The 121,896-nt window shown below is 50.2% G+C and overlaps 5 protein-coding genes across 7 annotated transcripts; 3 read left to right on the forward strand and 2 right to left on the reverse strand.

Moving 5' to 3' along the window:
- Positions 1–4,429: 4,429 nt before the first annotated feature.
- OPN1LW (opsin 1, long wave sensitive) lies at positions 4,430–19,210 on the forward strand. Its single transcript, XM_031005901.3, has 6 exons — positions 4,430–4,582; positions 10,837–11,133; positions 13,121–13,289; positions 14,756–14,921; positions 16,462–16,701; positions 18,994–19,210. Exons 1-6 carry the CDS (start codon positions 4,471–4,473, stop codon positions 19,102–19,104), a joined length of 1,095 nt encoding a protein of 364 aa, XP_030861761.2. The 5' UTR covers positions 4,430–4,470; the 3' UTR covers positions 19,105–19,210.
- LOC129523516 (testis-specific protein TEX28) lies at positions 18,059–41,477 on the reverse strand. 2 transcript variants are annotated; one of them, XM_055375895.2, is made up of 4 exons: positions 38,463–38,554; positions 36,412–37,139; positions 20,511–20,646; positions 18,059–19,891 (listed from the first exon to the last, which is right to left on the reverse strand). In XM_055375895.2, the coding sequence occupies exons 1-4, from the start codon at positions 38,481–38,483 to the stop codon at positions 19,535–19,537; spliced, it is 1,242 nt and encodes a 413-aa protein (XP_055231870.1). In that variant the 5' UTR covers positions 38,484–38,554; the 3' UTR covers positions 18,059–19,534. The 2 variants fall into 2 exon arrangements, with proteins under 2 accessions (XP_055231870.1, XP_055231871.1); XM_055375896.1 differs by lacking the exon at positions 38,463–38,554 and adding an exon at positions 41,374–41,477 and having other exon boundaries at positions 19,385–19,891.
- Positions 41,478–43,913: 2,436 nt separating this feature from the next.
- OPN1MW3 (opsin 1, medium wave sensitive 3) lies at positions 43,914–59,449 on the forward strand. The gene is made up of 6 exons (XM_055375898.2): positions 43,914–44,107; positions 50,361–50,657; positions 52,645–52,813; positions 54,280–54,445; positions 55,986–56,225; positions 58,518–59,449. The coding sequence occupies exons 1-6, from the start codon at positions 43,996–43,998 to the stop codon at positions 58,626–58,628; spliced, it is 1,095 nt and encodes a 364-aa protein (XP_055231873.1). The 5' UTR covers positions 43,914–43,995; the 3' UTR covers positions 58,629–59,449.
- TEX28 (testis expressed 28) lies at positions 57,583–83,876 on the reverse strand. Of its 2 annotated transcripts, XM_004065111.5 has the most exons (5): positions 83,801–83,876; positions 80,890–80,989; positions 75,936–76,663; positions 60,035–60,170; positions 58,916–59,415 (listed from the first exon to the last, which is right to left on the reverse strand). In XM_004065111.5, the coding sequence occupies exons 2-5, from the start codon at positions 80,899–80,901 to the stop codon at positions 59,059–59,061; spliced, it is 1,233 nt and encodes a 410-aa protein (XP_004065159.1). In that variant the 5' UTR covers positions 80,902–80,989; positions 83,801–83,876; the 3' UTR covers positions 58,916–59,058. The 2 variants fall into 2 exon arrangements, with proteins under 2 accessions (XP_055231872.1, XP_004065159.1); XM_055375897.2 differs by lacking the exons at positions 80,890–80,989; positions 83,801–83,876 and adding an exon at positions 77,987–78,078 and having other exon boundaries at positions 57,583–59,415.
- Positions 83,765–118,954, forward strand: TKTL1 (transketolase like 1). Its single transcript, XM_004065112.4, has 13 exons — positions 83,765–84,670; positions 94,009–94,126; positions 98,029–98,126; positions 99,523–99,714; positions 99,798–99,925; positions 101,265–101,458; positions 103,856–104,020; positions 109,402–109,558; positions 111,830–111,960; positions 113,961–114,044; positions 116,208–116,304; positions 116,456–116,575; positions 118,107–118,954. The coding sequence occupies exons 1-13, from the start codon at positions 84,537–84,539 to the stop codon at positions 118,277–118,279; spliced, it is 1,791 nt and encodes a 596-aa protein (XP_004065160.1). The 5' UTR covers positions 83,765–84,536; the 3' UTR covers positions 118,280–118,954.
- Positions 118,955–121,896: the final 2,942 nt, after the last annotated feature.

Consider the following 121,896-nt stretch of genomic DNA (forward strand, 5'->3'; position numbering starts at 1 on the left):
GGAAGGTCAGAAGTCAAAAAGGGAACAAATGATGTTTAACCACACAAAAATGAAAATCCAATGGTTGGATATCCATTCCAAATACACAAAGGCAACGGATAAGTGACCCGGGCCAGGCACAGAAGGCCATGCACCCGTAGGATTGCACTCTGAGCTCCCAAATGCATAGGAATAGAAGGGTGGGTGCAAGAGGCTGAGGGGTGGGGAAAGGGCATGGGTGTTTCATAAGGACAGAGCTTCCGTTTCATGCAATGAAAAGAGTTTGGAGACGGATGGTGGTGACTGGACTATACACTTACACACGGTAGCGATGGTACACTTTGTATTATGTATATTTTACCACGATCTTTTTAAAGTGTCAAAGGCAAATGGCCAAATGGTTCCTTGTCCTATAGCTGTAGCAGCCATCGGCTGTTAGTGACAAAGCCCCTGAGTCAAGATGACAGCAGCCCCCATAACTCCTAATCGGCTCTCCCGCGTGGAGTCATTTAGGAGTAGTCGCATTAGAGACAAGTCCAACATCTAATCTTCCACCCTGGCCAGGGCCCCAGCTGGCAGCAAGGGTGGGAGACTCCGGGCAGAGCAGAGGGCGCTGACATTGGGGCCCGGCCTGGCTTGGGTCCCTCTGGCCTTTCCCCAGGGGCCCTCTTTCCTTGGGGCTTTCTTGGGCCCCCGCTGCTCCCACTCCTCTCCTCCATCTCACCCCCTCACCCCCTCATTCTTCATATCCGTCTCCAGTGCTCCCTCCACTTTCATCCACCCTTCTGCAAGAGTGTGGGACCACAAATGAGTTTTCACCTGGCCTGGGGACACACGTGCCCCCACAGGTGCTGAGTGACTTTCTAGGACAGTAATCTGCTTTAGGCTAAAATGGGACTTGATCTTCTGTTAGCCCTAATCATCAATTAGCAGAGCCGGTGAAGGTGCAGAACCTACCGCCTTTCCAGGCCTCCTCCCACCTCTGCCACCTCCACTCTCCTTCCTGGGATGTGGGGGCTGGCACGCGTGTGGCCCAGGGCATTGGTGGGATTGCACTGAGCTGGGTCATTAGCGTAATCCTGGACAAGGGCAGATAGGGCGAGCGGAGGGCCAGCTCCGGGGCTCAGGCAAGGCTGGGGGCTTCCCCCAGACACCCCGCTCCTCCTCTGCTGGACCCCCACTTCATAGGGCACTTCGTGTTCTCAAAGGGCTTCCAAATAGCATGGTGGCCTTGGATGCCCAGGGAAGCCTCAGAGTTGCTTATCTCCCTCTAGACAGAAGGGGAATCTCGGTCAAGAGGGAGAGGTCGCCCTGTTCAAGGCCACCCAGCCAGCTCATGGCGGTAATGGGACAAGGCTGGCCAGCCATCTCACCCTCAGAAGGGACCCGGTGGGGCAGGTGATCTCAGAGGAGGCTCACTTCTGGGTCTCACATTCTTGGATCCTCGGATCCTCTGACTCTGGTGGGGACAGGCAGACCAAGCTCTCTTGGACCCGGGAAGAGGGACCCTTGGAAGTCACTTGGGATTGAGTTCTAGAGTCTTGACACTGTTTCAGCAAGTGGCATTGTGAGATCTATACTTTGAACCCACCTCAGGCATCTCATCCACAGAACAGGGACAGTGACCGTTCCATCTTGCCAAGGAGTGGGGGGCACACACCATGCTGCTGGCAGCCAGGGTGGAAAGTCAAGGGGTCCCAGCTGAAGCACTGCCACAGAGGCAGGATGCAGTCCGAGAGGGGACTTCAGAGCAGGGGCCCAAGGCCAAAGCCATCAGGGAGGTCTTTCTGCAGGAGGGACCTCTTTAGGAGTTAGGCCCTAAAAACAAATAAGAGGAAGAAAGGCACTTGGTGGTTTTTAGCCTATTCACGGTGCTGTGCAGCCATCACCACCATCCAGCTGCAGAACTTGTTCGTCTTCCCAAACTGAAGCTCTGGCCCCGTTCAACCCCAACTCCCCACCCGCCAGCCCCTGGCACCCAACCTTCCACTGTCCGTCTCTATGGATTTGACCACTCTAGGCCTTTCATATAAGTGGAATTTTACAGTATTTGCCCTCCTGTGACTGGCTCATTTCACTGAGCAATGTCTTCAAGGGTCATCCATGATCATATTCCATCGTCTGTATAGACCACAATTTGTGTAGCTAATCATCCGTTGATGTTTGTTGATTTGTTTGTTTGTTTTGAGACAGTCTTGCCATCAGAGCTCACTGCAGGCTCAACCTCCCAGGCTCAAGAAATCCTCCCGCCTCTCTACCTCCCAAGTAGCTGTGACTACAGGCACCTGCGACTGTGCCCTGCTAATTTTTGTATTTTTTGTAGAGACAGGGTCTCACTATGTTGCCCAGGCTAGTCTCAAACTCCTGGGCTCAAGTGATCCTCTCACCTCGGCCTCCCAAAGAACTGGGATTACAGGCATGAGCTACCACGTCCAGCCCAATTGCCCATTGATGGGCACGGGTTGCTTCCATGTTTTAGCTGTTGTGAATCATGCTGCTGTGAACATGCGTGTGCAAACAGCCCTTCCAGACCCTGCCTTCCATTCCTCTGGGCCTATACCCAGCAGTGCGGTTGCTGGGTCCTATGGGAATTCTAGGTTTAACTTTTGGAGGAGCTGCCAAACTGTTTTCCACAGTGGCTGCGCCATCACAATCCAATTTTAGGACATTTTTATCACCCATAAAGCATTCCCTGTACCCATTAAGAAGTCATCCTCCATTTCCCTCCCTCCCCTGTCCTGGCACCCATTCCTCTGCTTTGTGTGTCTCTGGATTGCCCTATCTAAGCATTTCACAGAGATGGAGCCATGCGCTCCGTGGTCTTTTGTGTCTGGCTTCGCTGACTGAGCATGCTGTTCTCCAGGTCCATCCACGTTGTAGCGTAGGTCAGCCCTTCATTCCCTGTTATGGCCAAATGATACTCCATTGTACAGACAGGCCACTTTTTACCCACTCATCTGCTTCTGGACTTTTGGGTTGCTTCCACCATGTGGCCTGTTGGGAACAGTGCTCTGTTTGTATTCATGGCCTGTTGGGAACAGTGCTCTGTTTGTATTCATGTACAGGTTTTTGTGTGGACACACATTTTCAAGTCTCTTGGGTACACAGGTGTAGAAGTGCCAGAGTCGGGGAAAAAGCTCACCGGTGCCGCTGGGCATCAAGCCCACCTTTCTAGGCTGTGAATGGGCCCTGGCAAGTCTGTGGCCAGGACTCGTCTTCTCTTCCACATGGGGCCCCTAGCTTGGCACCTAGCACGTGGCAGGCAGCGACGGATGTTAAAAGCCATTCTTGCTATGGGTAGCCAGGCCCCATGGGGCTCCATGCAGCCCTGGCCTTCAGCTTGGCAGCCAGGGCCCCCTTGTGCCTGCAGCAGAGGCCATGCTGCCAGGAGTGTAAGTGTGAGCCAGGAATGCTGGAGAATCGTGGCTCTGAGAACAGGGACAGGAGGCCACAAGCTCACACCTTGGCTTTCCTGAGCTTAAGGAATAAACCCAAAAGGAGGTACCTGGAAGGAGCTGGATTTGGGGACTGAGGAGCTGGGAGCTGAGGGAAGCCGTGAAAGGGGATGTGCTCCCGGGGAGGCGCTGGGGCGGGTGGGCCGTGGAGGAGACAGGGCCCCTTGGTTGGAAACTGAGGCGAGGCTATGGAGTTGGGCACTAACAGGTCATCCATGCCCCTGCGAAGCGTGGGGACAGAGGGACAGCAGAGATGGCCTGTCTGGACACTCTGTCGATGGGGGGCCTGTGGTTGGTGAAGCCCAAGGCAAGGCTGTGAACTCAGGGCAAGGGAGACGTGAGCAGGCACTGCCGTGGGCTGATGTGGGCACTGCATGTGCACCCTGGCGGCCAAAGGACCTACAGCTCATGGGGGGCAAGGGGGAGGAGGGAAGCCAACAGCAGGATGTGTGCAGTCAGTCTGCCCCCCTACACTGGAGGAGGAGCCCCCCGGCACAAATCTCGCCCGTTTGGGCCCACGGAGATGGCTGGCCTCGCAAGGAGGATCCGGTTCCAGGCCTCGGCCCTAAATAGTCTCCCTGGGCTTTCAAGAGAACCACATGAGAAAGGAGGATTCGGGCTCTGAGCAGCTTCACCACCCACCCCCCAGTCTGCAAATCCTGACCCGTGGGTCCACCTGCCCCAAAGGCGGACGCAGGACAGTAGAAGGGAACAGAGAACACATAAACACAGAGAGGGCCACAGCGGCTCCCACAGTCACCGCCACCTTCCTGGCGGGGATGGGTGGGGCGTCTGAGTTTGGTTCCCAGCAAATCCCTCTGAGCCGCCCTTGCGGGCTCGCCTCAGGAGCAGGGGAGCAAGGGGTGGGAGGAGGAGGTCTAAGTCCCAGGCCCAATTAAGAGATCAGGTAGTGTAGGGTTTGGGAGCTTTTAAGGTGAAGAGGCCCGGGCTGATCCCACTGGCCGGTATAAAGCGCCGTGACCCTCAGGTGATGCGCCAGGGCTGGCTGCCGTCGGGGACAGGGCTTTCCATAGCCATGGCCCAGCAGTGGAGCCTCCAAAGGCTCGCAGGCCGCCATCCGCAGGACAGCTATGAGGACAGCACCCAGTCCAGCATCTTCACCTACACCAACAGCAACTCCACCAGAGGTGAGCCAGCAGGCCCGTGGAGGCTGGGTGGCTGCACTGGGGGCCACCGGCCACCCACCTGCCCCGCCCAAGGGAATCTCTCTTCTGCACGTCCCCACCAGCAGAGAAGGCTTTCTCCCATAGCTTTTCTGATGACATGAATTGGGGGGTCCTCTCCAAATCTAGAAGGACACCATAATATCGGATATGCATTCTCAAGCCACACAGGCTCCCCAGCCCCTTTGAGAATCCGTGGCCGGGGAAGAGTTTATGTGCTCTTTCTTTGTGGCCCGTAGATGAGTGTGTTCACTGCTAGCGAATGACCTCTCATTCCACGGAGTCCCTCAGCTTCCTGGGGAAGAGCTGGGTCTGTCTTTACATTTGAAGCCAAAAGGAGGCAACATACTGACACACCCAAGGGAGGCGGGAGGGTGGGGAAGACAGCAGCAGAGGGCAAGAAACTTCTAGAACTTCAGGGTCGGCAAAGCCTGTAGCAGTCATTTTGTCAAACTCCATGATGGGGCCACATGGCTTTTGGCTGCACACCTCTGGGGGAAGAGGCTGCATTGGCGCCCAGGGCCATCTTTCCATTCGGAGCCGTCCTGGGAGAGAGGGCTCAGGCCCAACAGAAAGCTGAAAGCTCTCATCAGGGCAGCCTGAGTTCTGCCATTGGGAGTTGCCCAATCCAAAAGTTTTGCACGCAGGCCCTCAAAGAAGCTGAGGACACCAGTGACCGCCCCACTCCTGGCCCTCTCCCCAGGTCCCTCCTCCAAACCAAATTCCTTTGGTGCCTTCAAGAACATCGTGCAGGCCGGGCGCAGTGGCTCACGCCTGTAATCCCAGCACTTTGGGAGGCAGAGGCGGGCAGATGACGAGGTCAACAGATAGAGATCATCCTGGCCAACATACTGAAACCTCATCTCTACTAAAAATGCAAAAATTAGCTGGGCTTGGTGGCGCATGCCTGTAGTCCCAGCTACTCAGGAGGCTGAGGCAGGAGAATCGCTTGAACCCGGGAGGTGGAGGTTGCAGTGAGTCGAGATCACGCCACTATGCTCCAGGCTGGCCACAGAGTGAGACTCTGTCTCAAAACAAAACAAAACAAAACAAAAAACAACAACATCGTGCAGGCTGTGGTTTCCAGAAGCCACGCCAGCTCCTTGGTTGCCAATAAACATCCCGCTGTGGGGTGGCCAGGACCGAGTGCCAATTAGTGACAGAGTGCCCAGACCAAACCGGATGAGGATCTTGCAGTTGACCTCAACATGACTGTGCCCAGAATTTCCTTGGTGGCAATGCCAACAGTCTCTTCCTAGATGCCCCCAGACTTCATCAATGCATGATGCTTCAATGCACTCTTTTCAAATGTCGGGGTGGGTTTTTTTTTTTTTTCCACAAAACTTCAAGCATCTACTAAAGTAGAGGGAGGAGTGTAATGAACTCCGGTACCCATCACTCAGCTTCCACGGTTTCATCTCATTTCATCTGTGACCCCTCCACTACCCTTTCTTCCTGATTCTTGGAAGCAAATCCAAGACATCACACCCTTCCCTCTGTAAATCTTTACTATGTTCCTCTAGGAGAAAAGGGCTCTTCTCAATACATAACCACAAGTCATCATCACACCGACAAGTGTAACAATATTTCCTGAATAGCTTCAAATATCCTAGTAGTGTTCAAAAAATGTCATACGTGTTTTCAGTCTGCTTGAATCAGGGCTCAAATGAGGTCCACACATTCAGATTGATTGATATGCCTTTTGACTACCTTTGAATCTAGAGGTTCCCTTTCTATCTCCCTGCAATTTATTTGTGGAAGCAAGCAAGTCGTTCATGACGTAGCCTAACAGGCCCCTCTGACGTTGTTCATTATGATTTTTCTGTAAATTGGTAGTTGATCTGAGGATCTGGCCAGAGGCAGGTTGGATTTGTTGCTGTGTTTTGGCAAGGAGAGTGTCTCTTTTCTGGGGTGTTGGCAGCTACTGAAACTCAATGCCCAGACCAATTAAACCACTGGGGATGGAAAATGACGGCATTCGGACACCTTACCCTGCCTTCACCTATTGGTGACCAAAACCTTAACATCTTCACAGGTCTTCTTACCCTGAGGGTATATGCCACTAGGTTGTGTAGTAAACTGGTGTGTTTCCAGTCCCTTAGAATAGTCCCTCTCTAAGTGATATGCCACTCAGTGGATATGCATTTAGCTTCATTTCCTTTGTTGCTGATTTTCAGAGATTGCTCTGTAAATTTAAACTTTTATTTTACTTTATTTTATTTTTTTGAGACAGTCTTACTCTGTCACCCGGGCTGGAGTGCAGTGGCGCGATCTCAGCTCACTGCAACCTCCGCCTCCTGGGTTCGAGCGATTCTCCCGCCTCAGCCTCCCGAGGAGCTGGGACTACAGGTGCCCGCCACCACGCCCAGCTAATTTTTTTTATTTTTAGTAGAGACAGGGTTTCACCATGTTGGCCAGGCTGGTCTCCAACTGCTGACCTCAAGTCATCCGCCCACCTCGGCTTCCCAAAGTGCTGGGATTACAGGTGTGAGCCACCGCCCCCGGCCACTTAAATTTTGTTTTATAATTATGTAATAAAACAGTTAAAAGTCTCAAATTAAAATCTAGAAAAGAAGGTGTATTTGAAGAAGTCTGGCTTCTCTGCGCCACCACCCACCGCCCCTTCCCTATCTGCCTGTATTTCCTCGAATCACTTTGCCTGGGAGTTGACTTTGATTCTCTTGCTCATTGCTTCATGAAATCAGTGCCAGAACTTTCAGGAGGGAGGGGTAGGCCATGACACCAGCTCTAGTTACACTGGTGGCAGCTCCTGTCCCCTCCCCCACTGCTGCTGGGACCTGTTCTCTCCTTTGCCCCCTTGTCCCTGCACTGCCCAATTTGGACCGCAAGGGTTGCCAGGGAAGGGCACTGGCTGCCTTGTTTTCAGAGGTCGTAGCACCTAGATTGCGCCAGCCCCTTGCACTTGCCTGCAGGCCAGAGTGTCCCAAACCCTCCCAGTCTCAGCTGCTCTTCCCCAGTTCACCCAAGGTACTTCCCAGGGAAGAGCTGCCGACAGTTTGGGGGTTCTCTGTTCTTAGGTCCATCAGCAACCCCATTGCTCCCCTCTGCTTCCTTCTGCACGGAGACTGACGCCATGCAGGTCTTCAATTGTCAATGGTCTGTCCCTGCTGCTCATACTGGGGGTTCCTGGGGAGCCAGTGCCAGGTATCGGGATTGCAGACATTGTCTGTGGGTTTCCGGAAGCTCCTTGTGTTAGGAACAAATGGGGCCCGTGCACAGAGGGCAGCAGAGGCCTTGTGGGATCCAGCTGTGCTAGGGGTGAGATTTATCTGTCTCTCCTGGCCATAGCCAGGAAATCCCCGTTTTTCTTAAGCTAGCTTGAGTTGGGCTTTTCTAACACACAGCTAAAGAATCTCTTGATAAACCTTGGGACTCTCCCTGAGGCCTTATATGGCAGCAGGTCTGTGGCTTGCAATCCCTTCAAGTAATCTGCCAAAAACAATGTTATGACGAAGGTCCTTCCAACACAAAAGGTGTAGAGCCCTAGCAAACTCCTACAGAAGAAAAAGGAGAAATAATTCGTTTGTAGTCCCAGCTACTTGGGAGGCCAAGCTGGGAGGATCACTTGAAGTCAGGAGTTTGAGACCAGCCTAGGCAACATAGCCAGACCCCATCTCTACAGAAATAAAAAAAATTGCCATTGTGGTAATGCACGGCTTGTAGTCCCAGATACTCGAGAGGCTGAGGCAGGAGGATCGCTTGAGCCCAGGAGTTCCACGTTGCAGTGAGCTATGATTGTGCCACTGTACTCCAGCCTGGGTGCCAGAGCCAGACTCAATCTCTATTTTTTGTTGTTGTTGTTGTTGTTGTTGTTGTTTTTGAGACGGAGTCTTGTTCTGTCACCCCGGCTGGAGTGCAGTGGCGTGATCTCAGCTCACTGCAACCTCTGCCTCCTGGGTTCAAGTGATTCTCCCGCCTTAGCCTCCTGAGTAGCTGGGACTCCAGGCGCCCACCACCATACCTAGCTAATTTTTTTTTTTTTTTTTTTTGTATTTTTAGTAGAGACGGGGTTTCACCATGGCCAGGCTGGTTTTGAACTCCTGACCTCAAGTGATCCACCCCCTCGGCCTCCCAAAGTGCTGGGATTACAGGCGTGAGCCACCGCTCCCAGCCGACTGTATCTCTAAATATATAATAATCATAATCATAATCAGGACACCAGTCATATTGGATTAGGGCCCACCCTAATGACCTCATTTAAACTTGGTCATTTCTGTAAAGACCCTATCTCCGAAAACGGTCACATTCTGAGGTATTGGGGTTAGGACTCCAACATATGAATTTGGGTGGGGACACAATTCAACTCATAACACATTCATTGATTAATTTCCTCATTCATTTATGTTCTGAGCATCTATTGTATGCTGGACACTCTGTGAGGATGAATGAGTCACAGTCTCTGGTGAGAAAGACAAGACCTGTACTTGTGTCTCAGTACTGGCTGCTATAAGAAATTACCAGGCTGTGGCCGGGCACGGTGGCTCACGCCTGTAATCCCAGCACTTTGGGAGGCCGAGGCAGGCGGATCACGAGGTCAGGAGATTGAGATCATCCTAGCTAACATGGTGAAGCCCCGTCTCTACTAAAAATAGAAAAAATGAGCCAGGCGTGGTGGCGGGCGCCTGTCGTCCCAGCTACTCAGGAGGCTGAAGCAGGAGAATGGCGTGAACCTGGGAGGCGGAGCTTGCAGTGAGCCGAGATCGTGCCACTGCACTCCAGCCTGGGTGACAGAGCAAGACTCCATCTCAGAAAAAAAAAATAAATAAATAAAAAAAGAAAAAGAAATTACCAGGCTGTGCACGGTGGCTCACGCCTGCAATCCCAGTACTTTGGGAGGACAAGGCAGGAGGATCTCTTGAGGTCAGGAGTTTGAGACCAGCCTGGTCAACATGGTGAAACCCCATGTCTACTAAAAGCACAAAAATTAGCTGGGTGTGGTGGTGGGTGCCTGTAAATCCCAGCTACTACTCGGGAGGCTGAGGCAGGAGAATCGCTTGAACCCAGGAGGCGGAGGTTGCAGTGACCCGAGATCACATCACTGCACTCCAGCCTGGGCGACAGAGCAAGACTTTGTCTCAAAAAAAAAAAAAAAGAAAGAAAGGAAAAGAATAAAAGAGAAATTACCGTAGATTGGGTGGCTTTTAAATGACAAATTTATTTCTCACAGCTCTGGAGGCTGGAAGTCAGGGTGCTAGTGTGGTGGGCTCTGGCGAGGACCCTCTTCCTGACTGCAGATTGCCAACAACTCATTGTATCCTCACATGGAAGAAAGAGAGCTAGAGAGCACTCTAGGGACTCTTTTCTTTTGTTTGTTTTAATTTAAAAAAAATTTTTTTACATGGGCATGCCATGTTGCCCAGGTTGGATTTGAACTCCTGGGCTCAAGCAACCCTCCAGCCTCAGCCTCCCAAAGTGCTGGGATTACAGGCATGAGCCACCATTCCCAGCTAATTTGGGCTGTTCCCAAAGGCTCAAGTGATCCTCCCACGTTGGCCTCCTGAGTAGCTGGGGCTACAGGCGTGAGCCACCATGCCCAGCTTCTAGGACCGCTTTTATAAGGGCACTAATCCCATTCATGAGGGCCCCACTCACTCTGCACACGTGACCTAAATGACCTGCCAAAGGCCCCACCTCCTAATACCATCACCTTGGGGGTTGGGATTTCAACACAGAAATTTATGGGGGACACGTACATTCAGATCATCATGAACAGTAACTCCTATGTGTGACAGAAGGTGACAGAGGTGGGTAGTGGTCTTCCCCTCAAGGGGGTGAGTTGCCACTAGCTGGGGAATCTTCTGGAAGGCAAATGCATATGAGCTGGGCTTTACACGAGGCAAGTGTTTCTCTATGGAAGGGCAGAGGACTGTGGGAGGTAGGAGGTGGGGCTGGGGCAAAGGGAAGAGGGGAGCAGGGAAGTGGGGTGACTGCACACTGGGAGTGGGGAATCAGATGGAGGAGACGATGAGGAGTTCTGTTAAGTTCAAGATGCCAGTGCCAGTGACCAGCGGGCGATGGTCTCTGGCTTGAGGGACAGGATGGAGGGGAGACTGTCTGAGGATGGACAAAGCTGGAGGGAAACAGCCAATTGCAAAGGCAGGAGGGCGGGAGGGGGAGGGGAGAGGTGGGATCAGCACTGGTATAGACAGGCGGTGCTGCAGCCCAGCTCCTCTCTCTCCTCTGCCTCCTGCCCTCAGGCCCCTTCGAAGGACCGAATTACCACATCGCTCCCAGATGGGTGTACCACCTCACCAGTGTCTGGATGATCTTTGTGGTCACTGCATCTGTCTTCACAAATGGGCTTGTGCTGGCGGCCACCATGAAGTTCAAGAAGCTGCGCCACCCGCTGAACTGGATCCTGGTGAACCTGGCGGTTGCTGACCTAGCAGAGACCGTCATCGCCAGCACTATCAGCGTTGTGAACCAGGTCTCTGGCTACTTCGTGCTGGGCCACCCTATGTGTGTCCTGGAGGGCTACACCGTCTCCCTGTGTGGTAAGCCAGTCGGGGCCCAGGCTCAGCGGAAACCACTCATTCACCCTGCAAGCCCCTCCGGCCACCTCATGATGATCTGGGCCCAGCTGCTCCTGTAGGCCTGTCTCCCTCCACATCTGTGCCTCACATCCATATACTGAAGGGTTCTGGAGGCTTCCATCTGAACACTCACATTAAATTCAGCTCCCTTGAGTCAAACATACCCGGAGTTCCTACTCTTGAGTCAGGCTCTGCCCGGGGACAGCCAGTTTGGAGCTGTGGGGCTGGTGTGGGAGGAGACAGATACAGAGCTAGACAACCCCAGAACAGTAGGGGGGCGGGGACTCTGGGCACCCTGGACAGAACTCCCCTGCAATTAGGGATGCCTGCTCTTTCAGCTCACCAGCATCTGCTTTTCCCGGAGGAGACACAATTCCCAGATCCTCTCCCCATCCCCATCACTAATATCTCTGTGGGCCACTATTCTGCTCAGGTCAGGAGACAGTGGCCGAGAGGTACTAGCGTGCCAGGCTCTGTGCTAAGGAGGGGGCCCTATAGCCAGACGGCGACCACACAGTACCATCATCAGTCCTCTCAGACAAGAAGGGGCCTGGGGCAGGTGGTGGAGGAGAGGCTGGGAGCAGTTTGTGGTTCAAGTGGGTAGAGTACCACCAAGCAGCCGTGGCTGCTGGACACGAGGTGGGCAGGCCCAGGTCTCAGAGGCCTCAGACGTCACCCTCAGGAGCTGGGACTTTCTTTCAGGAGGAGGAGACCCCACATCCAGCAGCAGCAGCTCCTGCTCTTGCCTCCCTACCACTCTTAGCAGCCTCCACAACCCCACCCCGTTAACTGCCTCAAATTGTACCCACGATGGCCCAGACCAGAGAGGGTGCTTGTCCAAGTCCCGGCACTACCCCGATAGTCTAGAAGGGGAGCCAAGGGAAGGTCAGGCAGAGAAGGTCCATCCCCAGGTCCGAGTGCTCTCTGCAGCAGCCGTGGCCTCGGTGGTCACACGACCCTTCCCGAGTGCCCCCCTGCATCTCTGCCCACGTCTGTCTCCGTTTCTGCCATGGTCTCCCGCTCACCCTTGCCTCTGCTCATGGTCTGTTCTTGGGTCAGTCAGGTGCCAAGCAGCCAGCACTTCCCCACCACTTTTGGTCCACGGATGCCCTTGGCCATCTGGGAAGCCTGTGGACCCCATCTCAGGAGAATTTTTGCAAACGCATAAAATGAGACCCATAGGATTACAAAGGCAGCAAATTATATTGAAATACAGTTATCAAAGTATTAAACATTCATCAGTAACATAGTCTTTAGTTAAAAGCATTTACTGGCCAGGCTCATGCCTGTAATCCCAGCACTTTGGGAGGCTGAGGTGGGAGGACTGCTTGCCTCCAGGAGTTTGAGACCAGCCTGGGCAACATAGTGAGACCTGTTCTCTACAACAAATAAAAACAGCTGGGCGTGGTGGCACACCAGTAGTCCCAGCTACTCAGGAGGCTCAGGCGGGAGGATCGCTTGAGCTCTGGAGGTCAAGGCTGCAGTGAGCTATGATGGCACCACTGCACTCAGCCTGGGCAACAGAGTGAGATTCTGTCTCAAAAAGCAAATAAAAATAAAAGCATGTGTTAAACGTATTAGTGACACCACTCAGTACTAAGGTATTAAATAACAGGATCCCGCCTGACAACCACTGTTATTTCAAAGTAGTGATGAACATAAGTGGTATTCGAACTCTCTGCCACCTCTATGAATTGACAGGAAAACATCTGTGACCTCTCTTGCTGACCGAGTCACGGGTACTGCTAATACTGCCACGTTCATAATGGAAGGAAGTGCCCAGTGTCTGTTCGAGGTTGGTGGAAAGAAAGATGTCGTTTTTTCCACCTCAGTCCGTGGAGCCCTGAATTCTGTGTGCAGACGTTTGGGGTCTAAGCAGGATAGTGGGAAGCTTTGCTTCCCACCTTTGCTTTGGCTCAAAGCCCTCATCTGTCTGCTCTCCCCATAGGGATCACAGGTCTCTGGTCTCTGGCCATCATTTCCTGGGAGAGGTGGCTGGTGGTGTGCAAGCCCTTTGGCAACGTGAGATTTGATGCCAAGCTGGCCATCATTGGCATTGCCTTCTCCTGGATCTGGTCTGCTGTGTGGACAGCCCCGCCCATCTTTGGTTGGAGCAGGTAAGGGTGCAAGGACGCAAGATGGAGTGGGCAGGGTCAGACTCTGTGACCTTAAGGCAAATCACTTCCTTTCTCTGGGCCCCTCTGAGCGTGCAATGTCTATCAATGTATGAATGTGGCTGCAACATAGGAATGGCTCTGTGGTCCCCGAACCTCTGGAAACATATGTATCCCAAGCACGATCAGGTCACAGGCGCACACGGAGCTCAGGCCATCAGCACAGCTGTCAGTGAACGCATAGCGTGTTTGCATTCCAGGTCTCTTTCTTGCACACGCTGCCGCACCACGCCCCCCACCTTTCAGAGGCTGCTTGGGTCATAGATCCACCTGGGCCTACAGAGCACATGTCCTGGCCAGGCCAAGCAAGTGGCTCAAATGTTTGACTGGGGTGGACTGGATGGGACAGCATTTCACTGTTTTATCGACAAGCTCGTGAATAAGTTCTCGTGGTGTTTGGAGAGGGAATGTTCTTTCCTCGAGAATGTTCCACAATTCTAGGAAACAAACCTTGTGGAAGCCTGTCTCTGTCTCCCGCCCTCCTCATGCCGCCATGCCCCACACAGCTGCCCGTTATCAAACATGTGTGGTGAGCTGACCCTGGTGGAGGCTCTCCCGCGGGTTATCTCATTTAATCCTCCAGGCCACTAAGTGAGCAGGGCCCTTTATTTCAGTCATGGCCTAGCTGACCTCAGATAAAAGACTCAGCTCTTCATGGGTGTTCTCAGAAGGTCAGGGCAAGAAGGAACCTCACAATCCCTTTGTAAAGAAGGGGAGTGATTGGGAAGATGAAAATGTCCTGGAAGCAGATAGTGGAGATGGTTGCACAGCATTGTGAATGTACCAAAGGTCACGATGGTACTTTTTTCTTTTTTTGAGACAGGGTCTCACTCTGTCACTCAGGCTGGCACAGTGCAATGGTGTAATTATGGCTCACTGCAGCCTCCACCTCCTGGGCTCAAGTGATCCTCCTACCTCAGCCTCCTGAGGAGCTGGGCCTACAGGTGCACCACTTCACCCAGCTAATTTTTTTATTTTTTGTAGAGACAAGATCTCACTATGTATTCCAGGCTAGTCTTGAACTCCTGGGCTCAAGCAATCCTCCTACCTCTGCCTCCAAATGTGCTGGGACTATAGGCGTGGGCCATTGTGCCTGGCCTATAATGGTACATTTTATGTTATGTGTATTTTACCACAATTTTAAGAAGAGGAAAGGCGTGACATCTAAAAATGGACAAGGATTAACCAAAATCCTACCCAACGGTTTTGTTTTGGGTTGATGAAAATGTTCTGGAAGCAGAGGTGGTGACTGCCACAGAATTGATCACTTCAAATTGGGTAATCTCATGCAACATGAATTTCACCTCAATTTAAAAAAACAAACCCCACCCGAGTTAGCACCATGCCTGGGCCGGGGGTCCTGGGTCACCCCCCCTGCATCAGGACTGGCTGCCGGCCCTTCTCTCCAGGTACTGGCCCCACGGCCTGAAGACTTCATGCGGCCCAGATGTGTTCAGCGGCAGCTCGTACCCCGGGGTGCAGTCTTACATGATTGTCCTCATGATCACCTGCTGCATCATCCCACTCGCCATCATCGTGCTCTGCTACCTCCAAGTGTGGCTGGCCATCCGAGCAGTAAGCCCCCTGATTCCTCCTGGCCTCACCCGCCTCCTGCCCCTAAGCTGCTCTGCCCTCAAATCAGTCCACTGAGACTCCTAAACTATTTTTCCAAAAATCCTTAGAGAAGAGGATTTTACCCCTATAAGAAAATATTAAGATCCAGCGATGAGAATCAGGTGATTCCTTTGGGACTGTACCAGTGGCTGCAGGTTCAGCCCCAGCCCCGTTGTCCTCAGCTCTGTGAGACGGGAAAGCACTGCCACTCCCTCCCTGGAGGAGTCCACTAAGGGAACAGAGGTGTGCCTTGCCCCGACCCTGGACAGTTCTCCCCGGGGTGGAAAGGCTGCCTTTCCCACAGAGTAGAGTGGAGCAGCCACATCAGCAAATGACACCTGCAAATCAAGGCGTGTTTTTATGAGGCTGCCACCGGAGTACCCTTGTCCCTTTCATAGGCTGTGGGGCCGACCAAGGAGTGGACCCGAGAGTGCCATTTGCCCCCCTGACCCACTCTCCACCCTCCATGTCTGGCCCTCTGCCCTGGGAAGCTGATCCTGTCCACAGCCGTCACCCCCCACCCCTAGACTAGGCTACCACTGGGAGCCCTTCAGGAAGTCAGAGCAAGCGAGGAGAGCCAGGCTGGTTCTTTTCTGTTAGCAGTGGGAGCCCTTTCCTATATGAAGCTGCCTGTGCCCACAATTGGATGGGCATGCCTGCCAAGCTCTCTCTAGAGGAGTCTGTGAGCCTGTGAAAGGCCCCCTCACCCCGTCACCTTGGGGTGAAGGCTCCCACAGGTACCCAACCATGGCTTCGGCTGTATTAGTCTGGGATGGTAGAGCCCCGGCTCCACAATGTGGCCCCAGCCCTGCTGTCTCAGCCATCCCTGCATTCCAGCCCTCACACTCCCTCTCTCATCCCCACTCATCTGCCTGCCGTCAGTCCCTCATCCCTGGCAGGTGGTGGCTGGCCTCTGGCCTCCCCCACAGTGCCTCTGCCTGGAGGCCATTCGTCTCCTTCCTCCCAGCAGGCATGAAGGAGCCACCCCACCGCAGCTGCCCTCAGCTGCCTCACCGTGAGTCCAGGGCAGGATTTAGTCCACAGAGTGGCCAACCTGGCCTAGGAAGCCTGAGGGAAGTGTATGCATTGCTCTGACACTCCCATCGCGCACCCCGCCAGCCACTGCTTTTGCCTCCCCCGCCATCTCCACCTTGTTAACTCCTTCATTCTCCACGCCCAGTCATCAGTCAAATCAGGCCTCCATGCTCAGGCCTGAGCGCAGGACAGGACAGTCTGTTAAGGGATCAGGTGAAGCAAAGGAGCTTGTTAGATCCAGCTCTGGGGTCATCTTAGGCCACGCCTAGCTGCGTGCCACCTCCAATTCTAGAACTCCCCCAGGGCCAGCCTGAGGCAGCCATGTCTGCCTGGGGCCGGCTGTGCTCCACTCAGGGCTGGAAGATGGCTGCTGGGCTCCTCTCCTCCTCCCCACAACTCCCTATGCCTGGGTGACCTGCCTCTTGCTGCCCCCCAACCCCCGACTCACTATCCCTGTCTCCCTTAGGTGGCAAAGCAGCAGAAAGAGTCTGAATCCACCCAGAAGGCAGAGAAGGAAGTGACGCGCATGGTGGTGGTGATGATCTTTGCGTACTGCGTCTGCTGGGGACCCTACACCTTCTTCGCATGCTTTGCTGCTGCCAACCCTGGCTACGCCTTCCACCCTTTGATGGCTGCCCTGCCGGCCTACTTTGCCAAAAGTGCCACTATCTACAACCCCGTTATCTACGTCTTTATGAACCGGCAGGTAAGCAACACCATCAGCAGATCCCACTCAAAATACCGTGTGCCCTAGAAGGGTGCAGTGATAGCCCCACCTGGAATCATGTCTCTGATAAGAAGCCCGCGGAGCATCTGGGGGACCCTCCAGGGAAATGACCGGGAAAGGCTCAGCGTGTGACCCAGCCCCAGCCAGAGCTCCAGCTGGCCCTTAGCAGAAGGCTTAGGTGTGCCCTCTGGAATCCTTTATAGTCTCGGCCTGAGGGTGGCATTTCCCAAAGCGTCTGTGTGCCGTGTGCTCTTCCCTTCCGGTGGCCCTAGAACTATGGCTGCCGAGCTTCAGGGGCTCTCCTGGCGTTCAGACGCTCTAGGAGTTGGTGAGCCCTAGGTACATCCACCCTAGGTGTGCCCCTCTTCTGTTCAGACTTGACCCTTCTCAACCTTCATCTCTCCATTTTCAAACCGTAACCTCTGGAATTTGTCTCCCTATAAGAACAAAAGCCGGCCCTCCTTGGCTACACTGACCAAGAGTTCAAGAGCTTTCACGAGTTCGTGGGTTAGTTCAGGGGGGACGTGCTGTGGTCCTGCCCAGAGGCAGCCTCCTTAGCTGGCATATTGGGCCTCAGCAGCAAGCTGCTCACACACCTAAATCCCCCCACCTCCTGCAGGTTATAGGCTTCATTAAAGCGCAGCTGTGATGTGACTTGATGGTGGCCAGAAAGGTGTGCAGAGGCCTCCCATTTCACCAGGCCCAGTCCATCCCTTCCACTGGGCTCTTCCTTGCTTCTCCATCTTAGAGCCACTCAATGGCTCCAGCCCCTTTGGCTCAGCTTTGACTCACACAAGCCAAGTCTGCAGAGTTCATTAAGGGTTCATTCTCTCCGGTAACTTTTAAACAGTAAGTAGGACCAGGCCTGCAGTGGATTTCCGGGAACTCGCTGTAGCACACTGATGCCCAGAGTGTAGTTCTGTCCCTGACCCCTGTTTCCTGACTTTCATGAGGATCTTTTTTAGGTTTCTGGAATCCTAAACTATCTTGCCAAGTACTGTCTTTACTGGATTATTTCCATTCTCCTTTCCAGAACTCCCCCTGGACAGGGGGAGACAGATGTCTGCACTTCTGGACCTCACCAGGCCTCGAACTTTGCTTTTACCCTTTCCACATCATTATCCTGTCCTGCCACATTCTGGGAGAATTTTCTGGAACGCAGTTCCATGAAGACAGCAAATTTTGCTCAGGACAGAGTCTGGCACACAGTGGGTGCTCAAGCAGCAGCTGCCGAATGGATTCCTCAGCCCTATCTCCCAGCTCTTCAGCCGAGCTGATTCTGCTGTTCGTCCCGTTTCTTATCTTATTAACTTCAACCATTATATTTTTTATTTTTGAGAGTTTTGATGATAGAGGGAGTTAGAGCTAGTCAAGAGTAGGCCTGAAATATTTAGAAAATGCGTTTGGTCTGGGTCCTCAAAGCATTGTGGTTACTTCAGTGATGACACAGGACATGATTTGAGACATTCATATGGCCCAGATCTCTTTGGGGTGAAGCAGCAAAGACAGACCCCTCCTGGTACCGGAAGACGCTTGGCTGGAGAGATGAGGTAGGGGCTAGATTGTCATTACCTAGGCCTCACCTTGCCCCAGATCCATGGACTGGAAAAAACATGACAACCACATGCCTTTTCATTAGCATTCCTCTGAGCCGCTCACCAGACAGTCTGGGGACAGGTCACCACTGCCCCTTAGCTGTCACTGTGGATGAGTGTCATGGGGCTGCCATCACAAACTACCACAAACTACCACAAACTCAGTGGCTTCAAACCACAGAAATGGATTCTCTCAGGGTTCTGGAAATCTTGAGTCTGAAATCAGGGTGTTGGCAAATGGAAAGGTTCCCTATGGAGGCCGAGAGGGAGAAGCAGCTGCAGGGCTGCCGGCAGTCCTTGGCGTTCCTTGACTCCAAGGTGTGTCACCCCAGTCTCTGCCTTCATCTTCACGTGGCCTTCTTCCCTCTGTCTGCGTGTCCGTGTCCAAGCGTTCCTTTTCTTATCAGGACACCAGTCATTCGATTAGGGCCCACCCTGCTCCAGTGTGACCTCATCTTAACCTGAACACATCTTTTGGGGGACACACTTCAACCCAGTGTAGTCACCATCAACTGCTAAGTCAGATGACATCCCCGCGTGTGAGGGAGAAATAATCCAAGCCTTCCTCCATCCCCCATGGGATTCGGAATGGGTGAAGGGAAGGCTCGGGCGCGTACGTTCAGCACAGTGCTCCACCCTTCCCTGCTCTGCTCAATAACACTTTCTGTCCTTCCAGTTTCGAAACTGCATCTTGCAGCTTTTTGGGAAGAAGGTTGACGATGGCTCTGAACTCTCCAGCGCCTCCAAAACGGAGGTCTCATCTGTGTCCTCGGTATCACCGGCATGAGGTCTGCCTCCTACCCATCCCGCCCACCGGGGCTTTGGCCACCTCTCCTTTCCCCCTCCTTCTCCATCCCTGTAAAATAAATGTAATTTATCTTTGCCAAAACCAACAAAGTCACAGAGGCTTTCACTGCAGCGTGGGACCACCTGAGCCTCTGCGTGTGCAGGCACTGGGTCTCGAGAGGGTGCAAGGGGGATAAAGAGGAGAGAGCGCCTCATAGACTTTAAGTTTTCCCGAGCCTCATGTCTACCGATGGCGTGAAAGGATCCTGGCAAAACAGAAGTGTGAGGCAGGTGGGCGTCTATATCCATTTCACCAGGCTGGTGGTTACATAATCGGCAAGCAAGAGCTGTGGAGGGGCTTGCTGGATGCCCTCAGCACCCAGGAGGAGGGAGGGAGCTAGCAAGCTAAGGCAGGTGGCCCTCCTGGCCCCTTAGGGTCCATCTGCTGGAGGCCCAGAGTCCTTGGAGTACAGTCTACACCTGGAGGGGACCCATTCCTGCCAGTCTGTGGCAGGGATGGCGCGCCACCTCTGCCAGGCCAGGACCCCAAGCCCGATCAGCATCAGCATGGTGCAGGTGCACAGGCGTGAGCTGATCAGTGACGAGGGGCAGGCACACAAGGTGGAGACAAAGACCAAGAGGACGGTTGCCAGTGAGAGGCGCGGACTCACGAACTTGAACAACATCTGCGGGATACGGCTTTGGAGGTGCTCCGCTGCCTCCAGTTGGGTGACTTGCTGTAGCATCTCCAGCTTGGATATTCGGCTCTTGAAGGTCTCCATGATCTCCTGCAGGAGACGAAAATGCACGCACCAGAAGTCAGCACAGAGTTGTGGTCGTTTATTGAGTTCTTAGGGGTGAGCAGAAAGCACTGTGGAGTGGGTATTCGAGGAGGGAAGCAGAGAGCCTAGAGCACATTCAGGGCAGAGGGGAGGGCGCAGGCTCTCCAGCAACAGGGAAAGCTTCATCTGACCCGGCTGCACTCCCCCATCCACTGTCTCCCGAAGCTGAGGACCTGGTCAAGACACAGCTACCCAGGGACGGGGGTGGGCGCCATGGGAATGGAAAAGTGAGGAGAGGGAAGCCAGGTCTAAGGAGGGGTTCTGAGAGGGCGCTCCCTACACCTGCAGCCGCAGCAGAAGCAGCTCCACCCCAGATCTCCTGAGTCAGAGGCTCACGGGTGAGCACTGCAGCACCAGAGTGGCAAAAGCAGCTAAGCCAGATGGTGGGAAGCGGAGCGTGAGTGTAAAGATCAGATGCTGCTAGCTCTGAAACAAATGTGTGTGGCCATTGAACCCTCAGGAGGGGGTAGCTCGAGGACCCGTGTCTTGCTTTGGTTTGGGGGTATCAGAATAGATTCGCTCATCCCTCCAGTCTTCTTGCAAGGCTCCCCCAGGAGGTTCTCACCCATATTTCCTTGGCTCTCTCATAGGATAGATAGGCCATTCTCTCTTCGCTGCAGGCCAGATTGTGTTTGAGGTTGTAAATCTCATTCAGCTGTCCCTGCAGGCGACCATTCACCTGTTCTTCCATCAATGCTTGCCTTGGGAGCAAAAGAGAAAGTGAGATTCCTTCAGTACCTCACCCAGAGCTCACGCCAACAGCGAGCAGTCCTGACCTAGACTAGATTCGGGTTCAGCTTCTGCCTTCCTCCCCGCTCCCCAGGCTCTAGGGAAAGCCTGCCTCCCACTCCAGGTCTGCCTGGGAACACCCCAAACACACACCAGCCACACGCACACCAACATTCATATATATTTTATATGTAGTTACTCTTTTGTAACAGCTTTACAAAAATAGCCACAGACTAGAAGTTGTAGAAATGACAGTGTGAACTATCTGTGTGTGCTCTTCAGTTCCGCAAATCCCCCGGGACCAGTGTCGAGCACAAAGTCTAGCCTGCAGTTTAGCCTGCAGTTACTCTATAGAAACATGGTGACTATAAGGATTGAAAAGCCACAAAAGACCACAGATTCCAGTACAATTCCATTAGTTACGAAATGTCCAGAATAGGCAAATCCATAGAGACAGAAAGCAGATTAGTGGGTGCCAGGGGCTGGGGGTGGGGGATGGGCAGTGGCTGCTAATGAGTACAGGGTTGCTTTGGGGCTGGTGAAAATATTGTAGGACCGGGCACGGTGGCTCACGCCTGTAATCCCAGCACTTTGGGAGGCCAAGGCGGGCGGACCATGAGGTCAGGAGATCGAGACCATCCTGGCTGACACGGTGAAACCCCGTCTCTACTAAAAATACAAAAAAAATTAGCCGGGCGTGGTGGCGGACGCCTGCAGTCCCAGCTACTCGGGAGGCTGAGGCAGGAGAATGGCGTGAACCCGGGAGGCGGAGCTTGCAGTGAGCAGAGTTCACACCACTGCACTCCAGCCTGGGCGACAGAGCGAGACTCCGTCTCAAAAAAAAAAAAGAGAATATTGCGGAATTAGATAGTGGTGATGGTTGAACAACTCTGTGAATATACTAAAAACCAGTGAATTGTACACTTTAAATTGGTGAATTTTATGGGATGTGAATTATATCTCAATAGAGCTGTTATTTAAACAAAAAGAGAAAAGTGAAGCATGGCAATAGTTGCGCAACTCAGTAAATTTCCTAAAAACCATTGAAATGTAGTTAAAATGGTGCATTTTATAATATGTAAATTATATCTCAATAGAGCTGTTAAAAAACCGCAAGCAGGCCAGGTGCAGTGGTTCACAGTTGCAATCCCAGCGCTTTGGGAGGCCAAGGCAAGGGGATTGTTTGAGGCCAGGAGGAATTCAAGACCAGCCTGGGCAACACAGTGAGACCCTGTCTCTACAAAAAAAATTTTTAATTATCTGGGTGTGGTGGCATGCGCCTGTAGTCTCAGCTACTCTGGAGGCTGAGGCAGGAGGACCTCTTGAGTCCAGGAGTTCGAGGCTGCAGTGAGCTGCCATCACGCCACTGCACTCCAGCCTGGGCAGCAGAGTGAGACCCTATCTCTAAAAGAAAACAATCACTACCTGTTGTGTATATAATTATATAAGTAGTAAAAGTATAAAACCATGCATGGAAAAGATAAGCACCCAAATGAGAATGGCGAGGCCAGTATAGCAAGGCCAGAATAGCAAGGAAGGGAGATGGTGCTGGAAAGGGGTAATGAGGGCTTCAACAGAATATTTTAAAGTTTTATTTCCTAAAAAAATAAGATTTGAAGTGAATATGGCAAATGTTAAGATTTCAGAAAGCTGGGGCTGTTAATTATGTTATCCTTACATTTTCCCTTTGCTTGAAATACTTCATAATTTAAAAATTTCTATGAAGTTCCTCTTTTGGCACCACAAAGAACGGGCCAGAAGGACAGAGGCCAGGGGGCCAGTGAGGGGGCTCTGGCACCACCGCTTACGTAGAAGAGAGAAGGCACCAGAGCGTGATGGAACCCATAGACTGGCAGGGCTGCCCCAGGAGGCCCAGGAGGGTGGCGGCAGGCCTCAGGTGCAGGAGGTCTAAACGGTGGTGCTGACAGAGACGGGGAAAACAGTGACGACTTCTATTCGGTCCCACTCCAAGGACTTGACCAACACCCACACGGAGAAATCCCCTGGGCACTGAATAAGCTGACAGCTCATTTGTTGAAAGCCAATTTGTCAAAAGCCAGTTCCTCGCAGCATTTCAAGGAATATTCCATTTGTCTCTGCCCCAGGTCCCTGTTAAGAAGAGAGTCAGTGGACAACATGGACTAGGCCACTGCTCACAGAGAGGGGGAGTGGCTCGGCAGGATGGTCACCCCGAAAATAGATTCCTCATTACTGTCTTTCCATTTACATGAATGATCTAGCTGTGAGAAGATTCAAGATTTTAACTGTCCTCAGGAATATGAAGTCAATCTTCATCAATGTATTGGTAAAGATACATGAAGATATTCTTCAATGCATTCTTGAAGAGTCTATTCAGATGTCAGTAAACAATATTTTCATAAGGATATTCTCTCAGTCTCCCCTTCTCTCTGGCCCCCATCTCCTGGCCCTCTGGCAGCCGCGCTCCCTTCTCTTCCTTGGTCAAGGACCCCCCTCTCTCCACCTCCTACAGTCACAGAAGCAAATGGACAACTCTGGAGAATGCTCTTATGAACACAAAACGATGACCAGTCAACCCAGACCCCTCAAGACAGACCGAAGGTGTTAAGACCACCCTCTCCAACACAAAGTGTTCTAAACTTTATTGTTTTTTTTCAAAATAGTGTTGTTGTTTTTTTTTTTTGAGACGGATCTCCTTCTGTTTGCCCAGGCTGGAGTGCAGTGGCACGATCTTGGCTTGCTGCAACCTCCGCCTCCCGGGTTCAAGTGATTTTCCTGCCTCGGCCTCCTGAGTAGCTGGGACTACAGGTATGCGCCATCATGCCCGGCTAATTTTTTGTATTTTTAGTAGAGACAGGGTTTCACCATGTTGGCCAGGCTGGTCTCCAACTCCTGACCTCAGGTGACCCGCCTGCCTCGGCCTCCCAAAGTGCTGGGATTACAGGTGTGAGCCATTGGGCCCAGCCAGAAAGAGTATATTCTTGGTCATTTCTGAGAATTTGCTTTTGGCAAATTGAGCTAGAGCCTAATCATGGCCCACAACTTGGAGGAAAAGTCTGAGACGGAGAAACAGCTGTAGGAGGGGTCAATAGCCCAGGTGCAATCGGTGCATGTGGCCAGGATGGATGAGCTCACTCTGAGCAAATGTGCCAAAACAAGGGGCCCTGGGGAGCTGGGGGAAGAGCCAACAAAACAGAAGCGAAAGCAGGAGGAAAGTCGCCAGGACGGCTCACACAGGAACCCAGAGGATATAGGGATACAGTGGAAAGGTTGAACATACATGTAACTGGGGCCTTAGAAGGGGAGAAATGAGAGACTAGGGCAGAGTCACTATCTGAAAATATACTGGCTGAAAACGTCCAAAACTGACAAAAGACATCAAGCCATAAACCCAAGTAGCAATGCGAAGCCCAAGCAGGATGAATGCAAGGAAAATCACACCAAGGGGAGAGTCAGTGGCACAAAAAAGAAGAGAGAAAGAAAATCACACCAAACATCATCATAGCAAAACCACTAAACAACAAAGAAAAACAAAAGATCTTAAAAGGAGCCTGAGGAAAACAAAACTGTGATCCGAGGAGCAACAAGAAGACTGGCAGCTGCCTTTTCAACAGAAACCGTGGAAGTCAGAAGGGAATGATTTGTTCAAAATGCTTATTATTTCCAAAAATTAAGTGCCAACTTAGAATTCTATGTCCAGCAAAAAATATCCTTCAGGGCCGGGTGTGGTGGCTCACGCCTGTAATCCCAGCACTTTGGGAGGCCGAGGCAGGCGGATCACGAGGTCAGGAGTTCAAGACCGGCCTGGCCAACATGGTGAAACCCCGTCTCTACTAAAAATACAAAAATTAGCCGGGCGTGGTGGCACATGCCTGTAATCCCAGCTACTCAGGAGGCTGAGGCAGGGGAGTCGCTTGAACCTGGGAGGCAGAGGTTGCAGTGAGCCGAGATCTCACCATTGCACTCCAACCTGGGCGACAGGGTGAGGCTCCGTCTCACAAAAAAAAAAAAAAAAAAAAAAATTCCTTCAGAAATAAAAAGGAATGATGGCATGTGTGAGGCAATAAGGTGACAGTGACTGCATATTTAACATTGTGGACTTGTTTTAAAACATTTTTGGTATGGTATTTAGGCTATGTTAACAAAATGATCCATATTTCAGGTTCACACTGAAATATTTACAGATGAACTGATACAATGTCTGTGCTTTGCTTCAACACAATAGGGATGAGAGGAACCAGTTCAGAGAGCAGATCAGACCTTAGGTCAGACCTCCTCAGAGATCCCAAGATGCAGGATGCTCTGACATGGAGGAGAAGTCAGGGAAAAAATGGAAGTTCTTGTGCCTTCAAGTTAACATGACCTGAGCCTGCAACAAAGCCCTAAGCAGATACCTTGAGGAAAGTCAGCCCGAGACTGGATCCCTGGGGCTGAGAGGTCACAGAGCAACACTGAAGCCTCTAGGAACCATAGCCTGTTATCTCCGAGCCTTGTCTGAAAGCGAAACATACCAGAACACTCTTGGGACAGAGGAGCTAGGGTCTGGATGCCCCCAAGGACCTCGTGTCCAGAAGGGAAAGAAAAACATGGAGACCTGGCATATTCACTTCCGGGCGTTTTCAATATGACAGGAGGCTATAAGAAAATTTCACGACTGCCCACTTGTGGATACAGCCAGAAATACAAAGCAAGAGTGAAAGTTTTGCCTACTCGGCACCTGAGCAGCTTCTTTTTTATTCAATTTTTATTGAGGTAAATTTCATGTAACATAAAATGAATTATTTTAAGGTGAACAATTCGGTGGCATTTAGCACATGCGGTGTTGTGCAACCACCATGGCTATTAATAGTTCCAAGACATTGGCCGGCTGCAGTCATGCCTGTAATCCCAGCACTTTGGGAGGCCGAGGCGGGCGGATCACGAGGTCAAGAGATCAAGACCATCCTGGCCAACATGGTGAAACCCCATCTCTACTAAAAATACAAAAATTAGCTGGGCGTGGTGGTGCGCGCCTGTAGTCCCAGCTACTCGGGAGGCTGAGGCAGGAGAATCGCTCGAACCTGGGAGGCGGAGGTTGCAGTGAGCCGAGATCACGCCACTGCACTCCAGCCTGGCGAGAGAGCGAGACTCTGTCTCAAAAAAAAAAAAAAAAATTGTTCCAAAACATTTTCATCACCGCCTCGAAAAAATACTATTTAGCAGTCACTCCCCATTCCCCATCACCCCAGTCCCTGGCAACCACCAATCTGCTTTCTGACTTGAGTAGCTTCTTATCTCTGAACCTCTACCAGCAATTTATGAATGAGAGATGGACAAGACCATCAGGTATGTGGAGACGGTCCTAGAGAAGCTGCTAGAAAATGACAGACAACCAGAGTAAGGGGTAGTGGGGCACTGTAATGCTGTGGAGAGGAGAGGGCAGCAGGAATGACAAACCCAGGAGGCATTGACTCAGGGAAAGAAGAGAAAGGCAGGGTCAGGTCGAGATCTTGGCCAAATCCCTGAGCTCATCAACCTAGGATGCTCCATTGATGAATTTATCAAGAGTCATTGGCCGGGAGCGGTGGCTCACGCCTGTAATCACAGCACTTTGGGAGGCCAAGGCAGGTGGATCATTTGAGATTAGGAGCTGGAGACCAGCCTGGCCAACACGATGAAACCCCGTCTCTATTAAAAAATGCAAAAATTAGCTGGGCGTGGTGGTGCATGCCTGTAATCTCAGCTACTCAGGAGGCTGAGACAGGAGAATCACTTGAATCCGGGACGCAGAGGTTGCAGTGAGCTGAGATCAAGCCACTGCACTCCCTCCAGCCTGGGCAACAGAGCAAGACACCACCTCAAAAAAAAAAAGCCATTAACAACTTTCTTTCTTTCTTTCTTTCTCTCTCTCTCTCTTTCTGTTTTTTTTTTTTTTGTTTTTTTTTTGTTTTTTTTTGAGACAAGGTCTCACTCTGTCCTCTATCACCCAGGCTGGAGCACAGTGGCACAATCATAGTTCACTGCAACATAAAACTCTCGGGCTCAAGCGATCCTCCTGTCTCAGCCTCCCATGTAGCAGGGACTACAGGCATGTGCCACCAAGTCCGGTTAATACTTTTAAATTTTTTTGCAGAGATATGGTCTCACTTTTTTACCCAAGCTGGTCTCAGACTCCTGGGCTCAAGCAATCCTCCTGCCTCGACCTCCCAAAGCACTGGGATTACAGCCATAAGCCACCACATCTGGCCCAGTTTTTCTTTACGATCTTTCAAGGACTTAGTTTGCAGATAGGAAGCAGAAAGGAATTGTAAATTCAGTTCCATCAGCATCTACTTGGGGCTTACACACAAGTATTAATTAATTCTCACAACAGTTCCAACAATAGTGGGATCATTATTACCTCCATGTTACAGATGTGGAAACTGAGGATTGCAAACTTGAAGCACCTCGTCCAAGGTCATTCAGTAAATACCTTGCAGAGAGGAGGCTGGGCCAGGCCTAAATCCAGAATCAGCCCTCCTGACCCTGCCCTGATGTTCCCAAGACACAGCAGATAGAGTTCTGACACACATGGAGGAGGGAGGCAGCCCAGAGGGCGAGCTGGGTCCCTTCAGGAAGGGAGGAAAAGAAGCATCCAGACTGATCCATGAAACAGGTACTCACAGAACAGCCATCACGTGCCAACATGTCTTTGGGCAGTCACTCAGACACAGTGGCCGACCTGAATGTGCTGATATTTTGACGAGAACAATACAACACAAATGAATACCTACACAAGGGAGAGCAGTTTAGGCGGTGAGTGCTGCGAGAAAGGAAAAAGTAGGGGAGTGACAAAGACTGGTCCGGAGTATATAAAGAGCTCTGACAACTCAACAATAAAAAGACAATCCAAGTTGAAAACAAGCCAAAGACTTATTGGCTGATAAGCACATGAAAAGGGGTTCAGCATCATTAATCATCAGAGACAGGGTCACACACCCACTAGTTTCATGGGCTAGGATAGTGGTTCTCAACCAGGGGCAATTTGCCGCCCCCCCCCCAACAAGGGACACTTGGCAATCTCTGGAGAGACATTTCTGGTTGTTACAAATAGGTGGGGCACGGTGGGCTAAAATTGCCCCCCTAGGCTGGGCACGGTGGCTCACATCTGTAACCCCAGCACTTTGTGAGGCTGTGGTGGGCAGATTACCTGAGCTCAGGAGTTCAAGAACACCCTGAGCAACAGGGTGAAACCCCGTCTCTATGAAAAATACAAAAAATTAGCTGGGTGTGGTGGCACGCGCTTGTAGTCCCAGCTACTTGGGAGGCTGAGGCAGGAGAATTGCTTGAACCCAGGAGGCGGAGGTTGCAGTGAGCCAAGATCGTGCCACTGCACTCCAGCCTGGGTGACAGACAGAGCGAGACTCTGTCTAAAAAAGAAAAAAAAAAGCCCCTCCGCAAAAGATATCTGTGTCACAATCCTTGGAAACTGTGAATGTTACCTTCTATGACCAAAAAAGGGGGCTTTCCAGAAGTGGTGAGTTTAAGGGTATTGAGATGCAAAGATTATCCTAGATTATCCTGGTGGCCCTAAATGCAATCACATGTATGAGAGAGAGGCAAAAGGACATTAGACACGCACAGACGAGAATGTCATGTGAAGACAGAACACAGGTTTGAAGATGCTGGCCTTCAGGACTGGAATGATGTGGCCACAAAATTAAGGAATTTGGCAGCCACCAGAAGCTGGAAGAGGCACAGATCAGTTTGTCCCCTGGAGCCTCCAATGAGAGTGTGTCCTCCTCGCCTGATTTCAGCCCAGTGAAACTGATTTCAGCCTTCTAGCCTCCAGGACTGCGAGAGAATAACTTTCTATTATTTTAAGCCGTGAAGTTGGGGGCAATTTGTCACGGCAGCATCAGGAAATTAATTCACGGCACCACTGGCATCAAGTAAGTGGAGACCAGGGATGCTGCTCATCATCCTAGAATGTACAGGACAGCCCCGCACAACAGAGAATCATTTGGTCCAAAATGTCGACAGTGCCAAGGTCGAGAGAACATGGGCTAGGGTGATGAAATTTTGGAGTCTAATTTCACCAAGCTGTGGCTGAACTTAAGAGGCTGACATTTAAAAGACTGATCTTGCCAAACGTTGGCAACTGGAACTCTTATACACTCCTAGCGGGACTGTAAAATGGTATAGCCATGTCGGAAAACAGTTCCTCTTTTTTTTTTTGAGATGGCGTTTCACTCGTTGCCCAGGCTGGAGTGCAATGGCACGATCTCGGCTCACCGCAACCTCCGCCTCCTGAGTTCAAGCGATTCTCCTGCGTCAGCCTCCCGAGTAGCTGGGATTACAGGCATGTGCCACCACGCCGGGCTAATTTTGTATTTTTAGTAGAGACAGGGTTTACTCCATGTTGGTCAGGCTGGTCTCGAACTCCCGACTTCAGGTGATCCACCTGCCTCAGCCTGCCAAAGTGCTGGGATTACAGGGGTGAGCCACCGCGCCGGCCTTCCTCTTTCTTAAAAAGTTAAGCATACTGCTACGGTGTACATGTCCCCCCCAAAACTCATGTTGAAATTTAATGGCCATGTGATGGTGTTAAGGGGTGGGACTGGTAAGAGGCGATTAATATTAATATTGTTATCATGAAAGTTTGGCCCCCGCTCGCTCTCTCACGCCCTCTTGCCCTTCTGCCTTCTGCCATAGGATGATGCAGTACAAAGGTCCTCACCAGCTGCCAGCGCCTTGACGTTGAACTTCCTTTCTTTATAAACTACCCAGCCCGCGGTACTCTGTTACAGCAACAGAAAGTGGGACTAAGACACATAACACTTCCCTGTTATCTAGCAATTCCATATATGAAAGCATATGTTCACAGAAAGACTTGTGCGAGAACGTTCATAGCAGCTTTATTCAGTCGCCCCAACTGGCAGCGGACCAGGGCATAAGCAACCTGCAGCGTCTCCATGCAATGGAAGGCTGCCAAGCAATACGAAGCCATGAGCTACTCACTTCACACAGCTTGGGTGGATCTCAAAACAATTCCACGGAGCGAAAGCCGCCAGACGCAAAGCACTGCGTGCCGTGCGATTCCACTTACATGAAGTTCAAAAGGAGATGAAGCTAGAGCGACAGAAACCGGAACAGTGGCCAATTATGGGAGACGGGCATTCACTGGAAGAGGGTATGAGGGTACTTTCTGGGGTGGTGGCAAAGCTCTTTATTGGGATTTTAGCTGCCCAGGTGTAAACCTTTGTCAAAACTCGTTAAACTGTATGCCTAAACTTAAATGCAATTTCACTGCATAAAATTTACCTCAAAAAGGCCAGGCGCGGTGGCTCACTCCTGTAATCCCAGCACTTTGGGAGGCCGAGGCAGGTGGATCGCCTGAGGACAGGAGTTCGAGACCAGCCTGACCAACATGGAGAAACCCCATCTCTACTAAAAATACAAAATTAGCCAGGCGTGGTGGCGCATGCCTGTAATCCCAGCTACTCGGGAGGCTGACGCAGGAGAATCGCTTGAACTCAGGAGGCGGAGGTTGCAGTGAGCCGAGATTGCGCCATTGCACTCCAGTCTGGGCAACAAGAGCAAAACTCCATCTAAAAAAAAAAAAAAAAACTTTACTTCAAAAAACCCCGCTTCCAAAAGAATAAAAGAAGAGGCCATTTGAACGTGGTAGCCTGGGAAGTCCCTTTGAGGAGAGGACATCAGAGCAGAGCCTAAAGGACAAGCTGAGTGTGGGAGTTTCCTGTGGCTGCCATCACAAAGCGTTACAAACTTTGAGTGGCTTTCCCAGCAGAGACGGCCTCTCTCCTGGCTGGGGGTCCAGCAGTCCGAGAGGAAGGCCCAGGCTGGGCGGGCTCCTGCCGAGGACCGAGAAGGTGCCTCCACTCGGGGCCTCTGTCCCAGTTTCTGCTCTGCTGCCCATCTGCGGGCTTCCCTGGCTTCTGCCACGGCGGGTCGGCCTCAGCCTCTGTCTCCACACGGCGCTCTCCCTCTGGGTGTGTCCGTGTCTCCGTCTCCCCTTTCTGTCAGGACACAGGTCACACTGCATTAGGGCCCACCCCTCTGCAGAATGACCTCATCCAGATCTAACTCATCACGTCCGCAACGACCCTGTTTCCAAATAAGCCGGTTCCTTGTCACCAAGTGGAGCCTTCAATGAGCTGATGCCAAGGCAGGTCTAGGGAACTAGAAATGGGGTAAGAAGCAATGTCCTCCAGCCAGGTGTGGTGGCTCACACCTGTAACTCCAGCACTTTGGGAGGCCGAGGCGGGTGGATCACTTCAGGTCAGGAGTTCGAGACCCCTGGTCAACATGGCGAAACCCCACCTCTACTGAAAAATACAAAAAGTAGCCAGGCATGCTGGCGGGTGCTACTCGGGAGGCTGAGGCAGGAGAATCGCTTGAACCGGGGAGGCGGAGGTTGCAGTGAGCCGAGATCGTGCCACTGCACTCCAGCCTGGGGGACAGAGTGAGACTCCACCTCATAAAAAAGAAAAAAAAAAAAGAAGCAATGTGCTCCTCACAGTCGGGTTTTCTCCCAGGACCATTTTACTCATCCAACAAAGAACAAAGATGTCCCAGCAACCCATCTACCCAAGGCATTGACCACTCGGGCTACAAAGGTGAAGGAGGAGGGTGGGGCTGGGCAGGCTGGGACTGGCTATGGACCCCAGAGAGTAAAGATGGTTTTGCTGGCACCACACCCCCAACTCCAGGACTTGCCCATGCCCTGTCTACAGGGCCAAGCCTGAAACCTGACTGCCTTTCACCATCAAGCAGAAGTCAGCTGCGCATCCTGTAAGAGAGGGGGAAGGACCCCCAAGACCCTCCCAGAGCCCCCTGGCTCATTAGGAGGCTAGAGGGGGCCTCCTGCAACTCTCCATGCAAGGTGCCCAGATGAGACCTGGCCAGTCGAGACTTTTACTTGAAGGCTCCCCATGCCTTCCTTGGGTGCCATCTCTTCTACCAATGAACGTTTTCTGAGTTTCTCAAGCCTTCTTTCCTCCCGACCCACAGAGAAACTGAGGGACCGGGGCCTTCTGGTCCCCCAGGAGACGGGCTTGTGCTGAGGAGGTAGGCCGCTCACTGTGCATCTTCTCGGAGATCTGAAGCTCCTCCTATTTCCACAAGAAAGAAAGGGAAGCTTGGCAAAGACCCTTCCATCCAGAATCATCAAGTTCGCGACGCCCGTGCTTCTCCTCAGCGCACAGAGAGGAGAGTTACCAGGGGCCTCAAGCAACTCCAGCGGAAGCAGTCACAATCCTTCCAGGACCCAGGAACGTCCTCCGCAAGGACCCACAAACCCAGACCTCATGAAGGAGGAGACCCCAGGGCCACTAGCCCAGCCCCAAGCCTCCTGAGTCTAATTGTTGCTGTGATAGAGACCCTGCACTTCGCAGAATCAAAAAGAATATATTGTGGGGTGTTTTTTTTTTACCACAATCAATTAAAAAATGCATTAAAAAGTAAGAACTGTCCAGGCACAGTGGCTCACATCTGTAACCCCAGTACTTGGGGAGGCCGTGGCCAGGTGTTCAAGACCAGCCTGGGCAACATAGCAAGATCCCATCTCTACAAATAATAATAATTAAAAAAAAGTTAGCCAGGCATGGTGGCACATGCTTTGTACTCCCAGCTACTCGGGAGGCTGAGGCAGGAAGATCGCTTGAGCCCAGGAGTTCAAGGCTGTAGTGAACTATGATCGCATGCAGCCTGGGCAACAGAGACCCTGGAGAAAAAGAAAGAAAGAAAGAGAGAGAGAGATAGAGAGAGAGAGAGAGACAGAGAGAAAGGAAGAAAGAGAAAGAGAGAAAGAAAAAGAAAGAGAGAGAGAGAGATGGAAAGAAAGAGAGAAAAAGAAAAAGAAGAAAGAAAGAAAGAAAGAAGGAACTTTTGCCTATCCAAAGACTCAGGAAAAATAAAAAAGAAAGCCAGCCCTCATAATGAGATACCACTTCACAGTTACATCTGTTGGAAAAAAAAAAAAAAAGGATAACAACAAATGTTGGCAAGGATGTGAGGCAACTGGAAGCCTTCTGCATTGCTGGTGGGAAGATGGAGCGGCGCGGCTGCTGTGGGAAGACTCCTCTAAACGTTACACCTGGAGTCACCACAGGGTCCAGCAATTCTACTCCTGATTATAGACCCCAAAGAATTGAAAACTGGTGTTCAAGCAACTGGCATGTATCTGAGTGTTCAGCACAGGGCTTCTCACAATAGCCAAAAGGTGGAAACAACTCAAATCTCCATCCACTGATGGACAGATAAACAAAATGTGGTCTACGCATGCACTGGAATATTAGTCAGCCGTCAAGAGAATGAAGTACTGATACGTGCTACAACATTAGTGAACCTTGAAAACAGTGAAAGAAGCTAGACACAAAAGCCCACATATTGTATGGTCCCATTTATATGAAAAGTCCAGAAGAGGCAAACCCACGGAGACAGAAAGCAGATTAGGGAACGCCTGGAGCCGAGGCTAGGAGTGACCGTGTAGTGAGTCTGGAGGTCTCCTTCTGGGGTGATGAGAATGGTTAGACAACCGGACAGAGGTGATGGTTGAACCACACTGCAGATGTACTTAATGCACTGAATTACATGCTTCCAAATGGTTAATTTCACGTTACGTGAAATTATGTGAATTCTACATCAATTTTTTTAAGTAAGCCCTTGTCATAAATGCGTTTAATACAGTTGCTGCCTCAGCATCCAACTTTAGCAGTTGTACCCTGTCACCTTTGCCCTAGATAACACCCCTCCCTCCCTGTCATGTGATTGTTTGCGATATAGCCCACGTGGTCCTCGCCTCACTGACCCAAAACCCAACACATCCCACGGCTGCTGACCACGATAAGACCTAATGCTCAACACCAGAGTCATGTAAATCAGTTTCCTCCTTGTGCATGTTTTCTTTAAACCAGCCAATCCACAACCCCCGCAGGAAAGCCTGTGGGATCACTTCACACCCTGTGACCTTAATACAGGCACAGCCCCGGAAGCTTCCCCGCCCTTCCGTTCTGGGCTTCGCTGTTGCACAGCTGATGAGCTCAATCAGCTCCCTGCTGCCTCCAGACTTCCCCTCTGCCTCCCATCAGCACACCTAACGTCTCTTCGATCTGAGTCATACATTTCTTTTTTCCGTTTTTTTTTTTTTTGTTTTTTTTGTTTGACACAGGGTCTCGCTCTGTCACCCAGAATGGAGTGCAATGGTGCAATCATGACTCACTGCAGCTTCAACCTCCCGGGCTCAAGGGATCCCCGCTCCCGCTCAGCCTCCTGAGTAGCTGTGACTACAGGCACGCGCCATCACGCCCAGCTAATTTTTTGATTTTTTTGTAGATACCAGGTCTCACTATGTGGCCCAGGCTGGTCTCAAACTCCTGAGCTCAAGCAGTCTGCCCACCTCAACCTCCCAAAGTGCTAGGATTACAGGCGTGAGCCCCCACGCCCAGCCCATTTCTGCTGTTTCATGCATTTTCGTCTGCCTCCTCACTGTGGCTCCCCTGACACACACATCCGAACCGAACTTTCCCACGGGTCAGGGATCTCCTAGAAACTGGGTATCTCGGCTACGGCCACTCTCAGTAGAGACATGCTGACACCAAATTAAAAAGAAACCATAATGATAAAAACCACAACAGCCCTCCTGAAAGCAAACGGATTTAACTGTGATAAACAGCACAGGACTTGCAGTATGGATTCTCAGTTTGTGATGCACCAGAGGGGACGCAACAGTCACAGGGAGCCTGGCTGGTTGAAACACTTCTGTGTCCAGATCATGTAAAAGTTTTGAAGAAGATTTCACGGAAGTATATGTTTTTAAAATGCCATGGACTCCTGTGTCCCCTGCATCTAACTTAGCCACACAGCCAGGGTGTGGTGAAATGCTCTCAGGTCCGCACTTAGCAGCCACGTAGCCTGCTTGTGCCTCTGTGAGACTCTGCTTCCCCAACCATAAAGTAGGCGTCTGAGGGCCAAAGAACAAGGCTGCTTAACCTGGTGCCCCAGCTCAGTTACGAGCCCGTGACAACAGTGAAAAATCATCATCAGCCCTTTCTCCTCCTAGTAAATTTGGGCCCTGTAGACCTGCTTTTCTGCTCACGATGAACATTAGTAAGGGTAGGCTCGCTGCTGCAGCAAACAACCAGAAATCCCATGTCACAGTCCAATGGGGGGTACCGGGTCAGAAGTGCAGGCTTCTAGAATTTGCAGCAAAAGTCTGAGAGGGGGAGAGACAGAGGTATTGCCCTGCTCCCCGGTAGTCACCCCTGTATCAAGAGGGGGTGAAAGACTCGGATTTGAGAGGGGTTAAGAGTTTACCTGAGCACAGCATTCTCATTGGCCCCCGTGGCTTGGAAACATACGGGGAAGTTTGTAAGTGCCACCAAGTTCTGCTGTTGCTTAATAGAAAGCTGACCGGGTAAGTGTGATTTTGACAAAAGGGTCTTTGATGCTCCCAAGATTTTAGATTTGGTTGCCATGTCCTATGAAAATAATCTCCAAGAGACGCCTGTGACTCTGACTAGTCATCTCATTGATAGTGGTTGCCCTGTAATATTCTTTGATTGTCCTTTAACAGATTCTTAGGCCATGTAAACGCTGGCAAGATTTCCCTGGGGAAACTAAAGAGGATGATTCCCACACGCCCCTTCCCCTGCATCAGGCACTAAAAGGACTGCAGAGTTCTTCTTTTCATGCAAATGCTGAGAATCTTGGCTCACCTAAGGGAATCACCGCCTCCCTAGCCAGGACGCTGGAGGGACTGGCGTTAATTAGCCACAGACTGCAGCGAGGGGGACAGAATGTGGCACCCCCTGAGGGCCCATGGAAACCCAGAGAACGGTCCCAATAGGAATGGAGAGAATCCGTTGAGAGATTGGGTTTGCCTTTTTTTTTTTTTTCCTCCAATTGGTAGGCCCTAGCCCTATCTTAGAGGGAAAGAAAATCGAGCTAGGGCAGGGTGAGGTGGCTCACACCAGTAATCCCGGCACTCTGGGAGGCTGAGGCAGGCGGATCACGAGGTCAATAGATTGAGACCATCCTGGTCAACATGGTGAAACCCCGCCTGTACTAAAAATACAAAAAATAGCCGGATGTGCTGGTGCACGCCTGTAGTCCCAGCTACTCGGGAGGCTGAGGCAGGAGAATCGCTTGAACCCGGGAGGTGGAGGTTGCAGTGGGCCGAGATCGTGCCACTGCACTCCAGTCTGGCGACAGAGTGAGACTCCATCTCAGAAGAAAAAAAAGAAAAAGAAAATCGAGCTACTGCACGGTGCAGAGAAAGCATTCACCAGAAGGCAGTCATTTTTGAAATAAGTATCTGAGACCCGGCCTGTGCCCCAGCTCAGCTAGGAGCACATGTGAAGAGACCAGAGCTGGCGAGGCGACTCCGGTCCTGACTCCCACCTTCCCAGCCGACTGGGACCAAAGGACGCCACCTCCCTAACTAGTGCCAGGTGTCTACCGGACTCTTGCCACCCCCATGTTGTCCCCTGCCACCACAGGGTCAGGGCCAGCCGCTGTGCCACTGCAACCACCTGGCAGGGGCTGCCAAGCTGGAGCATTTTCGCCAGCAAGGGTCAAGGCAGGCGTGGGACTGCAGGGAGAGGGCTGGCTCGCCCCACTGCAGGGCCCAGTCGCTAAAAGAAGCATGGACCTGCTCTTCCAACTGGCCCCTCACCCTGGCTCTCCAGGCTCCTGTCCTGGCTCCCTTTCACCCTCCCATAGGTGGCTCCTGGGAGCGGTTCCTCCTCTGCTTCCAGTCCCCAAAGCCAAGGCCTCACCTACACTTCTCCTCCTGAAGGGACTCCAGCAACAGCTGCAGGTCAGTCAGAGACCTCTCCTTTAGGCTGTGATAGGACTCCTGGAGGCTGATGTGGAACCTCTTGGCTTCTTCCAGCTCTGCCTTTACCTTCTGCAACAGCAGGTTTTGTTGCTGGGCCACATCCTCTGTCTCTAAGCACGTCCCCTGCTGTAAGCTCTGGAAGCGACTCTCCAAGATGAAGGGTCTGCTGGCATGAGGCAGGCTGACCGGCCCGTCTTCCCCACCTGGCTCGGGGGGCTCTGAAAGCAGGGCCTTCTCACTGGGTGGCTCGCAGTTGGCTGGGTCGCTTTCTGCCATCAGCAGTAAGCCCTCGGGCCTGCAGCCTTCCTCCAGCTCCTGGAGCTGCTGGTGACACTGGTGGAGCCTGTGCTCGATCTGGGCGATGGTGGCGGAGGCGCGCTGGTTCACCTTCTCAAAGGCCTGCTGGCTGTGCGGCACCTGGTGCCGGTGTGCTTTGGATACCAGCTTGAGGTAGCTCACAGTGTTGCCATCCCGACTGGCCTTCTCCACTCTCAGCTGCTCTGAGAGATAGAGGATGCGGTGCCTGACACTATCCTGTAAGTTGTGGGCTAGGCCCCCATCTGCGAGGCTGGAAGGGCCACTGGGGCCATCTTCGCTGGATGACGGGGACCGGCATGAAGGCACATTGGAGGGGAGGGTTGCGCTGGGGCTCCTGGTGTGTTCCGCCTACATTGGGAAACAAGAAATCACAATACGGTGCTCTGTGAGCCGCAAAGTGTGGGAGAATTGGACACGTTATGACTCCATAAAACACTTCCACATATGCATGGATACTTACACACGCAAGATTTGTGCATTCAAGATGGGCCCGACACAGACTGAGGAGGTGATGCTCATCTTCAGGGCCCCTCTCCCCTCCTTTTCAGCGTCTGACTCCTTGCTCTACATATGTGCCTCACTAAGACCCACAGGTGGCCAGACTCCCTTCTACATCTGCCTGTTTTTGCACTGCACTCCTATTTTCTCTTCCAAAAATTACCAATTGTGGGTCTCATTTATAAAGAACTGTTCTTGTAAAGTATGGAATAAGCTTATTTCCGTTAACTCTTACAGCTTGCTGTTTTGCTACTCCCAGGGAGACAGGAAGGGTTAGGCAGAGAGATTTGCCTCCTAACAGGTTCATTCATTCATCCAATCATTCATTCAACACATACTTTCTCTGAGTGCCTACCACGTGGTACAGAAGCCAGATACATTCCTTGATCTCATACAGCTGACAGTCTACGGCAGAAAATTCTATTGTAACACAAAAGAATGAGTCTCTCACATGGTGAGGGGGTTAACATTGCCTTTGACGAAGAGCCCAGTTCAAATCCTGGCTCTACCACTCTGAGACCTTGAGCAAGTTAATAAACTGCTCTGAGGCTCAGTTTTCTTACCTCTAAAATAAAGATGGCAAGAGCAGCATAGCTGGAACCCAGCCCACCAGAGCAAGGAGCTAGGAGAGGGAGGTGGGGGGCAGCTCAGGTGCAGCCTCTGTTCTGTTCCTACATTTTTGTTTTTTGAGACGGAGTCTCACTCTGTCACCCAGGCTGGAGTGCAGTGGTGCAATCTCGGCTCACTACAACCTTCGCCTCCCGGGTTTAAGCAATTCTCATGCCTCAGCCTCCCGAGTAGCTGGGATTACAGGTGTGCGTCACCACACCCAGCTAATTCGTGTATTATTAGTAGAGACAGGGTTTCACCATGTTGACCAGGCTGGTTTCCAACTCCTGACCTCAAGTGATCCTCCCGCCTCGGCCTCCCAAAGAGTGCTGGGATTACAGGTGTGAGCCACTGCATCTGGCCTATACCTCAATTTTTAAAACGCAAAGTGATACCACTATGTACCCAGTAGATTGGTCAAACTCAGACAGACTAACAACAGTAAGAGTTGGCAAGGATATAGCGCAACAGGAACTCTCAATCATTACTGGCGGGAAGCAAATTTGTACTACAGCCACCTTAGAAAACCACTTGACAGTATCACAAAGTTGAAGATATACCTACCAAATGATCCAGCAACTGCATTCACAGGCGATATTCCCAGGAGGCAAGTACACTGATGTTCTCAATATCCAACAACTAGCAACAAACCACCTGCCCAGAAAGTGTAAGTAAACTGTAATATATGCAACAACATACTACTGTACAGCAATGAGAATGAACTACAGCCTTGAAAAACATGAATGCATTTCACAAGCATAATGTTGAACAAAAGAAACCAGACAGAAAATCCATACTATATATGGTTCCATTTACATAAATTCCAAGAGCAGGCAAAACTAAACAATATTGTGTAGGGATGACTACACAGGCAGGAAAGCTAAAGAGCAGCATGGATGTTGGCAACAGAAACCCCAGGATGGTGGTTCCCACTAGAGCAGGAGAAGGGGATTATGACTGGGGTGACTGTGGAGGCTGGGGTGCCTGGCCTGAGTAGTGGTTAAATGTGTGTTCACCTTATCGTTATTTCTTAAAACATACATCAATGTTTTCTGCACCTTTATATACATATGCCAGATTTCACAGTTTTCAAACTATTTAAATGTTCAATATAGGCCAGGTGTGGTGGCTCATGCCTGTAATCCCAGCACTTTGGGAGGCCAAGGCGGGCGGATCACTTGAGGTCAGGAGGTCAAGACCAGTCTGGCCAACATGGTGAAACCCCGTCTATACAAAATACAAAAAAAAAAAAAAAAATGCCTGGCACAGTGGCTCACACCTGTAATTCCAGCACTTTGGGAGGCCAAGGCGGGCGGATCACCTGAGGTCGGGAGTTCAAGACCAGCCTGATCAACACGGAGAAACCCCATCTCTACTAGAAATACAAAATTAGCCAGGCGTGGTGGCGCATGCCTGTAATGCCAGCTACTCGGGAGGCCGAGGCAGGAGAATCGCTTGAACCCGGGAGGCGGAGGTTGCGGTGAGCCGAGATCGTGCCATTGCACTCTAGCCCGGGCAAGAGCGAAACTTCATCTCAAAAATAAATAAATAAAATAAAATAAAAATACAAAAATTACTCAGGCGTGGTGGCACACACCTGTAATCCCAGCTACTCGGGAGGCTGAGGTGGGAGAATCACTTGAACCCGGGAGGCAGAGGTTGCAGTGAACCAAGATTATGCCACTGCACTCCAGCCTGGGTGGCACAGTGAGACCTTGTCTCAAAAATTAAATAAATGAGGCCGGCGTGGTGGTTCACGCCTGTAATCCCAGCACTTTGGGAGGCCAAGGTGGGCAGATCACTTGAGGTCAGAAGTTCGAGACCAGCCTGGGCAACATGATGAAACCCCGTCTCTACTAAAAATACAAAAATTAGCCAGGCGTGGTGGCACACGCCTGTAGTCCCAGCTACTCGGGAGGCTGAGGCAGGAGAACCGCTTGAACCCAGGAGGCAGAGGTTGCAGTGAGCCGAGATCGCACCACTGCACTCCAGCCTGGGTGGTAGAGTGAGACTCCGTCTCAAAAAAATAAATAAATAATAAATAATAATATGTTCAATTGATGGATTTAATGGCAGATTTGATATGGCTGGAGAGACTGTTGGTAAATTGTACAGAGGAGCTAAAGAAAGTATCCAGGCAGGGCGCGGTGGCTCACACGCCTGTAATCCCAGCATTTTGGGAGGCCAAGGCGGGTGGATCACCTGACGTCAGGAGTTTGAGGCTAACCTGACCAACATGGTGAAACCCTGTCTCTACTAAAAAATACAAAAAATTAACTGGGCATGGTGGCGGGCACCTGTAATCCCAGCTACTTGGGAGGATGAGGCAGGAGAATCGCTTGAACCCAGGAGGCAGAGGTTGCAGTGAGCCGAGATCGCGCCACTGCACTCCAACCTGGGCAACAAGAGCAAAACTCCATCCCAAGAAAGAAGAAAGAAAGAAAGAAAGAAAGAAAGAAAGAAAGAAAGAAAGAAAGAAAGAAAGAAAGAAAGAAAGGGAGAGAAAGAGAGAAAGAGAAAAGAAAAGAAAGAAAAAAAGTATCCAGAATGCAGCACAGAGGCACAAAAAAATAGAAAACTGGAAAAATAGAAGACATGGAAGGTAGCATGAGTAGGTCTAACAAAAATCCAATTGTCACACCAGAGAGAGAAGACAGACAGAATGAAGCACCAGCAATATATATATATATTTCTTTTTTTTTTTTAATTGAAATGGAGTCACACTCTGTTGCCTAGGCTGGAGTGCCGTGGCACAATCTCGGCTCACGGCCAACCTCTGCTAGCCGGGTTCAAGCACTTCTCGTGCCTCAGCCTCCCGATTAGCTGGGACTACAGGCACGTGCCATCACAGCTAGCTAATTCTTTTGTATTTTTAGTAGAGATGGGGTTTCATCATGTTGGCAAGACTGTTCTCGAACTCTCAACATCAGGTGATCCACCCACCTCAGCCTCCCAAAGTGCTGGGATTACAGGCATGAGCCACTATGACCAGCCACAGCAGCAACATTTTAAGAGATAACTCCCTAAGAACTTTCCAGAACTGAAGAAAGACACAAATTCACAAATTCAAGAAGCCCAATAAATCCTAAGCAGGGAAGACAGAAATAGGTCCACACCTAGACACGAGATTTCTTTTTTTTTTTTTTTTGAAACAGTGTTTCGCTCTTGTCGCCCAGGCTGGAGTACAGTGGCGTGATCTCGGCTCACTGCAACCTCTGCCTCCCGGGTTCAAGCGATTCTCCTGCGTCAGCCTCCCAAGTAGCTGGTATTACAGGTGCCCGCCACCATGCCCAGCTAATTTTTGTATTTTTAGTAGAGACAGTGTTTCACCATGTTGGCCAGGCTGGTCTGGAACTCCTGACCTCAAATGATCCACCCACCTCGGCCTCCCAAAGTGCTGGGATTACAAGCATGAGCCACCGCCCGCGGCCGACACAAGATGTTAAAAGCAGCCAGAGGAAAAAAAGCTGATTACCTTTAAAACCATGACTTTTAGACTGCAGGCTGCCTTCTCAATAGCATCAATGCAATCCAGAAGATAGTTGACTGATATCTTCGATACACTGAGAGAATAACTGTCAGAGAGAAAAAAATAGGTCACATTCAAAGAATCAGAAGTCAGAATGGCTTCAGACTTCAGCAACAGCATGGGGAACTAGAAGACAATGAAGTGCTGGCCGGGCACGGTGGCTCACACCTGTAATCTCAGCACTCTGGGAAGCCCAGGCAGGCGGATCACTTGAAGTCAAGAGTTTGAGACCAGGCTGGCCAACATGAGGAAACTCTGCCTCTACTAAAAATACACAAATTAGCCGGCATTGTGGTGGGCGCCTGTAATCCCAGCTACTCGGGAGGCTGAGGCAAGAGAATCACTTGAACCCAAGAGGTTGCAGTGAGCCGAGATCACTCCCCTGTACTCCAGCCTGGGCGACAGAGCAAGACTCTGTCTCAAAAAAAAAAAAAAAAAAAAAAAAGACAATGAAGTGCTGCCTTCAAAATTCTGAGGGAAAAATGATTTCCCAGCCTAAAACTCTACACCCCAACTGTCAACTGTGGGGTTAGACTAAAGACATTTTTAGACATGAAGGAGTTCAGTACACCACTGACAAATGTAAGAATTCAACAACTGTTTAAAAAGCAAGTCTTGCCAGGGCAGTGGTGTGCACCTGTGGTCCCAGCTACTCAGGATGCTGAGGCAGGAGGATTACTTGTGCCCAGCAAGTAGAGGCTGCAGTGACCTGTGACTGTGCTACTGCCCTCCAACCTGGGTGACAGAGTGAGACCTTGTCTCAAAAAAAAAAAAAGGGTGGGGGCCAGGCGTGGTGGCTCACAGCTGTAATCCCAGCACTTTGGGAGGCCAAGGCGGGTGGATCACTTGAGGTCAGGAGTTTGAGACCATCATGGTCAACACTGTGAAACACTGTCCCTACTAAAAATACAAAAATTAGCCGGGCATGGTGGCACACACCTGTAATCCCAGCTACTGGGGAGGCTGAGGCAGGAGAATTGCTTGAGCCGGGGAGACGGAGGTTGCAGTGAGCCGAGACTGCACCACTGCACTCCAGCCTGACTGACAGAGTGAGATTGTCTCAAAGAAAAAAAAAAGTAATCACTAGAAAAGAAGCTACATATGTACATAACATCCAAATAACCAAGAGGAGAAAAAAATGGGACTTGATTAATCAAAAAAAAAAAAAAGAAAGAAAGAAAGAAAGGGGGAAACAAAAAAAAAAACAAGGGCTGGGTGTGCTGGCTCATGCCTGTAATCCCAGCACTTTGGAAGCCAAGGTGGGTGGATCTCTTGAGCCCAGGAGGTCAAGACCAGCCTGGGCAACATGGCGAAACCCCGTCTCTATTAAAAAAAAAATTAATACAAAAATTATCCTGGAGTGGTGGTGCACACCTGTAGTCCCAGCTACCCAGGAGGCTGAGACGGGAGGATCGCTTGATCCCGGGGATGTCGAGGCTGCCGTGATCGCACCGCTGCCCTCCAGCCAGGGTGGCAGACTGAGACCCCATCTCAAAAAATAAATAAATAAAAGCAAACAAGGAAAAAAAAGGCTTGAAATACATCTGATAGATAAAGGGCTAATCAACACAATATATAAAGAACTGCAAATCAGTAAACTAAGAGCAAATAACCCAATATAAAGACATTAAAGGGTAGCCACGGACATCTCAGACGACGAAAAACAAGACAGTAAACGTATAATAAAACGTGTAATTGCAAGGTGATCCGGGAATAGTAAGCGAAAAGCAACAATTAAATACTATTTTCTCATCCACCAGAACGCCAAAAATTAAAAAGCCTAACAATGTCCAGGGCTGGCGAGAATGTGGCAGAAGGCGATGTCACATACCCTGCAAGTGGGAATCTAAACAGGTTCAGGGTTTGTTTGTTTTTTTTTTATCGCAATTAGGTGGCCTGTTAAATTTTTTTTCTTGAGACAGAGTTTTGCTCTTGTTGCCCAGGCTGGAGTGCAATGGCTCGATCTTGGCTCACCGCAACCTTGACCTCCCAGGTACAAGCAAGCGATTCTCCTGTCTCAGCCTCCCAAGTAGCTCGGAGTACAAGTATGTGCCACTACGCCCAGCTAATTGTTTTGTATTTAGTAGAAACGGGGTTTCACCACGTTAGGCTGATCAGGAACTCCTGACCTCAGGTGATCCACCCACCTTGGCCTCCCAAAGTGCTGGGATTACAGGATCGTGTGCCACTGTGCCCAGCCACTTTTTTTTAGACAGAGTCTTGCTCTGTTGCCCAGGCTAGAGTTCAGTGGCGCCATCTCAGCTCACTGCAACCTCCGCCTCCCAGATTCAAGCGATTCTCCTGCCTCGACCTCCCAGTAGCTGGGATTACAGGTTTCCAGCAAATCCCTCTGAGCCGCCCCCGGGGGCTCGCCTCAGGAGCAGGGGAGCAAGGGGTGGGAGGAGGAGGTCTAAGTCCCAGGCCCAATTAAGAGATCAGGTAGTGTAGGATTTGGGAGCTTTTAAGGTGAAGAGGCCCGGGCTGATCCCACTGGCCGGTATAAAGCGCCGTGACCCTCAGGTGACGCACCAGGGCTGGCTGCCGTCGGGGACAGGGCTTTCCATAGCCATGGCCCAGCAGTGGAGCCTCCAAAGGCTCGCAGGCCGCCATCCGCAGGACAGCTATGAGGACAGCACCCAGTCCAGCATCTTCATCTACACCAACAGCAACTCCACCAGAGGTGAGCCAGCAGGCCCGTGGAGGCTGGGTGGCTGCACTGGGGGCCACCGGCCACCCACCTGCCCCGCCCAAGGGAATCTCTCTTCTGCACGTCCCCACCAGCAGAGAAGGCTTTCTCCCATAGCTTTTCTGATGACATGAATTGGGGGGTCCTCTCCAAATCTAGAAGGACACCATAATATCGGATATGCATTCTCAAGCCACACAGGCTCCCCAGCCCCTTTGAGAATCCGTGGCCGGGGAAGAGTTTATGTGCTCTTTCTTTGTGGCCCGTAGATGAGTGTGTTCACTGCTAGCGAATGACCTCTCATTCCACGGAGTCCCTCAGCTTCCTGGGGAAGAGCTGGGTCTGTCTTTACATTTGAAGCCAAAAGGAGGCAACATACTGACACACCCAAGGGAGGCGGGAGGGTGGGGAAGACAGCAGCAGAGGGCAAGAAACTTCTAGAACTTCAGGGTCGGCAAAGCCTGTAGCAGTCATTTTGTCAAACTCCATGATGGGGCCACATGGCTTTTGGCTGCACACCTCTGGGGGAAGAGGCTGCATTGGCGCCCAGGGCCATCTTTCCATTCGGAGCCGTCCTGGGAGAGAGGGCTCAGGCCCAACAGAAAGCTGAAAGCTCTCATCAGGGCAGCCTGAGTTCTGCCATTGGGAGTTGCCCAATCCAAAAGTTTTGCACGCAGGCCCTCAAAGAAGCTGAGGACACCAGTGACCGCCCCACTCCTGGCCCTCTCCCCAGGTCCCTCCTCCAAACCAAATTCCTTTGGTGCCTTCAAGAACATCGTGCAGGCCGGGCGCAGTGGCTCACGCCTGTAATCCCAGCACTTTGGGAGGCAGAGGCGGGCAGATGACGAGGTCAACAGATAGAGATCATCCTGGCCAACATACTGAAACCTCATCTCTACTAAAAATGCAAAAATTAGCTGGGCTTGGTGGCGCATGCCTGTAGTCCCAGCTACTCAGGAGGCTGAGGCAGGAGAATCGCTTGAACCCGGGAGGTGGAGGTTGCAGTGAGTCGAGATCACGCCACTATGCTCCAGGCTGGCCACAGAGTGAGACTCTGTCTCAAAACAAAACAAAACAAAACAAAAAACAACAACATCGTGCAGGCTGTGGTTTCCAGAAGCCACGCCAGCTCCTTGGTTGCCAATAAACATCCCGCTGTGGGGTGGCCAGGACCGAGTGCCAATTAGTGACAGAGTGCCCAGACCAAACCGGATGAGGATCTTGCAGTTGACCTCAACATGACTGTGCCCAGAATTTCCTTGGTGGCAATGCCAACAGTCTCTTCCTAGATGCCCCCAGACTTCATCAATGCATGATGCTTCAATGCACTCTTTTCAAATGTCGGGGTGGGTTTTTTTTTTTTTTCCACAAAACTTCAAGCATCTACTAAAGTAGAGGGAGGAGTGTAATGAACTCCGGTACCCATCACTCAGCTTCCACGGTTTCATCTCATTTCATCTGTGACCCCTCCACTACCCTTTCTTCCTGATTCTTGGAAGCAAATCCAAGACATCACACCCTTCCCTCTGTAAATCTTTACTATGTTCCTCTAGGAGAAAAGGGCTCTTCTCAATACATAACCACAAGTCATCATCACACCGACAAGTGTAACAATATTTCCTGAATAGCTTCAAATATCCTAGTAGTGTTCAAAAAATGTCATACGTGTTTTCAGTCTGCTTGAATCAGGGCTCAAATGAGGTCCACACATTCAGATTGATTGATATGCCTTTTGACTACCTTTGAATCTAGAGGTTCCCTTTCTATCTCCCTGCAATTTATTTGTGGAAGCAAGCAAGTCGTTCATGACGTAGCCTAACAGGCCCCTCTGACGTTGTTCATTATGATTTTTCTGTAAATTGGTAGTTGATCTGAGGATCTGGCCAGAGGCAGGTTGGATTTGTTGCTGTGTTTTGGCAAGGAGAGTGTCTCTTTTCTGGGGTGTTGGCAGCTACTGAAACTCAATGCCCAGACCAATTAAACCACTGGGGATGGAAAATGACGGCATTCGGACACCTTACCCTGCCTTCACCTATTGGTGACCAAAACCTTAACATCTTCACAGGTCTTCTTACCCTGAGGGTATATGCCACTAGGTTGTGTAGTAAACTGGTGTGTTTCCAGTCCCTTAGAATAGTCCCTCTCTAAGTGATATGCCACTCAGTGGATATGCATTTAGCTTCATTTCCTTTGTTGCTGATTTTCAGAGATTGCTCTGTAAATTTAAACTTTTATTTTACTTTATTTTATTTTTTTGAGACAGTCTTACTCTGTCACCCGGGCTGGAGTGCAGTGGCGCGATCTCAGCTCACTGCAACCTCCGCCTCCTGGGTTCGAGCGATTCTCCCGCCTCAGCCTCCCGAGGAGCTGGGACTACAGGTGCCCGCCACCACGCCCAGCTAATTTTTTTTATTTTTAGTAGAGACAGGGTTTCACCATGTTGGCCAGGCTGGTCTCCAACTGCTGACCTCAAGTCATCCGCCCACCTCGGCTTCCCAAAGTGCTGGGATTACAGGTGTGAGCCACCGCCCCCGGCCACTTAAATTTTGTTTTATAATTATGTAATAAAACAGTTAAAAGTCTCAAATTAAAATCTAGAAAAGAAGGTGTATTTGAAGAAGTCTGGCTTCTCTGCGCCACCACCCACCGCCCCTTCCCTATCTGCCTGTATTTCCTCGAATCACTTTGCCTGGGAGTTGACTTTGATTCTCTTGCTCATTGCTTCATGAAATCAGTGCCAGAACTTTCAGGAGGGAGGGGTAGGCCATGACACCAGCTCTAGTTACACTGGTGGCAGCTCCTGTCCCCTCCCCCACTGCTGCTGGGACCTGTTCTCTCCTTTGCCCCCTTGTCCCTGCACTGCCCAATTTGGACTGCAAGGGTTGCCAGGGAAGGGCACTGGCTGCCTTGTTTTCAGAGGTCGTAGCACCTAGATTGCGCCAGCCCCTTGCACTTGCCTGCAGGCCAGAGTGTCCCAAACCCTCCCAGTCTCAGCTGCTCTTCCCCAGTTCACCCAAGGTACTTCCCAGGGAAGAGCTGCCGACAGTTTGGGGGTTCTCTGTTCTTAGGTCCATCAGCAACCCCATTGCTCCCCTCTGCTTCCTTCTGCACGGAGACTGACGCCATGCAGGTCTTCAATTGTCAATGGTCTGTCCCTGCTGCTCATACTGGGGGTTCCTGGGGAGCCAGTGCCAGGTATCGGGATTGCAGACATTGTCTGTGGGTTTCCGGAAGCTCCTTGTGTTAGGAACAAATGGGGCCCGTGCACAGAGGGCAGCAGAGGCCTTGTGGGATCCAGCTGTGCTAGGGGTGAGATTTATCTGTCTCTCCTGGCCATAGCCAGGAAATCCCCGTTTTTCTTAAGCTAGCTTGAGTTGGGCTTTTCTAACACACAGCTAAAGAATCTCTTGATAAACCTTGGGACTCTCCCTGAGGCCTTATATGGCAGCAGGTCTGTGGCTTGCAATCCCTTCAAGTAATCTGCCAAAAACAATGTTATGACGAAGGTCCTTCCAACACAAAAGGTGTAGAGCCCTAGCAAACTCCTACAGAAGAAAAAGGAGAAATAATTCGTTTGTAGTCCCAGCTACTTGGGAGGCCAAGCTGGGAGGATCACTTGAAGTCAGGAGTTTGAGACCAGCCTAGGCAACATAGCCAGACCCCATCTCTACAGAAATAAAAAAAATTGCCATTGTGGTAATGCACGGCTTGTAGTCCCAGATACTCGAGAGGCTGAGGCAGGAGGATCGCTTGAGCCCAGGAGTTCCACGTTGCAGTGAGCTATGATTGTGCCACTGTACTCCAGCCTGGGTGCCAGAGCCAGACTCAATCTCTATTTTTTGTTGTTGTTGTTGTTGTTGTTGTTGTTTTTGAGACGGAGTCTTGTTCTGTCACCCCGGCTGGAGTGCAGTGGCGTGATCTCAGCTCACTGCAACCTCTGCCTCCTGGGTTCAAGTGATTCTCCCGCCTTAGCCTCCTGAGTAGCTGGGACTCCAGGCGCCCACCACCATACCTAGCTAATTTTTTTTTTTTTTTTTTTTGTATTTTTAGTAGAGACGGGGTTTCACCATGGCCAGGCTGGTTTTGAACTCCTGACCTCAAGTGATCCACCCCCTCGGCCTCCCAAAGTGCTGGGATTACAGGCGTGAGCCACCGCTCCCAGCCGACTGTATCTCTAAATATATAATAATCATAATCATAATCAGGACACCAGTCATATTGGATTAGGGCCCACCCTAATGACCTCATTTAAACTTGGTCATTTCTGTAAAGACCCTATCTCCGAAAACGGTCACATTCTGAGGTATTGGGGTTAGGACTCCAACATATGAATTTGGGTGGGGACACAATTCAACTCATAACACATTCATTGATTAATTTCCTCATTCATTTATGTTCTGAGCATCTATTGTATGCTGGACACTCTGTGAGGATGAATGAGTCACAGTCTCTGGTGAGAAAGACAAGACCTGTACTTGTGTCTCAGTACTGGCTGCTATAAGAAATTACCAGGCTGTGGCCGGGCACGGTGGCTCACGCCTGTAATCCCAGCACTTTGGGAGGCCGAGGCAGGCGGATCACGAGGTCAGGAGATTGAGATCATCCTAGCTAACATGGTGAAGCCCCGTCTCTACTAAAAATAGAAAAAATGAGCCAGGCGTGGTGGCGGGCGCCTGTCGTCCCAGCTACTCAGGAGGCTGAAGCAGGAGAATGGCGTGAACCTGGGAGGCGGAGCTTGCAGTGAGCCGAGATCGTGCCACTGCACTCCAGCCTGGGTGACAGAGCAAGACTCCGTCTCAGAAAAAAAAAAAAAAAGAAAAAGAAAAGAAAAAGAAATTACCAGGCTGTGCACGGTGGCTCACGCCTGCAATCCCAGTACTTTGGGAGGACAAGGCAGGAGGATCTCTTGAGGTCAGGAGTTTGAGACCAGCCCGGTCAACATGGTGAAACCCCATGTCTACTAAAAGCACAAAAATTAGCTGGGTGTGGTGGTGGGTGCCTGTAAATCCCAGCTACTGCTCGGGAGGCTGAGGCAGGAGAATCGCTTGAACCCAGGAGGCGGAGGTTGCAGTGACCCGAGATCACATCACTGCACTCCAGCCTGGGCGACAGAGCAAGACTTTGTCTCAAAAAAAAAAAAAAAAAAGAAAGGAAAAGAATAAAAGAGAAATTACCATAGATTGGGTGGCTTTTAAATGACAAATTTATTTCTCACAGCTCTGGAGGCTGGAAGTCAGGGTGCTAGTGTGGTGGGCTCTGGCGAGGACCCTCTTCCTGACTGCAGATTGCCAACAACTCATTGTATCCTCACATGGAAGAAAGAGAGCTAGAGAGCACTCTAGGGACTCTTTTTTTTGTTTGTTTTAATTTAAAAAAATTTTTTTTTACATGGGCATGCCATGTTGCCCAGGTTGGATTTGAACTCCTGGGCTCAAGCAACCCTCCAGCCTCAGCCTCCCAAAGTGCTGGGATTACAGGCATGAGCCACCATTCCCAGCTAATTTGGGCTGTTCCCAAAGGCTCAAGTGATCCTCCCACGTTGGCCTCCTGAGTAGCTGGGGCTACAGGCGTGAGCCACCATGCCCAGCTTCTAGGACCGCTTTTATAAGGGCACTAATCCCATTCATGAGGGCCCCACTCACTCTGCACACGTGACCTAAATGACCTGCCAAAGGCCCCACCTCCTAATACCATCACCTTGGGGGTTGGGATTTCAACACAGAAATTTATGGGGGACACGTACATTCAGATCATCATGAACAGTAACTCCTATGTGTGACAGAAGGTGACAGAGGTGGGTAGTGGTCTTCCCCTCAAGGGGGTGAGTTGCCACTAGCTGGGGAATCTTCTGGAAGGCAAATGCATATGAGCTGGGCTTTACACGAGGCAAGTGTTTCTCTATGGAAGGGCAGAGGACTGTGGGAGGTAGGAGGTGGGGCTGGGGCAAAGGGAAGAGGGGAGCAGGGAAGTGGGGTGACTGCACACTGGGAGTGGGGAATCAGATGGAGGAGACGATGAGGAGTTCTGTTAAGTTCAAGATGCCAGTGCCAGTGACCAGCGGGCGATGGTCTCTGGCTTGAGGGACAGGATGGAGGGGAGACTGTCTGAGGATGGACAAAGCTGGAGGGAAACAGCCAATTGCAAAGGCAGGAGGGCGGGAGGGGGAGGGGAGAGGTGGGATCAGCACTGGTATAGACAGGCGGTGCTGCAGCCCAGCTCCTCTCTCTCCTCTGCCTCCTGCCCCCAGACCCCTTCGAAGGCCCGAATTACCACATCGCTCCCAGATGGGTGTACCACCTCACCAGTGTCTGGATGATCTTTGTGGTCATTGCATCTGTCTTCACAAATGGGCTTGTGCTGGCGGCCACCATGAAGTTTAAGAAGCTGCGCCACCCGCTGAACTGGATCCTGGTGAACCTGGCGGTCGCTGACCTAGCAGAGACCGTCATCGCCAGCACTATCAGCGTTGTGAACCAGGTCTATGGCTACTTCGTGCTGGGCCACCCTATGTGTGTCCTGGAGGGCTACACCGTCTCCCTGTGTGGTAAGCCAGTTGGGGCCCAGGCTCAGCGGAAACCACTCATTCACCCTGCAAGCCCCTCCGGCCACCTCATGATGATCTGGGCCCAGCTGCTCCTGTAGGCCTGTCTCCCTCCACATCTGTGCCTCACATCCATATACTGAAGGGTTCTGGAGGCTTCCATCTGAACACTCACATTAAATTCAGCTCCCTTGAGTCAAACATACCCGGAGTTCCTACTCTTGAGTCAGGCTCTGCCCGGGGACAGCCAGTTTGGAGCTGTGGGGCTGGTGTGGGAGGAGACAGATACAGAGCTAGACAACCCCAGAACAGTAGGGGGGCGGGGACTCTGGGCACCCTGGACAGAACTCCCCTGCAATTAGGGATGCCTGCTCTTTCAGCTCACCAGCATCTGCTTTTCCCGGAGGAGACACAATTCCCAGATCCTCTCCCCATCCCCATCACTAATATCTCTGTGGGCCACTATTCTGCTCAGGTTAGGAGACAGTGGCCGAGAGGTACTAGCGTGCCAGGCTCTGTGCTAAGGAGGGGGCCCTATAGCCAGACGGCGACCACACAGTACCATCATCAGTCCTCTCAGACAAGAAGGGGCCTGGGGCAGGTGGTGGAGGAGAGGCTGGGAGCAGTTTGTGGTTCAAGTGAGTAGAGTACCACCAAGCAGCCGTGGCTGCTGGACACGAGGTGGGCAGGCCCAGGTCTCAGAGGCCTCAGACGTCACCCCCAGGAGCTGGGACTTTCTTTCAGGAGGAGGAGACCCCACATCCAGCAGCAGCAGCTCCTGCTCTTGCCTCCCTACCACTCTTAGCAGCCTCCACAACCCCACCCCGTTAACTGCCTCAAATTGTACCCACGATGGCCCAGACCAGAGAGGGTGCTTGTCCAAGTCCCGGCACTACCCCGATAGTCTAGAAGGGGAGCCAAGGGAAGGTCAGGCAGAGAAGGTCCATCCCCAGGTCCGAGTGCTCTCTGCAGCAGCCGTGGCCTCGGTGGTCACACGACCCTTCCCGAGTGCCCCCCTGCATCTCTGCCCACGTCTGTCTCCGTTTCTGCCATGGTCTCCCGCTCACCCTTGCCTCTGCTCATGGTCTGTTCTTGGGTCAGTCAGGTGCCAAGCAGCCAGCACTTCCCCACCACTTTTGGTCCACGGATGCCCTTGGCCATCTGGGAAGCCTGTGGACCCCATCTCAGGAGAATTTTTGCAAACGCATAAAATGAGACCCATAGGATTACAAAGGCAGCAAATTATATTGAAATACAGTTATCAAAGTATTAAACATTCATCAGTAACATAGTCTTTAGTTAAAAGCATTTACTGGCCAGGCTCATGCCTGTAATCCCAGCACTTTGGGAGGCTGAGGTGGGAGGACTGCTTGCCTCCAGGAGTTTGAGACCAGCCTGGGCAACATAGTGAGACCTGTTCTCTACAACAAATAAAAACAGCTGGGCGTGGTGGCACACCAGTAGTCCCAGCTACTCAGGAGGCTCAGGCGGGAGGATCGCTTGAGCTCTGGAGGTCAAGGCTGCAGTGAGCTATGATGGCACCACTGCACTCAGCCTGGGCAACAGAGTGAGATTCTGTCTCAAAAAGCAAATAAAAATAAAAGCATGTGTTAAACGTATTAGTGACACCACTCAGTACTAAGGTATTAAATAACAGGATCCCGCCTGACAACCACTGTTATTTCAAAGTAGTGATGAACATAAGTGGTATTCGAACTCTCTGCCACCTCTATGAATTGACAGGAAAACATCTGTGACCTCTCTTGCTGACCGAGTCACGGGTACTGCTAATACTGCCACGTTCATAATGGAAGGAAGTGCCCAGTGTCTGTTCGAGGTTGGTGGAAAGAAAGATGTCGTTTTTTCCACCTCAGTCCGTGGAGCCCTGAATTCTGTGTGCAGACGTTTGGGGTCTAAGCAGGATAGTGGGAAGCTTTGCTTCCCACCTTTGCTTTGGCTCAAAGCCCTCATCTGTCTGCTCTCCCCATAGGGATCACAGGTCTCTGGTCCCTGGCCATCATTTCCTGGGAGAGATGGATGGTGGTCTGCAAGCCCTTTGGCAACGTGAGATTTGATGCCAAGCTGGCCATCGTGGGCATTGTCTTCTCCTGGGTCTGGGCTGCTGTGTGGACAGCCCCGCCCATCTTTGGTTGGAGCAGGTAAGGGTGCAAGGACGCAAGATGGAGTGGGCAGGGTCAGACTCTGTGACCTTAAGGCAAATCACTTCCTTTCTCTGGGCCCCTCTGAGCGTGCAATGTCTATCAATGTATGAATGTGGCTGCAACATAGGAATGGCTCTGTGGTCCCCGAACCTCTGGAAACATATGTATCCCAAGCACGATCAGGTCACAGGCGCACACGGAGCTCAGGCCATCAGCACAGCTGTCAGTGAACGCATAGCGTGTTTGCATTCCAGGTCTCTTTCTTGCACACGCTGCCGCACCACGCCCCCCACCTTTCAGAGGCTGCTTGGGTCATAGATCCACCTGGGCCTACAGAGCACATGTCCTGGCCAGGCCAAGCAAGTGGCTCAAATGTTTGACTGGGGTGGACTGGATGGGACAGCATTTCACTGTTTTATCGACAAGCTCGTGAATAAGTTCTCGTGGTGTTTGGAGAGGGAATGTTCTTTCCTCGAGAATGTTCCACAATTCTAGGAAACAAACCTTGTGGAAGCCTGTCTCTGTCTCCCGCCCTCCTCATGCCGCCATGCCCCACACAGCTGCCCGTTATCAAACATGTGTGGTGAGCTGACCCTGGTGGAGGCTCTCCCGCGGGTTATCTCATTTAATCCTCCAGGCCACTAAGTGAGCAGGGCCCTTTATTTCAGTCATGGCCTAGCTGACCTCAGATAAAAGACTCAGCTCTTCATGGGTGTTCTCAGAAGGTCAGGGCAAGAAGGAACCTCACAATCCCTTTGTAAAGAAGGGGAGTGATTGGGAAGATGAAAATGTCCTGGAAGCAGATAGTGGAGATGGTTGCACAGCATTGTGAATGTACCAAAGGTCACGATGGTACTTTTTTCTTTTTTTGAGACAGGGTCTCACTCTGTCACTCAGGCTGGCACAGTGCAATGGTGTAATTATGGCTCACTGCAGCCTCCACCTCCTGGGCTCAAGTGATCCTCCTACCTCAGCCTCCTGAGGAGCTGGGCCTACAGGTGCACCACTTCACCCAGCTAATTTTTTTATTTTTTGTAGAGACAAGATCTCACTATGTGTTCCAGGCTAGTCTTGAACTCCTGGGCTCAAGCAATCCTCCTACCTCTGCCTCCAAATGTGCTGGGACTATAGGCGTGAGCCATTGTGCCTGGCCTATAATGGTACATTTTATGTTATGTGTATTTTACCACAATTTTAAGAAGAGGAAAGGCGTGACATCTAAAAATGGACAAGGATTAACCAAAATCCTACCCAACGGTTTTGTTTTGGGTTGATGAAAATGTTCTGGAAGCAGAGGTGGTGACTGCCACAGAATTGATCACTTCAAATTGGGTAATCTCATGCAACATGAATTTCACCTCAATTTAAAAAAACAAACCCCACCCGAGTTAGCACCATGCCTGGGCCGGGGGTCCTGGGTCACACCCCCTGCATCAGGACTGGCTGCCGGCCCTTCTCTCCAGGTACTGGCCCCACGGCCTGAAGACTTCATGCGGCCCAGATGTGTTCAGCGGCAGCTCGTACCCCGGGGTGCAGTCTTACATGATTGTCCTCATGATCACCTGCTGCATCACCCCACTCAGCATCATCGTGCTCTGCTACCTCCAAGTGTGGCTGGCCATCCGAGCGGTAAGCCCCCTGATTCCTCCTGGCCTCACCCGCCTCCTGCCCCTAAGCTGCTCTGCCCTCAAATCAGTCCACTGAGACTCCTAAACTATTTTTCCAAAAATCCTTAGAGAAGAGGATTTTACCCCTATAAGAAAATATTAAGATCCAGCGATGAGAATCAGGTGATTCCTTTGGGACTGTACCAGTGGCTGCAGGTTCAGCCCCAGCCCCGTTGTCCTCAGCTCTGTGAGACGGGAAAGCACTGCCACTCCCTCCCTGGAGGAGTCCACTAAGGGAACAGAGGTGTGCCTTGCCCCGACCCTGGACAGTTCTCCCCGGGGTGGAAAGGCTGCCTTTCCCACAGAGTAGAGTGGAGCAGCCACATCAGCAAATGACACCTGCAAATCAAGGCGTGTTTTTATGAGGCTGCCACCGGAGTACCCTTGTCCCTTTCATAGGCTGTGGGGCCGACCAAGGAGTGGACCCGAGAGTGCCATTTGCCCCCCTGACCCACTCTCCACCCTCCATGTCTGGCCCTCTGCCCTGGGAAGCTGATCCTGTCCACAGCCGTCACCCCCCACCCCTAGACTAGGCTACCACTGGGAGCCCTTCAGGAAGTCAGAGCAAGCGAGGAGAGCCAGGCTGGTTCTTTTCTGTTAGCAGTGGGAGCCCTTTCCTATATGAAGCTGCCTGTGCCCACAATTGGATGGGCATGCCTGCCAAGCTCTCTCTAGAGGAGTCTGTGAGCCTGTGAAAGGCCCCCTCACCCCGTCACCTTGGGGTGAAGGCTCCCACAGGTACCCAACCATGGCTTCGGCTGTATTAGTCTGGGATGGTAGAGCCCCGGCTCCACAATGTGGCCCCAGCCCTGCTGTCTCAGCCATCCCTGCATTCCAGCCCTCACACTCCCTCTCTCATCCCCACTCATCTGCCTGCCGTCAGTCCCTCATCCCTGGCAGGTGGTGGCTGGCCTCTGGCCTCCCCCACAGTGCCTCTGCCTGGAGGCCATTCGTCTCCTTCCTCCCAGCAGGCATGAAGGAGCCACCCCACCGCAGCTGCCCTCAGCTGCCTCACCGTGAGTCCAGGGCAGGATTTAGTCCACAGAGTGGCCAACCTGGCCTAGGAAGCCTGAGGGAAGTGTATGCATTGCTCTGACACTCCCATCGCGCACCCCGCCAGCCACTGCTTTTGCCTCCCCCGCCATCTCCACCTTGTTAACTCCTTCATTCTCCACGCCCAGTCATCAGTCAAATCAGGCCTCCATGCTCAGGCCTGAGCGCAGGACAGGACAGTCTGTTAAGGGATCAGGTGAAGCAAAGGAGCTTGTTAGATCCAGCTCTGGGGTCATCTTAGGCCACGCCTAGCTGCGTGCCACCTCCAATTCTAGAACTCCCCCAGGGCCAGCCTGAGGCAGCCATGTCTGCCTGGGGCCGGCTGTGCTCCACTCAGGGCTGGAAGATGGCTGCTGGGCTCCTCTCCTCCTCCCCACAACTCCCTATGCCTGGGTGACCTGCCTCTTGCTGCCCCCCAACCCCCGACTCACTATCCCTGTCTCCCTTAGGTGGCAAAGCAGCAGAAAGAGTCTGAATCCACCCAGAAGGCAGAGAAGGAAGTGACGCGCATGGTGGTGGTGATGGTCCTGGCATTCTGCTTCTGCTGGGGACCCTACGCCTTCTTCGCATGCTTTGCTGCTGCGAACCCTGGCTACCCCTTCCACCCTTTGATGGCTGCCCTGCCGGCCTTCTTTGCCAAAAGTGCCACTATCTACAACCCCGTTATCTACGTCTTTATGAACCGGCAGGTAAGCAACACCATCAGCAGATCCCACTCAAAATACCGTGTGCCCTAGAAGGGTGCAGTGATAGCCCCACCTGGAATCATGTCTCTGATAAGAAGCCCGCGGAGCATCTGGGGGACCCTCCAGGGAAATGACCGGGAAAGGCTCAGCGTGTGACCCAGCCCCAGCCAGAGCTCCAGCTGGCCCTTAGCAGAAGGCTTAGGTGTGCCCTCTGGAATCCTTTATAGTCTCGGCCTGAGGGTGGCATTTCCCAAAGCGTCTGTGTGCCGTGTGCTCTTCCCTTCCGGTGGCCCTAGAACTATGGCTGCCGAGCTTCAGGGGCTCTCCTGGCGTTCAGACGCTCTAGGAGTTGGTGAGCCCTAGGTACATCCACCCTAGGTGTGCCCCTCTTCTGTTCAGACTTGACCCTTCTCAACCTTCATCTCTCCATTTTCAAACCGTAACCTCTGGAATTTGTCTCCCTATAAGAACAAAAGCCGGCCCTCCTTGGCTACACTGACCAAGAGTTCAAGAGCTTTCACGAGTTCGTGGGTTAGTTCAGGGGGGACGTGCTGTGGTCCTGCCCAGAGGCAGCCTCCTTAGCTGGCATATTGGGCCTCAGCAGCAAGCTGCTCACACACCTAAATCCCCCCACCTCCTGCAGGTTATAGGCTTCATTAAAGCGCAGCTGTGATGTGACTTGATGGTGGCCAGAAAGGTGTGCAGAGGCCTCCCATTTCACCAGGCCCAGTCCATCCCTTCCACTGGGCTCTTCCTTGCTTCTCCATCTTAGAGCCACTCAATGGCTCCAGCCCCTTTGGCTCAGCTTTGACTCACACAAGCCAAGTCTGCAGAGTTCATTAAGGGTTCATTCTCTCCGGTAACTTTTAAACAGTAAGTAGGACCAGGCCTGCAGTGGATTTCCGGGAACTCGCTGTAGCACACTGATGCCCAGAGTGTAGTTCTGTCCCTGACCCCTGTTTCCTGACTTTCATGAGGATCTTTTTTAGGTTTCTGGAATCCTAAACTATCTTGCCAAGTACTGTCTTTACTGGATTATTTCCATTCTCCTTTCCAGAACTCCCCCTGGACAGGGGGAGACAGATGTCTGCACTTCTGGACCTCACCAGGCCTCGAACTTTGCTTTTACCCTTTCCACATCATTATCCTGTCCTGCCACATTCTGGGAGAATTTTCTGGAACGCAGTTCCATGAAGACAGCAAATTTTGCTCAGGACAGAGTCTGGCACACAGTGGGTGCTCAAGCAGCAGCTGCCGAATGGATTCCTCAGCCCTATCTCCCAGCTCTTCAGCCGAGCTGATTCTGCTGTTCGTCCCGTTTCTTATCTTATTAACTTCAACCATTATATTTTTTATTTTTGAGAGTTTTGATGATAGAGGGAGTTAGAGCTAGTCAAGAGTAGGCCTGAAATATTTAGAAAATGCGTTTGGTCTGGGTCCTCAAAGCATTGTGGTTACTTCAGTGATGACACAGGACATGATTTGAGACATTCATATGGCCCAGATCTCTTTGGGGTGAAGCAGCAAAGACAGACCCCTCCTGGTACCGGAAGACGCTTGGCTGGAGAGATGAGGTAGGGGCTAGATTGTCATTACCTAGGCCTCACCTTGCCCCAGATCCATGGACTGGAAAAAACATGACAACCACATGCCTTTTCATTAGCATTCCTCTGAGCCGCTCACCAGACAGTCTGGGGACAGGTCACCACTGCCCCTTAGCTGTCACTGTGGATGAGTGTCATGGGGCTGCCATCACAAACTACCACAAACTACCACAAACTCAGTGGCTTCAAACCACAGAAATGGATTCTCTCAGGGTTCTGGAAATCTTGAGTCTGAAATCAGGGTGTTGGCAAATGGAAAGGTTCCCTATGGAGGCCGAGAGGGAGAAGCAGCTGCAGGGCTGCCGGCAGTCCTTGGCGTTCCTTGACTCCAAGGTGTGTCACCCCAGTCTCTGCCTTCATCTTCACGTGGCCTTCTTCCCTCTGTCTGCGTGTCCGTGTCCAAGCGTTCCTTTTCTTATCAGGACACCAGTCATTCGATTAGGGCCCACCCTGCTCCAGTGTGACCTCATCTTAACCTGAACACATCTTTTGGGGGACACACTTCAACCCAGTGTAGTCACCATCAACTGCTAAGTCAGATGACATCCCCGCGTGTGAGGGAGAAATAATCCAAGCCTTCCTCCATCCCCCATGGGATTCGGAATGGGTGAAGGGAAGGCTCGGGCGCGTACGTTCAGCACAGTGCTCCACCCTTCCCTGCTCTGCTCAATAACACTTTCTGTCCTTCCAGTTTCGAAACTGCATCTTGCAGCTTTTTGGGAAGAAGGTTGACGATGGCTCTGAACTCTCCAGCGCCTCCAAAACGGAGGTCTCATCTGTGTCCTCGGTATCACCGGCATGAGGTCTGCCTCCTACCCATCCCGCCCACCGGGGCTTTGGCCACCTCTCCTTTCCCCCTCCTTCTCCATCCCTGTAAAATAAATGTAATTTATCTTTGCCAAAACCAACAAAGTCACAGAGGCTTTCACTGCAGCGTGGGACCACCTGAGCCTCTGCGTGTGCAGGCACTGGGTCTCGAGAGGGTGCAAGGGGGATAAAGAGGAGAGAGCGCCTCATAGACTTTAAGTTTTCCCGAGCCTCATGTCTACCGATGGCGTGAAAGGATCCTGGCAAAACAGAAGTGTGAGGCAGGTGGGCGTCTATATCCATTTCACCAGGCTGGTGGTTACATAATCGGCAAGCAAGAGCTGTGGAGGGGCTTGCTGGATGCCCTCAGCACCCAGGAGGAGGGAGGGAGCTAGCAAGCTAAGGCAGGTGGCCCTCCTGGCCCCTTAGGGTCCATCTGCTGGAGGCCCAGAGTCCTTGGAGTACAGTCTACACCTGGAGGGGACCCATTCCTGCCAGTCTGTGGCAGGGATGGCGCGCCACCTCTGCCAGGCCAGGACCCCAAGCCCGATCAGCATCAGCATGGTGCAGGTGCACAGGCGTGAGCTGATCAGTGACGAGGGGCAGGCACACAAGGTGGAGACAAAGACCAAGAGGACGGTTGCCAGTGAGAGGCGCGGACTCACGAACTTGAACAACATCTGCGGGATACGGCTTTGGAGGTGCTCCGCTGCCTCCAGTTGGGTGACTTGCTGTAGCATCTCCAGCTTGGATATTCGGCTCTTGAAGGTCTCCATGATCTCCTGCAGGAGACGAAAATGCACGCACCAGAAGTCAGCACAGAGTTGTGGTCGTTTATTGAGTTCTTAGGGGTGAGCAGAAAGCACTGTGGAGTGGGTATTCGAGGAGGGAAGCAGAGAGCCTAGAGCACATTCAGGGCAGAGGGGAGGGCGCAGGCTCTCCAGCAACAGGGAAAGCTTCATCTGACCCGGCTGCACTCCCCCATCCACTGTCTCCCGAAGCTGAGGACCTGGTCAAGACACAGCTACCCAGGGACGGGGGTGGGCGCCATGGGAATGGAAAAGTGAGGAGAGGGAAGCCAGGTCTAAGGAGGGGTTCTGAGAGGGCGCTCCCTACACCTGCAGCCGCAGCAGAAGCAGCTCCACCCCAGATCTCCTGAGTCAGAGGCTCACGGGTGAGCACTGCAGCACCAGAGTGGCAAAAGCAGCTAAGCCAGATGGTGGGAAGCGGAGCGTGAGTGTAAAGATCAGATGCTGCTAGCTCTGAAACAAATGTGTGTGGCCATTGAACCCTCAGGAGGGGGTAGCTCGAGGACCCGTGTCTTGCTTTGGTTTGGGGGTATCAGAATAGATTCGCTCATCCCTCCAGTCTTCTTGCAAGGCTCCCCCAGGAGGTTCTCACCCATATTTCCTTGGCTCTCTCATAGGATAGATAGGCCATTCTCTCTTCGCTGCAGGCCAGATTGTGTTTGAGGTTGTAAATCTCATTCAGCTGTCCCTGCAGGCGACCATTCACCTGTTCTTCCATCAATGCTTGCCTTGGGAGCAAAAGAGAAAGTGAGATTCCTTCAGTACCTCACCCAGAGCTCACGCCAACAGCGAGCAGTCCTGACCTAGACTAGATTCGGGTTCAGCTTCTGCCTTCCTCCCCGCTCCCCAGGCTCTAGGGAAAGCCTGCCTCCCACTCCAGGTCTGCCTGGGAACACCCCAAACACACACCAGCCACACGCACACCAACATTCATATATATTTTATATGTAGTTACTCTTTTGTAACAGCTTTACAAAAATAGCCACAGACTAGAAGTTGTAGAAATGACAGTGTGAACTATCTGTGTGTGCTCTTCAGTTCCGCAAATCCCCCGGGACCAGTGTCGAGCACAAAGTCTAGCCTGCAGTTTAGCCTGCAGTTACTCTATAGAAACATGGTGACTATAAGGATTGAAAAGCCACAAAAGACCACAGATTCCAGTACAATTCCATTAGTTACGAAATGTCCAGAATAGGCAAATCCATAGAGACAGAAAGCAGATTAGTGGGTGCCAGGGGCTGGGGGTGGGGGATGGGCAGTGGCTGCTAATGAGTACAGGGTTGCTTTGGGGCTGGTGAAAATATTGTAGGACCGGGCACGGTGGCTCACGCCTGTAATCCCAGCACTTTGGGAGGCCAAGGCGGGCGGACCATGAGGTCAGGAGATCGAGACCATCCTGGCTGACACGGTGAAACCCCGTCTCTACTAAAAATACAAAAAAAATTAGCCGGGCGTGGTGGCGGACGCCTGCAGTCCCAGCTACTCGGGAGGCTGAGGCAGGAGAATGGCGTGAACCCGGGAGGCGGAGCTTGCAGTGAGCAGAGTTCACACCACTGCACTCCAGCCTGGGCGACAGAGCGAGACTCCGTCTCAAAAAAAAAAAAGAGAATATTGCGGAATTAGATAGTGGTGATGGTTGAACAACTCTGTGAATATACTAAAAACCAGTGAATTGTACACTTTAAATTGGTGAATTTTATGGGATGTGAATTATATCTCAATAGAGCTGTTATTTAAACAAAAAGAGAAAAGTGAAGCATGGCAATAGTTGCGCAACTCAGTAAATTTCCTAAAAACCATTGAAATGTAGTTAAAATGGTGCATTTTATAATATGTAAATTATATCTCAATAGAGCTGTTAAAAAACCGCAAGCAGGCCAGGTGCAGTGGTTCACAGTTGCAATCCCAGCGCTTTGGGAGGCCAAGGCAAGGGGATTGTTTGAGGCCAGGAGGAATTCAAGACCAGCCTGGGCAACACAGTGAGACCCTGTCTCTACAAAAAAAATTTTTAATTATCTGGGTGTGGTGGCATGCGCCTGTAGTCTCAGCTACTCTGGAGGCTGAGGCAGGAGGACCTCTTGAGTCCAGGAGTTCGAGGCTGCAGTGAGCTGCCATCACGCCACTGCACTCCAGCCTGGGCAGCAGAGTGAGACCCTATCTCTAAAAGAAAACAATCACTACCTGTTGTGTATATAATTATATAAGTAGTAAAAGTATAAAACCATGCATGGAAAAGATAAGCACCCAAATGAGAATGGCGAGGCCAGTATAGCAAGGCCAGAATAGCAAGGAAGGGAGATGGTGCTGGAAAGGGGTAATGAGGGCTTCAACAGAATATTTTAAAGTTTTATTTCCTAAAAAAATAAGATTTGAAGTGAATATGGCAAATGTTAAGATTTCAGAAAGCTGGGGCTGTTAATTATGTTATCCTTACATTTTCCCTTTGCTTGAAATACTTCATAATTTAAAAATTTCTATGAAGTTCCTCTTTTGGCACCACAAAGAACGGGCCAGAAGGACAGAGGCCAGGGGGCCAGTGAGGGGGCTCTGGCACCACCGCTTACGTAGAAGAGAGAAGGCACCAGAGCGTGATGGAACCCATAGACTGGCAGGGCTGCCCCAGGAGGCCCAGGAGGGTGGCGGCAGGCCTCAGGTGCAGGAGGTCTAAACGGTGGTGCTGACAGAGACGGGGAAAACAGTGACGACTTCTATTCGGTCCCACTCCAAGGACTTGACCAACACCCACACGGAGAAATCCCCTGGGCACTGAATAAGCTGACAGCTCATTTGTTGAAAGCCAATTTGTCAAAAGCCAGTTCCTCGCAGCATTTCAAGGAATATTCCATTTGTCTCTGCCCCAGGTCCCTGTTAAGAAGAGAGTCAGTGGACAACATGGACTAGGCCACTGCTCACAGAGAGGGGGAGTGGCTCGGCAGGATGGTCACCCCGAAAATAGATTCCTCATTACTGTCTTTCCATTTACATGAATGATCTAGCTGTGAGAAGATTCAAGATTTTAACTGTCCTCAGGAATATGAAGTCAATCTTCATCAATGTATTGGTAAAGATACATGAAGATATTCTTCAATGCATTCTTGAAGAGTCTATTCAGATGTCAGTAAACAATATTTTCATAAGGATATTCTCTCAGTCTCCCCTTCTCTCTGGCCCCCATCTCCTGGCCCTCTGGCAGCCGCGCTCCCTTCTCTTCCTTGGTCAAGGACCCCCCTCTCTCCACCTCCTACAGTCACAGAAGCAAATGGACAACTCTGGAGAATGCTCTTATGAACACAAAACGATGACCAGTCAACCCAGACCCCTCAAGACAGACCGAAGGTGTTAAGACCACCCTCTCCAACACAAAGTGTTCTAAACTTTATTGTTTTTTTTCAAAATAGTGTTGTTGTTTTTTTTTTTTGAGACGGATCTCCTTCTGTTTGCCCAGGCTGGAGTGCAGTGGCACGATCTTGGCTTGCTGCAACCTCCGCCTCCCGGGTTCAAGTGATTTTCCTGCCTCGGCCTCCTGAGTAGCTGGGACTACAGGTATGCGCCATCATGCCCGGCTAATTTTTTGTATTTTTAGTAGAGACAGGGTTTCACCATGTTGGCCAGGCTGGTCTCCAACTCCTGACCTCAGGTGACCCGCCTGCCTCGGCCTCCCAAAGTGCTGGGATTACAGGTGTGAGCCATTGGGCCCAGCCAGAAAGAGTATATTCTTGGTCATTTCTGAGAATTTGCTTTTGGCAAATTGAGCTAGAGCCTAATCATGGCCCACAACTTGGAGGAAAAGTCTGAGACGGAGAAACAGCTGTAGGAGGGGTCAATAGCCCAGGTGCAATCGGTGCATGTGGCCAGGATGGATGAGCTCACTCTGAGCAAATGTGCCAAAACAAGGGGCCCTGGGGAGCTGGGGGAAGAGCCAACAAAACAGAAGCGAAAGCAGGAGGAAAGTCGCCAGGACGGCTCACACAGGAACCCAGAGGATATAGGGATACAGTGGAAAGGTTGAACATACATGTAACTGGGGCCTTAGAAGGGGAGAAATGAGAGACTAGGGCAGAGTCACTATCTGAAAATATACTGGCTGAAAACGTCCAAAACTGACAAAAGACATCAAGCCATAAACCCAAGTAGCAATGCGAAGCCCAAGCAGGATGAATGCAAGGAAAATCACACCAAGGGGAGAGTCAGTGGCACAAAAAAGAAGAGAGAAAGAAAATCACACCAAACATCATCATAGCAAAACCACTAAACAACAAAGAAAAACAAAAGATCTTAAAAGGAGCCTGAGGAAAACAAAACTGTGATCCGAGGAGCAACAAGAAGACTGGCAGCTGCCTTTTCAACAGAAACCGTGGAAGTCAGAAGGGAATGATTTGTTCAAAATGCTTATTATTTCCAAAAATTAAGTGCCAACTTAGAATTCTATGTCCAGCAAAAAATATCCTTCAGGGCCGGGTGTGGTGGCTCACGCCTGTAATCCCAGCACTTTGGGAGGCCGAGGCAGGCGGATCACGAGGTCAGGAGTTCAAGACCGGCCTGGCCAACATGGTGAAACCCCGTCTCTACTAAAAATACAAAAATTAGCCGGGCGTGGTGGCACATGCCTGTAATCCCAGCTACTCAGGAGGCTGAGGCAGGGGAGTCGCTTGAACCTGGGAGGCAGAGGTTGCAGTGAGCCGAGATCTCACCATTGCACTCCAACCTGGGCGACAGGGTGAGGCTCCGTCTCACAAAAAAAAAAAAAAAAAAAAAAATTCCTTCAGAAATAAAAAGGAATGATGGCATGTGTGAGGCAATAAGGTGACAGTGACTGCATATTTAACATTGTGGACTTGTTTTAAAACATTTTTGGTATGGTATTTAGGCTATGTTAACAAAATGATCCATATTTCAGGTTCACACTGAAATATTTACAGATGAACTGATACAATGTCTGTGCTTTGCTTCAACACAATAGGGATGAGAGGAACCAGTTCAGAGAGCAGATCAGACCTTAGGTCAGACCTCCTCAGAGATCCCAAGATGCAGGATGCTCTGACATGGAGGAGAAGTCAGGGAAAAAATGGAAGTTCTTGTGCCTTCAAGTTAACATGACCTGAGCCTGCAACAAAGCCCTAAGCAGATACCTTGAGGAAAGTCAGCCCGAGACTGGATCCCTGGGGCTGAGAGGTCACAGAGCAACACTGAAGCCTCTAGGAACCATAGCCTGTTATCTCCGAGCCTTGTCTGAAAGCGAAACATACCAGAACACTCTTGGGACAGAGGAGCTAGGGTCTGGATGCCCCCAAGGACCTCGTGTCCAGAAGGGAAAGAAAAACATGGAGACCTGGCATATTCACTTCCGGGCGTTTTCAATATGACAGGAGGCTATAAGAAAATTTCACGACTGCCCACTTGTGGATACAGCCAGAAATACAAAGCAAGAGTGAAAGTTTTGCCTACTCGGCACCTGAGCAGCTTCTTTTTTATTCAATTTTTATTGAGGTAAATTTCATGTAACATAAAATGAATTATTTTAAGGTGAACAATTCGGTGGCATTTAGCACATGCGGTGTTGTGCAACCACCATGGCTATTAATAGTTCCAAGACATTGGCCGGCTGCAGTCATGCCTGTAATCCCAGCACTTTGGGAGGCCGAGGCGGGCGGATCACGAGGTCAAGAGATCAAGACCATCCTGGCCAACATGGTGAAACCCCATCTCTACTAAAAATACAAAAATTAGCTGGGCGTGGTGGTGCGCGCCTGTAGTCCCAGCTACTCGGGAGGCTGAGGCAGGAGAATCGCTCGAACCTGGGAGGCGGAGGTTGCAGTGAGCCGAGATCACGCCACTGCACTCCAGCCTGGCGAGAGAGCGAGACTCTGTCTCAAAAAAAAAAAAAAAAATTGTTCCAAAACATTTTCATCACCGCCTCGAAAAAATACTATTTAGCAGTCACTCCCCATTCCCCATCACCCCAGTCCCTGGCAACCACCAATCTGCTTTCTGACTTGAGTAGCTTCTTATCTCTGAACCTCTACCAGCAATTTATGAATGAGAGATGGACAAGACCATCAGGTATGTGGAGACGGTCCTAGAGAAGCTGCTAGAAAATGACAGACAACCAGAGTAAGGGGTAGTGGGGCACTGTAATGCTGTGGAGAGGAGAGGGCAGCAGGAATGACAAACCCAGGAGGCATTGACTCAGGGAAAGAAGAGAAAGGCAGGGTCAGGTCGAGATCTTGGCCAAATCCCTGAGCTCATCAACCTAGGATGCTCCATTGATGAATTTATCAAGAGTCATTGGCCGGGAGCGGTGGCTCACGCCTGTAATCACAGCACTTTGGGAGGCCAAGGCAGGTGGATCATTTGAGATTAGGAGCTGGAGACCAGCCTGGCCAACACGATGAAACCCCGTCTCTATTAAAAAATGCAAAAATTAGCTGGGCGTGGTGGTGCATGCCTGTAATCTCAGCTACTCAGGAGGCTGAGACAGGAGAATCACTTGAATCCGGGACGCAGAGGTTGCAGTGAGCTGAGATCAAGCCACTGCACTCCCTCCAGCCTGGGCAACAGAGCAAGACACCACCTCAAAAAAAAAAAGCCATTAACAACTTTCTTTCTTTCTTTCTTTCTCTCTCTCTCTCTTTCTGTTTTTTTTTTTTTTGTTTTTTTTTTGTTTTTTTTTGAGACAAGGTCTCACTCTGTCCTCTATCACCCAGGCTGGAGCACAGTGGCACAATCATAGTTCACTGCAACATAAAACTCTCGGGCTCAAGCGATCCTCCTGTCTCAGCCTCCCATGTAGCAGGGACTACAGGCATGTGCCACCAAGTCCGGTTAATACTTTTAAATTTTTTTGCAGAGATATGGTCTCACTTTTTTACCCAAGCTGGTCTCAGACTCCTGGGCTCAAGCAATCCTCCTGCCTCGACCTCCCAAAGCACTGGGATTACAGCCATAAGCCACCACATCTGGCCCAGTTTTTCTTTACGATCTTTCAAGGACTTAGTTTGCAGATAGGAAGCAGAAAGGAATTGTAAATTCAGTTCCATCAGCATCTACTTGGGGCTTACACACAAGTATTAATTAATTCTCACAACAGTTCCAACAATAGTGGGATCATTATTACCTCCATGTTACAGATGTGGAAACTGAGGATTGCAAACTTGAAGCACCTCGTCCAAGGTCATTCAGTAAATACCTTGCAGAGAGGAGGCTGGGCCAGGCCTAAATCCAGAATCAGCCCTCCTGACCCTGCCCTGATGTTCCCAAGACACAGCAGATAGAGTTCTGACACACATGGAGGAGGGAGGCAGCCCAGAGGGCGAGCTGGGTCCCTTCAGGAAGGGAGGAAAAGAAGCATCCAGACTGATCCATGAAACAGGTACTCACAGAACAGCCATCACGTGCCAACATGTCTTTGGGCAGTCACTCAGACACAGTGGCCGACCTGAATGTGCTGATATTTTGACGAGAACAATACAACACAAATGAATACCTACACAAGGGAGAGCAGTTTAGGTGGTGAGTGCTGCGAGAAAGGAAAAAGTAGGGGAGTGACAAAGACTGGTCCGGAGTATATAAAGAGCTCTGACAACTCAACAATAAAAAGACAATCCAAGTTGAAAACAAGCCAAAGACTTATTGGCTGATAAGCACATGAAAAGGGGTTCAGCATCATTAATCATCAGAGACAGGGTCACACACCCACTAGTTTCATGGGCTAGGATAGTGGTTCTCAACCAGGGGCAATTTGCCGCCCCCCCCCCAACAAGGGACACTTGGCAATCTCTGGAGAGACATTTCTGGTTGTTACAAATAGGTGGGGCACGGTGGGCTAAAATTGCCCCCCTAGGCTGGGCACGGTGGCTCACATCTGTAACCCCAGCACTTTGTGAGGCTGTGGTGGGCAGATTACCTGAGCTCAGGAGTTCAAGAACACCCTGAGCAACAGGGTGAAACCCCGTCTCTATGAAAAATACAAAAAATTAGCTGGGTGTGGTGGCACGCGCTTGTAGTCCCAGCTACTTGGGAGGCTGAGGCAGGAGAATTGCTTGAACCCAGGAGGCGGAGGTTGCAGTGAGCCAAGATCGTGCCACTGCACTCCAGCCTGGGTGACAGACAGAGCGAGACTCTGTCTAAAAAAGAAAAAAAAAAGCCCCTCCGCAAAAGATATCTGTGTCACAATCCTTGGAAACTGTGAATGTTACCTTCTATGACCAAAAAAGGGGGCTTTCCAGAAGTGGTGAGTTTAAGGGTATTGAGATGCAAAGATTATCCTAGATTATCCTGGTGGCCCTAAATGCAATCACATGTATGAGAGAGAGGCAAAAGGACATTAGACACGCACAGACGAGAATGTCATGTGAAGACAGAACACAGGTTTGAAGATGCTGGCCTTCAGGACTGGAATGATGTGGCCACAAAATTAAGGAATTTGGCAGCCACCAGAAGCTGGAAGAGGCACAGATCAGTTTGTCCCCTGGAGCCTCCAATGAGAGTGTGTCCTCCTCGCCTGATTTCAGCCCAGTGAAACTGATTTCAGCCTTCTAGCCTCCAGGACTGCGAGAGAATAACTTTCTATTATTTTAAGCCGTGAAGTTGGGGGCAATTTGTCACGGCAGCATCAGGAAATTAATTCACGGCACCACTGGCATCAAGTAAGTGGAGACCAGGGATGCTGCTCATCATCCTAGAATGTACAGGACAGCCCCGCACAACAGAGAATCATTTGGTCCAAAATGTCGACAGTGCCAAGGTCGAGAGAACATGGGCTAGGGTGATGAAATTTTGGAGTCTAATTTCACCAAGCTGTGGCTGAACTTAAGAGGCTGACATTTAAAAGACTGATCTTGCCAAACGTTGGCAACTGGAACTCTTATACACTCCTAGCGGGACTGTAAAATGGTATAGCCATGTCGGAAAACAGTTCCTCTTTTTTTTTTTGAGATGGCGTTTCACTCGTTGCCCAGGCTGGAGTGCAATGGCACGATCTCGGCTCACCGCAACCTCCGCCTCCTGAGTTCAAGCGATTCTCCTGCGTCAGCCTCCCGAGTAGCTGGGATTACAGGCATGTGCCACCACGCCGGGCTAATTTTGTATTTTTAGTAGAGACAGGGTTTACTCCATGTTGGTCAGGCTGGTCTCGAACTCCCGACTTCAGGTGATCCACCTGCCTCAGCCTGCCAAAGTGCTGGGATTACAGGGGTGAGCCACCGCGCCGGCCTTCCTCTTTCTTAAAAAGTTAAGCATACTGCTACGGTGTACATGTCCCCCCCAAAACTCATGTTGAAATTTAATGGCCATGTGATGGTGTTAAGGGGTGGGACTGGTAAGAGGCGATTAATATTAATATTGTTATCATGAAAGTTTGGCCCCCGCTCGCTCTCTCACGCCCTCTTGCCCTTCTGCCTTCTGCCATAGGATGATGCAGTACAAAGGTCCTCACCAGCTGCCAGCGCCTTGACGTTGAACTTCCTTTCTTTATAAACTACCCAGCCCGCGGTACTCTGTTACAGCAACAGAAAGTGGGACTAAGACACATAACACTTCCCTGTTATCTAGCAATTCCATATATGAAAGCATATGTTCACAGAAAGACTTGTGCGAGAACGTTCATAGCAGCTTTATTCAGTCGCCCCAACTGGCAGCGGACCAGGGCATAAGCAACCTGCAGCGTCTCCATGCAATGGAAGGCTGCCAAGCAATACGAAGCCATGAGCTACTCACTTCACACAGCTTGGGTGGATCTCAAAACAATTCCACGGAGCGAAAGCCGCCAGACGCAAAGCACTGCGTGCCGTGCGATTCCACTTACATGAAGTTCAAAAGGAGATGAAGCTAGAGCGACAGAAACCGGAACAGTGGCCAATTATGGGAGACGGGCATTCACTGGAAGAGGGTATGAGGGTACTTTCTGGGGTGGTGGCAAAGCTCTTTATTGGGATTTTAGCTGCCCAGGTGTAAACCTTTGTCAAAACTCGTTAAACTGTATGCCTAAACTTAAATGCAATTTCACTGCATAAAATTTACCTCAAAAAGGCCAGGCGCGGTGGCTCACTCCTGTAATCCCAGCACTTTGGGAGGCCGAGGCAGGTGGATCGCCTGAGGACAGGAGTTCGAGACCAGCCTGACCAACATGGAGAAACCCCATCTCTACTAAAAATACAAAATTAGCCAGGCGTGGTGGCGCATGCCTGTAATCCCAGCTACTCGGGAGGCTGACGCAGGAGAATCGCTTGAACTCAGGAGGCGGAGGTTGCAGTGAGCCGAGATTGCGCCATTGCACTCCAGTCTGGGCAACAAGAGCAAAACTCCATCTAAAAAAAAAAAAAAAAACTTTACTTCAAAAAACCCCGCTTCCAAAAGAATAAAAGAAGAGGCCATTTGAACGTGGTAGCCTGGGAAGTCCCTTTGAGGAGAGGACATCAGAGCAGAGCCTAAAGGACAAGCTGAGTGTGGGAGTTTCCTGTGGCTGCCATCACAAAGCGTTACAAACTTTGAGTGGCTTTCCCAGCAGAGACGGCCTCTCTCCTGGCTGGGGGTCCAGCAGTCCGAGAGGAAGGCCCAGGCTGGGCGGGCTCCTGCCGAGGACCGAGAAGGTGCCTCCACTCGGGGCCTCTGTCCCAGTTTCTGCTCTGCTGCCCATCTGCGGGCTTCCCTGGCTTCTGCCACGGCGGGTCGGCCTCAGCCTCTGTCTCCACACGGCGCTCTCCCTCTGGGTGTGTCCGTGTCTCCGTCTCCCCTTTCTGTCAGGACACAGGTCACACTGCATTAGGGCCCACCCCTCTGCAGAATGACCTCATCCAGATCTAACTCATCACGTCCGCAACGACCCTGTTTCCAAATAAGCCGGTTCCTTGTCACCAAGTGGAGCCTTCAATGAGCTGATGCCAAGGCAGGTCTAGGGAACTAGAAATGGGGTAAGAAGCAATGTCCTCCAGCCAGGTGTGGTGGCTCACACCTGTAACTCCAGCACTTTGGGAGGCCGAGGCGGGTGGATCACTTCAGGTCAGGAGTTCGAGACCCCTGGTCAACATGGCGAAACCCCACCTCTACTGAAAAATACAAAAAGTAGCCAGGCATGCTGGCGGGTGCTACTCGGGAGGCTGAGGCAGGAGAATCGCTTGAACCGGGGAGGCGGAGGTTGCAGTGAGCCGAGATCGTGCCACTGCACTCCAGCCTGGGGGACAGAGTGAGACTCCACCTCATAAAAAAGAAAAAAAAAAAAGAAGCAATGTGCTCCTCACAGTCGGGTTTTCTCCCAGGACCATTTTACTCATCCAACAAAGAACAAAGATGTCCCAGCAACCCATCTACCCAAGGCATTGACCACTCGGGCTACAAAGGTGAAGGAGGAGGGTGGGGCTGGGCAGGCTGGGACTGGCTATGGACCCCAGAGAGTAAAGATGGTTTTGCTGGCACCACACCCCCAACTCCAGGACTTGCCCATGCCCTGTCTACAGGGCCAAGCCTGAAACCTGACTGCCTTTCACCATCAAGCAGAAGTCAGCTGCGCATCCTGTAAGAGAGGGGGAAGGACCCCCAAGACCCTCCCAGAGCCCCCTGGCTCATTAGGAGGCTAGAGGGGGCCTCCTGCAACTCTCCATGCAAGGTGCCCAGATGAGACCTGGCCAGTCGAGACTTTTACTTGAAGGCTCCCCATGCCTTCCTTGGGTGCCATCTCTTCTACCAATGAACGTTTTCTGAGTTTCTCAAGCCTTCTTTCCTCCCGACCCACAGAGAAACTGAGGGACCGGGGCCTTCTGGTCCCCCAGGAGACGGGCTTGTGCTGAGGAGGTAGGCCGCTCACTGTGCATCTTCTCGGAGATCTGAAGCTCCTCCTATTTCCACAAGAAAGAAAGGGAAGCTTGGCAAAGACCCTTCCATCCAGAATCATCAAGTTCGCGACGCCCGTGCTTCTCCTCAGCGCACAGAGAGGAGAGTTACCAGGGGCCTCAAGCAACTCCAGCGGAAGCAGTCACAATCCTTCCAGGACCCAGGAACGTCCTCCGCAAGGACCCACAAACCCAGACCTCATGAAGGAGGAGACCCCAGGGCCACTAGCCCAGCCCCAAGCCTCCTGAGTCTAATTGTTGCTGTGATAGAGACCCTGCACTTCGCAGAATCAAAAAGAATATATTGTGGGGTGTTTTTTTTTTACCACAATCAATTAAAAAATGCATTAAAAAGTAAGAACTGTCCAGGCACAGTGGCTCACATCTGTAACCCCAGTACTTGGGGAGGCCGTGGCCAGGTGTTCAAGACCAGCCTGGGCAACATAGCAAGATCCCATCTCTACAAATAATAATAATTAAAAAAAAGTTAGCCAGGCATGGTGGCACATGCTTTGTACTCCCAGCTACTCGGGAGGCTGAGGCAGGAAGATCGCTTGAGCCCAGGAGTTCAAGGCTGTAGTGAACTATGATCGCATGCAGCCTGGGCAACAGAGACCCTGGAGAAAAAGAAAGAAAGAAAGAGAGAGAGAGATAGAGAGAGAGAGAGAGACAGAGAGAAAGGAAGAAAGAGAAAGAGAGAAAGAAAAAGAAAGAGAGAGAGAGAGATGGAAAGAAAGAGAGAAAAAGAAAAAGAAGAAAGAAAGAAAGAAAGAAGGAACTTTTGCCTATCCAAAGACTCAGGAAAAATAAAAAAGAAAGCCAGCCCTCATAATGAGATACCACTTCACAGTTACATCTGTTGGAAAAAAAAAAAAAAAGGATAACAACAAATGTTGGCAAGGATGTGAGGCAACTGGAAGCCTTCTGCATTGCTGGTGGGAAGATGGAGCGGCGCGGCTGCTGTGGGAAGACTCCTCTAAACGTTACACCTGGAGTCACCACAGGGTCCAGCAATTCTACTCCTGATTATAGACCCCAAAGAATTGAAAACTGGTGTTCAAGCAACTGGCATGTATCTGAGTGTTCAGCACAGGGCTTCTCACAATAGCCAAAAGGTGGAAACAACTCAAATCTCCATCCACTGATGGACAGATAAACAAAATGTGGTCTACGCATGCACTGGAATATTAGTCAGCCGTCAAGAGAATGAAGTACTGATACGTGCTACAACATTAGTGAACCTTGAAAACAGTGAAAGAAGCTAGACACAAAAGCCCACATATTGTATGGTCCCATTTATATGAAAAGTCCAGAAGAGGCAAACCCACGGAGACAGAAAGCAGATTAGGGAACGCCTGGAGCCGAGGCTAGGAGTGACCGTGTAGTGAGTCTGGAGGTCTCCTTCTGGGGTGATGAGAATGGTTAGACAACCGGACAGAGGTGATGGTTGAACCACACTGCAGATGTACTTAATGCACTGAATTACATGCTTCCAAATGGTTAATTTCACGTTACGTGAAATTATGTGAATTCTACATCAATTTTTTTAAGTAAGCCCTTGTCATAAATGCGTTTAATACAGTTGCTGCCTCAGCATCCAACTTTAGCAGTTGTACCCTGTCACCTTTGCCCTAGATAACACCCCTCCCTCCCTGTCATGTGATTGTTTGCGATATAGCCCACGTGGTCCTCGCCTCACTGACCCAAAACCCAACACATCCCACGGCTGCTGACCACGATAAGACCTAATGCTCAACACCAGAGTCATGTAAATCAGTTTCCTCCTTGTGCATGTTTTCTTTAAACCAGCCAATCCACAACCCCCGCAGGAAAGCCTGTGGGATCACTTCACACCCTGTGACCTTAATACAGGCACAGCCCCGGAAGCTTCCCCGCCCTTCCGTTCTGGGCTTCGCTGTTGCACAGCTGATGAGCTCAATCAGCTCCCTGCTGCCTCCAGACTTCCCCTCTGCCTCCCATCAGCACACCTAACGTCTCTTCGATCTGAGTCATACATTTCTTTTTTCCGTTTTTTTTTTTTTTGTTTTTTTTGTTTGACACAGGGTCTCGCTCTGTCACCCAGAATGGAGTGCAGTGGTGCAATCATGACTCACTGCAGCTTCAACCTCCCGGGCTCAAGGGATCCCCGCTCCCGCTCAGCCTCCTGAGTAGCTGTGACTACAGGCACGCGCCATCACGCCCAGCTAATTTTTTGATTTTTTTGTAGATACCAGGTCTCACTATGTGGCCCAGGCTGGTCTCAAACTCCTGAGCTCAAGCAGTCTGCCCACCTCAACCTCCCAAAGTGCTAGGATTACAGGCGTGAGCCCCCACGCCCAGCCCATTTCTGCTGTTTCATGCATTTTCGTCTGCCTCCTCACTGTGGCTCCCCTGACACACACATCCGAACCGAACTTTCCCACGGGTCAGGGATCTCCTAGAAACTGGGTATCTCGGCTACGGCCACTCTCAGTAGAGACATGCTGACACCAAATTAAAAAGAAACCATAATGATAAAAACCACAACAGCCCTCCTGAAAGCAAACGGATTTAACTGTGATAAACAGCACAGGACTTGCAGTATGGATTCTCAGTTTGTGATGCACCAGAGGGGACGCAACAGTCACAGGGAGCCTGGCTGGTTGAAACACTTCTGTGTCCAGATCATGTAAAAGTTTTGAAGAAGATTTCACGGAAGTATATGTTTTTAAAATGCCATGAACTCCTGTGTCCCCTGCATCTAACTTAGCCACACAGCCAGGGTGTGGTGAAATGCTCTCAGGTCCGCACTTAGCAGCCACGTAGCCTGCTTGTGCCTCTGTGAGACTCTGCTTCCCCAACCATAAAGTAGGCGTCTGAGGGCCAAAGAACAAGGCTGCTTAACCTGGTGCCCCAGCTCAGTTACGAGCCCGTGACAACAGTGAAAAATCATCATCAGCCCTTTCTCCTCCTAGTAAATTTGGGCCCTGTAGACCTGCTTTTCTGCTCACGATGAACATTAGTAAGGGTAGGCTCGCTGCTGCAGCAAACAACCAGAAATCCCATGTCACAGTCCAATGGGGGGTACCGGGTCAGAAGTGCAGGCTTCTAGAATTTGCAGCAAAAGTCTGAGAGGGGGAGAGACAGAGGTATTGCCCTGCTCCCCGGTAGTCACCCCTGTATCAAGAGGGGGTGAAAGACTCGGATTTGAGAGGGGTTAAGAGTTTACCTGAGCACAGCATTCTCATTGGCCCCCGTGGCTTGGAAACATACGGGGAAGTTTGTAAGTGCCACCAAGTTCTGCTGTTGCTTAATAGAAAGCTGACCGGGTAAGTGTGATTTTGACAAAAGGGTCTTTGATGCTCCCAAGATTTTAGATTTGGTTGCCATGTCCTATGAAAATAATCTCCAAGAGACGCCTGTGACTCTGACTAGTCATCTCATTGATAGTGGTTGCCCTGTAATATTCTTTGATTGTCCTTTAACAGATTCTTAGGCCATGTAAACGCTGGCAAGATTTCCCTGGGGAAACTAAAGAGGATGATTCCCACACGCCCCTTCCCCTGCATCAGGCACTAAAAGGACTGCAGAGTTCTTCTTTTCATGCAAATGCTGAGAATCTTGGCTCACCTAAGGGAATCACCGCCTCCCTAGCCAGGACGCTGGAGGGACTGGCGTTAATTAGCCACAGACTGCAGCGAGGGGGACAGAATGTGGCACCCCCTGAGGGCCCATGGAAACCCAGAGAACGGTCCCAATAGGAATGGAGAGAATCCGTTGAGAGATTGGGTTTGCCTTTTTTTTTTTTTTCCTCCAATTGGTAGGCCCTAGCCCTATCTTAGAGGGAAAGAAAATCGAGCTAGGGCAGGGTGAGGTGGCTCACACCAGTAATCCCGGCACTCTGGGAGGCTGAGGCAGGCGGATCACGAGGTCAATAGATTGAGACCATCCTGGTCAACATGGTGAAACCCCGCCTGTACTAAAAATACAAAAAATAGCCGGATGTGCTGGTGCACGCCTGTAGTCCCAGCTACTCGGGAGGCTGAGGCAGGAGAATCGCTTGAACCCGGGAGGTGGAGGTTGCAGTGGGCCGAGATCGTGCCACTGCACTCCAGTCTGGCGACAGAGTGAGACTCCATCTCAGAAGAAAAAAAAGAAAAAGAAAATCGAGCTACTGCACGGTGCAGAGAAAGCATTCACCAGAAGGCAGTCATTTTTGAAATAAGTATCTGAGACCCGGCCTGTGCCCCAGCTCAGCTAGGAGCACATGTGAAGAGACCAGAGCTGGCGAGGCGACTCCGGTCCTGACTCCCACCTTCCCAGCCGACTGGGACCAAAGGACGCCACCTCCCTAACTAGTGCCAGGTGTCTACCGGACTCTTGCCACCCCCATGTTGTCCCCTGCCACCACAGGGTCAGGGCCAGCCGCTGTGCCACTGCAACCACCTGGCAGGGGCTGCCAAGCTGGAGCATTTTCGCCAGCAAGGGTCAAGGCAGGCGTGGGACTGCAGGGAGAGGGCTGGCTCGCCCCACTGCAGGGCCCAGTCGCTAAAAGAAGCATGGACCTGCTCTTCCAACTGGCCCCTCACCCTGGCTCTCCAGGCTCCTGTCCTGGCTCCCTTTCACCCTCCCATAGGTGGCTCCTGGGAGCGGTTCCTCCTCTGCTTCCAGTCCCCAAAGCCAAGGCCTCACCTACACTTCTCCTCCTGAAGGGACTCCAGCAACAGCTGCAGGTCAGTCAGAGACCTCTCCTTTAGGCTGTGATAGGACTCCTGGAGGCTGATGTGGAACCTCTTGGCTTCTTCCAGCTCTGCCTTTACCTTCTGCAACAGCAGGTTTTGTTGCTGGGCCACATCCTCTGTCTCTAAGCACGTCCCCTGCTGTAAGCTCTGGAAGCGACTCTCCAAGATGAAGGGTCTGCTGGCATGAGGCAGGCTGACCGGCCCGTCTTCCCCACCTGGCTCGGGGGGCTCTGAAAGCAGGGCCTTCTCACTGGGTGGCTCGCAGTTGGCTGGGTCGCTTTCTGCCATCAGCAGTAAGCCCTCGGGCCTGCAGCCTTCCTCCAGCTCCTGGAGCTGCTGGTGACACTGGTGGAGCCTGTGCTCGATCTGGGCGATGGTGGCGGAGGCGCGCTGGTTCACCTTCTCAAAGGCCTGCTGGCTGTGCGGCACCTGGTGCCGGTGTGCTTTGGATACCAGCTTGAGGTAGCTCACAGTGTTGCCATCCCGACTGGCCTTCTCCACTCTCAGCTGCTCTGAGAGATAGAGGATGCGGTGCCTGACACTATCCTGTAAGTTGTGGGCTAGGCCCCCATCTGCGAGGCTGGAAGGGCCACTGGGGCCATCTTCGCTGGATGACGGGGACCGGCATGAAGGCACATTGGAGGGGAGGGTTGCGCTGGGGCTCCTGGTGTGTTCCGCCTACATTGGGAAACAAGAAATCACAATACGGTGCTCTGTGAGCCGCAAAGTGTGGGAGAATTGGACACGTTATGACTCCATAAAACACTTCCACATATGCATGGATACTTACACACGCAAGATTTGTGCATTCAAGATGGGCCCGACACAGACTGAGGAGGTGATGCTCATCTTCAGGGCCCCTCTCCCCTCCTTTTCAGCGTCTGACTCCTTGCTCTACATGTGTGCCTCACTAAGACCCACAGGTGGCCAGACTCCCTTCTACATCTGCCTGTTTTTGCACTGCACTCCTATTTTCTCTTCCAAAAATTACCAATTGTGGGTCTCATTTATAAAGAACTGTTCTTGTAAAGTATGGAATAAGCTTATTTCCGTTAACTCTTACAGCTTGCTGTTTTGCTACTCCCAGGGAGACAGGAAGGGTTAGGCAGAGAGATTTGCCTCCTAACAGGTTCATTCATTCATCCAATCATTCATTCAACACATACTTTCTCTGAGTGCCTACCACGTGGTACAGAAGCCAGATACATTCCTTGATCTCATACAGCTGACAGTCTACGGCAGAAAATTCTATTGTAACACAAAAGAATGAGTCTCTCACATGGTGAGGGGGTTAACATTGCCTTTGACGAAGAGCCCAGTTCAAATCCTGGCTCTACCACTCTGAGACCTTGAGCAAGTTAATAAACTGCTCTGAGGCTCAGTTTTCTTACCTCTAAAATAAAGATGGCAAGAGCAGCATAGCTGGAACCCAGCCCACCAGAGCAAGGAGCTAGGAGAGGGAGGTGGGGGGCAGCTCAGGTGCAGCCTCTGTTCTGTTCCTACATTTTTGTTTTTTGAGACGGAGTCTCACTCTGTCACCCAGGCTGGAGTGCAGTGGTGCAATCTCGGCTCACTACAACCTTCGCCTCCCGGGTTTAAGCAATTCTCATGCCTCAGCCTCCCGAGTAGCTGGGATTACAGGTGTGCGTCACCACACCCAGCTAATTCGTGTATTATTAGTAGAGACAGGGTTTCACCATGTTGACCAGGCTGGTTTCCAACTCCTGACCTCAAGTGATCCTCCCGCCTCGGCCTCCCAAAGAGTGCTGGGATTACAGGTGTGAGCCACTGCATCTGGCCTATACCTCAATTTTTAAAACGCAAAGTGATACCACTATGTACCCAGTAGATTGGTCAAACTCAGACAGACTAACAACAGTAAGAGTTGGCAAGGATATAGCGCAACAGGAACTCTCAATCATTACTGGCGGGAAGCAAATTTGTACTACAGCCACCTTAGAAAACCACTTGACAGTATCACAAAGTTGAAGATATACCTACCAAATGATCCAGCAACTGCATTCACAGGCGATATTCCCAGGAGGCAAGTACACTGATGTTCTCAATATCCAACAACTAGCAACAAACCACCTGCCCAGAAAGTGTAAGTAAACTGTAATATATGCAACAACATACTACTGTACAGCAATGAGAATGAACTACAGCCTTGAAAAACATGAATGCATTTCACAAGCATAATGTTGAACAAAAGAAACCAGACAGAAAATCCATACTATATATGGTTCCATTTACATAAATTCCAAGAGCAGGCAAAACTAAACAATATTGTGTAGGGATGACTACACAGGCAGGAAAGCTAAAGAGCAGCATGGATGTTGGCAACAGAAACCCCAGGATGGTGGTTCCCACTAGAGCAGGAGAAGGGGATTATGACTGGGGTGACTGTGGAGGCTGGGGTGCCTGGCCTGAGTAGTGGTTAAATGTGTGTTCACCTTATCGTTATTTCTTAAAACATACATCAATGTTTTCTGCACCTTTATATACATATGCCAGATTTCACAGTTTTCAAACTATTTAAATGTTCAATATAGGCCAGGTGTGGTGGCTCATGCCTGTAATCCCAGCACTTTGGGAGGCCAAGGCGGGCGGATCACTTGAGGTCAGGAGGTCAAGACCAGTCTGGCCAACATGGTGAAACCCCGTCTATACAAAATACAAAAAAAAAAAAAAAAATGCCTGGCACAGTGGCTCACACCTGTAATTCCAGCACTTTGGGAGGCCAAGGCGGGCGGATCACCTGAGGTCGGGAGTTCAAGACCAGCCTGATCAACACGGAGAAACCCCATCTCTACTAGAAATACAAAATTAGCCAGGCGTGGTGGCGCATGCCTGTAATGCCAGCTACTCGGGAGGCCGAGGCAGGAGAATCGCTTGAACCCGGGAGGCGGAGGTTGCGGTGAGCCGAGATCGTGCCATTGCACTCTAGCCCGGGCAAGAGCGAAACTTCATCTCAAAAATAAATAAATAAAATAAAATAAAAATACAAAAATTACTCAGGCGTGGTGGCACACACCTGTAATCCCAGCTACTCGGGAGGCTGAGGTGGGAGAATCACTTGAACCCGGGAGGCAGAGGTTGCAGTGAACCAAGATTATGCCACTGCACTCCAGCCTGGGTGGCACAGTGAGACCTTGTCTCAAAAATTAAATAAATGAGGCCGGCGTGGTGGTTCACGCCTGTAATCCCAGCACTTTGGGAGGCCAAGGTGGGCAGATCACTTGAGGTCAGAAGTTCGAGACCAGCCTGGGCAACATGATGAAACCCCGTCTCTACTAAAAATACAAAAATTAGCCAGGCGTGGTGGCACACGCCTGTAGTCCCAGCTACTCGGGAGGCTGAGGCAGGAGAACCGCTTGAACCCAGGAGGCAGAGGTTGCAGTGAGCCGAGATCGCACCACTGCACTCCAGCCTGGGTGGTAGAGTGAGACTCCGTCTCAAAAAAATAAATAAATAATAAATAATAATATGTTCAATTGATGGATTTAATGGCAGATTTGATATGGCTGGAGAGACTGTTGGTAAATTGTACAGAGGAGCTAAAGAAAGTATCCAGGCAGGGCGCGGTGGCTCACACGCCTGTAATCCCAGCATTTTGGGAGGCCAAGGCGGGTGGATCACCTGACGTCAGGAGTTTGAGGCTAACCTGACCAACATGGTGAAACCCTGTCTCTACTAAAAAATACAAAAAATTAACTGGGCATGGTGGCGGGCACCTGTAATCCCAGCTACTTGGGAGGATGAGGCAGGAGAATCGCTTGAACCCAGGAGGCAGAGGTTGCAGTGAGCCGAGATCGCGCCACTGCACTCCAACCTGGGCAACAAGAGCAAAACTCCATCCCAAGAAAGAAGAAAGAAAGAAAGAAAGAAAGAAAGAAAGAAAGAAAGAAAGAAAGAAAGAAAGAAAGGGAGAGAAAGAGAGAAAGAGAAAAGAAAAGAAAGAAAAAAAGTATCCAGAATGCAGCACAGAGGCACAAAAAAATAGAAAACTGGAAAAATAGAAGACATGGAAGGTAGCATGAGTAGGTCTAACAAAAATCCAATTGTCACACCAGAGAGAGAAGACAGACAGAATGAAGCACCAGCAATATATATATATATTTCTTTTTTTTTTTTAATTGAAATGGAGTCACACTCTGTTGCCTAGGCTGGAGTGCCGTGGCACAATCTCGGCTCACGGCCAACCTCTGCTAGCCGGGTTCAAGCACTTCTCGTGCCTCAGCCTCCCGATTAGCTGGGACTACAGGCACGTGCCATCACAGCTAGCTAATTCTTTTGTATTTTTAGTAGAGATGGGGTTTCATCATGTTGGCAAGACTGTTCTCGAACTCTCAACATCAGGTGATCCACCCACCTCAGCCTCCCAAAGTGCTGGGATTACAGGCATGAGCCACTATGACCAGCCACAGCAGCAACATTTTAAGAGATAACTCCCTAAGAACTTTCCAGAACTGAAGAAAGACACAAATTCACAAATTCAAGAAGCCCAATAAATCCTAAGCAGGGAAGACAGAAATAGGTCCACACCTAGACACGAGATTTCTTTTTTTTTTTTTTTTGAAACAGTGTTTCGCTCTTGTCGCCCAGGCTGGAGTACAGTGGCGTGATCTCGGCTCACTGCAACCTCTGCCTCCCGGGTTCAAGCGATTCTCCTGCGTCAGCCTCCCAAGTAGCTGGTATTACAGGTGCCCGCCACCATGCCCAGCTAATTTTTGTATTTTTAGTAGAGACAGTGTTTCACCATGTTGGCCAGGCTGGTCTGGAACTCCTGACCTCAAATGATCCACCCACCTCGGCCTCCCAAAGTGCTGGGATTACAAGCATGAGCCACCGCCCGCGGCCGACACAAGATGTTAAAAGCAGCCAGAGGAAAAAAAGCTGATTACCTTTAAAACCATGACTTTTAGACTGCAGGCTGCCTTCTCAATAGCATCAATGCAATCCAGAAGATAGTTGACTGATATCTTCGATACACTGAGAGAATAACTGTCAGAGAGAAAAAAATAGGTCACATTCAAAGAATCAGAAGTCAGAATGGCTTCAGACTTCAGCAACAGCATGGGGAACTAGAAGACAATGAAGTGCTGGCCGGGCACGGTGGCTCACACCTGTAATCTCAGCACTCTGGGAAGCCCAGGCAGGCGGATCACTTGAAGTCAAGAGTTTGAGACCAGGCTGGCCAACATGAGGAAACTCTGCCTCTACTAAAAATACACAAATTAGCCGGCATTGTGGTGGGCGCCTGTAATCCCAGCTACTCGGGAGGCTGAGGCAAGAGAATCACTTGAACCCAAGAGGTTGCAGTGAGCCGAGATCACTCCCCTGTACTCCAGCCTGGGCGACAGAGCAAGACTCTGTCTCAAAAAAAAAAAAAAAAAAAAAAAGACAATGAAGTGCTGCCTTCGAAATTCTGAGGGAAAAATGATTTCCCAGCCTAAAACTCTACACCCCAACTGTCAACTGTGGGGTTAGACTAAAGACATTTTTAGACATGAAGGAGTTCAGTACACCACTGACAAATGTAAGAATTCAACAACTGTTTAAAAAGCAAGTCTTGCCAGGGCAGTGGTGTGCACCTGTGGTCCCAGCTACTCAGGATGCTGAGGCAGGAGGATTACTTGTGCCCAGCAAGTAGAGGCTGCAGTGACCTGTGACTGTGCTACTGCCCTCCAACCTGGGTGACAGAGTGAGACCTTGTCTCAAAAAAAAAAAAAGGGTGGGGGCCAGGCGTGGTGGCTCACAGCTGTAATCCCAGCACTTTGGGAGGCCAAGGCGGGTGGATCACTTGAGGTCAGGAGTTTGAGACCATCATGGTCAACACTGTGAAACACTGTCCCTACTAAAAATACAAAAATTAGCCGGGCATGGTGGCACACACCTGTAATCCCAGCTACTGGGGAGGCTGAGGCAGGAGAATTGCTTGAGCCGGGGAGACGGAGGTTGCAGTGAGCCGAGACTGCGCCACTGCACTCCAGCCTGACTGACAGAGTGAGATTGTCTCAAAGAAAAAAAAAAGTAATCACTAGAAAAGAAGCTACATATGTACATAACATCCAAATAACCAAGAGGAGAAAAAAATGGGACTTGATTAATCAAAAAAAAAAAAGAAAGAAAGAAAGAAAGAAAGGGGGAAACAAAAAAAAAAACAAGGGCTGGGTGTGCTGGCTCATGCCTGTAATCCCAGCACTTTGGAAGCCAAGGTGGGTGGATCTCTTGAGCCCAGGAGGTCAAGACCAGCCTGGGCAACATGGCGAAACCCCGTCTCTATTAAAAAAAAAATTAATACAAAAATTATCCTGGAGTGGTGGTGCACACCTGTAGTCCCAGCTACCCAGGAGGCTGAGACGGGAGGATCGCTTGATCCCGGGGATGTCGAGGCTGCCGTGATCGCACCGCTGCCCTCCAGCCAGGGTGGCAGACTGAGACCCCATCTCAAAAAATAAATAAATAAAAGCAAACAAGGAAAAAAAAGGCTTGAAATATATCTGATAGATAAAGGGCTAATCAACACAATATATAAAGAACTGCAAATCAGTAAACTAAGAGCAAATAACCCAATATAAAGACATTAAAGGGTAGCCACGGACATCTCAGACGACGAAAAACAAGACAGTAAACGTATAATAAAACGTGTAATTGCAAGGTGATCCGGGAATAGTAAGCGAAAAGCAACAATTAAATACTATTTTCTCATCCACCAGAACGCCAAAAATTAAAAAGCCTAACAATGTCCAGGGCTGGCGAGAATGTGGCAGAAGGCGATGTCACATACCCTGCAAGTGGGAATCTAAACAGGTTCAGGGTTTGTTTTTTTTTTTTTTTTATCGCAATTAGGTGGCCTGTTAAATTTTTTTTCTTGAGACAGAGTTTTGCTCTTGTTGCCCAGGCTGGAGTGCAATGGCTCGATCTTGGCTCACCGCAACCTTGACCTCCCAGGTACAAGCAAGCGATTCTCCTGTCTCAGCCTCCCAAGTAGCTCGGAGTACAAGTATGTGCCACTACGCCCAGCTAATTGTTTTGTATTTAGTAGAAACGGGGTTTCACCACGTTAGGCTGATCAGGAACTCCTGACCTCAGGTGATCCACCCACCTTGGCCTCCCAAAGTGCTGGGATTACAGGATCGTGTGCCACTGTGCCCAGCCACTTTTTTTTTTTTTTTAGACAGAGTCTTGCTCTGTCGCCCAGGCTGGAGTACAGTGGCGCCATCTCAGCTCACTGCAACCTCTGCCTCCCGGATTCAAGGGATTCTCCTGCCTCAGATTCCCAGTAGCTGGGATTGCAGGTGCCCACCACCGCCTGGCGTGGTGGCTCACACCTGTAATCCCAACACTTTGGGAGGCCGAGGTGGGCAGATCACCTGAGGTCAGGAGTTCGAGACCAATATGGTGAAACCCCATCTCTACTAAAAATACAAAAAATTAGCCAGGTGTGGTGGCGGATGCCTGTAATCCCAGCTATTCGGGAGGCTGAGGCAGGAGAATCGCTTGAAGCCAGGAGGCAGAGGTTGCAACGAGCTAAGATCGAGCCACTGCACTCCAGCCTGGGCGACAGGGCGAGACTCTGTCTCAAAAAAAAAAAAAAAATATAAACACACATTCCCTTTAACCCAGCAGAACATGGGAACCCAAGGGCATTCAGCCTGTGGCGCGACCAGGCGGCCTGACTTGAGCTCACGTAGAAATTCGGCATTTTTGAACCAAGAGACAGCACTTGGGATCCCGAATGTCTGGACTTGGGCACGGCGCTGTGGAGCTGGCGCCGTTGGGAGCCATGCGAGTTCTGGGTCGGTAGGTCACCTCAGAGGTGGGGAGAAGGTTCTCTGAGACCGACATGGGAGCTAGTGCTGGCACCACTGGACATGGGGCATTTCAGACAGAGGGCAAGCACATTCCCTAGTTACCAGGGTTCATTCAAGTCAGTCACGTCACAGACTGGCAATGGGCTAACCCCTCCTCAACAATCACATGGGGCTTGCGTCATAGAATGTTTTAGAAAAGGAAAGGAGGCTGGCACAGGCGCCAACCGTCTCAGAACCCTGAGCACTGCCCCACCCCCACCCTGCCCGCCATAGCTGTTGTGGGGGAGGGGTGACCATTTATCGCGAAACAAAAAATTGCGCCACAGCAGCTCCCTCCCTCCCCCACCTTTGTGGCTGCAGCTGCACGTCCCACGTGCAGCACCACCCCCTGACACATGCGGCACCACACAGCTAGTGCCGGAACTTTTTGTGCAGAGAAAGAAGACCCTGCACCCGCGCGGAGGGAGCCCTTTTGAGATTGCAGGAGAGAAGATGAGAATGGGACTATTTTCAATAACTGTGCACATGCAAGACACAAACATTCCAGATCCCTTGACTTGCTTGCGGAGGGAGCGGCAGGCGGAGGGAGCGGCAGGCGGAGGGAGCGGTACGCGGCACACGGAGGGGGCTGCACTGACATCACATAAACGCACTGGGCAGCTCGCAAGCGCCATTCGCTCTTCAGACGCCGGAGACGTAGGAGTGGGTCTTCAGACTCCAAAGGGATTGGACTAATGGCGGATGCTGAGGCGAGGGCTGAGGTGCCGGAGGAGGCCAGACCCGACGGGGGCACCTTGCAGGTGCTGCAAGATATGGCCAGCCGCTTGCGAATCCATTCCATCAGGGCCACATGCTCCACGAGCTCCGGGTAAGTTCTCCTCATTGAAGTCTGGGTCATGCAGGGCCACGGGCCCGGTGGCTTCAGGCCTGGTGGCCATGAGGCCATGTGGTGAAGGGAGAGCCTTCAGAGGCACAATGGGCTGTGTCGTAGATGCCCTGTCTTGGGCTGTTGGGGCCCGGTCGAGCACCCTAGATGGCAGCGAGGCACTATTCCCGCCAACCCAAGGGTCGGTCAGTTGGTTGGTCGGCCGTGGGTTCTGGAGCCCGCCCCTCAATTTACCTGCGGCCGAAGTTCTGGAGGTCGCCAAGATCCCCAGTTGGGAGACAAGGATCCAGACTGGACTGAGGTGGCGGGGGAATGTCGCTGGGATCAGATTGGGCTAGCTGTGGTTTTCATTTTAGCGGGCAGCAGGGCTTCCCTGGTAAGCAGTTGTACTGGATCCCCGAGGGTGAATGAGTGACTCTAACCCAGGATGTGAGGATAAAAAGCAATTAAAATTCCAGCCTAGGCAACATGTCAAAACCCCGTCTTTTACCAAAAAATAAAAATAAAAAATGAGTCGGGCATGGGGGCGCACACCTGCACTCCCAGCTATTCAGGAAGCTGAGGCGGGAGGCTTGCTTGTGCTGTTGGGTTTGCTGGTATGCAGTTGATGGTTTTTGCATCAGTTTGAGGGATATTGGTCTCTAGTTGTATTGTAGTATTTGGTTTTGGTATCAAAGTGTAATGCTGGCTTCATAGGATGTTTCAAAGTGTTCCATCTTAAATTTTTTGGAGTGGCTGGGTGTAGTGGCTGCCACCTGTAATCCCAAGCACTTTGGGAGGCCGAGGCAGACGGATCGTGTGAGCCTAGAAACTAGTTCGAGATCAGCCTGGGCAAGATGGCGAACCTCTGTACAAAATGTTACAAAAATTAGCTGGGCGTGGTGGCACGTGCCTGTAGTCCCAGCTACGCGGGAGGCTGAGAGGCTCAGGTTACAGTGAACTGAGATTGCACCACCGCACTCCAGCCTGGGCAAGAGCGAGACCGTGCCTCAAAGAAAAAAAGTTAAACCTAGCTGAGGGCGGTGGCTCACGCCTGCAGTCTCAGTACGTGGGGCCTGAGGAGGGAGGATCGCTTGAGCCCAGGAGTTCGCATTCAGCTTGGCAAACAGTGAGACCCTGTCTCTAAAAAAATAAAATAAAGTAAAGTAAAAGAAACCGGGAATTGAGTACGAATTGGAACAAAAATGAGCTCTTGGATTTGCTAGTATGCGGTTGATGGTTTTTGCATCAGTATAAGGGATATTGGTCTACAGTTTTTTTTTGGTTTTTTTTCTTTTTTTGTTTTGAGACGGACTATCACTCTGTCGCCCAGGCTGGAGTGCAGTGGCACGATTTTGGCTCACTACAAGCTCCGCCTCCTGGGTTCACGCCATTCTCCTGCCTCAGCCTCCAGAGTAGCTGGGACTACAGGCGCCCGCCACCACGCCTGGCTAATTTTTTCTGTTTTTTAGTAGAAACGGGGTTTCCCCGTGTTAGCCAGGATAGTCTCGATCTCCTGACCTCGTGATCCGCCCGCCTCGGCCTCCCAAAGTGCTGGGATTACAGGCGTGAGCCACCGCGCCTGGCCTGGTCTATAGTTTTGTTGTAGTATTTGCTTTTGGTATCAAAAGTGTAATGTTGGCTTCATAGGATGAGTTTCAAAGTGTTTCACCTTAAATTTTTTGGAGAGGTCGGGCGTGGTGGCTCCAACCTGTAATCCCAGGACTTTGAGAGGCCAAAGCAGGCGGATCGTGTGAGCCTAGAAAGTTCGAGATCAGCCTGGGCAAGATGGCAATCCCCTGTGCAGAATGTTACAAAAATTAGCTGGGCGTGGTGGCACGTGCCTGTAGTCCCAGCTACGCGGGGGACAGAGTTTGCAGTGAACTGAGATTGTGCCACTACGGCCTGGGCAACAGAAGAAGCGAGACCTTGTAGAGAAAAAAAAAATTTTTTTTTGAGGAGTTTGAAGAAGACTGTTGTTAATTTTTCTTTAAATGTTTGGTAGTAATTACGAATGAGGCTTTTGTTTATTGGGCGTTTTTTTTTATTACTGCTTTAGTCTCCTTACTAGTTAGTTGTAGATCTATTCAGATTTTCTTGTCCTGATTAAGTTTTGTGAGGCTTTCTGTTTCTAGGAATTTATCCATTTCTTGTAGGTTAGTCCATTTGTTGGCATGCAGTTATTCATAGTACACTGTCACTCTTTTTATTTCTGTAGAAGCGGTATTAATGACTCCACTTTAACTTGATTGTACTTTTTTTTTTTTTTTTTTTTTTTTTTAAGCAGGGTCTTGCTCTTTCACCCAGGCTGGAGTGCAGTGGTGCAATCATAGTTCACTGCAGCCTCGAACTCTCGTGGGCTCAAGCAACTCTCCTTCCTCTCAGCCTCTTGAGTAGCTGGAACTACAGGTGCACACCACCATGCCCTGCCCATCTATTAATAGCTAGTTTTGTTGACTTTTTATAAAGAACCAGCTTTGGCTAGGGGAGGTGGCTCACGCCTGTAACCTCAGCATTTTAGGAGGCCGAGGCAGCTGGATCACTTGAGCTCAAGAGTTCAGGACAAGCCTGGGCAACATGGGGAAACCCCGTCTCTGCCAAAAATACAACAGTTAGCTAGACATGGCAAGCACCTATAGTCTCAGCTACTCGGAAGGCTGAGGCGGAAGGATTGCTTGAGGCTGCAGTGAGCCATGTTTGTGCCCTACACTCCAGCCTGGGTGACAAACTGAGACCCTGTCTCAAAAAGAAAAAAAAGTTGGTTTCATTAAATTTTTTCTATTTTCTTAGTCTCTGTTTTATTTGTGCTTTGATCTTTTTTATTTCCTTTCTCCTGCTAGCTTTGGGTTTAGTCCTTACGTTGTAAAGTTAGGTTGTTGATTTGAAGGGTTATTTATTTATTATTATTTTTTGAGACAGAGTCTTGCCGTGTCGCCCAGGCTAGAGATGGGGTTTCTCCTTGTTGGCCAGGTTGGTCTCAGACCCCTGGCCTCAAGTGATCTGCCTGCTTCGGCTCCCAAAGTGCTGGGATTACAGGTGTGAGCCACCGCACCCGGCCAGATGTGAGGGGTTTTAAAAAATGTGTTTACAGCTAGAAATGTCCCACTTGGCACTGCTTTTGCTACATCACATAGGTTTTGGTATTTTGTGCTTCTGTTTTCATTTGTCTCTAAGAGATTTTTCATTTTCTTTTTCTTTTTTTTTTCTTTTTCTTTTTTTTTTTTTTTTGAGACGCAGTTTTGCTTTTGTTGCCCAGGCTGGAGTGCAATGGCACAATCTAGGCTTACCACAACCTCTGCCTCCCAGGTTCAAGCAATTCTCCTGCCTCAGCCTCCCAAGTAGCTGGGATTACACGCATGCACCTCCACGCCCAGCTAATTTTGTATTTTTAGTAGAGACGGTGTTTCTCCGTGTTGGTCAGGCTGGTCTCAAGCTCCCGACCTCAGGTGATCTGCCCACCTTGGCCTCCCAAAGTGCTGGGATTACAGGCATGAGCCACCGCACCCAGCCTCTCATTTTCTTTTTTTAATTTTAATAGTTTTAGGGGTATAAGTTGTTTTTGCTTATGTGAATAAATTCTATATTGGTGAATTCTGAGATTTTAGTGTACCCATCACCCAAGCAGTGTACATTGTCCCCAATATGTAGTCTTTTATCCCTTACCTCCTTCCTACCCTCCCCCTTCATTCTCCTCCCCAAAGTCCGTTATATCACTCCAAAACTTAGCTCCACTTACAAGTGAAAACATACAGTATTTGGTTTTTTATTCCTGAGTTACTTCGCTTAAAATAATGACCTCCAGCTCCACCCAAGTTGCTGCAAAATACATTGTTTTTTATGGCTGAGCAGTATTCCATGTTGTATATACACCACCTTCTTTATCCACTCATTGGTTGATGGACACTTAGGTTGGTTCCTTATCTTTGCAATTGTGAATTGTGCTGCCTATAAACATGTGTGTGCATGTACCTTTTTCATATAATGACTTTTTTTCCTTTGGGTAGATAGCCAGTAGTGGAATTTCTGGATTGAATGGTAGATAGATGGTAATCTACTACTTTTAGTATTTTTTTTTTTTTTTTTTTTTTGTCTTGAGACGGAGTCTTGCTCTGTCGCCCAGGCTGGAGTGCAGTGGCGCAACGTTGGCTCACTGCAACCTCTGCTGTCCAGGTTCAAGCGATTCTCGTGCCTTAGCCTCCCGAGTAGCTGGGACTACAGGCACACGCCACCACTCCCAGCTAATTTTTGTATTTTTAGTAGAGACGGGGTTTCACCATGTTGGCCAGGCTGATCTCGGTCTCTTGACCTGGTGATCGCCTGCCTTGGCCTCCCAAAGTGCTGGGATTACAGGCGTGAGCGTGAGCCACCGTGCCCAGCCCGATGGTGTATTTTGATGGGAATTGCATTGAATCTGTAGATTGCTTTGGGCAGTGTGGCCATTTTCACAATATTGATTCTTCCTATCCATGAGCATGAGATATCTTTGTGTCATCTGTGATGTCTTTCAGTAGTGTTTTGTAGTTTTTCTTGTAGCTGTCTTTCACCTCCTTGGTTAAGTATATTCCTAGGGTGGGTTTTATTTGTTGTTTTTGTTGTTTACAGCTGTTGTAAAAGGGATTGAGTTCTTGATTCTCAAGCTTGGTCGTTGTTGGTGTAGTGCTACTGATTTGTGTGCATTTATTTTGTAACCTGAGACTACTGAATTTGTTCATCAGATCTAAGAGTCTTTTGGATGAGTCTTTAGGATTTTGTTTGTTTGTGTTTGTTTGTTTGCTTGTTTTTGATGGAGTTTCTGTCACCCAGGCTGGAGTGCAGTGGCATGATCTCGGCTCGCTGCAACCTCCACCTCCCGGGTTCAAGCGATTCTCCTGCCTTACCTGAGTAGCTGGGACTACAGGTGTGTGCCACCGCACCCAGCTAATTTTTGTATTTTTGGTAGAGACAAGGTTTCACCAGACCATGGCCAGGCTGGTCTTGAACTCCTAACCTCAGGTGATCCGCCCATCTCGGCCTCCCAAAGTGCTGGAATTACGGACGTGAGCCAACCGCGCGCCTGGCCTAGGGTTTTCTAGCTGTATGATCGTATCATCAGTGTTACAGCACTAGTTTGACTTCCCCTTCTCCAATTTGGATGCCCTTTATTTATTTCGCCGTTGGTCTTTGGTTGTGTAAGAGTGTGTTGCTTAATTTTCAAAAATTTGTGAATTTTCCAGTTTTCCATCTATTATTGATTTCTAACGTCATCCCATTGTGGTTAGAGAAAATACTTAGTACAATATGTTTTTTTAAATCTTGTTGGCCAGGCGCGGTGTCTCATGCCTGTAATCCCAGCACTTTGGGAGGCTGAGGTGGGGTGGATCACCTGAGGTCAGGAGTTTGAGACCAGCTTGGCCAACATGGTGAAACCCTGTCTCTACTAAAAATGCAAAAATTAGCCGGGCGTGGTGGTGCACCTCTGTAATCCCAGACACTTGGGAGGCCAAGGCAGGAAAATCACTTGAACCCGGAAGGTGGAGGTTGCAGTGAGCCGAGAGAGTCCCACTGTACTCCAGCCTGGGCAACAGAGTGAGACTGTGTCTCAAAAACTAAATAAATAAATCTTGCTCCAGAGCCTGGGCTAGATAGTAAGAGGACAGTGTGGATGCAGTTAAGAACCATATATGTTTGAATTTTTTGTACATGTTCATTTTGTTCCCTTCACCTTCAAAATTGGTAACAGATGGCTGCATTTTCTTAAGGGATCTGTGTGGCTTTTAAATCTAAATCATCCACTTAGAGGACATTTGCAAAGCAAGAGGTTTTAGTCCCCATTTTCTTTTTTTTTTTTTTTTTTTTTTTAGTAGAGACGGGGTTTCTCCATGTTGGTCAGGCTGGTTTCGAACTCCCGACCTCAGGTGATCCGCCCACCTCGGCCTCCCAAGATGCTGGGATTACAGGCATGAGCCACTGTGCCCGGCCTAAGTCCCCATTTTCTTTTTTCTTTTTTTTTTTTAATGAGACAATTATTTATTTTAGGCAGATAGTCAACTTAAAAATCATTCAGCGTGGGCACTCCTGAAACTGTCAGAATCATGTTCGTTTCCTCGCTGTTTGCCGGCTATTGGCATTTGTGTCATCACACACAGTCCGATGAGGTGACAACAGAAAAGCATATCTCACTTCTATCGTAGGTTTCCATTCACTTTCGGGTTCTCAGTCGCCCTGTGTTTCCTCAGTGATACTCCAGACTTTCCAGATGTTCTGGTTCACCCATTCCTCTTTCTTTTTTTTTTTTTTTTTTTTTTTGCAAAACAAACCAAAAAGCAAGAAGAGAACTTTACATTTTGTTCAATAGTCCTAAGAAATTTTCCCTGTAGAGAATGTCATCTAAGTCAAAACAAGGGTTGAATAGGGGCACCCAAATCAGTTATCACTTAGGGCTGTTATAAGAAATGCCAAGACCGGGTGGCTTAAACAGCAGACAGTCGTCTCTCACCGTCTGGAGGCTACAAATCCAAGATCAAGGTGCTAGCATGGTCAGTTCTGGCGAGGACCTGCTTCTGGGCTCGAGCACTACCTTCCCCCCCGTATCCTCACATGGTGGGTCTCCAGCCTCTTCTCATAAAGGCGCTGATCCCATTCATGAGGGCTCCACTCTCACAGCGTAATCACCTCCCAAAGGCCCTGCCTCCAAATACTGTCACACTGGCATTAGGATTTCAGCATAGGAATTCTGGGGGGACACGTTCAGTCCATGGCCCCCCGTACCTGTGAATGTGATCTTATTTGGAAACAGGGTTTTGTAGGTGAAATTAAGTTAAGGATCTCGAGATAAGATCATCCTGGACTTAGGGTGGACCCTAAATCCAGTGACTAGTGTCCTTATAAGAGAAAGAAGAGGGAGATTGGAGACACACAGACCCCGTGGAGAAACGCAGAAGAAAAGGTCCTGTGAAGGCAGAGAGGCAGGGACGGGAGTGACCCAGCTGCAAGACGAAGAACGCCTGGGGCCAGCAGTACCTGGAGAGGCAGGGGCGAGGGCGATCCTCCCCTAGGACCTAGGGAGAGAGCGTGGCTCTGCTGCCACCTGGATTTTGGATTTCTGTTTTGAGCCATCAAGCTTGTGGCAACTCATCCTGGCAGCCTTAGGAAACGAATGCATTAACCCATTGCATTAGCGCACAAAATAACACCCCGACTCGTTTCCTGGGCCAGCCTCCTACCTTGCCTCCTACTTATTAGACCCTACCTCTCATTCCCCATTTTTAAAAATTTTTATTTATTTATTTATTTATTTATTTATTTATTTATTTATTTATTTATTTTGAGGCAGGGTTTCACTCTGTTGCTCAGCCTAGAGGTGCAGTGGCGTGATCATGGCTCACTGCAGCCTTGACCTCCTGGGCTTAAGCAACCCTCCCACCTCAGCCTCCCAGGTAGCTTGAACTGCAGGTGCATGCCACCCTGCCCAGCTAATTTTTTTTTTTTTTTTTTGGAAAGACGAGGTTTCACCATGTTGCCCATGCTGGTCTCAAACTCCTGGGCTCAAGCAATCCTCCTGCATCAGCCTCCAGAAGAGCCGGGATTACAGGTGTGAGCCCCCACGCCTGGCCTCTCCCTCCTTTTTATCATTCCCTCTCCCCTCATCTTCCTTGGCTTTCCTCCTCACACCTCCTGCGTTTGGCCCCCTTCCATTTTCTTTCTGCTTCTCTTTCCCAACTTCCCCCTCATCATGCCAGGGGGACTCCTGGGCTCCATGCCACCCCCCTGGAAGTCCCCCATAATGAAGCAGGATTTATGCCTCACACTTCACCATGGGAGAGCAGAAACCTCTCATTTGAAGCAAAAGGCACTCAAAATAAGCAAATAGTTATGCATTTGTCACTACCGAGTCCTAGCTGGCTTCCACCCTACCCCCCGCCCCCCCACCATCTTCTTGCTCATTCAGGTCATCGTGTCCTCTGATACCCAGTAACTTCCATCATTTTCTACATGCATTTCTGTTGGTCTTCTGAGAATTGTGATTTTCCAAAGTAGAAAGGGCACATCGTCTTTCTGGAGCCTCGAAGATGCAGGCACTGATGCGTTGGGGGAGATCACAGTGTGACAAGGACGGGGTGGGAGTGTGTCACCCCCCCTTTCTGCCGACCCTCAGCAGTGGGGAGAGAGCAGAGGAGATGGAACCTGGGAGGAAGAAGAGATTTCCAATTACTTCCTTCTCGGTCCCTTCTCCACTGAAGCCTGTTACTCCTCTGCTGCCGGGGCCTCTTGAGTTTTCTCTCACTGAGCCAGGAAGGAGCTTAGTGAATAAAGAACAAGGTATCCTAGCAATGCAGGGAAGATGTCCAGGACAGTGAGTGTGAACGAGAGGTCCTGAAGAATGTCCACGCCAGCCCTGCAGCCTGGTGGGCTCTGCCATCAGCACCCCAAAACCATTCATCAGTCACCTTCGACAATTGCATGTGCAAAAGCCCTCCTTTTGTGTCCTTTGAAGCTTTTTTTTAATCAGGCTGGGTGCGTGGCTCATGCCTGTAGTCCCAGCACCTTGGGAGGCCAAGGCGGGAGAATCACTTGAGCCCAGGAGGTCGAGGCTGCAATGAGCTATGATCATGCCACTGCACTCCAGCCTGGGTGACAGAGTGAGGGCCCATCCCTTCACGGGTCCCCATTAAGAAAATGGGGGAGGGACGGTCCCCATTTTCTTAATGGGGACTTTCTTAGTGAAATTTGAAATGAGAGATTATTAATTTGAGCTGGGCCTAACATCCTTTTTTACTTGCAGTTGGGGCAGAGCTCCAGGGAGTTGGTTTTGTCCCCTGCTGTCTTGTCCCCTCCCCCTTTTTAATTAATTAGGGCCTGGCTGGACTCACATGCAGGCCGCTTTCTAAGAGCAGCAGTTACTTTGGCAGCATTCAGAAAGGGCCTCAGTTACTCTACCATGACAGATTTCTCAGTCTGTCACCATTCACTTCCTAAAAGAAATTCACTGTAGAAGGTAGAATGGGATCTTCATGGCATTTCTGATTCACAGTGCTCCTGAAAGTTCCTCGGCATGTGGAAAGGCCACAGATGAATTTAAGCATGTGAAAGAATACTCATGTCAGAGGCACGAAGGAAACTTGCCCCGAGTCCACGGTGCTTTGCTGTTAGGAGCTGGCCTCGCTGTGCACAGGGGGAGGGGTGGTGAGCTTACCGGGCTTTAAAGCGCCCTTCCAACCTGTGAGCCCTGCACTCCTTACCCTTGGTTGGATTCTTCCCGGGCTGGGAGAAATGACCGCCTCTATGAGGAGACCATGTGCCGAGGTCATGTGCTAGGAAGCCAGTTGCTGTGAGAAATGACCAGTGTCATGTCTGTCTTTCAGCCACCCTACATCATGTAGCAGTTCTGCTGAGATCATGTCTGTGCTGTTCTTCTACATCATGAGGTACAAGCAGTCAGATCCAGAGAATCCGGACAATGACCGATTTGTCCTCGCAAAGGTATGCCGGTGGGGAGCCCAGGGCTGCTGTGGCACCTGCTGGTTAAGCCCAGTTTGAACAGCCACCGTGTGGGAACAAGGCCTGAAATGGGCCTCGTTTATTATTTTGGTTCTTCTTTCTTTGCATCTTAAAGCTCGAGTGTTCTAGTGAGGGCCACTTGGAGCCCTGTGATGGCATGGTAGGAAGGGTGGCTTGGGAGAGCTGACTGTCCTTCCTTTCCTTTGGTCATACCCTGCCTCGCCCCACTTAGCACAAACGCTTCCCCCATGGCAGGGTTATGCTGCTCCCACCCTCTGTGCTGCCTGAGGAGAAGCAGGCAGCCTCAGTGAATCCCACTCACTGAGCCTGGGGGAACTTGAGTGTAACCGGGAGGGACATCCCACCCCTGTCAGTCAGCTTCCTCTTCTGTTTCTGCACATCTGACCAGCCACTTCATGAAGTATCATGGGGGATAGGAAAGAAAAAGAACCTTAAAAACAAGGTCAATTTGAGAATGTGTGGCTGGTTTGATGCCATCTCAAAGTACACTGTGTCCCGAAGCAAATTAAAACCTGGCTAGGGGCCGGGTGCAGTGGCTCACGCCTGTACTCCCAGCACTTTGGGAGACTGAGGTGGGTGGATCACTGGAGGCCAGGAGTTCGAGACCAGCTTGGTCAACATAGCAAAACTCTGTCTCCACTTAAAAAAAAAAAAAATTAGCTAGGCATGGTAGCACATGCCTCTAATCCCAGCTTTTCGGGAGGCTGAGGCACAAGAATTGTTTGAAGCTGGGAGGCAGAGGTTACAGTGAGCCGAGATCGTGCCACTGCACTCCAGCCTGGGCGACAGAGCGAGACTCCATCTCAAAAGAAAAAGAAAAAGAAAAATCTGGCTGGGTAGAGTACCGTGTCCAAATAGAAATGCTAGATTAGCACAGTGGGAAGTAAAGACAAAAACTGGGCATAGCTGAAGTGCCTAAAGATCATAATTGTGACCCTCATCTTGGTGTCTGAACCATAACGTCAAATGGTTTGGCAAAAAATAAATAGAATTTACATGTGTACACGCATGTGTGGAGAGAGGGATGAAGTAAATGCCTTCCATTGCTTTCAGTTGGTTATTGGAGGTGAGCAGTATACAGGAAGGAATTCATTGTGCTAGTCTTTAAACATGTCTATAAACTTGAACTTTTTTTACATCTTTTTTTGTTCTTTTTTCAGGGAGGTAGAGTCTCGCTCTTGCTCAGGCTTGAGTGCAGTGGCTCAGTCTCAGCTCAGTGCACCCCTGACCTCCTGGCCTCAAGCAATCTTCCCATTTCAGCCTCTGGAGTAGATGGGATTACAGGCATGTGCCACCACGACCGGCTAATTTTTGTATTTTTTGTAGAGACATGGTCTCACTATGTTGTCCAGGCTGGCCTCAAACTCCTGGGCCCAAGCGCCCACCTCTGCCTCCCAAAGTGCTGGGATTACAGGCAACAAGCCACTGCGTCCAGCCCCCTTTACAATGAAAATTGAAAAAAAAATAGATATATAAATGCAATATGGGTGTTTAGATTTCTGGTTTAAAATAAGGAAAGGCTGGGTACAGTGGCTCACACCAGTGCTTTGGGGGGCTCCAGCAGGAGGATCTCTTGACACCGGCCTGGGCAACATGGCAAGACCCCAGTCTCTACAAAAAATACGAAAATTAGCTGGGCGTGGTGGTGCGTGCCTGCAGCTACTCAGGAGGCTAAGGTGGGAGGATCACTTGAGCCTTGGGAGATAGAGCAAGACCCTGTCTCAAAAAAAAAAAAAAGTCTAGACTGTCATATAACAGCTGCTATCAGAGCCATTGGCCTTAGGGGATGAAGAGGCTTTCTATCGGGCAGCAGCACACCAGGCACTGTTCGGCTGCCAGAATTTGTGTGTTCATCAGATTTAGCTGGCTGATGAAATTGGAACAAAAGAGAAAACACATGAAGCATAGTCCATTGTGGTTTGCCTGGGAATGGGGTAAACAGCCATACTCCAGGCAGAGCAGATCTTTATTCTAGCCTTTCACCTCCCTGAATCGTCTCCCCCGCAGCATAAGGGTTCTTGAGAAAGACAACACCCATGTGGGAGCACTTCTGCCATAACAGGCATCATACTGATGCCTCACCATTTTCTCAATCTATCCTCACTTTATCCTTGACCTCCTGTCACCTAAGGGGGCTCTGGTCTCCATTGCACCCATAAAGTCTTTGAGATGGGCCCACTGGCCTCACACTTCACAGCCAGAGGGAAGCAGAGTTGGTCTGACTGCTGAGCCCAGGCTCGGTCCGTTATGTTATAGGACTTCCAAGGGCATGCAAGGCGACTGGGAGCCAGAGCTTGTTACGTGAGTGTGGTGGGTGCCATAGGGAGGGAGATGTGGCTAGAGGCCTAGTCAAAAGAGACTTGAGTTGAGTGGGACAGTTCTGCTGGGCTGGAAATGCAGAACCAAAAGGGAGTCTCTGGGGGGCACAAAGCATGCAGAGAATTCCGGGGAAGGTCAAGAGCAACCAGGGGGGAGTAGCAGAGGGTTAGGAAGCAAGAAGCAGGAGATCAGAGAATCATAAATACCATCCATCCATCTACAGTAGTGATGACCTCGCTCATCTCTGCTCGAATGGCGCTGACGTTTGAGCAGAGGAGGGTGACAGGCAGGAAACAAACTTTTAAGTCAATAGATGGAGTGTCAGGTGGGGCCAAGCATCTGGAATCAAGTAAAAGTGGAGGAGGTAGGAGGCACTGGTTGAAAAAGAGTGGTCCAGAAAGACCTCAGTGCTGACGCTTGAGCAGGGATTTGGAAGAGGCAGGAGAGTGAGCTGTGCCCACATCCAGGCACAAGCACTCCGGTAGTGGGTGCCATGAGTGCTAAGGCCCTGAGGCAGGTGTATGCCCACTTTGTTCAAGGAGCAGCAAGGAGGCCAGGGTGCCAGAGCAGTGGAAGGGAGAAATGGAGGTGATGGGGGGGGGGGGGGCTGGGGTGGGCAGACAGGTGCAAACAGTTGAGCTCTACTTGGTGGGAGGTCGGAAGACCTTAGAAAGTTGAGAGATGTGATCAGTCAACTTCAGTTTTAACAGGCTCCCCCTTGTGGCTAGATTGAGAATGGCTGTGGGGGAGGCTGGGAGACCACTGCAGTGACAGAGGCAAGGGATGTTTAAGACCAGGTCGAAACGGTGGCTGCAGAAGCTGTTGGGTAAATTCAGTATGCTTGCAAGTTGGGCCTCTCCAGTCAGTGCAGCAGCTCTTTGGCATGACCTTGTGGCCCACAGAGGGCCACATTTTCTGCTTGGGATAGTGATGACCCTGTGCCTGCAAACAGGATGTTGGGGGTGGGGTAGATGCTAGTAGAAAGGGATTCATTTCTAGCGTGTGCACTTCTAGATGAGCACTTGTAAGATCTCAGTTGACCTGAGTTTTATAAACCAGGGAACCAGAGTATTCTGTTTCTGGTTTCTGTTTTAAGAATCCATATCCTCCATAGGATGGAACATGTGATTTGTGCATGACTGGGAAAGGCCATGGGAAAATGGCAAGAATCATACTTTACGTTTTCTGCTTTGTACTTGGGCTCCCCGTCTCTATTCCCAAAGCTCCAGCCACCCTTGCCATACTGTATGGATTACCTATGACTCCCTGGCAGGGACAGTGGATGTCTTCGTCACCTTAGTCACCTGAGTTTCCAGCCCAGGCTGAGCCCTGGGCTTGACCCATTTTCCACTTGTAACGTTGATCGGAAGCTTGGGGTGCATATGGGTGTGGTGAAGAGGAATTCACCCAGCAGGGTGGGAGGGGCTGTTCGGATGGGACGCTGCTACAGAGCTGACAAGGAGCAGCCTGCACTCAGTGCGTGAGTCCACCTGATACCATGTCCTGCAGCTGCGTCTGGGCTCACTGGGTCCCTTCTCTTACAGAGACTGTCATTTGTGGATGTGGCAACAGGATGGCTCGGACAAGGACTGGGAGTTGCATGTGGAATGGCATATACTGGCAAGTACTTCGACAGGGCCAGGTGAGGTTCTTCCCCAGAAGCCATTTAACTGCCCTACAACTACATCCCCTTCCTAGAGTCTCGGGGGGCAGCCACCTATCTTTGTGAGGTGGAGAGCCCTGAAGGGCCAGTCCCCATCACATCCCGTGGTGACCCCTCTGGAAGGCCTTCCCTGTGCCTTCTCCCCCGCTCGGGCGGCTGCCCCACTTTCTCTCCCACAGGTCTGTTGAAAGGTTTCAGCTGCTGTTGCCTTTCCGTTCTTATCCTAGGGTTGATAGCTTTTTTAAAACTTCCAGCACTTTAGTGGGGTCTGGGATGTGTGATTTGTTTTTGAGACTGAGTCTCACTCTGTGGCCAGGCTGGAGTGCAGTGGCACGATCTCGGCTCACTGCAACCTCTGCCTCCCAGTTTCAAGTGATTCTCCTGCCTCAGCCTCCTGAGTAGCTGGGATTACAGGCGTGCACCACCATGCCCAGCTAATTTTTGTATTTTTAGTAGAGATGGGGTTTCGCCATGTTGGCCAGGCTGGTTTCAAACTCGTGACCTCAGGTGATCCACCTGCCTTGGCCTCCCAAAGTGCTGGGATTACAGATGTGAGCCACTGTGCCTGGCCAGATGTGTTTTCTTGATGGGAACACTCACATCGTTGGTTGTGGAGGAATTTACTTCACAGCAGAACACGTTTCCAAGGTGGGGTGTTTTGATTGTTGTGATTATTGTAAATAAGTTGTAAGAACAGAACTAGCAGGTGGCGGCGGGAGGCGGTGGCTCACGCCTGTAATCCCAGCACTTTGGGAGGCCGAGGTGGGCGGATCGCCTGAGGTCAGGAGTTCGAGACCAGCCTGGCCAACATGGCGAAACCCCCTCTCTACTAAAAAATACAAAAACTAGCTGGGCATGGTGGCGTGGGCCTGTAGGCAGGAGAATTGCTTGAACCCGGGAGGTGGAGGTTGCAGTGAGCCAAGATCACGCCACTGCACTCCAGCCTGGGTGATAGAAACTCTGCCTCAAACAAACAAACAAACAAAAAATTAGAAGGTGGCAATGCTTTAAAAGGGAACTTACCAGAAAAATGAATGTGTAAATGTTTGGGGAACTTAAGGATGCTGCTTTCTTCCCCTGCTCCTCTGGCCCTGTTTGCTTATTGATAAGGAAATGTGGCAGAAGTACCTAAAAGTTGCTTTACAGCTAGAACAGAAAACTAGCCAGAGGCAAAGCCTGTTTGTGAGCCCCCAGGCTTTTCAAGCTTGGCTTTCTTAGCTGCTGGGCTGGGGCAGAGTTGATGAGGGAGACTGTGGGAAGCGAATGGTCTGGAGCAGCAGCTCCAGTTGCGTCCGTTTCTCCTCCTGAAATGCATTTGCTTGGTTGGCCCAGATGATCCCCCACAGGGTCCTAAACCTCTCTTGTCTTGCTCCAGCTACCGGGTGTTCTGCCTCATGAGTGACGGCGAGTCCTCAGAAGGCTCTGTCTGGGAGGCAATGGCCTTTGCTTCCTACCACAGTCTGGACAATCTTGTGGCAATCTTTGATGTGAACCGCCTGGGACACAGTGGTGCATTGCCCGCCGAGCACTGCATAGACATCTATCAGAGGCGCTGCGAAGCCTTTGGGTAACTGTATTCTCTTGTGCTTGATTTCCATTCTGTCCTGCCCCCTTCATCTCTTGTAACCCAGCCTGCTCCTCTGTTGGCAGGTGGAACACTTATGTGGTGGACGGCCGGGACGTGGAGGCACTGTGCCAGGTATTCTGGCAGGCTTCTCAGGTGAAGCACAAGCCCACTGCTGTGGTGGCCAAGACCTTCAAGGGCCGGGGCACCCCAAGTAAGCAAGCACTTTCCTCCTGCTCCTGGTTGTTAAAAGCATCTGTCCGCTCAGCAGCAGAGGCGGGAGAGGCTTAGAGGGGCCTAGGCAGATGACTCATTTAGTGAATAGCAATTCTGCCTGGAGTATATGCTGGAGGCTCCTGCTCTCTTATTTTCACTAGCTAGTGTCTGCTTAGGACAGGAGATATCAAAAGCCCTAGCAGGTGAACAGTGATGTGCTGCCTGCACGAGGGAGTGGCTACGAGTACAGCCCATCGGAGGACTGACAGGGAACAATCTCTACGGTTAGTAGAATCAGAAAGCGTGCTGTGTGTATGAGCAGGTGCAGAAATAAGAGTGCATACCTACACACGTGCCTAAGCCCACACTCTTCTGGAAGGACCCTGGGAATTGGGGAAGAAGGGAGCTTGGAATCACCAACTATCACATTTCAAGGCTGACAGCTGAAATTGTTTATCTCACGTTTAACTCATCACAAAGAGTGCGGCTCCTGGATTTTTTTAAAAGACTATAGACATTTTAGAATAAAACTGTTCTGTGACTCCTACCGAAAATATAGTTTTACTCTGGTACCCTCCGTTCAGTAAATTATTTTACCAGTGTGCTCCCGGCAGGACCCTGGGTGTTGTCCTTGCCTCTGCCTCCCCCTCATATGCCCACACATAGACCCAGTCCCCGAGATTACATCTTGGACCCATTCACTCCTCCCCATCTCTACTACCATGACTGTTGCCACACCCATCATCTCTCCCAAAGTTCCAGCTGGCCTCCCTCCACACCAGTCTCTACACTGCTGCCACAGTGATCTTTCTATAGTGGATCTGATCAGTCACTTTCCCCACTCCAAACCCTTCAATGGTTTCCAATCTTGCTTTGGATAAAACTCAAACTTCTCATACCCACAAGACCCACCCTCCATGGTCTGCCCTACCTGTCTCTCCAGCCTTGTTCTCATTCTCCCTTCCACTCACCAGTGGCCCTCAGGGGCATAGCTAGGTGCAATGGCTTGCACCTATAATCCCAGCTACTTAGGAGGCGGAGGCGGGAGGATCACTCGAGCCCAAGGAGTTGGAAGCTGTGGTGAGTTATGATCACCCACTGCACTCCAGCTTGGGGAGGAGTCATAGCGTGAGACCCCTGTCTCAAAACAAAAAGCCTCAGGGCCTTTGTCCAAGCTGTTCTCTCTGGCTGCAGCAGCATCCCAGGCCCTCTGTGCCAGGTGTTCCTCCGTGAGTCCTAGGGTGACATCTTTTTCATCAGGGTCTGTTTTTCAGGTGACCTCATAGGCACTCACTAAATATTTATGGAATGGATGTCTTTTGTTTGTTTCATTACAGGTATTGAGGATGCAGAAAGTTGGCATGGAAAGCCAATGCCGAGAGAAAGAGCAGATGCCATTATCAAATTAATTGAGAGCCAGATAGAGACCAGCAGGAATCTTGACCCACAGCTCCCCATTGAGGACTCACCTGAAGTCAACATCACAGATGTAAGGATGACCTCTCCACCTGATTACAGAGTTGGTGACAAGGTAGGCAGAAAGGTGGATAATTGAATAAATCAGGTACGTCAACTGCTTTGTTCTCTAATGTTGTTCGTATGTACACAGGATTCTTTTATTCTGGTCTCCATGGACGAACCAATTATTAGAGTGACATGTAACTAACAGTTTGTAGGCAATAAAGAGAGGTTTGCCGTTTTTAAAAAATACATTTAGGGGTCCAAAGTGCAGCTGTGTCACGTGGATAGATACTGTGTAGTGGTGAGGTCTGGGCTTTCAGTGCACCCAGCATCGGAGTAGTGGACATTGCACCCAGTAGGTGCTTGATCTTTCACCACTCCTGGCTCCCCTTCTCTTTTATTAGGTCTGATTTTTATTTTTGGCTTTCACGTGTGTGTCTGAATTTTCTGATTGGTCAGTTGCTATTTATTAGCTCCTGGTGTGGTGTGCCTCTTTCTAGCTTCCTAACTTTGGTTTGTGCATGAAACTGCCACGACTCTGTGTCTCCGCTAAGAAGACTGGCCCCAGGCGGGCTGACCTTTTGAACTTACTCTCTGAATTACACAGAGGAGCAAGCCAATTCATCAGAAACCTCAAAAAGGAATCAAATTATGCACAAAACTCTTGAGTATCAAGTCCTTTTGATTTTTAGCACCTTTACATCCTGCCTTCTGGTATATCATAGCAGACCTGACATAGGCAAGTTCTTTATGGCCTAGAGGAAGTAAGGTGGCGAGCCTAGGGAGGAAGGACACACTTTCTGATCCTTCTTTATTTGGAGAAATTTTGAGTGTTGCTCATGTTTTCTTAGCCTGGTAATGAGGGTTGAAAATAAATGAATTTTGAATACTTGAGAAATCAGAAGACAAAAACCAGAAGAAATGAGAAGGTGTATCAACAAAGGGTGGGCCAGGCACAGTGGCTCACTCCTGTAATCCCAGCACTATCCGGAGGCCAAGACAGGAAGACCACTTGAGCCCAGGAGTTCAACACTAGCCTGGGCAAAGTAGTGAGACCCCATCTCTACATAGAATTTAAAAATTATCCAGGCATGGTGCCATAATATGGTTCCAGCTACTCTGGAGGCTGAGGCAGGAGAATCACCTGAGTCCAGGAGTTTGAGGGGATAGTGAGCTATGACTGGGCCACTGCACTCCAGCCTGGGCAACGGAGCGAGACTCTGTCTCAAAAAAAAAAAAAAAAGTTTGAGAAAACTATATAACTCCATAGTTGCATAATTGGTATGAAAATGTGTAAAAAGCGGGGGGACCATTTTTAGGAATACATAAAATATCAAAATTGACTAAAAGAGGTATAAAAAACTTAAATGGATCAATAGCCCTAGAAAAAAATGGAGAAAATTATCCAAGTGCTATACCCCCAAAGCACCAGGCTCACCAGGTTATATAAGACTGACTCATTTTTAACCTTTATGAAAAGAGTAATTTCTAAACTGTTTCAAATTTTTCCAAATACGGAGGAAGATGAAAATGTCATCCTGATTTACTTATGAAGCGAAAATGTGACAAAGCTAGCCTAAAGAAAACTGTAGAGCAACTTTCTTTATGAATACCAATATAAAAATTCTAAATAGAACATTAGCCCATCTCAACTTCATTAGTACATTAAAAAAATTAAATGAATCAGTGAGCTCAAATTAGTAATGCAGATGACTCATGCCAGGAGATGTAGGAATAGAATTCACTGTTCTAGTGTTAGGTCAAAGGAAGGGGGGAAGTGTGATCATCATCATACACACTAAACAAAAGCAATTCATAAAATTCAACATTTTTTTTTTGAGATGGAGTCTAGCTCAGTCACCCAGGCTGGAGTGCAGTGGCACAGTCTCGGCTCACTGCAACCGCTGCCCCCGGATTCAAGCGATTCTCCTGCCTCAGCCTCCCAAGTAGCTAGGATTACAGGCTCCCGCCATCATGCCCAGCTAATTTTTGTATTTTCAGTAGAGATGGGGTTTCACCTTGTTAGCCAGGCTGGTCTCGAACTCCTGACCTCAGGTGGTCTGCCTGCCTCAGCCTCCCAAAATGCTGGGATTACAGATGTGAGCCAGCACACCTGGCCAAGTAATTTGAAAAATATAATGAGAACCGTTAATGTCGGAAATCTCACTCTTGAGCTGTGGAGTGTTTACCTGCTTAGGAAGTGGGGGTTGGGGGAGGGGGGGATGTTAACTAAAAAGAGCACAATTTGAGAAAAACTTGGGTGCCACATCAGCCATTTAGTATGGATTTAAGATTGGCTAGCAGTCCATGTTTATGACATTAAAGGAAATTTTTGGTGAGTCACGAATTTACTTTCTTCAAGATAGATGATAATTTGTCATTCTACAATATGGTACCTTCCTTCTGTAGTCGTTCCTTCTAAATGCATTTGAAGAAACTCTACCACCTGATTGTCTCTGTCTTCTAGATAGCTACTCGGAAAGCATGCGGTCTGGCTCTGGCTAAGCTGGGCTACGCGAACAACAGAGTCGTTGTGCTGGATGGTGACACCAAGTACTCTACCTTCTCTGAGATATTCAACAAGGAGTACCCTGAGCGCTTCATCGAGTGCTTTATGGCTGAGCAAAACATGGTGAGTGTGTAGTGTCTCTCAGGGCTTCTTACAATCAATGGCCCACTGGACACAGGAGGCCCAGCCTGTGCTAGTTTTTCTTTCCATTTATGAAAGCAAAAGGACTGGAAAAAAATTTCCTGGGAAGCAGGGGGCAAGTAGCCAGGTGGAGTCTGAGAGGTGGCTTCTAGGTCTGCTAGGAGGGCCGTAATAGACTGCTCGGCACTTGGAGTCTGCAAGTTGGCTGAGGGCAGCAGGCCCAAGGCCACAGACAGTGGGTCCTCTGAGCCTAGAACCATCTGAACCCAGGGCTCTGGGCCTGAAGCATCCCAGGCTCCCTAGTAGCTCCTTCTGCCCAATTCTGCAACCACCCAGAGGCACACTGGTTGAGGATCACAGGGAATGCAGAGTTTCCTTCTCTCCACTGTAGAGGGGCCTAATATATCACAGAAATGCAAATGTTGCACTTACTTCAATCACAGGAATATCAATGCTTAGAGCTGGTGCCTTAGGCAAAGCCATTCTGCTTATCTATGCCTCAGTCTCTCCCCAGAGTGATATTAATGCAGGGAGTATCTCAAGCACATGCACACAAGCACACCCCTCTCGAGAGGAAGGAGTTACGGCCAGTAAACCCTTTGAACTCTAAAGCTCTGCGCGTCATAGAAGATGATGCCCAGCTCCTGTCATTATGCCAGAAAACCACAGGCCAGCAGGTCTTATGTGACCACCAGTGACTTTATTTGGAACAAGTAGTATTTTTAAAAAAAATTTTTTAAGACGAAGTCTCGCTCTGTCGCCCAGGCTGGAGTGGAGTGCTCAGCTCACTGCAAGCTCCGCCTCCCGGCTTCATGACATTCTCCTGCCTCAGCCTCCCAAGTAGCTGGGACTACAGGTGCCCACCACCACACCCGGCTAATTTTTTGTATTTTTTAGTAGAGACGGGGTTTCACTGTGTTAGCCAGGGTGGTCTCAATCTCCTGACCTCGTGATCTGCCCACCTCGGCCTCCCAAAGTGCTGGGATTACAGGCGTGAGCCACCGCGCCCAGCCAGCATTTTAAATTTTTTAAAAATTAGTTGCCAGCATTTAAAAATCAGATTATAGGTGTAGTGGCACAAGCCTACAGTCCCAGCTACTCGGGACTCTAAGGCAGGAGGATGCTTGATCCCAGGACTTTAACGCTGCAGTGTACCACTGCATTCCAGCCTGTGAAACAGCGAGACCCCATCTCAAAAAAGCAAAAGAATCAGGAGGTCTTATATAGAATACACATTTCTGGATTCTTTTGAAAAATGGGAAGAACTACTACCATAGGGTGGCATTCCCTCCTGACGCCAGTTGACTGAAGCCAAACAGCAACCCTGTTGAGATGGGTGCCCCCACAGCTCCCCATGCTCTGCTGGGCCATTTGGGTTTTTTGTTGTTTTTTTGGTTTTTGGTGTTTTTTTTTTTTTTTTTTTGAGATGGAGTCTCTCTCTCTCTCACCGAGGCTGGAGTGCAGTGGCACGATCTCAGCTCACTGCAACCTCTGCCTCCCAGGTTCAAGCGATTTCCTTGCCTCAGCCTCGCAAGTAGCTGGGATTACAGACATGTGCCACCATGCCTGGCTGATTTTTGTGTTTTTAGTAGAGACAGGGTTTCACCATGTTGGTCAGGCTGGTCTCCAACTCCTGACCTCAGGTGATCTGCCTGCCTCGGCCTCCCAAAGTGCTGGGATTACAGGTGTGAGCCCCCGAGCCTGGCTCATTAAGCTATTTTCATTTTGAATGGAAAACAATGCGATCCGTAATTTTCTGGATTAATGCTCCTATCAAAAATTTTGCTCCCCACCTCACTGATTGCCTCAGCACACAGCCATGTAGTCCACTCCGTCCCTGCTGATATGTTCTCACAGTTGGAAAAAAGTTGTAAAGAAAAGGCGAGCAGGTGGTATTTAGGGCCATGTTGAAAGAGGTGGCTACAATGTAGAGCTTGACCAGGGGCAGTCAGGGACAACCTCTCAGAAAAGGTGATACTTAAGCTGAGTCTCAGGTGACGAGGGGTGAGCCGTGTACAGATGTGGGAGACAGCATTTCAAGCAGGGGGCATGGCCAACTGTAGGCAGGCCCAGGCTTGGAATGTTTGGAGAGAAGAGGAAAGGCCAAGTGGTAGAAGCATGGTGAACGCAGAAAGCTCTCCAGGGCCCAGGTCATACGGGGTCTTATAGGCGCCCTTTTCAGTATCTCTGGTTCTATTGCAGTTTGCTGGGAAGCCGCTGGAGGGCTTTAAGCAGGAAAGCAACAGCCTGCGTTTTCCAAAACTCTGAAGACTGGAGAATGGCTTCACGTAGGAAAGGGAGGAGAAGGAGAGGGTGACTTGGACCAGGGCAGTAGCTGTGGAGTCGGAGGGAAGCAGACTCGTCACATATTGCCTTGGCAGGAGAGCCAGCAGGATGCCAACGGCAGGTGTCAGGACAGGAACCAAGGCTGGTGCTTGAGTGTGGGTGGCAGCACCTGGGGGAAGGTGATGTCACCTCTTGAGATTGACAAGACTGGGGGAGAAGTGGACTGAGGGGCACCATCAGGAGCTCTGTGTGGGCCTGGGGGGTTGGGGCACCTGTTAGATGTACAGAGGGGAGACAATGGTATCAGATGGCTGGGCAGTAGATCAGTCAGTCATTTTCACATGTGGCTGCTCCACACCACTAAATGCAGTTTTCTAAACTACATATTCGTTGGCCTAGTTTTAAGCTAACATCATTTTTTTATTTTTATTTTTTGTAGAGATGGAGTCTTGCTCTGTCACCCAGGCTGGAATGCAGTGGCACAATTGTGGCTCACTGCAGCCTCAAACTCCTGGGCTCAAGGGGTCCTCTGGCCTCGGCCTGGCCACATCTACATTTTTAATCATAAATTTACGTAGTTGCAAAGGATGTAGTTGTTCACATACTGACATTTTTGATACTTTAATACTCAAGTCATGCCATTAATGATGACACTGGCTGGGCATAGTGGCTCACACCTGTAATCCCAGCACTTTGGGAGGCTGAAGCTGGAGGATTGCTGGAGTTCAAGAGTTCAAGACCAGGCCGGGCGCGGTGGCTCACGCCTGTAATCCCAGCACTTTGGGAGGCCGAGGCGGACGGATCACGAGGTCAGGAGATGGAGACCATCCTGGTTAACATGGTGAAACCCCTTCTCTACTAAAAATACAAAAAAAAAAAATTAGCCGGGCGTGGTGGCGGGTGCCTGTAGTCCCAGCTACTTGGGAGGCTGAGGCAGGAGAATGGCGTGAACCCGGGAGGCGGAGCTTGCAGTGAGCTGAGATTGCACCACTGCAGTCCAGCCTGGGCGACAGAGCGAGCCTCCGTCTCAAAAAAAAAAAAAAAAGAGTTCAAGACCAGCCTGAACAACATAGTGAGACCTGGTCTGTAATTAAAAAAAAAAAAATTCATGCCAAGCCACTTTTCTTTGTCAGAAATTAAATCCCTTTTTCTACTTGATTTCCATTTCCATTCTATTCATTTCCCCAATATATCTTTATGCATGAAAGCCTTTTATTGATTGTCCTGTCATTTTTCTCTGCAACAAAAATATGCATATAAATTGATAGCTTTTTTTAAAAATTATAATATAGGCCTCTGAGCATTAGGTTTTTTTTTCTGGACTGAGATAAAATTTTGATTATTATTAGCTGGTATGTTAGTGGATGAGTATACTTGTAGTTTGAATGTGATAGCATTGAAAACAGATTCTATTCCTGTTTTTCATTTTCATGATGTGCTATGAAACCTTACTCACATGAATAAGTAGATGGGAAGGGAAGTTTTGTTAGAGGAATGTCACTCAATTCTTTGAATTCCTTCCCAGTTGTAAGTCAAAAAATCACATAGTGATCTTTCATGTAAAGTTGTTTATAAAAGTTATTTACAGAGTTGACAGTTTCATTAATTAAGTTCTTCACTTTCTCTCCACCAGCATAGTTATTTCAAATTGCCCTCTTTACTTGGGTCTGGAGGTTCTGCACTCCAGGATGATCCCCCTGTAAGAGTCAGGTGGCTGAGAGCATGCCCTTTGGGGATCAGGTTGCTAGAAGGTGATTGTTAAAAGAGACAGTGGGAGACCCAGGGGCAGTGGCTCACGCCCGTAATCCCAGAACTTTGGGAGGCCGGCCGAGGTGGGTGGATCACCTGAGGTCAGTTCGAGACCAGCCTGACGAATATGGTGAAACCTCGTCCCTACTAAAAATACAAAAATTAGCCAGACGTGGTAGCGGGTGCCTGTAATCCCAGCTACTCGGGAGGCAGAGGCAGGAGAATCGCTTGAACCCGGGAGGTGGAGGTTGCAGTGAGCCAAGATTGCACCAGTGCACCCCAGCCTGGGCAACAGAGCAAGACCCTGTCTAAAAAAAAAAAAAAGACCATGAGGGAAGCACAGACCCTCCTTTTGGCAGATGAATGTAGACAGAGTCGATCTGGAGTTTGGGATCTTGAGTGTAACACCCACAGCCACATCCCCTTTGGAAAGCCTGTGTGTAGCCCCAGAGAGGTTCGTATTCTAGTTTGAAGCCTTCTGGGGTATTTGAGCCCGGACTTCTGGGGAGGGGGGGTAAGGAATGGCAATGTAAAGTGGGGATCATTACCAGAATGCAGATCAGGGGAGCATTGGGCCAGATGCGACTTCCCGAGGGTGCACAGGGCCCTGAGGACTTGCCCCAGCAGCGCCCATGAGGCAACAGCAGTGGGCCACTGCCACACTGCAAAAGCCGAGAGGAGGAAATGCCTTGAGATCAGGGGCCAAGTCAAGTCACAGGCCACCCAAGGTCAGGCAGCCTCTTGGTTTTGTGGCTTCGAGGTCCCTTGTGGGGATGGTGGCCTAGATGAAGTAGGCTGGGAAGATCGTGGAAAATGAGAAGGCAGGGGCAATGACTATAGGCAAGTTTTGAGAAGTTTGCTGCGAAGGAGAACACAGATGTAAAAGCAGGACAAGGCGGAGATGGGGGTGTGAAGATAAAAGGGGCTGGTGCACACCTGAATGGAAATAGAATGATCCAAGAGAAAGGGAAGTAGCACAAGAGGGGAGGAGGCGCTGCATGGCTGGAGACCCCTGTGAGAAAGCAGGAACAGGACAGATTCAGGATGTCCTGTCGGGGCATGGACCCTGGAAAGCTGCGGACACCAGGAGGGCAGGCAGGAGAGACTCATCTCTTGCTCCCTAGGAGCTATGAGTTGAGGGCACCGTCTGAGCAGGAGGGACGGACGGGTGCCCAGGGTTTGAGGAAAGAGGGGTGTGGGAAGGACGCATGCTAGAACTTCAGAGCAGTTCAGCAGGTGCAGAATGGGGGTTATCATGGGGACTGTGGGAGAAGGGGCGGTGGGGGCAGTGCCCAGGGATGTTCTGATTCATGTTCTCTGTGCTGCAGGTGAGCGTGGCTCTGGGCTGTGCCTCCCGTGGACGGACCATTGCTTTTGCTAGCACCTTTGCTGCCTTTCTGACTCGAGCATTTGATCACATCCGGATAGGAGGCCTCTCTGAGAGCAACATCAACATTATTGGTTCCCACTGTGGGGTATCTGTTGGTAAGGGTTCTAAATGCCATCATCTTGGTAGCCTTCCTCCTTCACAGAGAAAGATTAGCATGTGATTGGTTAAACCACGAATTTCCTTATGGTTCCATGAAGTTTGATTATTCAAGCCTTTTTCTTGAAAAAGCCATATTGTACTTTAAAAGTGTCAGACTCTCAGGGCAACTTTTGAAGTGCATCTCTCGGTGGTACTGTTGTTTCAGACAGTGAGAAACAGTTGCTTATCCAGAGTGCCCCTTGTGTGTTGAGCTGTGTGCAGGTTATGGACAGGACTGGCAGAGTCATGGAGCCTTTTCTGCCCTCGCTGTGGTTGCAGTCTAACTGAGGGCGAACAGCATCACAGAGGAGAGGAGCATTCTGGCTGGCTGCACAGCCTGCTCAGGTGGGAGGGGGGCTGGGACCACCATCACCACCTTCCTGCCTGGGGCAGCGAGAACCCTGGAGCATGACATAAACACACCCTTCTCAGAGTAGTAGTCACCTGGCAGGTGGGCTAGAAGGAAACCACAGGAAACGGGAAGCCAGAGAGGGGATTGAAACAAGGTGTGCAAGGTGGTGGGGGAGAAAACCAGGGGGGTGGGGGGGGGACCTGAGAGTGAGGAAAGAGGTGAGTGTGCCTCCTAACAGATGGAGCACTCTGCAATGGTGTGAAGAGCAAAACACACGAGTCTCCGGGATTCCTCACTTGGGAAACGTCAGAGAGTCATTTTCGTGAATGACAGAAATGACATGGGAAAGATGAGCCAGCTGGCGTGCCTGTGGCAGGCAGATGGGCTTACTAGATGTGGCTGCACACACTTGCTTCTAGAATGCCAGAGATGCACACTGGGAAGCCATCTCAGGGACTCCCTGGGAGAATGAGGCTGGACGAGATGGCTCTAGATGGAGCTGGAGTCACGGCTGTCTGGGTGAAGCTGGAGGCACAGGTGGTGGCCAGGGAGAGGAGGCGCGGCAGTGTTGCAGGGGCAGAGGGGCCTAGGAAAGGGTCCTTGAGCCCACCTGTGGCTGTGCTCAGTGTCAGTTTTGAAATAGTCACATGGAGAAAGTGACTCTAGGTTCCATCCAAAGAAGAACTGGAAGGCTGGGTGCAGTGGCTCATGCCTGTAATCCCAGCACTTGGTGAAACCCCATCTCTACTGAAAATAGAAAAATTAGCCAGGTGTGGTGGCACGCACCTGTATTCCAGCTACTCAGGACGCTGAGACAGGAGAATCGCTTGAACCCAGGAGGCGGAGGCTGCAGTGAGCCAAGATCACACCACTGCACTCCAGCCTGGCGACAGAGAGAGGCTTTGTCAAAAAAAAAAAAAAGCCAGGGCGGTGGCTCACACCTGTAATCCCAGCATTTTGGGAGGCCGAGGCAGGTGGATCACCCGTGGTCAGGAGTTTGAGACCAGCCTGACCAATATGGTGAAACCCCATCTCTACTAAAAATACAAAACTTAGCCAGACATGTTGGCACATGACTGTAATCCCAGCTACTTGGGAGGCTGAGGCAGGAGAATCGCTTGAACCTGGGAGGTGGAGGCTGCAGTGAGCCAAGATGACCTAGTGCGCTCAAGCCTGGGCAACACAGCGAGACTCCGTCTCAAAATAATAATAGTTAATTTTTTTAAAAAAAGAGCTGGGCTGTTGAGGTTAGACAGTGGTCCTAGGCAAGGCAGTGTGCATGGTGACAATCCTCTTCCTAGCTGAGAAAACCTAAGCTGCCCAGTGCACATTAAGATTTCTCTTTCACATTTCTGGCGAGAAACTACGTTCCCAGATACACCCTAAAGTACCCTGTAGCACCCTCAGCATGCTTTGAAGGTGTGTTAACTACTTGGAAGGCCTGGAGAAATGAAAAAGACCACTTTGGTATGCAAAACCCGGTCTCTGGATATAGAAAAGATAGAGCAGAAAAGGGAGAACAAAGCCTGAGGACCTTCCTAAAGAGAACGGGTTCAGAGACTTAGCAGGCCAAACTCAGGCCACCAATGCTCAGCCATCGTGGACAGTAACTTGGAGTGATCCATCTGAAAAGTCAGCTGAGACTTTTCAGTTGACTAACCCGAGGTGTCACAGTGTGATCTCAAGGGAGACAGGCGTGCAAGAACACAGTGTAAATGAGTTGTGAGGATGCAGCGGGACCATTTATGGGGCTCTGCTACAGCTCGGGACACCCTGTGGCAATAGGAATAATTGCTTCTTCAGAGCTAGAAGTGGGTGGAGGGCAGGTTCTTAATGGGGTTATGCTCCTGTTTTCATCGGGCTCTGGTTCTCTCAGGTGAAGATGGTGCTTCCCAGATGGCCCTGGAGGATATAGCCATGTTCCGAACCATTCCCAAGTGCACGATCTTCTACCCAACTGATGCCGTTTCCACGGAGCATGCTGTTGCTCTGGCAGCCAATGCCAAGGTATTTTTAAGGGGACACTAGTTTCAGACAGAAAATGCTTCTGGACTCTACTAGTTTTATACTGATGATTGGACTTTTTTTCCTCAACATAAAAGTGATATTCATTATAGAAAATTTGGTGATAGAATTCTTTACAAAAAAAACAGGAGATTATGCACACAAACACATTTGCCTTGTAAAAGAGTCAAACAGTACAGGATACTGAACAAAACCTGACAGCCTGTCTCAGTCAGGGTTCAGCAGAAGAAACAGGGACCATTCTAGGTGTTGTAAACAGGAGAAGGTGTTTAACAAAGGGTGCTTAAGAAGCCGCAGGAGCAAGCTTCAGGCAGAGTCCCAGACTATAGTGTTAGTCCCCAGTGGCTGCAGCCAGAGGCGAAGAAGCTCCTGCTGTGTCCTGACATCCAGGAAGCTGGAGAGCGGGTGGTAGGATACCACTACAAACGAACCCGGGTTCCCTGGCCCTGGCTTGCCTTTGGAACAGCTTAGGGCGCCAAGAGTGTGTGGGACCTCATGCAAGGGCATCAGATGGACAGAATCAAATTCCTGTTCAGAACCTGGCTGCACGGGAGACAAGGCAGTGTGGTCTTGATCTTTCCAGCCTTTCCCACTAACGTTCAGCAGGTTCCCCTTGCCACCCTGGACCTCGCCCATGCCCCACACAGGTAATCCCTGGCACAGTCGGGATGGGGACTGTACGTTCCCTTTCCAAGCACTCATGGGCGTTTCTTTGATTTTTTTTTTATAAGTGGGCTCCCACTTTACATATTATTAGGTACTTTTTTGTGTGTTTTTTGTTTTTTGTTTTTTGTTTTTTTTTTCTTTGGAGACAGAGTCTCACTCTGTCGCCTAGGCTGGAGTGCAGTGGCACGATCTCAGCTCACTGCAGCTTCCGCCTCCCAGATTCTCCTGCCTCAGCCTCCTGAGTAGCTGCGACTAGAGGTGCACTCCACCACGGCCGGCTAATTTTTGTATTTTTGGGGAGAGACAGGGTTTCGCCATGTTGGCCAGGCTAGTCTCAAAACTCCTGGCCTCAAGTGATCCACCCACCTTGGCCTCCCAAAGTGCAGGGATTATAGGCATGAGCCACCGCACCCGGCCAATTGCGTACTTTTAAAATTAGTTTATCTTGGAGATTGTTCTGTGATTTCACACGTTATAGGATTTCATTTCTAGAAAGGTCAAGAGAGGCGCAAAACAAGATTAGGTGATAGAAATTAGAGTAGAGGTTGCTTCGTAGTGGGGGGAGACTGACTGGAAGGAGGCACAAGGGAACTCTGCTGGCGGAAGCGCTGCTGGGCTTGGATGAGGGCTCCACGGCGGATGCAGCATTCAGGAAGGGCTGAACTTAGGATGTATGCATTTCACTGCAGCTGAGTTATGCCTCGGTGAAGACACTGAACAAAGATGGATCATAGCGTATGAATGAACAGTAGCGACGTTTCTTGCTATATTCTTTTATAATGCATCCATTAATATGTATGTAAATTAACAAATACTTTAGACATACAAGTGTTCATTTATACTGGTAAATGTTTATGTGCTCAAATTGGTCATAAAAATGTATTTACATTTTATTGGGAAAGGGGCCAGTCATCTTGTATTCAGATAGATGTTTATGGTCTTTCTAAGGATGAAACATTACAAGTTATTGTGGCAAAAGTTAATGTTTTAACATTCTATTCGGGCTTTCTAGTCAATGTGAGTCAGTGCTCCTGCCGTGAGTTAATGTTCTGTCTGCACAGAACAAGTCAGTGAGTATTGGGGAATCTTCCAAGGGGATTGGTGTGATGGCATGGGAGAGCTTGTCCTTCAGGGCAGCCCCAAGGTCCTGCTGGGACCTGTCGTCCACTGGTTGTAGATGCTCACCCCTTTCTCCAAAGCTTGTGTTTTTAGTAGAAAGAGCTGTCCTGTTCACACCCCTCCTTCACTTCTTTCAACGTCTGTTGTTGGAAATTCATTGTTTGCTTTTCTAAACCATGGCTCCATTTATGCCCTAGGGGATGTGCTTCATTCGGACCACCCGACCAGAAACTATGGTTATTTACACCCCACAGGAACGCTTTGAGATCGGACAGGCCAAGGTAAGGGCTTAAGCGCTCCTGCGTTATTCAGTATCATCTCCTGTAAAAAGAACACTTCTGAATCTATCACCAGGTATCTTCAGAGTTGAGACATCATCCTTTCTTTGCTCTCATTTTTTTAAAAAACAGTTGTGACCTTTACCTGCTTTTCCTTGGGAAGGAACATTCTATGAATTTCAACTTAGCCTGAACTTTTCTACTTTCCAAATGGAGTCTTTTGTTGTTGTTGAGTTCAAAGATAGTAACATGAAGCCACTTGAGCGGTTGTGACTATAATTTATCTTGGCCGCAAGCTAAACAAAACAGAAGCCAGCACTTTGGGAGGCCAAGGCGGGAAGATTGCTTGAGGCCAGGAATTTCAGAGCAGCCTGGGCAACATAGCGAGATTCCCATCTTTACAAAAAATTTTTAAATTAGCCGGGTGTGGTGGCATGCACCTGTGGTCTCAGCTACTCAGGAGGCTGAGGAAGGAGGATAGAGGAGTGCAGGAATTCAAGGCAGCAGTGAGCTATGATGGATCGCACCACTGTACTCCAGCCTGGGTGACAGAGTAAGACCCTATCTCTAAAAACAAGACAAAAAATAATAGAAATCACTTGAAATGAATAATCTGTTAGGTTCAGATTTTACAGATCTAAGGCCAGGAATAAAAGGGAACATGATCTCTGGTATTCTCACAAAAGCCCTGAGAAGTTCAGATTATCAGTCCTATCTGTAGATGAGGATTGGAGAAAGTAAGTGTCTTACTTAAGGGTTTACAGCTTGTGAGTACCAAGACCAGAATCCAGGCCTGAGTAGTGAGCCCAGTCTCCCCAGGCCTGCCCACCACGCTGACCATCCCCTGCTCAGCCTGCCTGTCAGGGCCATGCATGGAGAAAAGCAGAAACGTCTATGGAGAAAATAAGTGACTCTGCTCATCACCTAGGGAGCGGGGCTTGTAGACATTTTGGCATGCTTCCTTCCTTTGTTCTAGGCATACATGTATATTTTACACAGTTGAGATCATACTGAATACAAAGGTTTGCCCATAGCCACTCTTGAAAGAGCAGCAGGTAACATCCAGTTTGGTTGCTAAGGACTAGGCTGCTCCAGAATTCACAGTTGCAAGTGCTCAGAATGGCCAGAGTGCTGCCATAAAGCAGGTGTTTCCAGAACTGTCCACTGTGTGCCATAACGTAGCTGGAAAACGCCGCCGAGTGGAAAAGTTAGTGTTCACCTTTGGTGTTAACTACAGGTTCTGTTTCTATGGGGAGGGTCTCTTGACATTCACATGGTTTGCAGAGCTTGCTTATTTCTGTCGTCTCTTTTCTAATAATTTTCCTGTCCTGACAAAAGCAAGTAAATTTACTGATAGTAAAGGATGTGAGATAAATGTGTGTGATAACATGCATGGCATGGATCATTAAAGGGCTGGGCTTTGAAAAGAGGACATGGATATGTGTGCATGTGTGTATATGTATTTTAAGAGGCCAGGACATCCTTAAAGAAGGGGGTGGCTCAGAAACCCTTTCTGTACTATCAGCAATGGTTCTTAAGCTACAGGGAAACCTATACAGAGGGGAAGTGGAGAATAATTCCAGATGCCTCCGATGGGTAGCTTTGGAGGCAACAAACTATGAAAGAAGCCCAGGAACTCTGTCTTTGCTTGCAGAATAGTACGTTGTCGAGAGCGAGGGCTTTGATGTCAGCCCCGCCTGGCTGTGGGTCCCAGCCCTGCCCTGGGCCACTTCCTCCTCCTCTGAGATTTGCTTTCCTCAGCTGCAGAACGGTTGTGCTACTGAACAGATCTTACAGGGAGGCTGTGAGGGTTCTCAGAGCTCAGGCGCACAAGATCTTAGCACTCAGCGTGTTGCCAATGCCCAGAATGTTCTCATTAACATGTTAGTCACTGGAGTCCAATCTTTGCATGCCATAGTGATCTCTCAAACCAGACTCCTGATGGGTATGTGGCGTATCCATGCTCCAGGACAGCTGGAGCAGTGTAATTTCCTATCAAAAAGTATGTGTCCTGGCTTGTAAATGCATCTGATTTTTTTAGTAGTGAGTTATTAAGGAGTGAAATTGTTAGAATTGGGGGATAGCGGCATAGCAAAGTGCCTTCCACTTTGACATGCATTCTGTGTGTAGTAACCACGGCATTCTGTTTTGCTGGCACTATACCAGGTCCTCCGCCACTGTGTCAGTGACAAGGTCACAGTTATTGGAGCTGGAATTACTGTGTATGAAGCCTTAGCAGCTGCTGATGAGCTTTTGAAACAAGGTCAGTTGGTTGAGTGTGAGCATTGAAGTTCAAGCTGGGAAGAGGTAGGACTTCAGCTACCTCCTGTGCCCTGAGTGCTCTTTTTATTTTTATCCCTGCATGTTATTCTAAGTCTCTTTCTTGTACCAAGCTGGGTTTTGCTGTTCTACAGATATTTTTATCCGTGTCATTGACCTGTTTACCATTAAACCTCTGGATGTCGCCACCATCATCTCCAGTGCAAAAGCCACAGAGGGCCGGATCATTACAGTGGAGGATCACTACCCGCAAGGTGTGTGGGCATTGAGAATGCTTTGGAAGGTTTTGGTGTTTTTGTTTCCTTGACTGGCCACATGGCATGCTCTCAGGCATCACCTATAGTCTACCTCTCATCCAGCATGGCTTTGTTATTTGGTGTTCACTAAGCGTGGGGCCATACTCATACACATCTGTGTGTCCCCAACAGAGTGCACAGTGCCCAGTCACCAGGGCGGGTCAGTGGCAACACAGAGGAGTGGCTATTGCAGGCAAGCGAGGTGTCATGAAAAGCATCGCAGTTTCTTTGGGTTTGGAATGACGAATAGTATGCCCGAGGCCAGGCGTGGTGGCTTACACCTGTCATCCCAGCGCTTTGGGAGGCCGAGGCAGGTAGATCACTTGAGGCCAAAAGCTCAAGACCAGCCTGGTCAACATGGTGAAACCCCATCTCTACTAAAAATACAAAAATTAGCTGGGTGTGGTGGTGCATGCCTGTAGTCCCAGCTACTTGGGAGGTTGAGGCAGGAGAATCACTTGAACCCAGGAGGTGGAGGTTGCAGTGAGCCAGGATCATACCATTGCACTCCAGCTTGGGAAACAGAGTGAGACTCTGCCTCAAAAAAAAAAAAAAAAAAAGTGTGCCCCGACAAAAGAAGCAGGAATAGCAGAGAACACAGCAAGTGCAGAAAATAGTGTGTCAGGGAGAATGGGCTGGGCAGTGTTTGCACCTGGAAAGGTTAGGTGGGACAGATGATGTGATACAAGGAGGAGCATTGCGTGTTCATGCGGCAGGGGCCCTCTGAGCCTGCACAAGCGGTGCCTGATCTCTCGAAGGACTCCTGGGACCCAGCACACAGTTGCTCTCACACCTGAGGTTGATGACAGGGAAAGGGTGCAGGGGGGGATCCACCAGGGCAGGAACCATGGGCCAGGTGGAGTTGAAAGAAGTCCTGCCCCAGCCTCCCCCTGGCCCCACAAGGGGCATACTGAGAAGTGCCTCCCACGCAGGCTGTGTTCCTGCCTAAGGGATGCCTGCTAGAGACTTGGCACCTCAAGTGTGTACTGGGGACAGGTCCTGTTGGCACCCTCTGCCAGGCAGGTACCCAAATCCCTGGCTCCCAGCAGGAAAGCAGGTGCTCATGTCAACCACATTGTTCCTACAAACAGTCCAGGCGCATGACCGCCCTGTCCAGTAGGGAAAGTGTTAGAGCAGCAAGGGAACCTTCACGAGCCAAGAGCTAACCTTGCCAACCAACAGCCTCAAGCCAGCTAGTCACTTTTCTGCACTGTTAATTCGTTAGTTCTAACCATTTTCAGGTCCCCAACAGCTTTGAGAATCGGAGTGCCACAGACCCCCACACTCAGGCAGCCCTTACTGTAGGTTGAGGCAGAGCAGTTTGGAAACTGGCAGTTTAGAATAAGAACTCCGCAGGCCCATCAGAGTGGCTGTTCACATGAATCAGATTTTCCCCTGGGAAGCTGCAGATTCAAAGGCCTCTATGTGGTGAGACTTTAAGGCTGACGAGCTGCTTCCACAAAAGGGCCTAACATCCTTGTTTCCCCAGGTGGCATCGGGGAAGCTGTCTGTGCAGCCGTCTCCATGGATCCTGACATTAAGGTTCATTCGCTGGCAGTGTCGGGAGTGCCCCAGAGTGGGAAGTCCGAGGAATTGCTGGATATGTATGAAATTAGTGCCAGACATATCATAGTGGCCGTGAAATGCATGTTGCTGAACTAAAATAGCTGTTAGCTTTGGTCTTTTGGCCTCTTTACCCTGTGTTTATGTTTGTTCCAAAACCATCACTTAAATCTATACTGTCATGTTTTGTTTCTTAAAAGCAAAGCCAGCTAACACCTTCCTTCATCCCTAGTTCGGAAATTCAAGCTAACTACTTATCCTTTAAACTGTCACTGCATATGCAAGTACCTCTCTAATTTTTGGATCATTAAAGGGAGTTACACAACTTTTAAGTGAAAAAAATAGGTAACAAAACAACCACCTGATAGTAAGTTTTCTGATAAGACTATAGATAAGTGGTAGAGGTAATCAATTCTTCCAAAGTGTTTCCTTCGTGAATAACTGGTAGAGGTAATAGTTTTTTCAATGTATTTCCTTCATGAGTAAAGAAAATGTGGATTGAAGTATAGATTCCAGTAGCCTAGTTTCCACAGCACGATAACACCATGACACCTACTGCTGTTCCCACCTTGGGATTCTGTGTACTGCCATCCCACCTGCAGCTGCCCTGGAATTCCCTTCGCTGTTTGCCTTCATCTCCCTCCACGTTTGAGAGGCTGTCAGGCAGCAGCGAAAGCTTGTTAGGATGTCCTGTGCTGCTTGTGATGAGAGCCTCCACACTGTACTGTTCAAGTCAATGTTAATAAAGCATTTCAAAACCAGCTGCTTTATTCAGCACGTGCCTTCTGCGTGAATCAGTTTCTCAGTGGTCAGTTCCTAAATAAGGAAAGAGCTTTTATCCAAACCAGAAACAGTGAGCCATGGCCCCCACCAGTAAACCTGGGAAAGAATAATGGGCTGCAGAGGAAGCACTTGCTGGAGGACACCACCTGGCCTGAAAAGCTGTCCCTGAGCTGACGCCTTCCTGTCAGCTATAAGCACATAAAGTATGTGGCTAGAGGCCAGGCGTTGTGGCTCACGCTTGTAATCCCAGCACTTTGGGAGGCCAAGGCAGGTGGATCACCTGAGGTCAGGAGTTCAAGACCAGCCTGGACAACATGGTGAAACCCCCTCTCTACTAAAAAAGACAAAAATTAGCCAGACATGGTGGTGCACACTTACAATCCCAGCTACTCGGGAGCCTGAGGCAGGAGAATTGTTTGAACCCAGGAGGCGGAGGTTACAGTGAGCCGAGATCCTGCCATTGTACGCCAGCCTAGGAGACAGAGCGAGACTCTACCTCAAAAAAAAAAATTTAAGAAGTATGTGTCTAGAATCAAAGTGTCAACCAGAAAAAGATGAACCTGAGCTTCAAAACTAGATTTAAAATTCTACTAGATGTGTCTGCTGTGTCACATTCCTGTTTTGGCTTTGGTTTTGTTTTGAGACAGGGTCTCACTATGTTGCCCAGGTTGGTCTCAAACTCCTGGCCTCAAGTGATCCTCACGCCTGGACCTTCCAAGGTGCTGGGGTTAGAATTACAGGCGTGAACCACCATGCCCAGCCCACTCCTTATTTTTATTGCCCAAATTAAGTGGTCAGAGATCTTTGGAGTCATGACCAGTGTGACTGAGGAATTGTTCTAGAATGTGCGGGATAGAGATGGAAGCACTGGCCTGGGGCCTGGGTCCTCAGGACCTCCTCCTACTCCTGCCCTTGTAAGTCACTGAGCTGGTTTCCTGGCCTGTAAAATGAGCATGATGATGGCTCTGCTTATTTCATAAGATTTCAAAATTTATTTTGTAAAAATAGTTTCTATAGGGTGATTGCAGAAAATTTAGAAAATGCAAAGAAGCAAAAATGTTTTACCTCACTTACCTCACTACTTCGAGGTAATCACAGCTTCTCACACTCCAGACAATTTTACTCATTTGAGGTATACAATTCAGTGGTTTTCATTCTTTTTATGGCCACATACTATTCTATTGTATGGAGATAACACATTTTATTCTTCAATTCAGTTGATGAATGTGGATTAGTTCCACTTTTGTCTCTTGTGAATAGCGTTCTGACAATTCACATATTTTGTGAAGATGTAGGTTTCACAAAATATGTGAAAGGTTTTGTGTAGATGTAGATTTTCCCTTCTTAGGGACGTGTATACTAGGAGTGGAATTGAATTGCTGTGTCGTAGGATAATTCTGTGTACCCTTTCAAGAGTGTGGTGGGGGTGGTGTTTAAATACCGTATTGTGAGGAGTAGATGCAGTGACACTGAAGGTGGCTGTAAAGCATTACTTTAGAGGAAGGCATTCTAACAGACAAGCCACGCTTGGTTGTATTCAGGTGCAAAATGTCAGATTTGGTGAGACCACAGGACACATAAGCGCACGGTGGCAACAAATGGAGCAACAGATTCCATGATTAAAATGTGCAATTTCTAAACACAGGAAAGAGCCCCCAAAGCCTCACTTCAGTCCCCTAGAAGGTTCTGGGCAGAAACAGTAGGGCAGATCAAAGTAATGAGAGCACAGGAGCCATGATCACCCAGCGAGGGGAGTGAGCCCTGCTGCCAGCTTGGCCTGGCTGTGGCTTCTGAGTAAACACGTGTGTTTGTTAACTGTTAAGAACCTGGTAATGAATACTCCCTGGAAGATGCCATGGACCCTGGCCTCGGGCCAGTCCCCTCACCCTTGAGTCCTCCTAACATCTTATTGCTCTGATTACTTCCCATGGAGAAGCCAGCCAGCAGGGACTCGGGAACCGTGTGTCCCAAAACCTGGCTTGAATCCCCAAATCTGCTTCTTGACTGTGGGGCCTTGGGTAGCTGTAGAAGGGGATGATGGTGCTGATGACGGGGACAGCATGTATCCCACAAAGCTGTGGTCAGGATGTTGGTGCCGTCTTTTCGAAACACCCATGCAGGCCCACCCTGCATACCTGGCAGCTTCCTACTCCCCAGCACCCCCAGCACGCCCTCGGCTGGCCAGCCCCATCGGCCCCTCCGCACGATCCTTCCCCGCCTCGCTGGGATTATGTTGGGGCTGGCAGCAACCAACCCGCCTGCCCGCTCCCGGGCCAGGCAGCCCTCTGCAACCTGAGCTGCTCCCCTGTCCCCGCTGTCCCACCGCCCTCCCTGGACGCCTGCTACCCACCATCAAACACCGCCTCGCGCCGGCCCCACGCACCCTCCCGCCCCGTCGGCCCCATGCTTCAGGCGCTACCTGGAGGGCATGGCTCCTACCCGTGGGCACTCGCCTTCACCCTCGGAGCCCGGCCTTCCCCGGGCAGCTGGGAGAGGTTCTACCGCTTCACGAGGCCTCCTCGCCCTGCCAGGCCGAGGTCAGGGTTAGAGAAGCTGGGTCGTTAGATTCGGGAGAGCTGGAATGATCCGATGTGTCATTCCATACTTGGGTGAGGAAGCCGAGCACGCAGAGTTACCGCTCAGGGCAGGACCTGGGCTGCACCTGGTATCAGGGCCCACGTGAGAGATACCCTCCCTCCCTAAGTGTGTACCTGACGCTAGTTCTGGGTCTAACGGCAACATTCTAGTTCTAGGTCTAGTTGTAGAGGGTCTCCTGGATGATACAAGTGAGTGTCCACTGGCAAGGCTCCTCCCCAGGTAAACTTGTGACAGAGTTCTCCAGCAAAGAAACACCAGTCCCCCAGACACGGGAGGTCGAGCCACCGCCACTACCAAGGGAGGTGCAGAGGGACTGGGGGCTTCTCGAGTCTCAG

The sequence above is a fragment of the Gorilla gorilla genome, chromosome X (assembly GCF_029281585.2).
Source record: "Gorilla gorilla gorilla isolate KB3781 chromosome X, NHGRI_mGorGor1-v2.1_pri, whole genome shotgun sequence".
Taxonomy (NCBI): domain Eukaryota; kingdom Metazoa; phylum Chordata; class Mammalia; order Primates; family Hominidae; genus Gorilla; species Gorilla gorilla.

What these genes read in the sequence shown, in the direction of transcription:
- OPN1LW (XM_031005901.3), top strand. Translation starts at nt 4,471, where the DNA reads ATGGCCCAGCAGTGGAGCCTCCAAAGGCTCGCAGGCCGCCATCCGCAG. An exon ending in CCCATCTTTGGTTGGAGCAG is followed by an intron (nt 13,290 to 14,755) that starts GTAAGGGTGCAA and finishes CCTTCTCTCCAG; the next exon opens with GTACTGGCCCCACGGCCTGA. An exon ending in TGTGGCTGGCCATCCGAGCA is followed by an intron (nt 14,922 to 16,461) that starts GTAAGCCCCCTG and finishes TGTCTCCCTTAG; the next exon opens with GTGGCAAAGCAGCAGAAAGA.
- LOC129523516 (XM_055375895.2), bottom strand. Translation starts at nt 38,483, where the DNA reads ATGCAGTTGCTGGATCATTTG. An exon ending in TGCAGTTGCTGGATCATTTG is followed by an intron (nt 37,140 to 38,462) that starts GTAGGTATATCT and finishes TTCCCAATGTAG; the next exon opens with GCGGAACACACCAGGAGCCC. An exon ending in CTTCAGGAGGAGAAGTGTAG is followed by an intron (nt 20,647 to 36,411) that starts GTGAGGCCTTGG and finishes TTTGCTCCCAAG; the next exon opens with GCAAGCATTGATGGAAGAAC.
- OPN1MW3 (XM_055375898.2), top strand. Translation starts at nt 43,996, where the DNA reads ATGGCCCAGCAGTGGAGCCTCCAAAGGCTCGCAGGCCGCCATCCGCAG. An exon ending in CTACACCGTCTCCCTGTGTG is followed by an intron (nt 50,658 to 52,644) that starts GTAAGCCAGTTG and finishes CTCTCCCCATAG; the next exon opens with GGATCACAGGTCTCTGGTCC. An exon ending in ACGTCTTTATGAACCGGCAG is followed by an intron (nt 56,226 to 58,517) that starts GTAAGCAACACC and finishes CTGTCCTTCCAG; the next exon opens with TTTCGAAACTGCATCTTGCA.
- TEX28 (XM_055375897.2), bottom strand. Translation starts at nt 78,007, where the DNA reads ATGCAGTTGCTGGATCATTTG. An exon ending in TGCAGTTGCTGGATCATTTG is followed by an intron (nt 76,664 to 77,986) that starts GTAGGTATATCT and finishes TTCCCAATGTAG; the next exon opens with GCGGAACACACCAGGAGCCC. An exon ending in AGAGAGCCAAGGAAATATGG is followed by an intron (nt 59,416 to 60,034) that starts GTGAGAACCTCC and finishes CGTCTCCTGCAG; the next exon opens with GAGATCATGGAGACCTTCAA.
- TKTL1 (XM_004065112.4), top strand. Translation starts at nt 84,537, where the DNA reads ATGGCGGATGCTGAGGCGAGGGCTGAGGTGCCGGAGGAGGCCAGACCC. An exon ending in AAGTACTTCGACAGGGCCAG is followed by an intron (nt 98,127 to 99,522) that starts GTGAGGTTCTTC and finishes GTCTTGCTCCAG; the next exon opens with CTACCGGGTGTTCTGCCTCA. An exon ending in AGGCGCTGCGAAGCCTTTGG is followed by an intron (nt 99,715 to 99,797) that starts GTAACTGTATTC and finishes CTCTGTTGGCAG; the next exon opens with GTGGAACACTTATGTGGTGG.